Source organism: Paramisgurnus dabryanus, chromosome 14 (assembly GCF_030506205.2).
Source record: "Paramisgurnus dabryanus chromosome 14, PD_genome_1.1, whole genome shotgun sequence".
Lineage (NCBI taxonomy): Eukaryota > Metazoa > Chordata > Actinopteri > Cypriniformes > Cobitidae > Paramisgurnus > Paramisgurnus dabryanus.
Window position 1 is genome coordinate 4,567,996 of NC_133350.1, and position 144,179 is coordinate 4,712,174.

Sequence of the window (144,179 nt, forward strand, 5' to 3'; positions counted from 1 at the left end):
GCTGATTTGACCGTATCGGTGTCGGCCGAACTAGTTTTAGTCACGGCATCCAGAGTAGATAGGGCTTCAGCAAGCCTTAACTCTGAAACAAATTCAGCCCACTTTTGGTCAGATGACTCGGGCTTAGCCAGCATAAGGCCGGCTGCATCACACGGGCCTGGGACTGCCCGGAAAGCCGATGGACTTAACGTCTGAGCAGCTGGATCTTCGGCATCTTTGTTGTGATCCGTTATCCCAAAGCCGGATGGACCGGGATGGGCATCTGCTCGCTTTTTGGTTTTTTTCAGCTGGGCATTCAGCTGGAGTGTCAGAGGCTCGGCTTTGTTGCCTCGTTCGACAAAAGGCTGAGCCCGTATGGCATAAGGCTCATGAGCAGCTAGATCTCTGGCATCAGTTTGGTGATCATTTAGACCGGCATCATCAAGACCCGGCACGTTATCTGCTCGCTTATCATCCAGTGAGGCATTCAACTGGACATTAAGAGGCTCCACTTTGTTGCCTCTGCGGCACTTGAAACCACTTTTCAATGCACGCAATTTTCTCTGGAAGAATGCTTGAAAGCCTTCCTCCTTTTTACTTGTTTGCTTATCTATAAGAGAGAGAAACACATTTTTGGACTTCATAAATAAAAACACTACACCTAAAATATATTTCAAACTTTCACCAATTTGCATAAAGCTTTGTATAGTTAGAACCCCAGTCATATTTTTGAATGGTCGTGCATCATTTTCTCAGTTGTCACTGAGACAGAAGAAATACAGATTTCAGTGTACTTCCTTCTTTCAATGACGTAAAAATCATCATTTTGCATCATTGAAAGAAGGAAGTCCAATATCTTTGTTGAGGGAGTGAGACTACAAACACCCCTTTTCTCTGTCAAATAGGCACCAAATTCTTAATGTATGTTACATTTCGACTACAAATATGACACACTTTCAATAAAGATGTTTCTACGAGTGAAATTCTCCTTTAGGTGAAGCTTGACATTATTATGTCCTGAAACAGTTCATTAAATGTATTTAAGGGCATAGATTGTATTTATATTTATTACAAGTCTCATTAAGATGCTTTCACTGACCTGTTAAGCTTTCATTCACTCTCTCATTCACTCTCAAATCTTCCACTTTCTTTGAATCAATGGTGCTCATTTTTGACTGTGGGCCTGTAAAGGCTTTGGTCGCTGTTCAGGTAAAAAAATGAAAATGAAAATAGAAAATGAATTAATGTAATGTAAAATTAGTGTTGAGACAATTACAATTTTGTCCTTTAGAGATACACCTTTACATTAAAAGATTTTTCAATTCATGACAAACATTTTAATCAAGAGTCTCTAAACTTGAATCGTAGTATAGATTTATTAGGTCATTATTTTCATGTTATTTAGATGCTGTCACTGACCTGTTGAGCTCACAGCATGAGTTTGAGGACAAGCCTCATGCGGGCTCCCCGAACCAGCTGCCTGAGGTGAGATGCTCAACCTGAGCTGTGCACCGCCAACCTGCTGGCTGCTGGTCATGGGCTCCTCCGCCTCTTGCACCAGATCGAAGATGGTGCTCATGGTGCTCATTTCTAACCATCGGTCTGTGAAGACTTCGGTCACTGTATGGGTGATAATCATTAATTAAATAAAAAATTAATATGTTGGCACGATTATATTTGTCTTTAGGCATACAACTTAAGATTAAAAGATTTTAAAATCATCATAATCAGTTTAGTTAAGCATTTCTAAACTGTTGAACAGTTTTGTAGATTGTATTTAAAAATTGTTAACACTTGTGTCATTATTTCCATTTCACTGAGATGCTGTCACTGACCTGTTGAGCTTACAGGGTGTATTTGAGGACAAGCCTCGTGCAGATCGGTGGTCCCCGAACCAGCCGCCTGAGGTGAGATGTACAACCACCGCTGTACACCGCCAACCTGCTGGCTGCTGGACGAGGGCTCCACTGTCTCCTGCACCTGATCCACGGTGCTGCTCAATTTTGACTGTCGGTCTTTGAAGACTGACGTCACTGTGTGAATGATAATAGTTTATTTTAGTTTGCTAATACAAGAAATTAATATATTGGCACAATTATATATTTGTCCAATTAAACTAATTTCATATATTTGAGTATAGTGTGAAGTCAGTTGAAATGGGCCCACTATCTAAAACCCTATTAAACTAAGAGGGTAAAACATCAAATCATGTTTCTTTTTGTTATGTGATATCTCCTGTATCGCTTTATTTATGTAACGTTCAATAAAAGATGATGTGAAATACTCTTTACGCTCTCAAAACTGTTCCTTTTGCTAGAATTGAATTAGGTAAGAAATCTTTTGCTTATGCTGCCCTGTTTGACTGGAATCTTATTGAATCAATTTTAAAGTAACAATCTTATCTTAAACTTCTGTGAGGTAATTCATGTCTGCGTTGATGTTCAGTTCAGACCCACAAATTAAAGATCATCTTCTCCACTTTGGTTTTGGTGTCTTATATTAATCTTAAATGTGTATTAGTTAAAAACATTTACACCATTAATTTACTGTATGGTAATGTTAGGAATCAATAGTTGTCAGACGATAGCTATTGGAAGAGTGAATCATTTTCCTCCTTTCATACATGTGTTTATACAGTTTATTAAATTCTTGGACTAATTCAGATGTTGATTAAATCTAAAAAAAAGTCTAAAAACCAGTCCAGTTTCCCCAGCTGTAAATTGGCTATTAAAGTCGTTTCTTTCTTATAATAAACTGACATGATAACACATTAGCAGTCTTTCCGAATGCTCTCAATTACATGTAGATGCTGTATACTGTTTATATCGGCCTACACCGTTAGATTAAACGATTATTAAAAACATGAGAAACATTTCAGCTAAGCGTTTCTAAATTTGAACGGTACAGTGGATTGTACACGGATATAATTTTTCATGTAACTTAGGCTAATTAAGGTGTTGTCACTAACCTGTTGAGCTCACAGGCTGTTGTGGTTGAGGACAAGCCTCGTGCGGGTCGGTTGACCCCGAACCAGCCGCCTGAGGTGAGATGCTCAGCTTCCGCTGTGCACCACCAACCTGCTGGTTACTGGCCCGGAGTTTCACCGTCTCCTGCACTGGAAGGTTTTTCTTTTTCATCATTGACTTTCGATCAGAAAAGATTTCAGTCACTGTTCAAAGTATCTCCACAGCTTGCGCTTAGAATGACAATGAACTGAAGCGTTGCTCGAATGCTCCGCTTTATATAGATTCTATTGTGTGACGTCATAGCCATTATTACGTAATAGAACGTTCTATACTAATATGATATATCATAGCAACAACAACTACAACAAAAAACCATATCTTAGCAACATAGCAAAAATAATATATATATATATAAAAATTAAAGTTTACTAAAATCATGGCTAAACTCACAACATTAATAGAAAGGACTCAAGAATTTTTCCTTTCTTTAATTTGTTTTTTGAACTGTATAATTGCCCTGGCCCGCGGTGTAGTGTTTTTTTTATTTGTTTTCCAGGTGATTTTGTAGAAAATAATGTTGTTATGAAATAGAAACATGTGTCTTCACTTTTGCTGTATAATAAAAAATGCTTATAAATAAAGACATCAGATGAGAGGCACATCAGCCAACATTATTGCCAGTTACAATCAGATAATTTAGACAGTCAGGTAAAGTTAAAGTGCCGGACGGTTTCTTGCCACAATTTAAGATTATAATCTTTGCAACAAAATAGTTTCATTGCATCCATAGCAGTGCTATTAAAAATAAATTAACTGTAAACAAACAGTGTAAGAGTTTAAATAAATAAGACCTGTAAATTCAGTGACTTATACATTTAGAAGAAAGTAGATTTTTTTATTCCAGTCGTAGCCTATTAATATTACTAAATTATTAATTATTTTATTATAGCACCACTTGCTATAATTTAGTAGAATAGTGAGAGGGATTAATGATCATCCCACCATACTGGGTCTGTTATATTTTAGGGCAGAGAAACAATATTAACAAAATATTTCCCCAAATAGGGATCCAGCACTTACTGCTTGGACACCATATAGAATAATGTTAATGAATATGTTTATGTGCATTTTTGAATGCACCTAGACAAAATAAAACCATTTAAATATTTCCCTATTGGCGTTTAACATAATACAATTATAACTGATGTTTAATGTAAGGTGTGTCCATTAATACAGGGTATAACAACAGATAAACTGCTCAAGATTCACATGTTGCAAAGAGGAGACAGATAAGTGCTTTGATGAAAAAATTATTTAAGATTGCTTGATGTTAAAACTTGATGCTGTTTTGTTTAAATGTCATTTCTGTTTTATTTACAAGCATTAGGCTTTATTTCCTCTACAGGTCTTTAATACACGAACACTGAACAAAAATGTTCTGATTTGCATTTATTGCTTGCATTTCACCTTACAGGTATTTTGATCATAAGGTATCTAAATTATTATTATTTTTTCAGGATGCATACTTATTGTTTTTCTTGATATTTGGAAAGTTAATTTAGCATGCCAAAAGCAGGTGTGGTTCCTATGACAGCCTGAAAAAAGACAGCCGTCTCTGGACCTCTGGACTTTTGCCAAGGCCTGTTATTTATTTTTTGCCGAGGGGAAATCTTTACCCTGTTTAAGGTGAATCACATGAAATCCAGGGGGGGGGGGGGGTGCTTACACAATTAAACAAATTCATTGTTGTTATGATACATGTTTATTCAGTTATTTCTATCAATGTTCTTCTTGTCTGCAAACGTTAAATAGAACTCCATATTTGCAGCCTTTAAAAAGTAAATTAAGAGTATCTAGACCAGGCGTCTCTAATCCTGCTCCTGGTGAGTTACCATCCTGCAGACTTCAGGTCCAACCCAGCTCCAACACACCTGTCTGTAATTATCAAGCCAACCCTGATACCTATAATATATGATATATAGTTATGTGTATACTATAAATCAAAATGGTTCAGTAAAAACAATCCTTTTAGTGAAAGTAGGTCTTTTCATGGTTTGGGCGAGAGAGGGGTGCTTTTCAAGAGGTTAAAATCGATTTGTTCAAAATACTAGAATTTAAATATTTCCCTATTACCCTTTTTTCAGAATATAATATTATCCCTGCTGTAAAAGTAACGTGTGTCCTTTAATACATGGTATAAAAACAGATGAGCTGTTTCACACATGTTGCACTGATGAAAATATTCTCATAGATGAACTTGATGCTGTTTTGTTTTAAATGTCATTTCTGTCTTTATTTACAAGCTTTACATTTCCTCGGCAGGTCTTCAATACACGAACACTGAACAATCCTGGAAATGTCATGACTTGCATTCATTATTTGCATTTCCCTTTCAATGCATACAGGTAGTTGATTTTGATCACAAGGTATCTGAATTCTTTTTATTTTTTCAGGATGCATATTTATTTTTATTCTTGTTATCTGGAAAGGTCATTAAGCAAGCCATGGTTCTTCTGATAGCCTAAAAAAGACAGCATTGGCCGTCTCCATCCTGGATCAGCCATCCCCATCTGCCAAGGTCTAATGTTTATTTTTTGCAGAGGGGAAATCTTTACCCTGTTTAAGATGAATCACATGAAATCCAGGGTGGCTGCTTTAGACATTTAAACAAAATTATTATTGTTGTTATGATACATGTTTAATCTGTTATTTCTATCAATGTTCTTCCTGCCTGCAAATGTTAAATAGAACTCCATATTTGCAGCCTTTAAAAAAAATAATAAATTAAGAGTTCAGAACCTATCTTTAAGTCTCTTCATTTAGAAGTAACAAAAGCAAAAATGTCAAACTTTAAAACAAAAATATTTTCTATATATATGATACAAGTATTTATTGTTCGCTCCTGTTGTCGAGAGTTCCAGCTCAAAATGGGCCAAGTGTTTAAAAGTCATAACGTGGAGGACTCTGGCCGTTCCTGTATATGTGGAAGTCTATAGTCTGCGTTGAGTTCAATGTCTGTGTCAGTAGGACGCCTCCTGGCATCGGTTGTCTGTTTATGTCAATTATCCTCAGACTCCTCCTCCGCCTCACGTAACCAGGTGAAGAAGGCGGTGACTGACTTTAGTGCCACACCTTTTCCCTGCTGCTCCGCTGGGTCTTTACTTGTTTCCCATTTGTAGAAAGCATCCTCTGAAATAACATCCTCATCGTAAAGGCAGTCAAAGAACATTCGGAGCAGATCTGCAGATAAAAGACACTGACATTTAGAGTCCTAGAAATTATTTGAGAAATCCTAGTCATCTCTGGTAAGCAGAGAAGCAAATGAGATGTGACACAGAAGACAAAGACATTAAACAATACAAGCACAAAAAACAATTTTTATTTACTATCCCTAACTGCAAAAAGTACATTTCTAAAATGCCAATGGTAGGGCTGTCACGATTATGAAATTTGGCTGACGGTTAATTGCCTAATAAATTGAGACAATTATGACAATTAATTTTATGTTTTATTGACATTTAATTCTCATATTTTTTTTGGTTTGGTTTGTTCATGCAATATTTTTCTCACATTGTTGTAATTATATAAATTAAATATTTTGCAAGGTTTACCTGCCAGTAAATATTAATTCACATAACACATATTTAAAAGTAATTATTTAATGAATAACTAAAAATAAAAATGCAATAAAAATAAACGGACTATACCAGAACAGGCCTTAAATATTAGCAAATCCTACTTATGTTATATTATTACTGGACCACATTGTCTGTAGTGCCTGCAAAAATATATATTTCTTACAGATCCTTATCAATAGCATCCTTCATTTCCCTCAATTTAGAGTTGTAACTGTAATTTTTTAATGGCTTTGCAATGTATCCCGTTACACTGTCAGTTAAGGAGTGCCATCTGATACTGCCTCGTTTATACAGGAGCTGCAGCTCCCCCTTGTGTTTTTAGAGAGATGTGCAATCATTGCGGTGATCTGAAATCATCGCGATGAGTCAAACAATCGCGATGAGACAATTATTTAATCATTGTGGCAGCCATAGACAATGGTTAATAAAATTTTTGGCTTTCCTGTCATGCCAACTTAAAGGTCACGTTCTTTCTGATCCCACTAGTTAGTGTGTAATGTTGCTATAATAGCATAAATAATATCTGTAAAATGATAAAGCTCAAAGTTTACTGCCAGGCGATATATTTTTTTAACAGAATTCGCCTTTTAAAGCTTAAAGTGAACATCCAGTTTGGACTACAGCCCTCTACTTCCAGCTTTAATGACGTCAGAAGAACAGTTTTTTGACTAAACTCCGCCCACAGGAATACGGCAGTCATCAGCTAAGCTAACGGCAAGCTAAGCTGCTATCGAATCACAACACACTAAACAAACTACACAATCAGAACTCCATTCGTATTTCTGAAGGAGGGACTTCATAAAACAAGGAAGACATTAGCACGTTTTGAGGACAGTTAAGTAAATTGTGTGAAAAATACTGTGTTTTTTTACACATGAAACATGAACACATTTTATATTGCGCACTGTAAACACATTCAAAGCTTCAAAAACACAGAAAGAACGGGACCTTTAAAATGTTCAGAATTTGCAAAGAAATCTACACACTGGGTGGTTGATCCAAGGCGACGATCAAATCCTGAAGAGCGTAAAGGGCCTGCAGCTGTCGCTCGGTGTCCGAATTAAAGTATTTGTGTAATATAGGTAAGCGTCTCTGGATGATAGCGGTGTCCACTCTACAGGAAGTGCTCTCATCTGAATGAAAGAAAAATAAAGAATAAATATGAAGTCATTCAATTAAACAGTTTTCCGATCAAATCCAAGCAAGATTTCTCACCTTTAACTGCTGCCTTACATACGGCTGTCATTAAAGCCCTCAAAAACAAAGAGGAACTCATCTGAGATTCATCCAAATTCGCCTGGAAAAAAAGCAACTTATAAAATGTATTTTCTATATATTTTAACTTAAAATGTTTTAAAAGTTTTGGTTGGTCTGCAGTTGATGTATGTGTGCTCAGCCTCACCTCAATCCAGTCAAAGATCTGCTCATCATTGTTCATGTCTTCCAACAAGAGGTTTTCAAGTTGTTTGAGGAGCTCCTCAGGGGTCAAGCTGATCTTATCCAGGGCCGGGGAGATGGTGGAGCTGTCCGACAATGTGAACTCTAACTTCTGTACAGAAAAAAGCCCCAAACAGAACTGACTGAATGTGCAATCTTTGTATATCAATTGGTGTCCTAAACGTTTCTTTAAGTCAGTATATATCTAATCTTGTGGATTCACCCAAACATAAAATAAATTTTCAAATAATTCACTCACCGTCATGTCATCCTAACTGCACGATTTGGTAATGCAACAATGACGAAAATCATCTAATAATTGTGCTGTGTGGATTCAGCTCGCTCTTGCGGTTGCTGAAACTACATTAGTGTCTGCTCACCTGCTGTGAGATGAAAGCTGTAAGATCTTCTCCTTCAGGCAGGAAGTCGGCCCAGTTTAGCCCAGAGTCTCTCCACAAGTCTCCAACTTTCCTATGGCTCTTTAGAAAAACAATAAATAAAGCTGCTTGTTACAGACTCAGTTGAGTTTGTGTGTGAAAAAAGATCATTTGTGACAGCATCATGCAGAAGAGGCCTTTAAGCCCTTGATGACGACTGAATCGTGATCAACTCGTTCTAAAGACACCATATGTCTACAAAAGTTAATCTTACCATTTGTTTGCATAGTAGGTGCAGTATTTCAGAAAATAAGATGGCAGCTCTTCCCGCGGGGAGTAGCGGTTTACTTAACTCACTGCAGAAACAAAACAAATCTTCATTAGATGCTAAACTGAACGACTGTGACAGCTGTGAGAGCCTGGAATCACTGCATCTACTGTGCACCGGCAAACTGTTAAAGCTCCAGTACTGGTGAGAACTCATACACTGAGTGTTTATTTATTTATATGCAAGTGTTTCATTTATTGCAGACACCACAGGAGGTTTGATTTGCATGCAAAAGTCATGTTGAAACTAAATTTTTTTTAAGTCATGTTGTCTAAAGTTTTGACTGTGCAGTCTGAGGCTCTAAAACTCAAAATTAGATTGTGAGACTTCAGATTTGATTTCACAGGCATGCTCTCAAAATTTCTAAAAGTTTTTCTTGCTAACGCACACTAGCATATACAGTTGATGGAGTTAAACCCACATTTTGATTTAATGGGGGTCTTCATAATTCTCTAGAAAGCCATAGAAATAAATCTTACAACAGTAAGCAATCGGTCTTAGTAGATCTCAATGTGGTACTGAAGCTTTAACAGTACATGCATTTCCTAAATTATTCAATTAAAGAGAGAATCCACCCTAAAACACACAAACCTATAAATGTGACTCAGGACCACAAAGGGCCGTAAAGGTAAATTTATTGAAATTGAGATTTATATATTATCCCAAAGGTAAATAAGTAAGCTTGGTCGAGATATTTGGTCGAGATACAATGATCTGAACATCTGGCGAAAAAAGCAAAATATTGAGAAAATTGCATTTGAAGTTCCAATGATATCAAAATGAACAATTGTTATTTTTTATGTAATATTGCAGTGTTTATCAAAAACTAATTATCCGTATAATTAATTCATTTAAAAAAATCATATGTCCTCATAAACTTCAAAATCTGCAAATGATTATTATTATTTCATTAAACCCTCACATCGTACTATCTTGGAAATGCAGCGAATTGCAGCCTGAAACTAAATATGAATTAAAGGGAAAGTTCGGTCAAAAATGAAATTAAACCCATGATTTACTCACCCCGAAGCCGTCCGAGATGCATATGTCCATCATTTTTCAGACGATGACATTTTCAGTTATTTTAGAAAATGTTTTTGATCTTTCAGTTGATCAAATGTGAAGTTATGGGGTCCACGACCTTCAAGTCCAAAAAATGTGCATCCATCCTTCACAAAATAAATCCAAACGGCGCCACGATGATAAACAAAGGCCTTCAGAGGGTAATCCGCGCAGTTTCGTTGTAGAAATATCCACATTTAAAACTATATAAACGAAATTAACTCATATCTGGTAATGCCGTCATCTTAGTCGCGTCCGCATTCACGATCAGAGCTTTACGACTTGTGCGGACGTTTCTCTGCTGCTGCTCTGTGCCCCCGCCCTCCAATTTGTCATACGTCACTAAGAAAAGTGCGTACACTACGCTAATACTCTCTCCTGAATACAGAGGAGTCTAAGATGGCGGCGCTACCGGAAGGTAGTTATTTTCGTTTATAGAGTTTTAAATATGGATATTTCTACAACAGCACTGCACGAATTACTCTCAGAAGACCTTTATTTATCATCCTGGAGCTGTTTGGATTTATTTTGTGAAGGATGGACGCACATTTTTTGGACTTGAAGGTCGTGGACCCCGTAACATTACATTTAATCAACTGAAAGATCTAAAACATTTTCTAAAATAACTGAAAATGTGTTTGTCTGAAAAATAATGGACATATGCAACTCGGACAGCTTGGGGGGTGAGTAAATCATGGGTTTAATATCATTTTTGGCCGAACTATCCCTTTAACGCCCTGTTCTAAATGGCACACTCTGGACTTGTGAACTTCTTCAGAGTCCACACTTTGATTACATCATGTAGTGCAGACCTTAGGGACCCTTGACGCGAGTCCACGCGTGCGCACCGGAGTCGTATTTTGGGACAGACTCGAGCGTCACGCCAGGAATGGAAAGAAAAGTTGCGCATCAGTGCGAACTCCTCCCATCCGTCATCTGATTCGTCTGATTGCGCTTTCGCAAGGACTTCTGGGTTGGTAAAGTGCGTGAAGCCTGCAGCAGTGCAAGCTTCGCCAAAGACCGCATTAAGGGTGCAAAGGGGGTGCTGATGAGCACACTTCGGAACATAAAAAAATGACAGATGGACACCCTACGGACTCGTAGACTAAACAGGAATGAGCAATTTAAGGCCATGAGACCGAAAGTCCACATGAAGTGTGCCATTTGGGACAGGGCCTTCAGCGGGAGCATCAGTTAACTTCGCCCCCTCCAACTGTCAGTCTGCTGCCAGCTAGGTTTCTAAATGAAGAATCCAATCCAATATCCAATCAATGCACAGTGGAAACACAAGCCACGCCCACTATTTTCCTTGCGTGATATATTATGTTTCACTCGGAAAAACGGCACAACTCGGAAGTAAAGTCGATCGCGACTTCCCGATCACGGACAAAGTCCAAATAAAGTGTGGGGGAACTAGTAAGCTTTTACATAAAACTAAACTTGAATGGGAAATCCACAAGGAAAACAAAGTATGTAGGCAATTTCTGGCCAATTTTGGTTGCAATTTTACTTTATCCGTTCACATTTTTTTTTTTTACAGTAGGAAATATCTTCATGGGACATTTGGGGTGGAATGTCTCTTCCTGAGTGTTTACATGAGCAGAAAGATTCTGACCTGAACAGATCCATCATTGCAATTCCTCCCTCTCTTAACAGAGGGCTGAGCAGCTCAGCTAGGTAAAGCCAGATGAAGGGAATATCTATGGCCATATCATCAGCCTGCTCCAACATCTCTGAAAACCTACAGAGCAAAAACCAACCATTTAGTACCTTTAATTACAGTTCATTTATAAAGAATGAATAATAAATCTTAAGAAAACCTGTGTGTGTGTGTGTGTGTGTGTGTGTGCGTATACACTTACCCTTTGTATAATTGAGAATGGGGCATGATTCCCTTCTGAATTAGTTGATAGTACAGCAGTCCCATGTGCTCTCTGGCTATCTGACTGCGTTCTAGTGTGCACTCCAGACCCACACGCACAAACACACACATCAGAGATGGCTGGTCCATTTCCATTACACACTGCACCGCTTCCTGTAGACACACAAACATTACACAACTGATACAGCTATACTATATTGCTCTATTGCATGCTCGATTCCCAGGGAACACACATACTGCTAAAATGTATAATCTGAATGCACTGTAAGTCTCTTTGCCAAATGCATAAATGCAAATGTCTGCAAGTGCATATGTAAAGTCAAAGGGTAATAAGTTGGACAAAGACTGCACAAAGCCCAGATCTGAACACCTCTAAACTGGAATAGTCGATCATAGTTTAACAGGGTGATTTACCTTATAGTCATTAATGTGCAGAAACTCATCAATGATGGACTTAGACTTCCTCTCCACTGTCTCTTCAGACAGGATAGGCTTCTCTGAAGCGGGGCTGACAAGCGTATCTGGTTTCACTTTTGAGGAAAACAGTGCAGGAGCTTAATATTAAAATCAGGGTTCCTACAGGTTTCTTCAAGTTAAATTCAAGTCTTTTTAAGACCTTTTTAAGACCATTTATATAAAAAATTAATACCCATTTCACGTCCCTACCAGCAAAGAAAAACTAAAATACTTAAACTTGTGTTCATTTATTTTTCCAAAATGTGAAATGGGTAAAAAGATTATAAGCCAAGCAAGTGTGAAAATTTTTTTTCAGTAGGCCACAAGAAAGTTTGCCAAACAATGTTAAGTTGTTAAGGAATTTCTGAGATTTTCTTTGATTTTTCCCACTTCTCCTTTGCCTGTTGCTGTGTTGTGTTGCAGTCTATGATTGTGGTGATCTTCATTTACTGAAGGTATCACGTGTTCGCAGTATTTTGTACTGTGACCCGGGACTGTGTTGCGTTCTCAATTATTGGATCCGCCACTCTTTATTTATACTACTTTATTAAACAAACAGAGATGCAAACACATGTATGTTCAAAAAAGAGAAAGGTAATCTAAGCCCTCACACCCAGGCAAATATCCAGATATTTAGGCTACATTGCCACAGACCCCTGCCATCCCTACCAACCTAGGTATATAGAGAAAAATGAAATTCGAAAATCAAAAGACGCCGACATTAATTTGGAATATTCAATTTCATTTTTTATGTTAAACCAAAACTCTTATTGAACTATCTAGCACTTCTTCTTGCTTTACTCCTTCTTCCTCTTCTTCCTGGCCACCTCCTGCAACGTATCCAGGGCCTTCCATCTGGCTGCATTCATTTATATTAATTTCACATTATATTTAATAAATCCAACCATAAATGAACAAAGCTGACAATGTTTGTCAAAGCATCACAAAACACTTTACTGTTTTTGCACTGACATATGAAGCAATACTTGTGTAGATGACCCCTTTTATCAAACTCTTTTGAATACAATAATATGTATAGTATATTAATGATAGAAAGTGCAGGTCTAGAGATTATAAATGTAATCGGTGTGTTATGGTTTATGTAGTTTTCTTTCCTTTTTTAGATAGAGCAGAAGCAGTAAAAGTGCCTCTTTTGATTCCTCTCTTGCAGATTAAAAGAGCTTTATCCACTTATTATTTTAGATTCAAAAGTCTACTTGCTGTCCCAGTGACTGGTGACTTTATATTAGAGCTTTGCGTTTTTTATATCTAGAGTCAGCTTGAGCTTTGCTCGTGCAATGGGCTTAATTAACATTCACATTGCTTTTTTGCTACCATCTTTGTGATCTTTGAGCAAACTTTTTAGATATAAAAAGATGGTTCATTAATAAGAATATTATTAAACAAAGGGACGGAGAAAGAAAGTGCAGCGCGTGGTCGTGACTTTCAAACCAAGCCAGTTGTTATCGCAATAGAAACGGAGGCACGCAGCTTGAAACTGCACGTGAACATTAGCGCTGACTGACCTTGATCACGGCCGTTTTCCTATCGACTCGGGTTTTACACATAATGTTAATCGGACCCGGTCCTCCGTGAAAACCTCTATGAATACAACTCTGCTCAAGTTCAGAAACATGTTACGCTGAACTCGCTTCATGTCGCACCCAATTCATCGAGAAAGAGAGAGCATGTGAACGTACAGCAGACTCATCGGGAGAGACACGATGTGCTCGCAACCAAAATGCCATTAATAATAAAAAGGCGCAGGCGCTTAAAAGCGATGTGTTTGCATCCCTGATTTAATCAAAATGTGGTTGACAAAGAAACTTTTAAGGAAAAATACAATATGGAGAAGTTAAATACAGCACAATTTTTAAGACCCAGACATCAAAATTTAAGACTTTTTTAAGTCTTTTTAAGGTATTATTTCCAAATTCATAAATTCAATGCTTTTAAGGCTTTTTAAGACCCCGCGGGAACCCTGAAAATATATATTGAGATCAACATGTTTTAAATGTAATGAAGTAATTTTAAGCACACATGCGGCTATAATTCATTTTCAATGAAGGACTGAGGAATAAAGTGTGTGTCCATCCCTACCCATCTCTGTGGCTTTGCTGTTTTCAATTTCATTTTTGTCCTCTGAGATGCTGGCTTTGTGTTGTGAGTTGGGTGTTTCTTCGGGGGTCATGTTGTCTGTTGGCTCTTTGGTGCTGCTACTTCTGCTATATGGCCCTGCTCGTGACGGCCCCAAACTCAAAGGCTTTTCACTGCGTTCACGACCGGCATTGCCTCGGCTGATACAAACAGACACGTGAAATTCAACACAGTGAAAGATCATTAGATAAATAAAAACATTATTTAAATGAGACACTTCATATATGCGGCAAAGCTCTATACTACAGTATACCCAAATGGTCCTGCTGGTGCCTTACTACATGCGTTATATAGGATTTCTACTTTATTTTGTTTCCCAGTGATGTTTATATACCTTCCCAGTGAGCGTCTAGCCTCAGGTTCTGCGTTCTGTGCTGGAGGTGGGCTGGGTTGAGCTGTGAATGACTGCAGCGCTGAGTAACGGTTCAGGGTGTTTCCGGCAGACCGTGTCAACTCTAAAACACGTACAAACACAAAATATATACAACTCAAATATCTGAAACATCATTTAAGTACAGTGGCCCAAAAATGACGTGCCACTTAAAGGGACACTCCACTTTTTTTTGAAAATATGCTCATTTTCCAGCTCCCCTAGAGTTAACATTTTTAGCATTGCTTAGCATAATCCATTGAATCTGATTAGACCATTAACATCGCGCTCAAAAAGACCAAAGAGTTTCAATATTTTTCCAATTTAAAACTTGACTCTTCTGTAGTTACATCGTGTACTGAGACCAACGAAAAATGTTAAGTTGCAATTTTCTAGGCAGATATGGCAAGGAACTATACTCTCATTCTGGCGAAATAATCAAGGACTTTGCTGCTGTAACATGGCTGCAGGAAGCAGAATGATATTACGCAGCGCCCGAAAATAGTCCCCTTGGTTACTTTCACTATTTTCAGTTGCTGTGTAACATCATTGAGCGTACTGCAGCCATGGTACGCAGCAAAGTCGTTGATTATTACGCCAGAATGAGAGTATAGTTCCTAGCCATATCGGCCTAGAAAATCACAACTTTTAATTTTCCGTCGGTCTTGGTACCCCATGTAACTACAGAAGATTCAAGTTTTAAATAGGAAAATTATCGAAACTCTTTGGTTATTTATTAGGCGCGATGCTAATGGTCTAATCAGATTTAATGGATTATGCTAAGCTATGCTAAAAGTGGTACCGTCAGACCCGTAGATCAACTGAATGGTTTCCAAAACAGTAAAAATCAAATGTTTAACTCTAGGGGAGCCGGAATAGCATATTTTCAAAAAGAGTGAAGTGTCCCTTTAAGGCACTACAGACAATGCTTTTGGCTTAAAGATTTTGTAAGTGTCCTCCTTACCAGAGTCACTGGCTTTGGCTCCACCACTGCTGCCCTTTATCCAGTTGATCTGAGCCCGTGGACCCAGCTGAATCTTCTCATCGATTTGAGGCTGTGGTGTGGAATTGATTCGGATTTAGGGGTCACAGAGGAGACTAAATGCACTTTTACTACCTCAAAGGCTCTATTATGTCAATGTTCTTTCTTTTCACAGCTTTTGGTCACTAATATTTCAACCAGCAGGTGGCAGCACAATGTCCTTAATTGAACTTTTCTCACAGTCTGATTCCCATTTAAAAGATTTTAAACATTAACTGGTGTATAAATGATAACAATGCTTCAGAATGTGTAGTTAATATCTCTTCACCTTGGAGATCTTGGGGATCTTGGTGGGGTCGATTGTTCTGCTGTTTTTAGTGGTGGGCACTGTGTTCCAAGTCTCTTCTCTCTGCGAGCGCTGATCACGCTGCTCACGCTGCTCTGTAAACAAATACAACAGGACAACATGTTACACAAAATGCTTTATTCCCAAATGCACAGTGCTTAAACTCTTCATGAATATACAGTATCATACATCTGTATGTGTATCATGTGCCATAAGACCACAAGCCAATACTTACCCTTAGCATTGAACTCAAAACGATCAAGAATAAAGTTTAAAGTAATTTAATGTTACTGTTGGTCATATGAACAAACCCAACAGAACAAAAAGCATTAACCATTAATGCTTTTTCCTTTACAAACAAGCCATTTGCAAAGCTTGCCGTCCAAACATGCTCTTAATAATGTTTTTATAATAAAGGAAAACACCACCGTTTTTCAATATTTTACTATGTTTTTACCTCAACTTAGATGAATGAATACATACCTATCTTTTTCCAATGCGTGCACTTTTAATCTTTGTACAGCGCTTCGTGAATGTGTTAGCATTTAGCCTAGCCCCATTTATTCCTATGGCTCCAAACAAAAGTTTTATTTTGTGCCACCATACTTACTCGTGTATATGTCTTTAAATAGGAAAAAAACATGGAAGTGTTTGGTGGCTTCTAAATTTATCCCTGTCTGGATCCATAGGAATGAATGGGGCTAGGCTAAATGCTAACACAGTCACAAGGCGCTGTACAAAGATTAGAAGTGCACGCATTGAAAAAAGATAGGTATGTATTAATTCAACTAAGTTGAGGTAAGAACACAGTAAAATATTAAAAAACGGTGGTGTTTTCCTTTAACATTTCCAATTTTTGAATTTGGACATCTCCATATATATTCTTGCTGAATGAGGGCTGTGTTTTTGATCTTACCTGGTCTCCTCTTGATGTCTTTAGATAGAAGCTGCTGATGAACCTTTCTTTGTTCTTCCTGCTCCTCCAGCTTGGCCTCTTTATGAATCTGCTCTATGGTTTTGGGTCCCTGGTCTGCTCTCCGGGACACCCAGTTATGCTATGTGCATAATGATATTCAAACAGAGAGAGCTTTGAAACACTTGTTTTCTTTTTATGGTACAGTATACCTAGTACATCAAATGCAATATAAACCACCATGCCATGCTGGAACCCCTAAACCTGTGAGCAAGTAAAATAATGATGCTTGCATAGAACCACATAACAGTGTTTGCTACACAGGCTTCCCAACTATTCCAACTCCTTCTTTATACCCCCAAACTGCTATTGGTTAATGAAACAGATGGTACCGTCCCAAACTCAACACTGCTGTTTGAATCAGAACATGTTGATCTGCTTAAGCAAATAAGGGCAATGTTTTGAAAGTGCCACAGAAACTGTTTACATTTTTTATGGGACTCACGAATGTTTTAGGAACAAAAAATTCTTACTATTTACCTTAAGGAGAAAGATTAAAATGTTACATTTTATATTTCTATTATTGTAGTGCAAAAGGGGTCTTACTATAGGTTAAAATCCATGCAAAGCCAAAGGGAGAATACAGATGTTTTTAATGTGTCCTTTAGTTTGTACTGAAACCAGGCAATGGTTATCAGTGCACTCTCTCAACACACGCAAGAGAAACCCAATCGAAATCCCTCGCGGCACTTACCAGTCTCAGATCTATCACATCTTGTAGCATGAACCGTATCCGTGAAGACGTCTTGCGCTCTTTGACAATTTTCTCCATCTGGTTGAAGTACTGATCCATACGGGGCTATTCAAGGACACAACAGTGCAGCGGTTATTAAAAACACAGAGACTTCACTCCACAGCCATTTTCAAACCAGCTTCCTTGACAAATAATTGATAATAAATGAAGACAGGTCCTTTTCTAGTATGTCAGATGATGTAAGATCATACACTCCTGAACCGGAGTTGTCGTAAATATAAAAACAATGGGTATCATTCACTAGGCATGTTTACGCACAAATTTCAAAAAATCATGATTCAATAAAAACTTTCATACTAAAATTAATTTTAATTTTAAAGAACAACTTTGACAACACATTCGCAATAATCATGAACAATGAAAAAACATATAAAATATATAACACAGATATATATTATACAGGTTTCTTTTTCCTTGTTTATGATTATTGCGTTCGTGTGGTCCAAGTTGTTCTTACGTTTTTGCATACATTTACAATCAAATTCAGTATGAAAGTTTTTTGTTGATTCATGATTAGTTGGTTAAAACGTCCGAACACACATTTCACAAACAAATTCGTTCGTACGCATGCTTTGTGAATGAGACCCAATGATTTGAGAACAGAATCTCTCCTCTGATCCTAAATCATCCGGGTCAATAAACACAAAACCTACTTCCCGCCCGACAAGCTGAAAGATGCCCGAAGCAGCTACAAGGTCAGAGAGAGAACGGATAGATACAGAAATCATTTTCATTTACTCTTTTGCCTAACACTGAGCTCCAGGCTTTATTGCAGCATGTCCGGCCCGGCTGGAAAGGATTCGGTCGCTGTGCGCGCTTGTGTGTATAGCATTATTCAAGTCTAATATTGATTATGTCTTATTTTGTATTGCAAGGTTACATTAAAGTAGGGATGCACCAAAAAGAAAATTCTGGGCTGAAGCTGAATAAAATGAATAACTCAGCGGAAGGCCGAATACCAAACATTTACAGAATGTCCTTTTTACTATATTTATTTTACATTATTTAACAAAGAAATTTCGTAACATTCCAGCAGTCATTATAGGGCCTTTTTACACCTGGTAACCTCTCTTGATCAGGTAGACAGACTTGTTAAAACTGTTCCATTGGCTAAATCCGATATTCTATTCCCGTGCAAAATGCAAATAAGCTATTCATTACTATGCCTTAAGAAACTTGCACGGTCAAGCACGAGCAAAGGGACAGAGAGATGGCGGCAAGATTGACAGTAGATAACAGATGAAAAAGCACTCAACAAAGCAGTCTAATAAATAAACATTTTTTGTGATTGTAGGACTTTACTGGTTTTAGGACGTTTTTATTACATATTGCTGATGCTCTTCATCATTCTATGACATGAAATGAAGAGCTAAAGTCTCTTGTTCTTCATGCATTCAGCAAACATACTCATACAGTATAGCCTATTTTCATACACTGCATGGTGTTCAGGATGTCTACATTTTAAATAAAAAATTAAACTTGTAGAGCTGTATGTCTTTCGCAGACACTTTAAAATGCTTCACCCTTTTACCAACATCTGATCGCGTCATCAAAGACTTCATTGTGAAAACCTAAAACCACTTAAAGAAAATCTTGTGCTCTTAACGTTTAGGTTGAATTCGAGATATTTGCCTAACATAAGTGCTACCTATTCAACCATGCTCTTTGCCTTCCTCTAAGACTATGCCATTTAACACCCTACAGCATCAGCTGTAGTCGCCTGCTGACTGTTGTTTTCCAGGGCATCGGACTGATTCATTACTAACCCATCTAAATCAAGACAAATAAACACCAGAGGGGTGCCGAAGAAGAACAAGTGAACCACTGTGATTATGTGGTCAGGCATTAAATTGAATAGAAGACAGCTTTTGAGCATCTACTCAAGATAAACAAAACAAATTCCTAAATTATAATCTTAGCCTTAGAAAAGCTATGGACACAGTCTGCCATCTTGCACACAAAAATACAAAGAGTGTAATTTTAAATGTCACATTTGTGAAGATAAGCCTATCAATCTTACCATTCAATTTAAAGGGATAGTTCACCCAAAAATGAAAATTCTGCCATCATTTACTCACCCTCAAGTTGTGACAAACCTGTATAAATTTATTTCAAGCAAGATATTTTGAGGTGTTTGTAACCAAACAGTTTTGAGCATCATTGATTTCCATATATGGTTTCCTACTATTAAATTACAAATATCTGCCTTTGTGTTCACTGTGGACGCAAAATCATTTGTACAGGATTGGAACAACTTTAGGTTGAGTAAATAATAACAGAATTTTCATTTTTGGGTGAACTGTCCCATTAGCTTGTGTATTACTGTTTCTTAAACCGCACAGTTGATTCCTGCAAAATTCCCATAACATTGCCAGCGTGCCGTCTGTATAAATGCAAACATGTCCCGTTATTAATTCTAGGATTTCTTTCGTAAAAGGGACCTAGAAGTAACATTGGCGTAACATTTACGGAACACGTTCTGTGTGAACAAAAGGCAGAAATAATGCCGCAAGTGGTATGTCGTAGTGAAGATGTGTTTGTCATCGGTCCTAAAAGTTATGGTTCAGCTTTTCAACAAGGGGGTTTTAAATGCAGATCAACATTCACAAAGAGAAATGTCTGCAAACTAAAATAAAGCAGATATTAGGGAGCTCCTCACTATCCGTGGTAAACTGAGATCGTTCGCCATCATAATAGAGAAGCAGATAATTCGCTAGATAATGATCAAATCAGAAAATAAATGCACGTAAAATATGACAAATGTCATAGTGGACCCCAGAGAGTTTAAAGGTCATGTTCTTTCTGATTCTATTTTTTAAAACTTTAGTTAGTGTTGCTATAATAGCATAAATAATACCTGCAAAATGATAAAGCTCAAAGTTCACTGCCAGGCGATATATTTTCTTTAACAGAATTCGCCTTTCAAAGCCTACAACGAACAGCCAGTTTGGACTACAGCCCTCTACTTCCTGCTTTAATGACGTCACTAGAACGGCTTTTTGACTAAATCTGCCCACAGGAATACGTCAGTCACCAACTAAGCTAACGGCAAGCTAAGCTGCTATCGAATCACAACACACTAAACAAACTACACAATCAGAACTAGTTACGTATTTCTGAAGGAGGGACTTCATAGGACATGGAAGACATCAGCCTGTTTTGAGGACAGTGAAAACAAATTCTGAAAAATCATTGACAATGTGCATGAACCAAAGTAAAAGGATCTCCGGACAAATCTGGACACATTTTTAGTGTAATTTCCGTAATCAGTGTGTGAAAAGTGGCCAGACAAATGGCCCCATTCTACAAAACCTGCTGAATGAACTTTATGCTGACAATCAAAGGGTTATTTGAGGCAAAATGAGACTTTACAGTCCTGCAATCTCCAATACGGTCACATTATGTTACTTCGATAGAGACGCCAAAATTCAGCCTCAAATGCACTTAGAGCTTTCTCACAATTGAGGTTTTTACCGCTGCTCTTATGAAACAATCGATACGCTCCACAATGTCTAATAAACTGTCATGGCACTTACCTTGGCTTTCTCAAAGTCGAGGTCTTTGCCGATGGTGGTGAGAAGTCTACAAAGACACTCCAAGCTTTCGCTGTCATGGTTTTTAAGCAGCTTGACCATGCAGTCATGCATGATGGGCTCTGTCAACATCTTCAGCTTGAACAGCTCACCGATGAACTTAATGTTTCCAGTGGAGCGTCTGCGGGCTTTATCCTTTGCTTCCTCTAGTTCCTCCTGTAATCTTTCTCTTTCTGTGGGCTGAAAGAGAGTTTACGTTTCACATGCATTCCTTCAATAACATCTTTATTGAAATTTGTATCTGGAGCTCAACTGTAGTACCGCCAAGGTCATGGGTTTGATTCTCAGAGATTGCAAGGACTAATAACATATATTCCCATTTTATTTTAAGTCACATGTGTCATATTTTACTCCCCCTTATGTGATTCTTAACTCTATGACATATTCCATTTTATTCAATGAAGGAAGAGTTTAAAGTGAATGTTTATCTGGGCTGCCAAGCTACAAAATGACAAAAAGCACTCCTTCTTAGGAAAATGACTCATAGAGTATATTTTATGTTTTTGGATAGCATACAACAGATTTGTATAAAGAACAGAGATTAAGATGCTGTTTACTTATAATCTTAGTCATAATGTCATTGACTTTAAAGCTGTTGCTTATAAAGACGCCATATTTTAATGGGTACAGACAGCAGATGGCACAAAAACAGAATTGAGTTTCAGAAGAATACTTTTACTGTGCTTTTCTTGTCACTTTAAAGCTCGACAGCCCAAACTCACTATCGCTTTTATTCAAAGAGTGCCAGCAAATTGTTTAACAGTTCTTTCCGAAATGACATAAAGATGACATTTTTTGGCAAACTATTCCTTTAAAATGTAGGCATGTATTGAATAACAAGTATAAATCTCACACACTCTTCAAATAAATGGTATTCCTTAATGAAAGCTGTACATCACTACTAAGATGAACGAGTGAAATATTATTAAATATTTACTGATGTGGCCAAATCCAGCTCTTTCTGTTTCTTCTCCAGTACGACATCATCCACTTTGTCCCTCTCAAATTCCTTCTGACAGCGGTTCAAAAGCAGCTTCCGGAAGTTTACAGAAGTGTTGGGTTTGTCCGACGTGGGCACTTTTAGCTATAATGGGATCAGAAGAAGAACAAAAGCCATTTATATACTGAAGAATAATTCACAATGAAAAAAAAAAGGAACACAATCGTGGTTTGTTCATTTTAGCTGGGTTTTGTTATACAGATTCCTTCTTATCCCCTCCAAACAATCTGACAAATCAGACCTCCAGAAATTATGCTAACATGTAGGCGATATTTTCCTGATATAAGTGATTTGGTGCTCGTTTGAAATATGTGCTGGGGGCTAGAGAAAGGAACAAGACTACTCAATCTAGTGTTAAGCCTATTTACAATTTGAAACATAAGGCAGGCATTATGATAATCATTTAGCTCAGGTAGTCTCAAATACTCAAAGCGATATAAAATCAGCATTTTATGTATCAGATTCGGGTTCGTATTGATAAGTTAGTAAAGACGATATTATCCCCTGTTGGGAGCTGATCTTCTTAATATGGTTAAGAGCGTCACATTTCCAAAACACGTTTGAGGTATTCGGCCAATCACAACCATAGTCTGTAAAAAAGATGGATGACGCGATGACGCTTCCTTCCATTGTAATAAACTGAATGTAAAATGTACGACGATGGGCGCTGACATTTTATGCAAAAACGTCAGTTTGGAGCCAGGACATGGGCAGAAAGAATCGTCCGTTGAGCCCGGAAACGGAGCTGGGGTATCAAACTTCCGCCCAAACGCACGCCCAGTTTAACCACGTCTCATTTGACTGGCTTGCTACAATAAGGAAAGTTAAATACAAATACAACTAAAGACTTAAATTTCAGGACACTATATAATAATATACTATATACAGGGCTCAACGCAAATAATTTTTTATACTGGCCCGGTTGGGCCAATGGTTCAGGTTTACACTTGCCCTGCCAAAATTTTCACTGGCCCCAATAATAAAATGTCAGTGTCACATTTTTTTAAAAGAATAATTCAAAAGTCAAATATAAACAGACATGTTCCAACGAAAAAAGGCTCCTAACTTTTCTGCTTTACCTGTAAACTGACAGCAAATTGTGCAAAATATTGCATTGTTTCTTTCTTTGGGTTTTACTCAAGTAAATGTCTGCTTCCAAGATGTTAAATAATACACATTGATGAAAATATAATTTAATGGCTGAGGTTGAAGCACTGGCCCGATCGGGCAAGTGACAATACTTTTTACTGGCCCGAACGTCTCTCACGCTTGCCCCGGGTCACCAGGCAGTCCTTTATGTTGAGCCCTGTATATATAAAAAACAGTATGGCTATTTTTTAAATGATTTAAAATGAACAACTATTCTATCACAATGTGTTGGACAGCAAAATTAACAATCGTAAGTTCATGCAGTCTGTTTTAAATAACGTTAGTCATGTTATCTTAGCTAATAACATTTATTAATAAGCTTATAAAGCCCACATTTAATGTTACCGGAAATACTCCGTGATCTGTCAGATCCTGTAGGTCGGTCAGTACAGTTTACTGCTAAACAACTTATTTTGTCGGCATGAAATAACACAGAAACCGAAAATTAATAGTTAGTTATATCTTCAATCTTCCCCTAAAGCTCTGACAGTCTGCTCAGAGAAGCTGTCAATCACAAATGTCAATCACAACAATGAACCCCATTTCTATAGCACCAAATGACTAGCTAAAATGAAACTTATCACAAAAATGAACAATTGAGCATATATCAGCGTGTTAACAACTACCTTAAAGGACCAAAACGATCTTTCACGCCATGCTTTCTCAGAACGATGAGATTCACAAAGGCAGAGCATAGAGGAGCACAAAATAATGTGTTTTCGGAACCACATAAACACCGTGAACACATTGCATTAAACCAAATAAAAAAAATACCATTCTTTTCAGCAATGTAATAGGGACTCTTTAATTAGCAAAAACTAGTTTTTGTATATTTCATGGTCGGTCAAAGCTAGTGTACTCGTGCTCATTCTCAGACGTACCGTAGCCAGGCAGCGACACATATTGGCATAGGCCACGGAGAAGCTGGGCTCATCGATAGCCTTCTCGAACACAAGGTCAATGACTCCTTTGAGCCTCTCCTCTGTATTAATGGTCAGATCTGCCACCTGTTTCATCAGCTGGTGAAACATCTGGGGCGTGAGCTTATTCAAAATGCTACGGACTTTCCTGAACAACTCCTGAAAAGCCAGAAAACATGTTTCAACATCAGATAAAATAAACACGAGTTTTAAGGATTTCCTTAAGGACAAACTTGCATCTTAAGTGTTTTGTTTATCTTAACCACATTTAAAGATCTAAGGATAATAAGGAATTATCACACCGGATAGCACTGGAATCCATACCTGGGTTTTCAGTGTCTCTGGGTCATCCGCTGCGGATTCTCGCTTCATTCCTGGTTTCCAGGCATTTTCCGCCTTCTTAAGCTGGACATCATCGACAGAAACATTTACGATGATCTTGCGCGGTGGGAGCCGACGCACATTTAGAAGCTTTGGAAAGACAGATGGTTTTCAGACAGAAAACAAAGATGAATGAGTTACTTGACATTTAGGTTATTTCACATACTGAAGTGTTGATTCATTAAACAAATTTTGGTTCCTGAATTGGGCTAAACAAATAAACGCTGTTTTAATAAAGCCACAGTGCTTTCATATTCAACCATATTTATTTAGGTATTTTCTAATGAATGTGTGTCCTTTAATAAAAATTGATATACAGTAGCAAACCCGGTTCATCTATAACTAAAATCACAATATAGCATGTTTTCAGCTTACATAACTTACCGGAGCTCCACGGCCTCCTGATATTTGTCTGCCGAAGTCTGCAAAAGCGGGTGTGAAGTCAGGGCCTCTGGAAATGAGCCTGGGGTCCACAGCCCTTAGCGGTAGCTTATTTTGGTTAATCTGAAACAGCAGAGTTAACCCATGATTCAACCAGAAGGGGGCGCAGTGAGAAACTCCCTCTCTCTCCTCTCTCTCTTACAAAGGATCATGAATGAAACACCAGACCTCCCCCCCCCCCCGCTATACATACACCAATCTTAATGTTAAATCACTACCATCTTAAACCCAACCTAAACTGTTAACCCTACCCATCACTTTAGCTCTGAGAGAAAATCAGTATCTGTGACGGAGGGCAGCTCCAAGTTTTTCAAATATGAACATTGTGTGTAACAATTACCATTCCAGTCATTTTGAGGCACAGAGGGAGCAATAACATCCAGAAACAGATGTGAATGAGTGCACATGCAAAGTGAAGTCTAAACTAGGAACTGAAATGGCAAACTGAAAGTACAAAGAATACAAGACAAACAAGTCTGAGAAATCGTATAGAAATGACTGATTCCAGCTCTGAATAAGCAAAACTCAACTTTCTCAATTGCATGGATTTGACTAAAAATCTATAGCAGAGCAGAGCGTTTATCTTCTTTACACTAAATTAAGTTTACTGCCAAACATGACATAATCGTAATGCAATTTTAATGGAAACAGCACGTTCAAGGGAGTTCCACAGCTGAAGTGCGCAAATTCGGCTGAAGTTTACAAATCAGGCCAGTCTTTTCTCTTGCCTGATTTTTCATGGTTTAAACATTTTAAGAGGAACTTATGATGATAATGATTTTTAGGTTTTTAGGAAAACTCCTGGGATTGTTTTGATAACTTTGGTGAATGTTATACCGAGAAATCTTGTTCCATGCTTTACATCATTCATACTTTATCCTGTTTTAGTATTTAATCCTGGTAAAGATTTGGGATTTCACACAGCACATTTATTAACTCCGAATGAACTCATATTTGCACATTTATTCACATTTGCAAATAATCTGAAAAACAGGAAGACACGTATGAAATTCCTTCAAAAGGAAACACCACAGTTTTTCAATATTTTACTATGTTCTTACCTCAACTTAGACAAATAAAAAAAAATCTTTTTTCATGTTTTCCCTATTTAAAGACTGTTACATGAGTAGTTACACGAGTAAGTATGGTGGTACAAAATAAAACGTGCAGATAAAAAAAATGAGAACTATATTTTATGGCGGAAAAACACTTAGTTTGCAGCACTTCCACCTCGGAGCAGTAATATTGATGGAGGTTGGAGCGGGAGGGGGAGTAGTCAGGAGTTATGATGTTACTGCGCACCTAGCAAATTAAGTGCTCTTCCACCAACAATATAGTTCTCATTTTTCATCTGCTTAAAAACTGCCATTTTGTGCCACCATACTTACTTGTGTAACTACTTCATGCCAGTCTTTAAAAAGGAAAAACATGGAAGTGTTTGGTGGCTTCTAAATTCATCCCTGTTTGGATCCTAAGGAATGAATGGGGCTAGGCTAAATGCTAATACATTAACAACGTGCTGTACAAAGATTAAGTGCATGCAATGAAAAAATATATGTTTGTATTAATTAGTCTAAATTGAGGTAAGAACATAGTGAAATATTAAAAAAACATTGGTGTTTTCCTTTAAAATCCCAACGAAATCAAAACTAACAACTCTTATTTTTTAATTTAATATTGTAGTGATTATTATAAACAATTTATCTGTGTAAGTCTTATTTTTTATTCATGTCTCCTTATAAACTTTAATCAAAATCATAAAATGTACTTTCGCCCTCTTGTGGCGATCATTCTCTGATGACGTCAGCTAGACCAGGGGTTACCAAACTTTTCATTTGGCGACCCACTTAAGTATAACCAATGCCGAAAACCACCAAAATAAACATTACATTTTTAAATGGAAATATGAGGCAACGCACACTTTGTTTATAATTGAGTAGTTTTTATCTTCCTTGTCATTTTATAAATGAAATGTAACTTTGATTGCAATATCAAAATACCTTTTGGTATTCATGTCATTGCTTGTCATTACTTAGACTTTTTTAATCCAATATCCATAAAAGCACAGTGAAAACACAAACCTTGCACACTATTTTCCTCACATGATATTCTGTTTTACTCTAAAACATTTCACAACATGAAAGTAAACGCCTACCTTTCTATATCCCATCAAAGCACAGTGTAAAAAAAGTCACAATATGGAAGTCGATTGCGACTTTCGGTTCATGGGAGCTTTAAATTAGCAATCAACTTTACTTCCGTGTTGTGACGGATTTTCCACTATGCTTTGATTCAGAGTAAAACAGAATATCACATGAGGTAAATTGTGGGCGTGGCTTGTGTTGTCCACTGCGCTTTCATTAGATATAGAAAACTAGGCGTTTCATTCAGAAATAAAACTGGCAGCAGGCTGACAGTTGGAGGGTGCGGAGTAACAGATGCTCCTCCCGAGCCGTCTAACTGACGTCATCTGCAAATGTTCGCCACCAGATTTTTATCAAAGTTTATTTTTTATATTAAGTTTTTTTTTTTACTATGACTTACACAGATAAATTGTTTATAGTAAACACTGCAATATAACATAAAAAATAAGATTGTCAGTTTTGATATCATTGGGACTTTAATGTACCGATAAGCACATTTTATGATCAAATACACTTCATGAAATTGTCAACAAAATTACAAACATATACTACAAATAATTCAAGAGAATAATAAAAAACCTTGTCTAGCACCACATCACTGATGGGAGGCAGTCCTTCTGGCTTTTGTACACAGGCAGCCATAAACTGAAAGCCCAAGAGAAAGTCACGGTCGTACTGTCTCTTGCCATTAGACTGCACAAGACCTGAGGTGAAAAATATTGCAGTATTCATTTGCAATCTTATTTATTATTATCATTATTAATGTACTTAAACATAATTAACTGAAAGCACTAAAATACTAGTTACATTTACACTGATGTTAGTAAATAAACAAATCACTAAATAAATTCAGTAAATTAATTTGAACCAATACTGCTAAGCATCTAGATCAAAACTGCTAGGCTTCTGCACTAAAACTAGAGCGGAACAGAAGGAAACCCAAGCGGTTCCTGTGGGAAGTCTTACTGTACCTTCCTGCATGAGTGGAGTAGGGGAACACATGGATCCCCTGCTGTCCCCGAGCGTCACACCACTATCTGTGCTCTCCGTCTCTACCCCGTTCCTCAAAGCCTCCACCTCTGTCTCGCCATTCTCCTCTGAGAGTCTCTCCTGGTGCTCAGGCAGTGGGAAGGGGCTGTTGAAAGTCCCTAGGGTTGGTTGAGAGACCAGCTCATCTCTAGTAGAACTGTCCTTGAAGGCCTCCTTTTAAAGTGATGTAAATAAGAAAAAAATTAGCACAAAGGGCCTGAAGGCTTTATGTGAGATGATGACTGTATTATAGCTTTATTAATGATAATAATATCATTAGACAGCGTATATGTGAATACTTTCAAAGAGGGGTTTCGTTTTGTTTTGCTGATCCATCTATAGATTATATATTATGGAAAACTTCTCAAACTAATTTAACAAACAAATACACAAGTCAAGGACACGTGCACATCCATGTAAACTTTTTCTTACCTCATTATCCTTCTGTAGTGTTTCCACCATGTAACTTTCTTCTTTTGGTTTCATCCAAGACTTTGGTACAGCAGAAACATCATGGGCTATGATGATAAAAAGATTGGTAGATTAGTAACTTATACAGTATACATAATTAAGAATCAATCTTGTGTTACTCTACACAGAATCAAATCAAAATTGCCCTTATTACTTTTTGAATATAAATTCTTCATATCAGTACACAAAAATCATAATTTTCAGATTCCAACCTCTAAAATGACTTTCCTATTACCTTCTTAGTTACTTGCTAACCAATAACCAAATGATTTCAACTGCCTTAAGGTCTGAATCCATTATGGTAATGCAAATCAATTCACAATAGATAAAACAAACCTCTTTAAATGGACACTCCACTTTTTTAAAAAATATACTCATTTTCCAGCTCCCCTAGAGTTAAACATTTGATTTTGACAGTTTTGGAATCCATTCTGCCGATCTCCGGGTCTGGCGGTACCACTTTAAGCATAGCTTAGCATAATCCATTGAATCTGATTAGACCATTAGCATCGCGCAAAAAAATAACCAAAGAGTTTTAAATTTAAACTATTTAAAACTTGACTCTTCTGTAGTTACACTGTTTACTAAGACCGACAGAAAATTAAAAGTTGCGATTTTCTAGGCAGATATGGAAAGGAACTATACTCTCATTCTGGCGTAATAATCAAGGACTTTGCTGCCGTAACATGGCTCCAGGAGGCGCAATGATATTAAGCAGCAGCCAAAAATAGTCCCCTTGGTAACTTTCAATAGCAGGGGACTATTTTCAGGCACTGCATAATATTATTGGGCCTCCTGCAGCCATGCTAGTGCAGAAAAGTCTTTGATCATTACGGCAGAATGAGAGTATAGTTCCTTTCCATATCTGCCTAGAAAATCGCAACTTTTAATTTTCTGTCGGTCTTAGTACACAATGTAACTACAGAAGAGTCAAGTTTCAAATAGGAAAAATATTGAAACTCTTTGGTTATTTTTTAGTGCGATGCCAATGGTCTAATCAGATTCAATGGATTATGCTAAGCTATGCTTAAAGTGGTAGCGCTAGACCCGGAGTTCGGCAGAATGGATTCCAAAAAGGTAAAAATCAAATGTTTAAATCTAGGGGAGCTAGAAAATTAGCATATTTTCAAAAAAATTGGAGTGTCCCTTTAAGCTACAATGACTGCATTAAAGATACCTGTGGGTGTGGACTTTCTTGAGTTGTTTTGATTCTGTGATTCCAAAATATCCTGAGCTTTCAGCTGGATATCCTCAGAGCTCTTGTTTATGGCCTTGATTGCAGCAGGCTTCAGTATCAGTGTCAAACCAGGTGGTGGTGCAAGGACAGAAGTGGTGCTTGAAGAGGCCTGTACAGTAGGAACCAAGGGCACAGGTGTGGCTAATGAACTGAGGTGCTCTGCCTTGAGCTCCTCCAAGGCCACTGCAACTTCTTGATGGGACACCTCTGTGGATGATGTACCCAAGGTTGACGTTTGAACCTCACAGGGCAAAGGGGTCTTTAAGGCTGCCTGGACCTCTGGCTCTTCATAGCTTAATAAGCATGTTTGATAATCGGCATGGCCATTTACAGCTTTGTCGGACGGTGAGGGTACGTTAGGTGCTTCTGGAAGAGAGTCCTCGCCAGAGATGACCTGAGCCGTGGTGGTTGTGGGAGAAAAAAATTCTGGTTCGCCAGCGGCAGTGGGTACAACACAGACGCTTGCAGGATGTGAAAGGAGATTGGATGGATTAAGGATCCTTTTTGGAGAAGATGATTCTAATAATGGAAGACCTGGGGCTTCTCTCTTCTCTACAGGTGACTCCGAAGGAACAGGTCGAGGAGATACAGACTTCATGGGCTCCGTTTTTGGCCTGTCATCTATAGAAAAGCCAAGAAAGAAAGTGTGAACGGCCGTCTATGAGATAAAGGTCGCAACTAAAAGCAGGTTAAGTGTGGGGTTACCCAAGTTGGACTTGAAATCCATGGTTGCAGGGCTGAGTCTTTGAGGTGGGTTAACATATGCTGTTTGCTCTGCATGGCAGTTGCTTGGCTGCATTTGGGTGAAAGAGAAACAGAAATACAAGAAAGTCAATTATGGCAGAGGAATGACATATTTAGCGATCATGCTGTACGAGACTTAAGCTAGAAGTATAGTTCAGTTTTTACGCATACATGTAGCGCCAGATTTTTGTAACCACACGTACTTTGTATGTAAAGGTCGCCTACATAGGAATGTAATATGTTTCCCAGTAGATGCCCTGCATTTTTTCGCAATGGATGTATGTTCGTGTACACATAAACAACCGACTATACTCCAGGTTTACGGCTATCAGTATACACAAGAATTATGTAGTGAAAAACGAACACGTTTTCCCTTTGCATTTTTGAATTTTCATGTACACACGGCACATGTTTACACGGATACACAAAGATTACTAAATATGCTGTATTACGTGTGCCAGGCCAGTAGATGGCAATTCTACTTTGTAAAGAAACACACATGCATTCTCCACAGATGCAAAAAATACAAACAATCAAGACCTGAGAGCCGCCATCTTGAAACTGGGGTCTTGTGATAGAAAGTGGCTAGGTAACGCTGCTATCTCCACCTGTACGTCGAATTCATGGACGATGCCAGACTTTTGTGATGCATATGGATGTTAGGCCTACTAGCATTATGCATTATATTTTGAAAAAGTAGATTTTCTTTATATCTAAACTTTAATTGTCTCTGGACTCAATGCTAAATACATGTCTGACCGTAGGAAGAAAAAAAAAGAAAATAGCATCACAACGATTTATGGTGATTTTATTTCCGTTACACCATTGCCTACAATGACGCTGATGCGGGGCTCCCCTGTTTTAAGATGGCGGCTCTATTTGACGCACGCATTCGCTCCAATGAACTGCCGTAGCCAAGGCAACATCTAGTGTATATATCTATGTGTTCGACCGTAGGCATACGTTCGCGTACACATAAAAACTCTGTCTATACTCCGGGCTTAAAGGTGCAGTGTGTAAATTTTAGCGGCATCTAGTGGTGAGGTTGCGAATTGCAACCAACGGCTTAGTCCACTGCTCACCCCTTGCTTTTGAAACACATATAGAAGCTGCCACCGGAAAAACATGCCATCGTCGGAGACAACTTAGTAAAAAAAAATTCCGTTAAGGGCTTCTGTAGAAAATTGGGGCACAAAATGGCGACTTCCATGTAAGGGGACCCTCTTTGTATGTAGATAAAAAGGTCTCGTTCTAAGGTAATAAACACATAACGGTTCATTATGAAAGGTCTTTATACACCCCTGATAATATAGTTTTGTATATTATTTTGCATTTCTGTCAAGAGATCCTACTAAAAATTACACACTGCACCTTTAAGTGATTTGTGAATTAGTATGGTGATACAAAACCAAACCAAAGCTGTAGTGTGAACAAAGTGTCCCAAAGTGAGATAAACCAGGAACTAAACTAATAGTGATTCCTGTTCAATCACTCTCCAAGATATCCAAGGTTTTTAATCAGTGCTTTTTTCCCCAAAGAAATTCCTCTTTACTTTGTATTCAGAATCAGAGCATCTGCTACATTTTAACTATGAGTCATCAAAACTGGTTCAATGGCCACAATTAATAACACACGGTAGGATTCATGTGTTTTCTGTAATGGCGTGCTTGGATGCAGGAAAGCCTGAGCAAGAATCAAACTACACATTATATCAGACAGCGGTGAATGTTTAGCTCTTGTTCGCTGTATGCCACACCATAGTCTGCAAGATTAAACCACCGGAGATTTACTACAATGTCTTTCACGAGGGTAATTCTAATCATCTGGTTAAGTGAATGCCTGCTTCTCTACAAACGCAGAAAAAGAGATAAGAGAAAAAGAAACAGATGAGGGAGTCAGGTTTAATTCCACTAACTAAAAATAAACAGAAGCAGCTCAATTTCTGTAGCTCAATTGCGTTAGCAGCGCAAAAGTTATGGGGTCGATACCTAGAGAAAACACATACTGATAAAAATATACACTGTTAGTCTCTCTGGATAAAGGGTCTGCCAAATGCATAAATATACCATGTTTTGTGAACATGGTATCAAGGCAGTACCTTTTTAATTACTAAATTTAACAAAACAATTTTTTACCTAATAATAGAAATATCTAAAAATTCTTAAATGAAGATGCATTTTTTGAAGAGCAAAGTGACCAAAGAAAATAAGTCTAGTTTTTAGACAAAGAAATATAAAATGTAAGTGAATTTCTGCTTAAAACAAGCAAAACAATCTACCAATGCAATAAGAATTTTTTTGAAATCAGTTACATTTTTTCTTAAACAATTAATAAAAAAATGCAATCACATTTTTTTTACACCACTGGCAGATTTGTTCAAAAAGAAAATGCATCTTGATGTAAAATGTTTTAGATATTTGTATTGAAAACAAGACAAGAATACTAAGTAAGAAAGTCACTTTTTGCGGTGTAGTTTTGGAAATGTAACATGGTATCTTCTAGGTACTTTCATGTAGCATATAAAGTAATTATCATGGTATGTGAATTTGGTAATTTTTTGGAATTATGGCATTTGGTGGGCCGTCAGGGCCTTCTCTGCTGGCCTAAACACTATCTGAATCACTGATTTATATTTTAATATATTTCTCCGTAAATGTGTATTAAATGAATCCCATAATAGTCTATTATCTTTATTTCCTATCTTTCTCTTGGTTGCACTGCTTCCAGTAGTGTATTTTTATAATAGAGCATTTGTCCAATCATATTTCAGCCAGCGGATGACATCATGTGTTGCTATGGTCAAAGAAATCGGCCTAGGCCTTCAAAACGAGCAGTGGGGGCACCTTCAGCTCAAGATAAATGGCAATGAAATCATTGCATTAAAGGAATATTCAATTTTCTTAAAAGAAAAATCCAGATAATTTGCTCACCGCCATGTCATCCAAAATGTTGATGTCTTTCTTTGTTCAGTCGAGAAGAAATTATGTTTTTTGAGGAAAACATTGCAGGATTTTTCTCATTTTAATGGACTTTAATAGAGCCAAACATTTAATACTTAAAGCCGCTCTATGCAATTCGGCGTTTTTGTCAAACTGCGACCCCTAGAGTCGCTGGAGAATACTTGCAACTGTCGTAATTTCCCACTCTAGTACTCCAAAGATAATGACCAGGTAATGTTTCACAATTTCATACAAATATTAGGGTACTGCATAGTCTACTAAACTACAGATGATGGTAATAGGCGAATAATAAGAAGTTTATTCCAAGTGTAGAGTGCATATAATAATAAAATACCGCGTTTGCTAGCTTATAATGTTTTAACATGATTGCAGCTAAATCACAATTAAACATTACAAAATGCCATGACAAAGTTAATTGTGTACGTTGCATTATTTCATAACATTGTTCGTTATAATGTCACTATACATGATTATTGCTATTTATCATAATAGTTTGCAAATTGTGCATGTTCACACTATTTACAACCTCTAGGCTTATTTATGTCCTGATAATTATGTGAGATATTGACAACTGTTGTCATGATAAACGCATGACATACTACAAGCAAGCGCAACAACATACAACATAGACCGCAAACAAGTTTACAAATGAGAGATTTACTTACTAGTCCATCAACAAGATCGCCAGATCAGCATCCCATCCAGTGCTGTCTTTTAGCTCACGCTAACAAGTAAAAACCTGACCGAGTGGGACTCTTGTCCGGTTCCTAACGCGGTCAGATTATCTTTTCCTACTCGCTTCCGAACGCGCTTTCTTAACTTTTAAATCGTTTAGCCTCACGTCTCAAATTTGCGCGTGCAGTTGTTGTTATAGGCTTGATTGACTTCATGCAGCGCTGCAAGAACCGACCGCCGGATGACGTCAAAGTGCCGTCTCGGATCATTCTCGCGGTACTTTGACGTCATCCGGCGGTCGGTTCTTGCAGCGCCACATGAAGTCGAACAAGCCTAACGTGTGTGACGTCGTTGCCGTAAAGCAAGTCGTGCTTCTCGCGAGATTTGTCAGGGGCGGTTCTCTCAAGCTTGCATTGCTGGTTTTGGTAGCGGCGTCCTCCCCGAGCTTCAACAGGAGGATGATTCGCCTTACTATGACTTTGTTTACCACCAAAATAACTTTGAAGCTGTTATATTAAGGTAAAATAACTGCATAGTGTGTCTTTAACTCAACACTTAGCAGTTTTTTTCAACAGAGTTTCAAAGGACTATAAACAATCCCAAACGAGGCATAAGGGTCTTATCTAGTAAAACGATTGTCATTTTTGACAAGAAAAATAAAAAATATGCACTTTTAAACCACAACTTCTCGTCTAGATCTGGTCGTGATGCGCCAGCTTGACCCCATGCAATACATCATGACGTCAAGAGGTCACAGAGGACGAACGTGAAACTCCGCCCCAGTGTTTACAAGTGTGTTGAAAGAGGACCGTTCCTTTGTTGTTGTATGTCAACTGATACTAATGAATGTTTTTGTGTCAGTTTATTGTTTACAATGGTCCGCAAATGTGCGTTTCATATATGTAACACGTGACCTCCCTACGTCACTATGCATTTACGTTAGGTCGCGCTGGACCGGACCTAGACGAAAAGTTGTGGTTTAAAAGAGCATATTTTTTATTATCGTTTCGCTAGATAAGACCCTAATGCCTCGTTTGGGATTGTTTATAGTCCTTTGAAACTCCGTTGAAAAAAACTGTTAAGTGTTGAGTTACGTATTAAATGTTGGACTCTATTAAAGTCCATTAAAATGAGAAAAATCCTGCAATGTTTTCCTCAAAAAACATAATTTCTTCTCGACTGAACAAAGAAAGACCTCAACATTTTGGATGACATGGTGGTGAGTAAATTATCTGGATTTTTCTTTAAAGAAAATGGAATATTCCTTTAACCAATAAGATTTCAAGTTAGTGTCACCGGTGTCATCTAGCAGGCTTACAAATGCTGACGTCATTTTGCATCATTTGATTGACTTCGACAGAGTCATGAAACACTATTTGATCTGTCCCGGCTAAAAACTAAACTGACTGTAATGTATGCCATAACTTTTAAAAAACTCTTTGCATTATCTTTGAATAATAGACTGTCAACAAAGTCATTTGTTATACTTTTGATTTCTTCAAAAAAAATAAAAAAATAAATTAAGACTTCATTTCAAATGCCTTTCAAACAAATATCTTTTTTTAATAAAGTAAGATTTTACTTATTCCTTTAGGTGTAAAATACAGTAATTTCTATTTTACTTTACAATTAAACTTGATGCGTTTCTATTGCTGTAAACTTGTATGTGTGTTTCTATTGTCTCTTAACATCATAATGATGGTATTACGAGATTAATTAATTCAGATAGGACACCACTGAGGGCCAAGGTGTGAAATGCACGGACCACCACTGATGCCAAATATAAATCATCTAATTTTATCAGTACACCATGGTGCCAGACCGGCACTTTAACATTTTGTAAAAGAGGTAAGTGAAATCCTATCATGTTGCTGTTCACACCACAACTGACATTTCAGCAGCCTACTGACATGCTTTTCCACATTTATCCACATTTTTCCAAATTGTCCAAATCCAAAGACCCAACTATACATAAACATATAATGGTGCAGCAAACAGCCTGACGCTCTTATTGTATTCATAAGGATCAGACTAAGGATTTGACTGTGTGAGCTGAAACTAATCCATGCGTACAGCGTGTGCCAGGGAGAAAGTGTGTGTGTGTGTCCGATTCAGGCTGTACATAGCATTAGACAGGTGAGGTTAACACAACAGAGAAAAGTCACACTGGACAACAGCTTTAATCGTAGATGACAGGACACAGGAACTCATTTAAATGTGTTAAGATCTGCCGAAGTAAGTAAATAATGATTTTATGTGTAAGTAACTGTGAAAAATATTACTTGCTCACGTTTTGAAGTGTTTGGCCGTTTCAAAGAAGAAAGTGTGAACAAAGTGTGTTTCTTGCCTGTGGAGGGGTGGGTGTGGCCGAAGTGTGTCCTGTGGGTGGGGTTGGTGTCGATGAGGCGCGTCCTGCGGGAGGGGTTCGGATGGAAGCGGGGTGTCCTGCAGGAGGAGTGGGATTTCTGCTTCCGAACATTATCTCCTCCGTGATGTCCTTTCCGCCCTGGTTAGGGTCTCGGATACGGATCTGGGAGGACAATGGCACAGAAGGACAGAAGACTAACTAAAGCAACCGAGTCAATCATGGATGCTACGGGACGACAAATGTACTGATAGTCGATAACAAAATGAACTGCAATACATTTTTCTAGATCAGTTTGATCCAACATTAAAACCACTACGATAAAGAATCATGAAGGTACTTCCCATGATTTTTTTTCTGAAATAAATGTGCCAGTTTGCAGTAGCTGGTTTAAAATTGGCTCAAATCTATCTTTGGCTTTGCGACTGTGCCAACCTCCCAGCATGCAACAGAACGGCCACATCACATAGTCTGATCCAAATATGTGAAGTGCTGTATGGTGTGCAAACAGACCTTGAAAATTTAATACTGATACCTCATCCTGAATTCCGAAATTACTAAAGTAATAAACTACCGTGACATAATTATACAAGGAGTCAAGGCCACTGTTGGAGTAAAACTACTACTTGATGAATATCCCTTTTAACAGCATTTAATCTGGGTATGGCAGCCAGGGCTGCAGGGATTAAATTTAAGCCTTATCAGAAGAAAATAAACTGAAAGTAAAGTGGATTCCTTGGCATTTCTGGAAACTGCATTTTGTTTTAGGTACTCACTGGTTTCTTTTCTCGTTTGGCAGGTGGAGGGGGCAGAGGTGCAGGCACTATGATGGGTGGAGAGGGCGGGTACACTGTCTGGCCAGTATAATACGATGGCCCGGCAGCTGTTGTTGGAAAAGAACAGGAAGGGAGGAAAAAAATGAGTCATAGCTGTTTGAGCTTTCACATACAGCCCTGGAGTGAATCGCTTTTGAGGTCAATTCTCAGTTAGCTAATCAGATGCATGCAGAAACTACCTGGAGCTAACATGAACCAGCTGGATGTGATGTCAGAGCGCTCGCAATGAAGTACACTACAGAGGGCTCAGTACTTGCCATAAGGGTTTGGGTATTCCCCAGGGCCGGGTCCTGGGTAGAAGGTTCCAGATCCTGGAGGTTGGACGGCATATTGCTGCGGGGCTCCTACGTAAGGTGCGCTGTGACGATACTGTGAGAAGGAAAAAAAATACTTGCTGATACACAAACTTTTCAGAATATCTTGTTGACATCCATAGCTATAATGCAAACATGGCGTATAGCCTACTGTATATTTTGCATATACGGGTCATATTTAAAATATCAGTTTCACAGCATTATGATTTTTTCATATTCAATATTGATAACCCTGGATCACAATTGGATCACAGTCCTTTTTGATTGTCAACAATAATATTTGAAGGCTCTCATTCACAACAGCTATATCCCTTTCTTCGGAGATCATGCGGGGCAAAAACTAATGTGGGGACCATTTACATTGTTGGACAGGGTTGAGCAATTTGTTTTTTCCATATTGTTTTCACGCTGCCAAAAGATGGTTTCCCGCAAATTTATGTAAAGGTATACATTTTTTCATTATAGGTTTTTTTCGTTTCTGAGTTGGGTGTGTAAGATACCAAAACCAATGTTAGGTCATCTTAATCAGTGTCTTGTTGACTAAACATAGCAAAATTTTGAAATATGTCTGCAGCTCTTAACAACTTTTTTTGGGGCTTAAAAATATTTTAACTGAGCGGGGTTAATTGTAACGCTGTGTTTCAACTAACCCCTCAATAACGACCATATGAAAACCGCTAACGTTAGCATAATTCTTGCCGTTGTTTTAAATAGGCTACACATTAATGATTGCTGGCTGCCAACTAAATAAATGTGCCTGTCTTATCAAAAAGTTTTGTGTCAAAAATTTATTTTTGTTCATATATTTCATATTGATTGAATAAGGTCATGTCAAAGATTAAATCATACTGAAATTAATAACTAAAATCAGACTTTGATTTTCATCATCTCAGAATTTGATTTTGAGACTTAAGTATGGTTTTTACAGACTGGGTCACATATAAAAATGTATTTTTTTGTCATAATTGTGCTGCTTTTTCTCACATATTTAGACATTTGTATTCATTTATAATTAAACTTTGGTTAGATGAGGGATGAATAGTGTAGATACCCGTCTATTATAGACATTATAATAGACACATTACCCCAGTATGTGAACAGCCCTTTAAAGTAATATGTTTACTGACACTGTACCTGGGGAATGTAATATTGGGCTGTCTGGGTGGGAAATGCCATGGGTGTCATAGTCATCATGATGTGCTGGTTAGGGGGGTAAACCGTAGCCGTGGGGTTCTGAGAGCCTGGCCGTATGGAGGGATTGTTGGTAGGGAGAGTGGGTCGTGCGGTCTGCATCTGAGTCCGGTGAAGGAACTGTCAAGTACAAAAAATGAGAGCGAGAGAGACAAAGAGAGAAGGGAGGGAGAGAAATGGTGGGTGGGTGGGGGAGGGAGAAAGAATTAAGCAGAAACAGACACAGAAAAGGGAAACAGAAAGAAAACACGCAAGTGTTGACAAAAGACAGTTCACTGCAGGACATTATGAGACACATGATATATTTGCTTTGATTCAAAATCTGATATTTCAAGATTAGAAAAGCATTAATCACACATACTGTATGACTTCATCAAAAACATATGAATACAGTCTTAGGAATGGACAGCATTAAGTATTCTCATTCTCTACTGTAGTAGGGTGGTAGCACAGCTCTGGCACAAAACATTATTCACAGTGAGAATACTGCATGCCAGCTGGAGGAGTCGTCCCCTCCCTATTACTTCCTCCCCTGCTTTCACTCTCTCACTCACTCCGCACAGCAAACATTACCTCAGAAAACCCAGCCATTGGGCGCCAGCCGGGTAACACTGGGGTGAGAGGTGACTTCTTTCTTTCTCTCTGCCCGTTTATATACACACTATGTGGACACAGCATTTGCAATTTTCCGCAAGAGATTATTAATTTATGTCTGTAGTATGTCTGCACATTTTATATCCTCAAATGGGATCTTTGCATGGTAATTATTTTGGATGGAATATAAAAAAAAGACTTAAGTGTCCATAAGCGTAAAATTATCTATTCAAATTGACACTGATGCGATATCAGACTTCCTTCACCCTAATGGAAAGCATATTTACACTGTCCGAGTTGTCTCTTATCCCCTACATCAATTGGTTCTCAAACTGGGGGCCCTAAGATGGTTCCAGAGGGGCCCCAGTTTAATGACATTTTATAAAATCCATTAATTTATCATAAATTTGTGTAATTAAACCTCAGAAAAATAAGGCTACTAACAAACAGCAATACAATTTATTATGTTTTGTTTAATTTTGAAGGGATGTATCGTACACAAGGGGGGCCGCACGCCGATAAAGAAATAGTAAATCTAATACCAAAGCATCTCATTTAAGGGGCTTGGGAATTCAGCATCTAGAGAGCATTTGATTGGACAGGAAATTTGATGAGAAGCTGAAGTCTAGAATGACATCATAGACTTTTTAGCGCACAACCCAAACTGCAAATGTTAAGTGGTTATATCTTCTGTATATATATGTTTTCTCTTAGACAAGAGCCGACCTTTAACATAATTGCACAACCCAGGTAAAATCCTGATAACAAAAACAGAATAATCCAAGCTATCATTAAATAAGCCTCAGGGAGTTTCCCAAAACCAAAAGTGTGTGTATAACAAGTTCTGAAAGCATAACAGAGATAAAGGGCTCTATCTTACACCTGGCGGAATGCAGCGCAATGCCCGATGCAAGTGTCTTTTGCTAATTTCCACCATGCGCAATTATCATTTTCACGTTTAGTGCCACGTTGTTTAAATAGCAAATGCATTTGCGCCCCCTTTTGCTCCCATGGGCTTTCTGGTCTGAAAACGAGGTGTGTTCAGGCGCATTGTTGGCGCGTTGCTATTTTGAGGCAACTAAAATGGACTACGCCATTGACCAACAAAAACCTGGTCTAAAGTCTAAAGTCAATGGCTCAATATGTTTTTTGTTATTTAAAGAGCGCATTAGTAATATGCGCCTATAAATGGCATGACAACGCGGGTTTGCTTATCACAAACATGAATGCGCAGCAGCACAAAAACTCTTTTAAATATGAAAGATTAAAGGATTGAATTATTATTGAGTCTCATGGAAATTAATGTGGACTAATTATGAGACGTTAGAAGGCACAAAGCGCTATTTCACCTGCAGCATGTTATGTAAATAAATGCTTTGCTTTAAACAAATGCATCTGTTTTTAAATGTTTTTTTTAAATGCTACCTCATGGATTTATTGTATATGATGACTCTGTACCTGTGGATATGGTGAGATGAGAAACATTTTTAAGTCATGCTTAAAAAAAAAACTGGCGCTGTCCAAGTGCTGAAACGTGCGGAGAGCCGTTTGTAAATTCTTTATCTCCTGTTTGTTACAAATAAAGTATTTTTAGAGTACAAAACTTTTCTTACATACTTGTAAATTATTTTATGATGATATTGGATAGCCATACATTTAAAGCAATTAAAAGCCTGCTTTTTTACTTCCATGACTAAAAGAAAACGGGTTTTAAAGGTTTTAATAAAAAATAACAATTTCAATACAAGTGAAAAACAACACAATTTTTAACATTAATCTTAAACTGGGGATCTTCTTCCTATGCTTAAGTTTTCAGTTTACACAGTCCGTCATCTAAATAGGGATTAGACATAGTGACAGCGCATCTGGCTTTTAAAGGGAATGAGAGCTGAGACTCTCATTGGTTTATTGCACGTTACGCCCAAAATACTCCCATTACTCATAAAAAAAAGGACCAACCCTTTTCGACCATGCGCTCGGCGCACAAACCATTTTTCCCGTCGTTAAATTAGCAAAAGTGGCTTTGGACACGCCCATTTAGACGTTGTGCTGTGCGCTTTAGACAATGCGCTTAGATCGTTAAAATAGGGCCCTAAGAGTAACGCAAGATTTACACTTCTGCGTTGTAGCTGAAGCGCACCTCTCCAAAAATGTAACAACGCATTAATTCTATGCAGACTGCAAGCATTGTGATTGGTCTGCTAAAACCCCTCCCTTGGTTCAAAAACATCTGTGTTGAGAAATCAAAAATGGACCAAGTTGTTCCGATACACGATACTATTGTAGTAGTAGTAAATAGTCAGACATATGGCCAATAGCGGCTTTCATGACGATAGTTATTATTGCTATTATCGTGGTTTCACATTAACATTTCATGCTTTTCCTCGCATAAGAGGTTTTGTGGACTTTGCGCGAGCGAGCTTGTAACGTGCGCAGATTTCTTAATGGGAGCGTCTTGGACTCCTTCTAGCACCTACACTTTTCTTCATACCGGAGCTTGTAATACGCGTGGCTCTGCCATTTCCTTGCACTAGAGAGGGCGTGCCGGGGTTTAAAACCAGCGAGTCTATTGTTCCCGTTCCCTGGCACACAGGACATTTTTAGAGAGCCTGGGCTTTAATGACGCGTTGGATTAATGACATCAGTTTTAAGAAGGTTGCGGTCGTGACAGTGTTGCCCTTAGAGTAAATCAGCTTCTTTTTTCATCCATCAAATAGGACGATCTCACAATGGGGCATATCGCCCAACACTAATACGCAGAAGTATAAATCAATCTTAACTATCTGTAACGATCTGTGTACAGCATGTTAGACCTGAAACAAATATGCTTTCACAAGAGGATTTTAGGTGGTCATTGTGTAGTCTGAGAAGGTCTGTGCAAACTATTTTGATATATACAAAGGGAATAAAACATGCAAGACTAGATTTCACTATGTACCCTTTTAAATGATGCATTATAGAGATCGGGATGCTGTTTTTCAATTCCAAAATGTTTATAAAGTGGTGTATGTGAAATGTGAATATCAACCAGATTAAATGTAACCCTTACTACTTCATTTATTATCTTCCATTCTTTAGCCCTATTATTTGAGGAAAACCCTAAAACTGATCTCAGATTAGAAAATTAGGACAAAACTGCAAAAAATCAAATCAATCAGAAAAAACACGTCGCACAATGCAAGGTCTTCTTCATAGCCATAGCACTAAAAGAGCGAGTAATGTGGTAAAGTTCAATCCTAAGGTTAGAAGCCCAAGTGTTTATGTTACCATTCATTTTGCTATATAATATCCGTACAGGTCCACACCTGTAGGTCAAAGGTGAACATGGATATAAGAATCAAGAGACAAGCCACAAACATGAAGACCACCAGTGAAGAACAAAAAGTGACAGCACACATTGTTTGTGGGTGTGTAATGGGTGATTTCCTTAACTGTGACTCATACGGCAACAGGGGATCAGGCACAGCCTGGGGCGAAGACCACTCTGTGCTAAACCACTGTCACAAAGCTCTATAAGAATGTGTGTGTGTGTATGTGAGAGAGTGAGAGCGAGAGAGAAAGAGAGAGAGAAGAAAGGAAGTGGAGACTGAGTGTCTGTGTGTTTGTAAGCGACAGAGATAAGAATGATTGCGTGTATGTGAATGCCAGACAGACCAAAGAAAAATAAGAAACTGATGTTAGGGATGAGTGTGTGAGTGCATGAGACAGACCTTTTGTTGAAGCAGTTGTTTTTATTAATAGTAAATGTAATATTAAATATGTGGGGGAAAAAATGTACTCTAGGGCTGGATTTCATCTACCAGAAATCGTTTGGATTGGGAAAAGTGGGTGTAACGGCAAAATGGTTTTAAAAAAAGAGGGATTTGTGATGTCAGCAAAAAAGGAAAGTCTTTAAAGTGGAAGCAGGTTATTAAAAGAGTAGTTCACCCCAAAATGAAAATGTTGTGATTATTTACTCACCCCCTTGTCATCCAAGATGTTTATGTCTTTCTTTATTCAGCCAAACACAATCGGAGTTATATTAAATAATATCCTGCCTCTTCCTTGCTTTATAATGGCATTAACCATGGATTAATGATAGATGGATGCACTTTTGGGTCTTCAAAACGTTGATCCCGGTAAAAAGAATGGAAAGTGCCAGGATATTATTTAATATTACTCTGACTGTGTTTGGCTTAAAAAAAGAATGACACAAAGATCTTGCATTACATGGGGGTGAGGAAATAATCAATCATTTTTATTTTGGGGTGAACTAATCCTTTAAATATTTTTAGTTTTTAAACAAAATCAATTATTGAGCAAGTAGATAAAAAATCTTTCAACTTTCTCTTTACCTTACCACAATTCTCACTAGTAAACTTAATAATTATTACTTAATAATAAACATTCTAAACTGTCTCATGTGACCTAACCAACAATTTTCTGTTTTAAACAGAGATGGCAATATAGAGGCAAAAGTTATAAATTCCAGCTTTGTCGTTAAATTTCATGAAAAATGTAAGTTTTCCATTTTACATTTTTAAATGGAATAGGAAACCGGATATGTTTTGATTTCCAGCTGACTTTAATATACTAAGAAAAAATAATGATACCTTACTGATATTACATAAGTAAGGAATAATTGACGACGGGCCATTGAATTCTAAGAAAATAATGCACACCCAGGTTACACCGCGGGTGTGCATTATTTTCTTATAATTCAAAGGACCGGAGTCAATTATTCCTCTTATACCACGGTTACCACAAATACTGCTCTGGTGCCCATTTTTAAGACATTTGACAAGTTAGGTGTGCGGTTATCAGAAATTAATGCATACCCACTGAACATTTCTCAGCCAATCAGAATACAGCATTCAACAGACCCGTGGTATAAGCAGATTTTAATATATTTTTGAAAAAAATAACTGTCTCTGGGAAAATTAACCATGCCATTGTGCCATCATTGAAAATTATACACAACAAATTACTTCTTGTAACCCAGTTTGATAGATAGAAGAAAAACTGACATGCAAAACAATGAGTAAGTTTAAAAGATACACCATGGGACATAAGAGCGTAACTATCGTATCCTTAGAGGAAGATTTTATACTGTCAATACCCCAACACAATTGTTTCAATGCAGCCTGTGTGTTTATGTGTGAGAAAGAGAAAGCCACTCCCTCTCCACTCTCTCCTGTTTCTGTTTGTTTTCTAATGTCCTGTAGGCATCAGTTTTTGCCGGTCTGCAATGCAGACGAGCTGGGACGTGCCGCAGCCACAAGGGAGAAATGAAACCTTAACTCAGCTCTTTTAAACATCAGCGCAGATGTCAAAGCTTGTTTCATGCTGTTCATTACACAAAGCTGTTGTATTGTAAGATGCTTCATAGATCTGTGCACACATACAATTTGTTTTCAGTCCATCTTTGAATAAATATTTGTAACACAAAGTCCTTCTGTATACGTGACTGAATCTATGAAAACACAGCTAAAGTTATTTTTTGTGATCTACTGTTTTCTACATAAAATCATATCATATAATATAAAGACTGCTGTTTGAAAATATAACCTTGATATCTTAAATATTAACTGAGTACAGCCATGTCAAAGATTGAAATCAAACTTTGATCCTCCTAATCTCATAATAAATATAGTCTCATAATAACAATGATACATTTTGCGTGACTATAACACGACTTTCCGTGAGATCAGTCTGCAAGAATGACACCAGATCATAGCACATGCTAATTTTGCTAAAATGGTTCCATAAAGAACCCTTAACATCCAAAGAAAGTGTTTTTTTGTTGTAGTGAAAAAGGCTCTTTAAATTATAAAAAGATACGGTATGAAAAAAATGGTACTTCTAGGAACCTTTGACTTTATGGTCCTTTGAGGAACCAAAACTTGTTCTTCTATAGCACAGCTATTTTATTTAAAACTTTATTAACACCTTTATTTTTAAGAGTGTAACCAAAATCCTTGATCCTAAACTCGGGTAAATAGGTTAAAGGGGACATGAAAATCTGATTTTTTCATGTTTAAGTGCTATAATTGTGTCCCCATTGCTTCTATCAACCTCGAAAATGTGAAAAAGATTAACACAGTACCTTAGTTTTAATAAACAATTCTCGGCATGCATGTGAAAAAAAAGGTCATTGAAATTTGCCTCCCCTTGTGATGTCAGAAGGGGATAATAGCGCCCCTTAATCTGCACTATCCAACCATACACCACCATTTACTGCATATATCAGGTCATTTGCATTTAAAAAGACACCCAAAGTAACAAATTTTTGCTTACACATACAAAGTAGCAATTTCAACATTCTGTTATAAATTATCTCCATATAGTATTTTGAGCCAAAACTTCACATACGTACACTGGGGACACCAAAGATTTATTTTACATCTGAGTCCTTGTGCAATGTCCCCTTTAAAAATACTATCCTAAAGTCCAAAAATGATGGCAAAACAGGATCCAGGAACATATGGTCCTCAGCAAAATAACGAAAACCCTCATTTAGCCAAAACCTCTCTTGTGCTGAACTATATAATGTAATACTGCAAGACTACAGCTGTTGCTTCTCTTCCAGAAAAAGTTTTCTTGGTAAACAAAGTTTCTAAACATCAAACTATTATTGCTGCTATTAAAATCCACTATAAATGAATATGAAGTCTCCATCAATCAGTATAAGAAGTATTTAAAACCTGCATTCGTTTTTGACGACAAATCTTATACACAAGTGAAATTACTTGTGTAATGACACAAGAAATGTACGTTTCAATTAATATACAGGACAACAGCAACATTCTGGAGGTAGCACGTCTAAAAATATATTTATATTACACGCCTGCATACATACAGTACCAAGTACATACTTCATAAATATGAGAATTCGGACAGAGACAAAGCTACCAGATATGGCTACCTTAGTACATTTTTGTAATAGTGCCCAATCATAATCTAATCCATCTCATGTGCTGCACTGAAGATATTGTAACATAATACACCGTGTTCTTTTTGTGCATGGGGGAGCACATCTGCTGCACACTTAAAATTCAGGAGAAAGTTGTTTAGATGGCATGAACAGCATATTTCCTAAATGCTACTGCAATTGCTGTTTCATAAGAACAAGAACTGTGTGGCAAATGTTTCAGTGGTATGAATAAAAAAGGACAATGAGATCCCCAAAATGGCCAGAAAGTCAAATAATTGGCAATTTTGGCATGGCTGATATATGGAATATGGGTTTATTACTAGTTATTAAAATGCAGACAGCTAGTGGGAAAGTCTGGTGTACAGGGCAGCCATGTATAATCTAACAATACTCTATGAGTTAGAAGGGGAAAGATGTTGGGTTAACGCAGAATGTTACACAACTTTCTTTAAAGGTCATCTGCGTATGAGCGTAAGGTCTTGTGGTGACACAGAAAGTGCAGAAACGTTTTCCAAAAAAAGTGGATGTGGGTGGTGTCACATGGGGTCGAGAGAAAAAAAATGGTAAATGCTAAGCACACACTCTCAGATAAAAGGTAAAAAGCTGTCATTGGGACATTACCTTTTAAAAAGTCCTAATTTGTACCATTTAGGTACAGATGAAGAGTTTGGTTCCAAAACACGTTAAACGCCATTTAAAAAAAATCAGTATTGTATCTGGTCAGTATTAAAAAGTAAATTCTTAATTTTACACAAAATCCGATACCCGCCATGTTATTCTGTCACCTTTTATCCTTTTTTCCCAAACCACGGCAAACGCCAGTCCTCCTTCTCTGCAGAATGCAATAAATCCCCTTAACCAATCACAGTGCACCATTCCACGCATTGTAAGCAATAAGGGCGGTGCTTTGAATACACACAGAATCCTGGTTTTCCTCATCTACTTTGTACTTCGTGATCAACAAACAAACAAACACAAACAAAATAATACTTTTGTTGGCATTGATAAACCTGTGGTGGTTTTCTGTGGCCGGGAAGAAACGTAAGGCATCAAAATCGAATAATATGAGTGAGAGGCACTCGGGCGAAGGAAAATTGCCGGCTGTTGCTTGTTCTCACGCGACAGCATCAAGCTTCTGTCATGCTAACACATTGACCCCAGAGGATCTTATGAAAAACTTTCCATTATTTTACTCGAGCAGGATCAAAACATTTTACAGCTGATCGCTGTCAAAAACAAAATGTAGTGACAACATTCCAAGGATGACCACAGCAATGAAAGTGTTCTTAATATAACAAAGCAATGTTTTTAATTAATGTTTTTTTTTTTATTAGTGTATACCACTATTCAACGTAATGAATATAACCTGGCAAGATGAATGCACATTTATATATTGATTCAATAGATTTATAGCATTTTTGAAGAAAAAAAAGTTGTCATGGATTTATTGCATTTTGCGGAAAAAAATATCAGTTTTTATAATAAATCTTTGAAAATCAAATAATGGATTTGAATTTTTATGTTATAATAACCTAAAGATGCTATGTGAAAGTTTGTAACAGAAAATAGTGTTTTTTTTCTTATCACTTTCTTAGTGAATTAGTCGAAATTAGTCAAAATTGGATTTTTGTGTTTTGAAACAAAACTATGCAGATATGTAACTTTCAGGCACCATTATATACCTCTAGTGTACCACTATGTACCTTTAAGGTAGCAATATGCACCTTTTAGGTACAAAAGTGTTCTTTTTGAAAAGGTACTGTCCCAGTAACTTTTATACATGTACTGTGAAGGCACTGTTGGGATAGCATAATTAAAAAAAGCTCATTGAATAAAAAAAGGTGAAAAGTAATATATATTTTTTTTTGTTTTTGACATTAATTGGTTAATTGATTACTAGCAAGAAGTTACTCACCATACATTTTTTAAGAAATATTGTAGTTTTTTATTTATTTTTAAAAATGATTTATCTGTGCACTTAATCAAAAAGTTACCCTACAATCCATCTTTGAAAGGACTTCTTTTCCTGCCACGAGTTATGATCTGAGGACGTTAGGATGCTATTGGGGACTCACTGCAGTTAATCAGCCTTGTGTTTTATTAGTTACGCCCAGCTTCCAGCAATCCAATCAGTTCCCGATGGATGAATTTATTACCGCCTTACATTTTTATCCTCATTTCAGAAGCAATTTACAATGATATATGTCACAATAGGGACATAAAAACAATCGCAACTTTATGCCGCCTTCAACTAAAATTACACAGATGCCAACATAGAGAGTGTGTGTGGCATGCTCTTATCTTTGGAAAACAAGGCAAAACTATGTTATCTAAAAGAAAATACGAATTGAAGACTTCATAAAATGAAAACATTATTTGCCCATTGTGAGTTTTGTGTGCTGAGTAAAAAAAATACAAATTCAGTTTTATACAATAAACAATTTTGGTACTGTGCTAAGTCCAATGTAAAATCTGGGTCCTGAAGCAAAACCAGTTAAAAAGCACTGTTTCAGAGAATACATCAATGCATTCGCTCTAATGGTTCTAATGACTTCTGAATGGGTTTGGTTAATGACTGCCAAATCTCCAAGTCATTGAAACGCAACAACGATTCTGCTCAGGAAGGTGACACATTGAACTGTTTCATTAAATAAAAGGTAGATTAAAGCTCTGACAAGCATTAGCAATCAGTGTCGGTCTTTATGAGTGCACATCTGCTCATCAGATGAGATGAATAGATAACATCATCATCAAGACGTTTCTTTAGAGATGAAAAGAAACAGATGACTCAGATGTGACACTTCGAATGTCTGCTTCTCAAGGACAGGAGATCATTACACAACTGAGCCGATGTATGAATATGCCATGTACGAACGCCTCTCTAGTCAAAACAGTGTTGCTAAACCTCCAACCTTGCAACAGAAACTCTGCAAATTTGTTTAACATCAAAAAGATAATGGAAAATGCTAAAATGTTCATGTTTTTGTAGCTTCATGGCAAGACAAACCAGGTATTACTGGCATTGAACTGAACTGGTGTGCTCAAAACTCAAGACATCTGTTGCTATGGTATTAAAAATTCACCCAAGTGAATAGTGAGTGCATCTTACTTCAGTTATCATTCAATAAAAGCGGTTACACAGCACAAAATCTAACAATCTTGTACATTTTCAGTAATAGCAGTTTTTTACCCAAAACAACAAACAGTTTAGAGACAAGGCTCTGAGAGTCTCATTGAAGTTGCCAGGCAAATCTTAAACCTACTACAAAATTTAGAAAAGCCACATACAGTGTCTGATAGTACAGAAGCGTTAAATCATTGGGATTTACCTGATGATGGGTCGGACGAGGTCCTGTCACAAACTGATGTGGGAGGGACCAAGTGGTGTTGTGGTATGACAAGGTCATCGACAGTAAGAGAAAAGAAAAAAAGTGAGGATTACAGGTGATCCACCTTAAATGACATTTCAAAGGAAACACAATAACGTCTTCACTAGTGGACCAGTCAGATTGTTTTTTTTACTTAACAGTCGAAATATAACATAAACCTGAGCATGGGAATTTCAGCTAAATGTGACTGACAAAAATATATCTATGTTCTCTGACAATGTCATGAAGCTGAGCTTACCGGCCGAGTCTGTGGCTGTACGTTCATTGGCTGCGTCTGTGGAGAGTACATCAGGGAGGCGGAGCCTGCATTCTGAGCTGGGTTATACGGAGGCTAAGGAAGACAGAAGATGAGAGAAATAAGAAAATAAGTGAATGTGAAAACTAGTGACAATATCCAAGGCACTTCCCTTTGAAGTCTCGCAGCTAAGACGGCAACCATCAATTTCAGTGCAAACTTGTGTTCAAATATGTGTCAAAATACTGAAGGTCTGGGAACCATGGCCGCTTTAAAGGGCCAGGGACCGCCCAAGATGCCATAAGAACTGACACCTAGAGCAACCAAACATGTTTCGCTTTGTGCTGCGTTATGTTTAGGGGTGAGGAAATGTCTCCACAATAACAGACGGTAAATCATTCATTTACAAACGTCTCTGAATTTCATAACAACAATGGCAATCAAGTTAAACTATCTCTTTCTGATTCCCCTAACTGCGTCAAGCTAAACTCTTGGACGTCTTTTAAAGACTTTATGGTGTGAATTTCACATACTTTTTTGATTTGTGTTATTTCCAGGCGGATCGTTAATCCTGTATAATTCAACAAATCAGAGGACAGCTTTCCAAGCTGCTGAAGTGTTTCCAGAAATGTGTGCCATTTGCGTCAGACGTTCAACCAAAGGTCCCGTCTGAGTCTAAGACTATATTAGACCATACCGATATAGACGTTATTGTCTCATCTCTTTCCCATTGGGAAAAAAATACTGGTATATTACCAAAACTTAATATACTGTCAAGCCTGTGTCTGTAGAGAATGTATATGTATATGTGTGTGTGTGTGTGTGTGTGTGTCTGTGTGTGTGTGTGTGTAAAATATGCATATCAGCAGTTCATTACAGCACCTGTGTCAGCTGGGAACACTATTTATAAAAACACGACATTGTTCCTTTAGGCTGGTGGTAACCATGGTGAGGTGAGCTGTGCAAAAATCACTCGTAACACAAAATGTTTGCAATCTGTATTGTGAGCATCATCTAAATTTCATGTATTCCAACTCAAAATCATAGCTTATAGAGCCCCAACAATGCCAAAAAACAATTATAATATCTATAACAATAAAAGTAGTAGGCTATATAAAGATATGGGGCCCTATTTTAACGTGGCGCAATTGTTTTTTGAAACTGCAAAATAGCATCAGGGATGGTTTGCGCCGCAACACGCCTCCTTTTTTGCGCTGAACCGCCCAGGGAGCGCAAGTTCATTCCCTAGTTTGCCGACGTGCGTCTGTGGAGGGAAAAACCTGCTGTGCGCCGGTGCAAAATACGAATGATACATGCGTCACTGACAAAGTCAATTGCGCTGGGTGCAAGATAGGGCCCTAATTGTTAAAGCTTAAATGAGTAAATATGTTTATGACCCTGGACCATAAAACCAGTCATATGGGGCAACTCATGCAAAAGATGAATAAATAAGCTTTCCATTGATGTATGATTTATTAGGACAATATTTGGCTGAGATACAATGAAAATCTAGAATCTGAGGGTGCAAAAAAATGTAAATATTGAGACAATCACCTTTAAAGTTCTCCAAATAAAGACCTTAGCCATACATATTACTAATGATAAACACATTTGGTATTTATGGTTGGAAATGTACAAAATATCTTCATGGAACATGATCTTTTTTTACACATGAAAACACCCCGAAAATTTAGACCCATACAATTAATGTATTGTTGGCTATTGCTTCAAATATACCTGCTCGACATATGAATGGTTTTGTGGTCCAGGGGCACATATAATCCCCATGTCCCAGAGACAGATAAATGTAACCTGCAGCCTGACTATTTCTTAAATTTGTTCTTCTGAGGCAACGACTTTAACAAGAAATTAACAGAATGACAAAAAAAGCAACGTGATCAGACTAAAAGATAATGACATCATTAGGGTAGTGGCACACAGATACTCACCCCTCCACCTGTCTCCCATCCCTTGAGGAAGCGGTACTGGGGGGCAGCAGAGACTGATACCTGAGAGAGGGCTGGGGGCGTGGCATGGTTCGGAGGGGTGCCCGCCAGATTTGGGTGGGTTTTGCTGAGGTCGTGACCTGGATATGGAGGACCAGGATGTCTGGTTACCTGTGAAATGAACATGCAAATACACAGTGTTACATAGAGGCAGGCTTGTAACACAAAGGTTGCCCGGTCGATTCTCACGACTGGCAGGATATGATTGAGGTGCCTCTTAGCAAAGCATCTTTTTCTCAATTCCTACCAGGGCACTACAGTGATAGCTGCCCACTGCTCTGGATGTGTGTGCAAAAACAAAAGGTACAGTACTAGCTTTCTGCTTTTTAAAAGTCAACAAATATGTGTGTTTATTACTTACTGGGATGGGTTAAATGTAAAGGTCACTTTCCAGTCATGGGTTACCATAACTTAACCACTACGTCACTTTCGCATTAACAACTTGCTGATTTAAAACTCTTGGGCGAGGTTTCCCAGACAGGGCTTTAATCTAGTCCAAGGTTAAAATGCTTGTTTCAGCTGTCTTAACTGGTATATCTTAAAGGAAAAGTTAAACCAAAAATTTAAATTCTGTCATTATTTACCCTGCCTCATGTTGCTCTAATCCTGTATCATTTTTTTTATTCTGCTGAATACTAAAGATATTTTGATAAATGATGGTTGCCACGCAGTTGACTTCCATAGTAGGGAAAAAGAAACACAACATGAACACCTCTTCTTACATCAGCACCGCCCTAATCCTCAGCTGTTTGTTGAGATGGGACAGGTGCACCTGGTGCGTTTGGTAATTTTTGTGGTGGCTTGAAGGCCTACGGCTGCCATTAAACATAACAGTGCAGATGTAAAAAAGGAAGATAAAAGAGTTGTGTTAATTTTGGCAGGTTCATTTGTACATCTCCATTTATGCACTGCAGAGAGAAACAAACATCAGGTTCTCTAATGTGTTTTTAAGCAGCTATCATGACATGAAGATTTGGAGAGACAAACACTGTATCTGTGGCAGGAGGGCACATGTTGAGTTATAACACTATGTTTAAAGACTGCGTTTGTTTTTTTAGACTTTATTTAATTTTTTATTTTATAGTTTTTACTTCAACTTCATTTAAAAACTTGAACCAAAGCTCAATTTTTCAATGCACATATGATCTAATTTAGATCTTTTAGCAAACTTTCTTGGTAAAGCTACAGTTGGCGAATCAGGCACTGTAACATTGGACAATCCTGATACAGTTATTGATATGTTTTGTATCCCTGCTGGTTATATTAACATTTTGTCAAATGTCTAGTTTCAGTTTCTGCTGTGTCATGCTGTGTAACCACAGCAAAATCGAACTGATCCAAATTTGCTGTCCTCACAAACAGAATGGGGCGTTTTTTTCCCCGGACAGGGTTTAGATTAATTCAGGGCTAGGTCTTAGTTATATTAAGTCGTTTTTACAAACATACCATTACTGGTGTGTCTTGAGACAAAACAATGGAACTGAAATGTTTTAAGATATGTCAATGCAAGAGATTTCAAGGACTCAAACGTCTTGGACTAGACCTAAGGACACCCCAATATGTTTTGGGTATCACTGCATTTCACTTTTAGTGTGGATGTAAAAATTACCTACCATAGGGAAACCTGTCATGTATAGGGTTAGGGTTAACAGTGTGTATGAGTCAGTAGGTGTGTGGTCACTCACACTATAGACTGCAGTAACTCCTGAGGAATACATGCGTTCCTCCAGGGGTAGCGCTGCTCGAGGGATCCTGAAGAAGGTAATGTTAAAGAAATTCTTGAAGAAATGCAAAGCAGTTTGAAAAGTTCAACATTAAGCACCAACCACATATAAATGTTTGTTTGTGCATTCAGTTCAACGGTGCAAATTCCTTAACACCAATAAATAATGACTGTCAACTTCATCCAGTGAAGTATTTAGGGCAAAGGTTTCCAAAAAATATTCCCAAACAATGTTTCTGCCTCCTTTCCCAAAAATGTCCCATTCCCCCCTTCGACTACACCCCGTACCTCCACCAGATGTCAAACAGAAATCCTGACATGGATTTTCAGACATGTGTGAAAAGGATTTGTGCATTGTTACTAAATGTAATGTACTGTATGTTTAATATATCCCTTTACAGGCTGTTGATTCGTGATTTGTGGCAGATTTGTAATGACAAACACATAGTTCACATGTGGCAAATTAAACGTACAGTTCACCAAAAAATAAACAATCTATAATTGTTATACACCCTCAAGTAACCTCTTAACCATGTAAGCTGTAAATTGAGAAAGAACCGTTCATAATACCCTTGATAACCAAGCGGTGAAGGCAAAAACCCTACAAATGTAATCCAATTGTCCACTATACTTCAAATCTTTCAATTGTTTCGCAATTCAAGTGAACTGCTCCTTTAAGACTCCCAAGAACTGTGTAGTTATGTGGGAGTTATGGGAAATGAAAAACATGACATCATCATAATTTTATTTGCTGCCTATAATGCAAGTACATTACACAGCTTGGCAATATTCACACATCGCTCAGTCAGACAATATTCCCTTAAGGAAGTCCTCAGGCAGGGTCAAAGAGTTCAGAATGAAAGGTGTGCTGTCATACCTGCCTCAGGTGCATTGTAACACAAACAGACACACAGGTAAGCCACAAAATTATAAAGCACTGTTTGCATGGAAATGACAGAAAGAGAAAACAAAACAAGCAAGAAGCAGGACGGCATGCTCGGTAACCGAGAGACAGGCTGATCACATGACTTCAGGGAAAGAGGAGATCTGGCTTTCCTTCTTCATGAGGTTCATGCGCTCATGGACACGTTTTAGTCATTGGGTGAAATCCTGCAGCCCCCCAAATCACAACCTCTCTGGCCCACTGCCAACTCAAACTCGGAGAAAAAAGGGGGATGGGAAGAAAAAGAAAGAAATATAAAGAGCCGCGAAAAAATTGTCAGGAAGAGACAAACGAATGGTAATGTGTGGTTGGTAGGCTTTAACTCGTAACATACTTTAATAAACTCTAACAAACAACGAAAACTAATGCTCACGTGCATTTAAGAAGTGTATCCAACATCGGAAAATTATTCAAACACGCTCTCTGCCTAGTAAGACCCAAGCTGCGTCATCAGTTAAAAAAAATTATTCACGTTTGAAATTAACAGAGACTGTAAGTGTACAACAACACTGCAGGTCACCAAAAAAACTTTCAAGGTCCTATTACGGAGTCAGGGGGCACACCTGGGGAATCCAGCCTGAGGATGACCCACAAGGCAATCTGATGAGGTTAAAACAAAGACCTGGCACACTGGAAGGACACAAGGCACAACATACTGAATTTTTTTTGTATGTGTTTTCTATATTGTTCCTTTTGTAAAGCTGCTATACTTAGTAAAGCACTGTACAAATAAATGTGAATTTAACTAAATTTAATTGAATTGAACTGGAATTACAGGCTGATCTGATTCTTGTGTTTGGCACTCAATTGCATAACCAAATCCCTTTGCATGGGCAGGGCCACGCTGCAATGGCACAACAAGCAAACGTTTACCCTACAGGTGTGCAGTTTTCCGAAGTATATACAAAATTTGAAAGAAATTTACACAGTTTCCACAAAAAGGCAAGTTAGGCAGCAAGTGTTTTAACATGTACAGTACAGGTGACAATTGGCGCTTTTCCATTGCATAGTACCTCACGGGTTGGGTCGTATCAGCTTACTTTTGGGTGCTTTTCTAATGGGAAAAGTACGTAGTACCAAATATTTTTTTTAGTACCACCTTGGTTGGGGTTTCAAGCGAGCTGAGCTGAAATTTAAACGTGACGTGAAAACACATTGGTCTAAGAGAATCGTCACTTCCAGCATCATTACTTTTAAAACACAAAGCTATACCTTCATGCTTGCACTGTCTCGAGCAAACCTGTTGTCATTTGTGCTTTATTGTAATCCCCAAACTACCTTTTAGCGGTGAATCCACAGGCTGAGAATCAGAAACACCATATGACCGTAGTCATTTGCCGATCCCATACCCCTCTCTCTGCCCTGTACTTTCCTGTCCTCTCCTAAACTCACTCCAAAATAAAGGCAAAAACTGGCCAAAAAAGATGGCTGTGTTTCATATGACCTTGTTATTTCTACATGCTGTGACTATACAAATCCCAACATATAAATAGGAAAATGTTGGCATTATTTTGTCACTTATTGGGAGCAGTTTGGTAGCTGGAGCCATGTACTTCAATTCTTCGTGCTAAGCTAGGCTAGCGGTGGGTGTGTCAGACAGAGTTACCGGATGCACAGAGATGAAAAGGGTATGTATGTACTTATGTAAAATCCCAAAAAGTTGGCGTGTTTCTTTAATATCTGACTTTACAAGGACTTTAAGACAAAGACTGTTTTGAGTTTCTATATGTATTGGTCTTTCGTGACCCACTGAAATTGACCACAATAGCCGACACTCCCAATATATGAAGTCAATCCTGATACATTGAGCACATCTGAAGCAAAATGTCCTATTAGTGCCAAGGTCTCTTGGGAGAGATGCTTCTTTAGTCTTAAAATGTTGTTTTTGACTTAATTATGACAAGTATAACATGAACAGCGAGTGGAAATGGATGATACGGTAAAAACTGTGTTGCCTTGAACAGTCATATTAGCTTACTGTAAATCCAATTATGCACCAAATGGGGGGAGAGAACATAAGGAGTTAGATAAAGAAGTGGATTGTATACATGGGACACTTAAGCTTAGAGAGAAAGCGTACTCACTCAAAAGAGATTTATCCCTTGCTATGTGACCCTCCACAAAGGTCAAACTAGGCAATTAATGTGCAGCATGATTTCCAGGACTGTGTTCGGTGATAACACAGAGGTCACTGTATGAAACAAACTGAAAAAATAATTATATATAAAAAACGCATGCAGTCTACAATGTAGATACGGCAGCAGTACAATGCAACCAGCAGAGTCAGAGAAACTGAGAACTTAATAGTCAACATACTTTTTTTCATAAAACTAAAATGTACGTTTAAAATTCACATTTATTTGACATTATTGTAAAGCAAACTTAAACATGGTCTTCCCCAAATAAAAAAATTATTTAGCTATCTTTCACCCTCCTAAACAAAGATAGACTACATTGCCTAGTGACTCATAGTGGCTAACAGATATAACATTACATTTACGCATATTGGCATACATGGGAACGAACTAGGGCTGGGTAAAAATATCGATTTTGTGATTTTAATCGACGTTCAGCTTAACAAAACAGTGTTGATTTGGGAAATCCCTTAATGTGCGTGCTTTATTTCAGCGGCAGGGCTTGACAATAAGGATAGCCAGATGGCCCGGGAAAAGCGTGAACGATGCTCGGGCCAGTTGATGGAACTGTCACTTCCCGCACAGGCCAATGCTACACTGTCAAAAAAGTGTTTTAGTCCTTGCAAGTAAAAATATTTAAGCAAAGACGATGTTTGAGAAGTTGTATGTGTGCGTACATCTGAAGGGCATACCCGGAAGTGGGCAAATACTGGGTTCAAGTTCAAATTCCATGATTATACCCCAAGTAAACTTAGTATGTGAACAATTCAGAAAGAAAATTTGGATCTGTGCATTGTAGGTCTTAAAGAGACAGCAAACCGAATAAAGTACATGTCTGCAAACATTTTATTGAAATATCGATAGCTAATTGATATTGGATTGAGTCGAAATCAAATTGAAACCATATAAAAAATATGAAATTGGCAAATTGGTCGCAATACCCAGCCCTAGAAAGAACCCATGACCTTTTGAGCAGCTAACACAATGCTCCACCAATGAATGTACGGGAACATACAATAATACTGTACGTTTTAGTATAAAAGACTTTAGTTGCATACTCGGGTATGGTCATACCTCTCAAGCAAACTTTTTAAAACTCAAGCTGCGAATAGCATTCTCACTATAACAACAAATTTCAACACTGCGCCTTTAAGAAAGATGTTATCTTCTATCTTGTGTAGTATTTAGGGAATAAGTTCACAGTTGTTTGGACACAACATGGTTAGATGAAACAAGGTGACAAGATGTACAGGAACTGCGATTTGGGGTTGCGTCAGGCGGTGTGCGAGACTCTCTTTGACCTAGGCGATTGTTGGCAGGCGGTGGAAAGCCTCGCATTCTGAATGCTAAGCAGCATTGCCATTGTCTGAGGGGTGCAGCGGCAGTCGCATATGTTACCAGTCGCTCTGGCAACCACTCCCTTCGACACCCCTACCCCCCCATTGCAGACACACACAAGCTTACAGCGTAGCATCATAACCAAAGGCACATCCCCTGAGAAGAAATCCCAATCTCTAGAAAGATTTTTTACAGCGGTGAGTGTGCAATATTTTGTATATTGAAGATAGGAAAACAATGTAAATTGCTATTTATGCAATTGTGAGCATTCCACAATTTTAAGACACCAATATGCATTGAATGATGTAATCACTGCTATCAAGTTTAAGTGTAACCATGTGTGCCCACAATAGTTTTTTTTCTATATATCCATACATTCAGGCTTGCGGTTAATGTTGATCCCTGCTAAATTTAATAGGATAAAGTAATATGTTTTACAATTATAATGCAATAACAAATGTTTCTGTTATCAATTTGGGAAATATTAAACCTATGTCATTCAAAACAAAGGGGAGACCTCATAGAGGCCTTAAAGCTGAGATCATGGGTTTGTTCGAAGTGGCATGACATGCCAACATAATCAATGAAAAATTAGAGATTTAAAAATCTAAATCCACCGTTGAAGCAATCTGACGTTTCTACAACCAACAGAGCCCATCCAAGTAAAAAAATCTTTTAAAATAAAAAATGAGGACTGTGGTGTCTACATATCTGAGACACTAAAATGATAATGCTTTCATTTTGTCCTTTATTACATAACTTGTTGTTCATAAGCATTTTATTTAAACCAAACAATGATCATGCCCCGCTTTTGTTTTAATGACAGCATGCACCTAAGCTGGCATGCACTATGGTTTGTGCAAAACCTGATGATCCATGTTTTGGGAACGTTCCAAAGAGCATATTTTGTGGTTCAATGGGGGCAAAGACATTCCCAGGTTTAGGATTTTGAATATTCAATGTAGTAAGATTAAGAGGCGGTTTCCCGGACAGGGTTACTTAAGATCCAAGAGTAGACCTTAGTTATATTAAGAGTTTTAAGTAGCTTTTACAAACAAATCTTACAAAACACAATACAGGTGTGGATCTTGAAAAAAATGCAAAGATATATGTTAAGATGTCAATATGTCAATACAAGGCACCTCAAGCATTTTAGTCTGGGACTAGGATAAGCTGGTCCGGAAATCAAACCTACATTTTTTAGTTACACGCACATACACTCACCTAAAGGATTATTAGGAACACCATATCAATACTGTGTTTGACCCCCTTTTGCCTTCAGAACTGCCTTAATTCTATGGCACTGATTCAACAAGGTGCTGAAAGCATTCTTTAGAAATGTTGGCCCATATTGATAGGATAGCATCTTGCAGTTGATGGAGATTTATGGGATGCATATCCAGGGCACGAAGTTCCCGTTCCACCACATCCCAAAGAGGCTGTTTACACTTGGCATTAACATGCATTTTCATCGATCGGATCACTAGTGGACAGCATTAATGCCAGGTGTAAACGGTGTTCAAAGCGTTTTGAGCTCGTCCACTTATTCAGAGGTAGTCGAAACCCCTTTCGATCGGATTGTAGTGTAAACTTACATGTGGTTGAATGTGTTCGAACAGCCACACTCCGCCCATTTATCTAATCTGAAGTACTGAACACAATGTTTTACGTCTTTTTTGACTTCTGCCGTGAACACACGGTGTACAGCGCTATTTTTAGCCTTTTAATTGATCAAACTAAAGCGGCTGATCTCTGCAGTTTCATTTTGAAAGCGTGTGAAAGTTGCGCGATCCTATTCCATCAATTGCGCTGAAAATTAGAAAGCTCTAACATACAAGTACAAAACACTGTGAATGTTATTTAAACACAAGCAGCGAACTCCGACATAATATTACTTCGCGTCCATATAAACTCATCAGTACTCCAGCTCGCGTTTGAATGACAGCAGAGAGACTCGCCCACCGTCTCACAGACCACCCCCTCAAAGTATTCAGGACAAAAGCGGTCGAAAGTGGACAAAAGAGACGGATTTAAATACCAGGTGTAAACGTGGTGTGTTTCTCTTGTCCACTTGTGATCTGATCGACGAAAACACATCTTAATACCAAGTATAAACAGCCCCAAAGATGCTCTATTGGGTTGAGATCGGGTGACTGTGGGTGCCATTTTAGTTCAGTGAACTCATTGTCATGTTCAAGAAACCAATTTGAAATAATTCGAGCTTTGTGACATGGTGCATTATCCTGCTGGAAGTAGCCATCAGAGGATGGGTACATGGTGGTCATAAACGGATGGACGTGTTCAGAAACAATGCTCAGGTAGGCCGTGGCATTTAATCGATGCCCAATTGGGCACTAAGGGGCCTAAAGTGTGCCAAAAAAACATCCCCCACACCATTACACCACCACCACCAGTCTGCACAGTGGTAACAAGGCATGATGGATCCATGTTCTCATTCTGTTTACGCCAAATTCTGACTCTACCATCTGAATGTCTCAACAGAAATAGAGACTCATCTTACTAGGCAACATTTTTCCAGTCTTCAACTGTCCAATTTTGGTTAGCTCGTGCAAATTCTAGCCTCTTTTTCCTATTTACAGTGGAGATGACCCGGTGGGGTCTTCTGCTGTTGTAGCCCATCCGCCTCAAGGTTGTGCGTGTTGTGGCTTCACAAATGCTTTGCTGCATACCTCGGTTTTAACAAGTTGTTATTTCAGTCACAGTTGCTATTTTATCAGCTTGAATCAGTCGGCCCATTCTCCTCTGACCTCTAGCATCAACAAGGCATTTTCGCTCACAGGACTGCCACATACTGGATGTTTTTTCGTTTTCACACCATTCTTAGTAAACCTTAGAAATGGTTGTGTGTGAAAATCCCAGGAACTGACCAGATTGTGAAATACTCAGACTGGCCCGTCTGGCACCAACAACCATGCCACGCTCAAAATGGCTTAAATCACCTTTCTTTCCCATTCTGACATTCAGGTTGGAGTTCAGGAGACTTCAGTCTTGACCAGGACCACACCCCTAATTGCATTAAATCAACAGTCATGGGATTGGTTGATTAGATAATTGCATTAATGAAACATTGAACAGGTGTTCCTAATAATCCTTTAGGTGAGTGTAGATGTCACATGAAAGTGTGCCAAAAACATTAGGGCACATAAAACATAGGAAGGCTTAAAAGTTTGTTTCTGTGACATAACCTGTGAGCTGAAGATCTGGCAACAATTCGCATTTGAACTGTTCAAAGCATTTACTCCTACCACGACTTTCTTTCTGTCGTTTCACAGCCTCACACATCTCGATTCTAGCTCATACGTGCATAGTTCTCTAAGAAATTATGAAATTTTGTACTGTAACAATTTTACGGTCAGACTATTTTATTCCCAGCAAAAATAGCTTTTGTTACAGTATTGATCTGTTTTAAGTTGCTTTGGATAAAGCACATCCATAAATAAATGTGACACTTTGTGCAAGATCAGTACCTGCAGAAAGCAACTGAGGTAAACAAAGTGACTTTCTAAACAGTTACTACATATTTCCACAAAACTAAGACAGGGCAGGTTCGTCTCTGTATGCTATTTCCCTGCTGATTTACATACAAAGGAAACTAGATGTCAGGTGTTTTCTGAATGAAAACCTTCACAAAGGTTTCAAAGAGGATAGTGTCACTTCACTACTTCAGTATTTGTTTGAGAATCCCAACCAGGCAGACTGGCATGAGTTCTGTTTGAGCAAAAAAGACACATTTTACCTTTCATTCGACCTCAGCAAATAATAGTTCAGACCTGCAGAACAACAGAAACGCTCAGTGAGTGTGACCCAGATTTACAGTATGTTTATTGCTCAATAACTTAGCTTGACTGCGTCTAAACTGCCTTTACTAGACTGATTACTTAACATCAAATCAGGCAGGAATTCCTAACATACTGTATATTTACCCTGATTACCAAGGAAGACTTTTATGTGTCATGTGATTTCCTTTCAAACTAGACCAGAATGACGTTGTCCCTTTTCTGATGATGTTGTGTAATAAACGTCTTTAGTGCTGATGGATCATCATCAGCTTGAAATGTAGTTACCGGTATGTCATTTTTATAAAATAAACAAACAATATGAGTGTGCTGTATGAATAACCACAGGTCTTGTTTACCTGGATAGTTATATAATTGCAGGTACATTTGGTGTACAAAGTGATTTTTTTACTTTTTAATTTGGGCTATCAAACAAACAAACAATTATTCGCATACAAAATAAAAGTTTGTGTTTGCATAATATATGTGTGTGTACTGCTGCTGTGTGTAATTATTATGTACAGTGGCGGCCGCCCGGTGACTTCTTTTTCGAGGGCGCACGATGCAAAGCTCGTCACAACATGTATGTAGCCCGTCGTGTGTGGCTCGTCATGTCAAAATGTGTGTTTGGAGCGTAATGTGAACCTAATCACACATGTCAAAATACATGCCTGCTGCAGACACTTTAGGATAAAATAGATGCGTTTGCCAGATACTCACTTAATCTCATGTGTGATCAGAGTTTAGTGTTAAGTTAGTATCTTGTGAGTATTTCGTAAATGTGGGCGTCTCTTTTATCATAAACCCCTTCAAAAAGACGCGTGATGCACATAGTTCACATGACGCAGCAAACACATATTTTGACATAAAAGCAACACAGGTGATACTCCGAATGGGTGATTCTCGCAAAATTATACTTATGAGGTGTCATGAAACATTTTAATAAAAAAGTAAATGCAAAGTAAGAATATCAAAATAAGAAGCATACCGTTACAAATATCTCTTCATGTACTATTTTGCACATGATTTCAAATGACTTCATATAAACCAATTTTGTTGTTTTTTTCCACATTTAAGGGGAACATTTTCATTACCGCAACGTGTCCATGACTGGATTTGGGTTTTTTGACGTGGAAATATTTATATTAAAAAATCTAAAAATAAAAAGCTTCAGTGCATGTTATACTATAAACATTTACAGTAACGAAACATGTGGTATTTGGTGATCATTGGTACATGTAGAGACAATAATAAGGAATATAAATGTGTCCAAGACCAATTTTCTCATCATCCACAACAATTTTCAATCATTGTTTAAGTCCTCAAGGAACTAACATTTTCAACAAAACAAAAAATTTTTTTGGAAGGGACATAATTGACTGTGACACTCAAGATGGCTACCAGGTAAGCAGTTCTTATTTATCTTTTATCTCCAGATAAAAGTTGAAATTTTGTTTGTCATAGTACCTAGACAACTTTTTAGTTCTCATTACCGATACATGAGTTTGTAAATGCATATATTTAATGTAATATCATGTTGCAGTAATGATCATTTTTGATAATGATTATCTAAAAAAATGTAAATAATTCTGTAGGAAATATTTTTTAAATCCTCTAAAAATAATGGTTCAGACCTTAATCTTATATGTGCAAAAAATTGGCTTTAAGAGGCTTTTAAAAAATTGTGATCCTGGACACCTTCTAAATCTGGAATTCGTGAGAATCACCCGAATATTATGAATTCGCACCCCACCAAAGATAAGTCACCGAACGCCACTGATTATGTATATATAAATATACAAACATTCATGTATTTCATGTATGTTTTTTTTATTTAAACATGTATGCGTCGTGTATACATTATAATTACACACAGTTTGTACATACATATACTATGCAAACACAAACTTTTATTATGTATCTGATTAATCGTTTGCCAGCCCTATATTCCATATTTAATTCTGCTTTTTTATATAATTATTATTTATTTTAATAATTTGGTACCCGTTGTCATGGATCACAAGATGTTACAGGCCACAACAACATTTTAATTCTGTAAAAGGTATCCTATTTACTACTTAGTCGGTGAATGTGTCAATTCTGTTGCTGTCAAACTCTGCTACCAAGGTATAGTAACAGTGTTAACAGTCATGTATGTGTCTGTGAGAGAGATAAAGATGATTTTCAGCTATGTAAGACACTTTTATAGAAAATGTTTTTTCTATTTTTTGGTTATTTTGGTATGGCCTTATGATAACATCTTTTGATCCATGAGGAGTACCAAATTATTAAAATAATAAAAAATTATAACCATTTGAAAACGTGGACACCACATGTACCTGCAATTATATAAACCCATTTGGTGGACATCTCTGACAACCAGAACACATTCAGATCAGTGGCGAAGCCAGAAATGTTCAAGTGGGTGGGCCTTTATAAAACAGGGTGGGCAAAGCATAGAATGTACATAATCTGGGGGCGTGCACAACAAAGTTTGTATGCCTGTGGCCGGCGTATGTTTTTTTCCCCAATGGAAGTGGCGTTTTTCAAAACAGCCAGCAGGGCGGGACAAATATCACAACAACCAACCGACTCACAGCTCAAGTATCACAGCAACCAAAGCCACGGGCTGAAAAAACAGCTGGCATTCGGCGTTTTCAGCCGCGTTTAAAAGCGTTGGTGTGCACGCTACCTAATCAAAGTTACCTTGATGCCATGCAGGCAGCACAATGTTTCAAGGGGAAAATTATAAAACCACTTACAAATAACCAACCAGCTTGTCTACAGTATATGGGCAGGTGGGGCTATGCCTGTTTTATACAGTCTATGGGCAGTGCCCCACCAAATTATTAATCCACTTGAAAACACAACTCAGTAGAATTAGTAACGGAATTAGTTTTTACGGTATTTACGTTACGTGAACATAGTTCCGAACAATGATATGTCTCGTCAGCAAAATGCATGACGTGAAAGCGTCATAGGCTATGACAGATTCAACAGGTAGGTAGTGATTTGATTTTACTAAAGAACTTGTTTGAGAGATTGTTATTTAATGAGAACATGGCCATCAAACAACATGGCGCATTCCAAATTTCATGTGTTGTCATTTAAGTGTAAATTTTATTCCAACAACAGTAAATCATACAGCCTATATACACGACAGAGTCTGCCCCCTTAAATAGTTGACTGGAGTAATACTCCTGACTATAAACTGTAGTAATGACACCACTATAAACAAACATTACGAAAATGTCTGAACTCACCTTTACATGTCCTAATGTAGTCTGATACAGGGCTTCTGGTTAAAGATGGAGAAAGTCTCGATCATAATAACAAAGTCCAATATCTTTGATCATAATATGTCCCTTCGCGCAAAGAAAAGCAGAAATAAAGTTCTCAGACGAGCATTTATCATCGATGAGCGTAACGTTATATGTTTTTTATACAGTATGTGGTGAAGAACAGTCTTTGACACAGCATGACGTCATTATCAAAGTAATACGTGCTCGTTTCATTTTGTTGACGTTTGAAAAGATGTCCTCAGTAATCCAACTTTCCATGAGTGATGTATAGTCTCTGTCTCCAAAAGTAAACAGATAACAGCAGATGTCATCGTGGAAAGGCTGTTAAACTTGATGATTTGCGACTCGCTATTTTTAAATTCAGTTCAATCGCGCGTAGGCGGAACTAACAATGACTGACGAATCATATTCAACGTTTCATGTTGACAAGCGTGTGCACCAATAGGGTAAAATAAAACTGCGAAACTGCCTGAACATGCAAACTTGCACTTATATTTTATATTTTAATTATATTTATAATTGTATTACATATATTAAATTATAGTGTGATAAGACGTCTATTCGTAGTACTATTATTTATCTTTGTTAAATTATTTGATTTGTCTGGAAAATGGCCCTCTGATTGGATGGGCCACAACTCAAAGTGGGCGGGCCCAGGCCCGGCCAGGCCCACCCGTAGCTTCGCCACTGATTCAGATACCCTCATCACAAACAATAGATGCATAGCGTTACAAACTTCTTTATACAAATTGATCTTCTTTAAAAGAGATGCACAACAGCTGGTTTAATATATTATGTAATGCAAAAACTTCAAACGTTTTTAAGACTGGGTTAAGTGTTTTCACAGAGCCACTGATTTACTAGGATTAAAACGATCAGGCTGCTAACACCAGCACTTCTCTAAGATAATGCTCAAATCAAAGCACCAGGTCCATATATTTTACAAAAAACCCAAACATGAGAATCATGTTAGTAAATTATATATAGTATAAACAACGACGCCATTTAACTAAATGCACAATACAGCAGCAGGTAAGCGGTACGAGGAGTCTCAGTGAATCTGTGATGCACCGTGTACACAAAGCTGGGATTGTCAAGTTCAATGAACAAAGCAAGTGAGGACACCAGTGTGTAACAACACCACCAGCAGCAAATACAAACACACACACACACAGCTGATCCAACTACATCCCTCTGCTGCATGCGAATACCCCTGATCACCATAGCAACGCTTATCATGCTATACTGTATTAATATATAGCCTACGCTATTGATATGATCGATTATTAGCCTCTGCGTAGTAATTTCATCATCACATCCTATTAAAATGTAAACAAATAAACACTGAGGTCAGGTGATTATAAAACAAATTCGCTCCGATTTCCACACTGATTACTTGTGTGGGACACCGGGGGCTTTGTTATTATTGAAGGATACTGGGCAGGCGGCACTGCTGGCGGTGGAGGAGCGTTCTGAGCTCCCGGTGGTAACGACAAGGAGGTCAGCGCTGCTCGGAGTTGCGTTGGCGGTGCCGGTCCGGTTACAGGTCCACTAACAGCGACAGCGGCCGGCTTCGGGACCACTTTCTGTGGCAAACTCATTGCAAAAAAAATAAAAAATAAGAAAAACAAACGATGCGCAGCTGAAAACGGTCACGTCACGCGTTCCAACAATATCTGGCCGTTTCTTCTCTCTACGGAGGCCGGAACGTATGAATGTATCCTTATGCCATTGATTTGATTCAAATCTGGCTGTTAGTACAAAAATGTCATTTTATCACTGAAGTCTGGGGCTGTAGGTGTTCTGTGCATGGGGACGGTAGGGGGTTTGTGTTCCCCTCCAGCCTCCCTGAATCTTCCCGGTTGAATTCCTCGTCTCCTCAGGCTTAGATGACAGTATCCGGTTGTATTCTCTCCGTTTTGCGCAATAGCATCACATCAACGCGTCGGATGATAAAAATTTCTTATAAAGATGGGAGACTTCGCTCAACATGGCGTTGTTGCGGCTGCTTCCAGCAGTCCGGCTGGACGGACGGAAGGCTCGGCAAACGTCGGACGAATTCGGAAACGCTCGGGTTCACCCTACGCCAGTGGGAGTGACGTCATAAAGGCAGTCGCCACAGGCCAGCGCTGTGTTGCACACAATAAATGGCATCTCTGTTAGATTTAAAACAACGAGTCTGTGAAAGATATAATAGACAGTGATGCATGATGATTGAATTTAAAATTGTAATTTTTACAAGGACCCGCCCAGCTATTCTTCAAAAAACAACGCCTACTTCAAACATTATCATTTAGTTTAAATGAACCGTTTAGGTAAACTTTAGATTTATTCAAAGAAATATGTTCACAGACTATGTATAATGGCATTAAAATAAATATTTTCTATAAGTTAAATAGTGAACAATTTTGAATAAGCGTCTGTTGCCATTGAAAAGTGTGTTTGTAGCGCCATCTGTCGTTAATGCACAGAGACAACCTATGTACCTGTATATTTTGTTAAAAAACACAACTGTTGTTGTGGATTTCTGCGATTGATTGGTTTTACAAAAAATAAATACTTTAAATTTCAATTTAAATTATTAATAAAAATCCCCCACTGTAAATAGTCAAGTTGACACTGTTCGAGACACTTTCGTATTCAAAATGTTTCAAGATTCAAAAATTGTGGTTACTCATTACCTTGAATTTTTATTATATCAACAGTACAAAAACATTATAATCATTTAGTTTGAAGATATATGGATCAATTTCGGACTGTATTTAAATCAAGAGCAGCAAAAAAAAAAAAAAAAAAAAATCAGTTCCCCATAAACCTACAAGAAAACTAGAGAAAATACACTTAAACAGCAACAAAAACATCACACAAAGCTGCAAATGTCCTATCGCCTTCTGTTACAAAAGGACTGTATATATTGCACAATATTTGCAGAATCTGTTCAAAAGGTAGGTTACTTTTTAAAGTGGTCCAGCAATATAAATTCCAACAAAATAGTTACATTATACAATGTATTCTTCATTCAACATTATTAAATGACATATGATATGTGGAAAATAATATAATATGATTTGCATCAATCTTAAAAATGTTTGATATGACACAGGCAAATTCAACAGCCCACAGTGGCTAACAAATAGTACTTGAAAGGTCAAAGTTAAAAATTCTTTAACAGTATCGCCAACATGTTGGGCATAGCTGGAAAAAAGAAAATAAATATTTGCTATTAAAAAATAAAAGCATTTGCTAAACAGGCATGGTACATAAACCGCTATTTCCAGTGTTTTGAAATTTTGTATAAGAATAAAACTCAATTTCCAAGACTTGCACAAAGCCCTTATTTAGCTGCTGGAAAATATGCAGTCCACAAGCTTTTTGGCAGTCTACACAAGGCAACCTGAGATGGACGTTTGGCATATTTTAATCGATAAGTAGGCACTTTACCACCGTGCTGAGTAGATGTGCTCACCGAAGACTCAGTCTTACTTTAAATAGGCTAGTTACTGTCACCACAGCTCACACTTTTGTTTGGGGTTCATGGGTGAATCTGCCTTGCAGCCAAAGTGCTCCGAGAACTCATGGGAGTTGGAGATGGTGCCTATGACCCGAAAACGCGATGGGCTGTGCGGGTCTGTAATAACGCCCTCGTGAGAGCTTTCTGGGGTCCGAACTGAGCACCACACCTACAAAGACAGCAAAACAGATTTTTTTTCAGGAGTGTCGCATGATTCTTACGATTTTATGGTTGCTTATTTTAAAGCACAAACCTGAGCAAATCCCACAAAAAACAGCTGATGGTTGGTCATTCCAAGAGCAGGGAGAGTGGATTCCTTGCCATTCTTCTTGATCCAGTTTACATAGGCCTGCAACGAAAGTGTGCTAACATTAGACCCCTAATAATTATGCATGTCACACTGCGCACACAGTTCACAAATAAACTGTTAAGAGGAGCACTTGTGTCAATGGTTATTTTCCTCCCCATCAAAGAGGTTAACGCAGGGTCTTCTCCAGCGACCATATGCTTTACGCATCTGCTCCGTAACCTATGACTTTTTAGCCAACGGAAAGAATGTGCGAGAGTGGCTGGAGGTAGAGCCGCTCGTTCCGAGCCACCTGTTGCGCTATAAGGCTTTTCGGCGAAGATGGGATCATGACAGCCCCGATGCTATCAAAGCCGCCAATGTGAGAAATATGAAGATTGTAATGCCTTTCGTATCAGATTCTTGTACGTCACCGCGCGTCATTATGGAAAGTGACCACAGGCTTCTTGTCCCTTTTTAACTCGCTGATAAACAAAACAAATCTGTTGATTAAATTAGAATCATTTACATACTGTAAAGTCACACCAAGATATTTACAAACCTTATAAGCTGCTCTCAGGCCTCCATTGTCTGCAATATTTTCTCCCAAAGTCTGTTTTCCATTCAGCGGCTCTTTATTTATAGTGTAGTTACTGTACTGTTCCACCATGCACTGTGTCTGCAGATTGAAAGCGTCGACTGAGGAATTTTGCCACCATTTATGCAAATTCCCGTCCTTGTCATACTCTCGTCCTGTAAATTATACACCATATACAACATGGTATAATGTTAAATCACGTAACCATATATGTTACATATAATTTTATCATTCACAGTTACTATAACAACCATATGAATACTCTTACAGTATATAATCCAATATAATACATAATCTTGCATACAGGATGGGTGAAGAATTAAGGAGCTAAGATGCAAAACTTCCTAAGGGGCAGTCACACAGAACGCGTTTATGGCAGTGGCCTTTTTGAATGGTTTTCTATGGGCAGTGAGCATTATGCACGCTGTTTATCCGTGCCGAAAGCCTTGCGCTTTGGCTGCATCCCGGGCCACGCATTTCTTGCAGCAGCACTTTGAGCAGAAAAGCGTCCGACGTCATTTCACGTTTTTTTCAATTGTCTAATACAGGGTTCCCACATGTTAGTTAACTTCAAATTCAAGGACCTTTCAAGGACTTTCCAGGTCCAATACCCTCAAATTCAAGGAATAAATGTGGGGACACATTTCAAGTGAGAGCAAGGTTACATCGTGTTCCCTTTTCAGATACATTGTTACAGTTCACTTTTGAGGGAACTCGCGCTGCGTCACTGTGGTGACACTTTGGGGCGCCTCCAGGGGTAAGTGCGTCTAAATGTGTATATCAAATTCAACCAATGGTGAGGCTTAACGACAAAGACAGGGTGACGCTGGAGCCAGGAACTATATTGCTATCTGAAATATTGCTAAAGATGGCGTTACAGGGAAAAAAGCATGCAAACTATGCAAAAAAGCATTTTAGTATGAATCAACATTTGCATAGAGAAGATATAAGCATTTAAAGCGAACAGTTTAGTATCCTATACTACAAAGGGAATGGGTTTTTTTTTTTCAGAAAACTTCTTGCATAAAATAGATTCAAGCACTTTCAATGACCTGTATCTATGCATGTATATTTTCAAAAACTTCCCAGGGCCTTAATCCCCCCCCCACACATTTAAAACGTCTTTGGTGTGATTGGCCCCTAAGTGTGTCTGATATGTTTTCTTGTAAATGAGCATTTTTTTTATCAAACTCTTTATGGATTGTGCCAACAAAGTGTTTTTTCTGAATGGCCTGAGGCCGGGATTAAGCAGATTTGAAGCAAAGTATTTGATATCATTGCTTTTTGACAGCATTTAGCAGTTTTTGCATCTGAGCTCTTCAATTATTTCTTTACCTTGATCATCGAAGGCGTGCGTGAGTTCATGCCCAATAACCACACCTATACCACCGAAATTCATAGCTCTAGAAAACACCAAAACACACTTATACATGAGGCAAGTCATGACAGAACTGACTACAAGTAACTACAAAACAGGGCCACTGCAAACTACCTCCTTTTAAAACCGAAGCAAAAAGCATTCAAAGTAAGGATGTGAGCTTGACTCTTACTTTGGCCAATTATGGTTATAAAAGGGAGCCTGGAGTATGCCAGCTGGAAACACCATTTCATTTTTGGTAGGGTTGTAGTATGCATTAACCGTGGGTGGGGTCATACTCCATCTGCACATAGGGAGAAAAACAAATCAAAGACCTGATGATCTCACCGAAAACTTGTGTGCAAGATACAAGCTGATACTCACTGCTCTTTGTTGGGAGCCTTTCTGAGCTGGTCGGCTGTAACCCGTGCGGAGAAGTTGTAATTATTCATGACGTTTTGAAAGTAGAGGTCTGAAACAACATCAAACTGATAGACAGTTTGGGACAGGGGACGCCATGCTGTTAGTTAAGGTGCTCAAGTTGGCATGCAAGGCCCTGATAACCAGATTTAAAGAGAGAAAATGTATACATACATCATTAAACACCTTATCCAGCTCTCTGGGGTTCATGATGAACTTTGGATATCCAATCATGTTGTATATTGCATCTGCCTGGGTGAGAAGGAAATGAACATTTGGGTGGTATACATTTCAACCCCAGGTGGCACTACAGAGCATCAACAAACCCTAGAATAAAGCCATTTTCAACTTCTTCTTCCTTTATTTCTTTACACCATTCCAACATCTATGGCTATATTCATGGTGAGAATCAGTTAATTCATACACATGTTTTATTCAGACAAGTTGATCCATATACACAAGTTGGGGGAGGGACAATTTGGCATCTCCAATTTGCCTTGGCTTGTGGGAGGAAACCGGAGTACCCGATGTATACCCACGCTGACACAGGGAGAACTTCACACAGAAAGGCCACCTGACCTTGCCGGAGTTTGAACCGGGGACTTGCTGTGAGGCAAAAGTGCTAGATTTTAAAGTGCGAACATTTCGAACAAGTATTTTCGGACCCAGTGTGCAAAGATCTTTACAAATCCTGTTCATGGATGACGTAATAAAATAAAGTTTTATAACAGTTACATTACATTCATAAAGCTGGAGTCAGCACTTTGCAATATGGCTTGAGATGAACTGAAAAACTGACTGGGTAATCTTCAATCTGTTAAAAAGTAACTATGCACCGTATCTCTGAGATCATTTAATGTATTGCCAGCTGTAAAACCACAAAACATAAAGTTTGACACATCTATTTTTTGATTTTACCAAGAACCATCCCTGTGGGAAACAGCGGGAGGAAAACATCATGTGGTACTGCTCTGTTCAAATCTGTCGGTTCTCACCTTCACTTTGGCTGCTCTTTTTGTCTCAGGATCCATCCAGCCAACAGTCTTTATACTGTCTTCAAAAGCCCATTTGATCTCTGAGACCATATCTTCAACCTGATGGGCACAACAGGGTAGAACTTAAGAGTATAACACGAGCGGGCGGATGAGCGTGCGAAATACATCACAGGATACTCACGAAAGCTTTGCTGTCCTCAGAAAATGTGGCTCTGACGAACAGAGCCCCAAGGGCAAAGCCCAGAGCGCTGTCCGTCTCGCTGACGCAAACTTTCCAGCGTGGTGTACAGCTCTGGAAAACACGAAGGTGATGCATTAACAACCAGCGCTTGCAGTCTTCTCAATGTGACACCTCGCAAACAAGTTATATCAGGACATAGATCTGTGTGGCCACACGCTGACTAACCTCCGTAATGTATGAGGAGATACAAAGAAATTGCAAACAAATCTCTGACTACATTTTACCAAAAAAGGTCCATGTTAAAGGTTTTTTGTGGAAAAATATGTTTTCTATGTCATTATGAAGCACCTTTATTTTTTAAGAGTGAAGCTATAACCCACAGCAGTTTTGTGTAATGTACATTTTATCAGTGAAAGCGGACGTAAATAAGTGAATCCTGACCTGTATAAACTGAGTTAATTTTAGGAGTGACAACTGAATTGAACTGAATGTTAATCAAAATGTGCAACCATCCTTAAAGTCTCCCTCTCCCTGTCTCTTATCATAACCCATCACACGCACACGCACGCATCACCCAAACCTCAGGCTTTTGTTTGTTATTTCAGCCTGACCTCAGCGGAAAGTGAGGCCAGGGCAACAGGATTTCTTCCTGATAAAAGTCTGAACAACCTGGCTCCCTGCACAGAATAACATGCTGCCTTTCTATACAAACTCAAATATAAGATACGTCTCCTGTTATTGCTTCTCTTACTGACATGTTTGTGTTTATTGAATTAACTCATAAGAATCAAATTATCCTTGCAAGAGGAACATATGGTTTAAAAAATGCACTTAGTTGTAAGCTTCAGCTAGTTATCTGGAATTACAACACAGCTTGTTGGAGTGCTTGATTCTGATTGGCCAGATGTGACATTTGCAAGTTTTGTTATTCTAGATCAAAACTAATAGCACACGGTTACCCCGATACTGCAAATCAGAAAGTCTTTTCTTATCTTAAAGGGACACTCCACTTTTTTTGGAAATATGCTCATTTTCCAGCTCCACTAGAGTTTAACATTTGATTCTTATTGTTTTGGAATCTATTCAGCCGATGTCTGGGTCTGGTGCTACCACTTTTAGCATAGCCTTAGCATAATCTATTGAATCTGATTAGACCATGGCACTCAAAAATAACCAAAGAGTTTGGATATTTTTTCTATTTAAAACGTGACCCTTCCGTAGTTACATCGTGTACTAAGACCGACGGAAACTTGTGATTTTCTAGGCAGGAGGCGCAATATTACGCAGTGCCCGATAATAGTCCTCTGCTATTAAAAGATAATAAGGGGACTATTTTTGGCTGCTGCGTAATATCATTGCGCCGCCTGCAGCCATGGTACGGCAGCAAAGTCCTTGATTATTACGCCAGAATGAGAGTATAGTTCCTAACCATATCTGCCTAGAAAATTGCAACTTTTAATTTTCCGTCGGTCTTAGTACACGATTTAACTACAGGAAAAATATCGAAACTCTTTGATTATTTTTAGGCGCGATGCTAATGGACTTATCAGATTCTATGGATTATGCTTAGCTATGCTAAAAGTGCTAGCGCCAGACCCGGAGATCAGCTGAATGGATACCAAAACGATAAAAATCAAATGTTTAACTCTGGGGGAGCTGGAAAATTAACATATTTTCTAAAAAAGTGGTGTGTCCCTTTAAAACCAAAAGTAAACTGATTTTCCTTTCCTTTCCTAATACTCTGTATTAGTTAAAAATCAGCAAAAAAAAATTGAAATCAATATTTTATGTTCCCTATACTTATGAGGTAAATAGTTGTGTAATAAGTGGGATAATGTACAGGCAGTCGGATGTTATCGTGAAATAAGCCCCTTCAGTGTGATAAAAGACACTTGGCTTCCTGTCGGGTCCTGATCACACTTTTGAGGGCCTATTTCTGCAATAACAACCTGCCTGTACATTATCCTTTACATAACAAACCTCAGAATCTCACAACTGGCCAATCAGTATCAAGCATTCCAAAGCAATAATTTTGAGGAAAAAAATAAATATGCAAATTTTTAAGCTACATAAAAATCAGTTAAGGTGTTTATAGAACAGAAAGAAGGGAAGAGGGAGATCATTTATGACTGTTTCTCAGAGAAAAGTGTGGTGCTATAAGCTGAAAACTTTCTTCATTTCTCACCTTTTTTGTGCCGTACATAACTTCTAGGAAACGCTGCTCTGCATCTTGGAACCTCTGGTCTAAGATGGCCCCCATTTTCCGTACCACATTCATAATCATGTAGTTATTCAAAATGCTAGGAGAAAAAATAATTCAGGTCTGAAACACAGGCACTACATGATACATTTGAGTGTTTTAAAAGTGAAGTGTGTCATTTTTGCACAAATATTTTTGCATATGCTAAAATAATTACTGTTCTTCCTGCCTACTCTTTTGGTTGAGTATGTCAGATTCCACGCCAAACGTACACTTTGAGGAAGTTAAAGGGGACATTTCACAAGACTTTTTTTAATGTGTCAAATAAGTCTTTGGTGTCCCCAGATTACGTATGTGAAATTCAAGCTCAAAATACCCCACAGTTAATTTATTATAGCATGTTAAAATTACCACTTTGTAGGTGTGAGCAAAAATGTGCCTTTTTTTTGGTGTGTCCTTTTAAATGCAAATGAGGTGATCTCTGCACTACACTAAATGGCAGATCAAGGCCGGTATTATCCCCTTCTGACATCACAAGGGGAGCCAAATTTCAATTACCTATTTTTTTTCACATGCTTGTAGAGAATGATTTACCCAAACTAAGTTACAGTGTTGATCTTTTTCACATTTTAGGTTGATAGAAGCACTGGGGACCCAAGTATAGCACTTAAACATGGAAAAAGTCAGATTTTCGTGATACATACGCTTTAAACTTCAGAGATACTTACTGTATAGCTAATTCTGTACATTAAACTAAGATAAGAGAATGTATTTTACTTTTGATTCTCTTGTCAATGTGACATCACAAAAACAAAGCCCCACCCACAGCCACTGAGTGACTGCTTAATTTTACCCAAAAGCTTTTCTAAATGTGTTTGTTTGCACACAGTAGTACTAATGCAGCTAAAGAAACTTTTTCCTCAGACTGTTTTCACAGAAATCAGGTCTATTTTTAACCAAAAGCGCTCATTGTCTGTTGGTAAGGAACTGAGGAGCTGTAGCTCATTTGCATTTAAAGGTGCACACTTAAAAACAGCACCTTTTTGCTTTCTCCCAAATAGGGGCATTTTGAGCATGGTACAACAAATGATCTCTGGGGTACTTTGAGCTGAAACTTTCCAGACACATCCTAGGCACACCTGCCACTTATATCACATCTTGTAAAAATTGGCATAATATGTGCCCTTTAATGGATTGGCCTTACCTCTTGTTGGTGTTACTGATGAGCTCTGAGACTTTCTGGAGGTATTCTTTAGCGTACACAACCACAGGTTCAGAATCATTTAGGACAACGGGAGCAAACACTGCAGAAAGGAAAGGCATCCAATCTACCACAGGAGCCAGCGTCTATGGCAGAAACACGTGACTGATATGATAAAAGCTCACATGTACAATACAAATATAAAAAAAGAATGTAATAAAGTAGAGGATTCAGAATACTGCTCACAGATAAGTCTTTGGCCTGCATCTTGTTGTAAATTTTCATTTCTTCACGTCTTTCTTCTTGAGGCACTGTGATGTTCGCCAGCGCTGTTTCAAAGTCTAAGATCTCCTGCATTATGATCTGAGAGGTGGCCTCTGAGCCACCCAAAAGGACCCCCAGATCCACCAAGAAGTCCAGGTATGCTTTTAAATACTGGAGGCATGGGAGAAAAACAATGGAGAAATGTAATCGCAAGCATCTAAATAACCCCATAATTTACTCACCTTAATGTCACCGTAGGTGTATATAACTTGTATATGAAGTCATATAAACCTAGGATGGCATTATGGGGTCATTTATAATTTTCTGGGAACTATTCCTTTAATGAAGAACACTTTTTATTTACCTTTTCATTGGCTGTCTTATTGAGATAGTATTCTCTAGATGGAAGTCCCAACCCAGACTGATCCACCTTTGGGAAAAAAGGGGAACGGCTGTGACATGCATTGTGATATAAAGCCTGTTTTGACCTATTCTGACAGCTACCATAAAACAAAAAATGATATATACGGGAAGTATAGGAGATGTATAGCACTGTTATCAGTGCAGAAACTTTGTGGGCGTGATTCCCTGGAAACATACACTAATAAAAAAATTTAATTGGATACAAGCATGTGCCAAATGCATAAATGTACACTCTTAACATTTAGGAATTCATGTTATCACAATAAATAAATGATATCCTTGGCATTTCTGGATGCAAAGTCGTAATAATCCCACCTTGATGATGTTGCTATTGGAGCTTTTTGAGTCTGTACTGACAAAAACAGTGAAAAAAGGGGAAGTGCGGTATATGGCTGACACAGTCCGTAAAACTTCTTGGAAGTTATCCTTATCCCATGGGCCATTCAAGCCCCAACCTCCTGTCTGGAAAACAATGTTGCTTTATTAAGATTTATATCCCAGAATAAAGTGAATGCAGGTTTCCATCGGGGCTGATTTATTTACAACAGATCTATTAAGTTTCATACAGTTACATAAAAGGTAACCTGGTTCAAAAATCACCTGGTTGATAAGATCCTGTAGTGGTTTTGCCCCGAGCGCTTCAATTTTGGTCTCGTTCATACAAGCTTCATAAAACCACTGGGCTTTTTCCTCTGCTTTGCTCAGGTTCTTCATGTTGGTGTTCTCTGGATTTAACAAATAAATATCAAAAACCTTAAATAACCCATGAAACGACTTATTGTATCCTGTAATGTGACGTTTAAACAAGATATCCAAGAAAATAATGTAAAACCATGTTATAAATAGAGAGGAACAGCAAGTTTTTTGATAAAAGATTAGGTAGACATCATGAACATGTATTAAAAGGTACCCCGAATATGAAGACTTGTATGCTTTAATACTTTATGTTTGCCTTTAACTATTAAAATTCATTAATAGAAACACATAAAAAAATATATTACTTGTTAAAAACCCAACATGTAATACTCACTTTAACCTATAGAGGCCGCCATTATGTTTTGCTATCTGAAATTGATGACGTGAAATGGTTGTTGTGAAATATTACTAAAGTTTATTACAGTAAATACTATGGTATCTTCTATAGTTTTTTATGTGAGAATTTTTGTATTTTCCACTCACACAGATCGGCTTTATTTTGATCTTTTTTTATTATTATGTTTTCTGTATTATTCTTCATTTATGTTATTCTTTGTGAAAGAGCCCTTAGATTAATTTTTTTTCAAGTTTATCAAAGGAATAGTTCACCCAAAAATGAAAATAATGTCATTAATGACTCACCCTCATGTCGTATACCTCCGTTCATCTTCGGAACACAGTTAAAGATGTTTTATATTTAGTCCGAGAGCTTGTTGACCCTTCACTGAAAATCTATGTACAGTATACGGTACGGTCCATGTCCAGAAAGGTAATAAAACATAATCAAAGTAGTCAATGTGACATCAGTGGGTCAGTCAGAATGTGCTAAAGCATCGAAAAAAAAATTTGGTCCAAAAATAACAAAAATTACGACTTTATTCAGCATTGTCTTCTGTGTCTGTTGTGAAGCTCATGCGCTAAACTAAATTCACGTGACTGCAGTGACGCGATTGACATGTTATCCTTACACATGTTTGCGAAGATTTTTTTCAAACTTACAGCTTGCGTCTCCCTCAGACTGTAAACGAAGCCCAGGCGCACAAAAAAAACAGCTGGGGTGCACCAGATAACACGTCATCCGTGTCAATTCAGTCACATGACTTTAGTCTCACGCATGCGCTTCACAACAGTAGCACAAGAAAAGACAATGCTGAATAAAGTCGTAATTTTTTTATTTTAGACCAAAATGTATTTTCAATGCTTCAACACATTCTAACTGACCCACTGATGTCACATGGACTACTTTTATGATGTTTTTATTACCTTTCTGGACATGGACAGTATACCGTAAGTAGATTTTCAATGAAGGGTTTAACAAGCTCTCTGACTAAATATAAAACATCTTAAAACTGTCTTCTGAAGATGAATAGAGGTCTCACGAGTTTGGAACGACATGAGGCTGAGTCATAAATGACATTATTTTCATTTTTGGGTGAACTATCCCTTTAAAACCTATTAAACTATACATGTGTTTATATTCGGGGTACCTTTGAAGAAAGTAAACTGGGTCAGTTGGGATGATCTTACAATCTTTCTAGGCTTTGTGTTTATTACCTAGTAAGTCTTTCATCACTGCCATGTTGTGCTCCCACAGGTTGCTAAAGGGACCCCAGCGGGACTTGCCGTCCGGCAGCGGGTTCTTCCTCATCCAACCTCCACATGCAAACTTGTAGAAATCCTCGCAGGGATCCACTGACCGATCAAGAGAGGCCATGACCGCACTTGCTACACTAACACACGGCTCTGATAGGCACATTCCCGGATGAGCTGTTCAAAAAAACATAATCATACATATCTTTGCATCATGTGCCAAAAAAGATAAAACCAGTGTCTCTTTCCCTCAGGATATCTTACAGATGGGAAATCATAAATGGAGCGCAATACTGGCTCAATGCATGAAACTTAAACAAACCTCCCCACTGTAAACATTACTTATCTTTATAGCTTTCAAAAGTAAATCAACATGGCTTGGGAATTAGGTGATGAGGGATACTTTTTGCCTCTATTCATGCCATTTACGCTTTGACTGAGATCTGAAGGCATGTTTCTATTCATGTGGGCCTATGCCAAAAGCTGATTTTGGAGAAACTGACATTTATTCAGAATCTTGACCAAATTAAAAGTGAGATGAAGATCCAATATATTAGGTTAGTGGTCTTTGTTGGTTTATTGGATTTAATAAAGGTTTTAATAGGATTAGGAATGCATTTGTGTTTATTTAAATAGCTTTGAGGCAGGGCATGAGTCCACCGTCTGAAGTATTTAGATTCGATATTGGAAATAATTGGATGGAAAGTCACTATTTATTTGGCCTGTTGATGCAAAGAAAGAGCTCTCACACAAAGAAAGCAAGTGAAAATAAAGCTATAATAGACTTCATTGTTAGCTCTTCTAAGAAAAACATTGGATGCTGAAGATGCATCCCCTGCTTATAATCTGGAAAGATAAGACCGAGACACTGGAGGCCTGAGGAAGAGTGAGGAAACGTTAGGTAAACAGTCTGGCACAAATGTGATTTTTCATAGTGATTTGTCACGGTTGGGCAACAGTGGGAGACTGAATAGCAGGAAGTGGCATTTAGTTCACTCTATTATAATAACAAAGATATTACTGTGGAGCCGATAAAACAGAAACACGTTTTATATAAAGGTCCTTTTATAATAAAAGTCTTAGCAGTACACCTTTACATTCATGTATTTGGCAGTCGCTTTTACAGCATGGAGGCATCACATTTTCTTCCAACAATTCAGGGTTAGATAAAATAAAGGTGCGGTAGAATGTTAAACTGTATTGAGATTAATAATAAGAGTTTGTACATGGTAATGACGAAACTTTCTGCTACTTCAGATTTTTAATAAACATAATTCTGTTGGATTTCTAAGCTTGTTTCCTCATAGGGACCTCAAAATGTCCCCACAATGTCAGAAAAATACTGGTATTCCTATCTTTGTGGGGACAATTGTTCCCCACAAAGTGATAATTACCAGGTACACACACACGCACCCGCACACACACAGAGCTACTGAAGGAGCTGCTCTGAGAAACAGCCAATCAGAGCAGAGCTCAACATTATTATTAATTACCCTTTAAAATAAGGTATTAATAGACCATTTGATTCTGGGGACACATCCTATGTATGTAAATGGTCATGTAAATCGTTTCTTTATAATTTTTGTACTTAATAAAGCCACATACCTTCTATGTAGGTATCAGAGAACAATTGAACATATTATTTCAATGCATTCTTTTGCACCTTTAATCTATTTTTTACAATGTCATTCACTAATTCTTATTTTAGTGACCAGTTACTTACATTCTTTATAATGCAGACCCAAAGTCATGATGCAGATGAACAAAGCCAGAGAGAGTACACACACAATGACCACTAGCTTTTTCTCAACGTGAGTCTTCACCGCCCAGCACCGGGGACCCAGACCACGCTGAAGTCCGACCTGTGTGATAAAATCAGAATACAAGATTTTGAATATTTGAACTAACTATTCATAAAAACAAGCAATGTAACATTTAATAACTCTTTACTAAAAAATAAACCATCGATTTCCCTGTTTATTTCCATTGTAAGTGAATCAATGTAACCCTTACTTGGGAGATTCCTTTAAGTTATTTGCATCAGGTTAACCATTAAACCCTTAGGAAAAATACTAATCCATAACAGTAAAAGGGTGTGTGATAAACTCTGTGCTTTCTAGGAAGTGCTTTTTATTAACGACTGACTGATTGCTTACACTGTTTTGCCAAGGCATTGCTGTTTAAGACTGCCCATAAAAACAAGAAACATTCAGTATGAGATCACTGTCTGTTTAATATCACAGACAGACAGATTAAAAAGAAAACAACTGGAGACTTTTTAATGCAATGAATTATATATCTTTCATCTTCAAAAAACTTACCTTTTTGCACGGTACTCAACTGTGATTTTCATGTTTTAATGATCAGTTCTGCTTGGCAAAAGGTCCAAGGGAGTTATAATAAATAACCTCTGTAATGCTAGTCAGATTAAGTCTCATTAAAGTACAAAAGTCAATTTTGGTGCCTAGATGTGCATGCACTTTTACCCAACATGCTCTTAGGTTTCGATGTTTTTTCGGTAATTTAATAAAAGTTTGTGTGTTGTGTAACTCCAGTGAATCCTAATGCAAAATCCATGCAAGTCTAAAGCTGCAGGTCACTTAAGGGTTTGAAAGAGCAGAGAAAGTAAAAAAAAAACAGTTAAGAGATGAAAAAGTTATCCCAGTAGCAGAAATCAAACACAGTTGACTGGGTCCAAAATACACAAAAAAGTGTCAAGTTATTTTAAACCCAGCATTGAGTCAAAAGACAGGGTTCCCACACCTTAGTTAACTTCAAATTCAAGGACCTTTCAAGGACTTTCCAGGTCCAATACCCTCAAATTCAAGGACTAAATGTGGGGACACAAGTGAGAGAAAGGTTACATTGTGTTATCTTTCAAGATACATTGTTACAGTTTTCTTTTGAGGGAACTTTCGCTGCGTCACTGCAGTGACACTTTGGGGACGCCTCCAGGGGTAAGTGCGTCTAAATGTGTATATCAAATTCAACCAATTGTGAGGCTTAAATACAAAGAAAGGGTGACGCGGGAGCCAGGAAGTATATCGCTATCTGAAATATTGCCAAAGACGCCGTTACAGGGACGCGGGAAGTATGGCAAGGGAGACGCAGCGTCTCATTCCCTTCTCAGGGAACAACAATTACAGACGTAACCCGAGATGTTTTCATGTGTCAAAAACACAACTATGCAAAAAAGCATTTTTGGTATGAATCAACATTCGTATGCAAAAGATATAAGCATTTAAAGCGAACAGTTTAGCACGTGTGCTTAAAAAGTCTCACATTTTTAGTAGTGATGCACCGATGTATCGGCAGCCGATATTTATCGGACGATTTTTGATGAATTTGAAACCATCGGCATATCGGCAATAGCACGAGAAAGGAAGATACCGATTGTTTATTAATTAACTGCATAAAGAAATCCATTGTATGTAAAAAATAAGTTAATGTCGTTAATAAAATAAATGCTGAATAGCAAAAACCACCTTTGAAGGTTGTCATGTTGTCTTATTATATTTGTTTTAGCTTAATTTGTGCCTCTCTTATTATGTTGGTCAGTTGAATGTTAATTAGATCCAATCCGTGTTCAGGTAAAAATAATTTGATGCAGAAATAAACTAGCTAATAGACCAACTGTATAGTATTGTATACAAGTGTTTAGTATCGGCATCGGTATCGGCCAGAAGTTCTCTGTTTAAATCGGTATCGGCCCAAAAAAATCCTATCGGTGCATCCCTAATTTTTAGGATATTTTCCTACACTTTACAGCGAATAATATGGATTTTTTCCCAGAAAACTTCTTGCATAAAATAGATTCAAGCACTTTCAATGACCTGCATTTATGTATGTATATTTTCAAAATCTTCCAGGGCCTTGAATTTTTTCCCCCAGATTCACAAACTTTCAAGGATTTCAAGGACCTGTGGGAACCCTGAAAGAGGGCAAACCTAGCCACTGGATCAAAAGGGGACCCAGAAAACCCATCATTTTGGGTTGAAACAACTCAGCATAGGTTAAGTTACAACCCAACCGGTTGGGTTTGTCCCTTTTTGACCCAACGCAGGGTTGAAAGTAACCTTGCATTTTAAGAGTGTACTCAAATGATATCAAAGATCAATGTGTTATCACATGTGAACATTTGTCTATCAGTTTTTATGTAAATTAGGTTTGATAGTGTATAACTAGCCTGTTTGACTAGTACAAAAAGTACAATTTTACAACTGCATGCCGTTTTATACTATTAAACAACAAATTCCTGATATGTATTAGCAGTCACTATCCACACAACACAAATAAATTAATCAACAACATGAAAAGAGTTTGTTTCTTTCTTCATTCAGCAGCACTGACACACAGTTAATGCTTAAAGTAAAATCAACTTTAAAGGAAAAACAATCTATAGAAGTCATAAGAATTTAGTAGCTACAAAAGCAAAACAACCACTGACTCGATGCACTTGCTCCTATTTCAATTCATGCATGTATGGTATTTAAAATCTCAAGTTACGTAAACATTTCTGTCATATTTACGACATTGAACTCTCACCTGCATGCTGGAGGTGTTGTAGATCCCGTCAGAGCCAGTGTCCAACAGCTCCTCTTCATCCAGAGTGGCTCGTTTGTAAGTAGACATCTGAAAGGTGAGATGAAGAACAGATTCCCTTAAAGATTCCATTAATACCAGAAGGAACCACCTCCGCTGGGAGTGTTTGCAAGCATTTCAGCAGTTTCTTGGAGTCCTGGGAATGTTTGTTGTATTAGGATCCATCAGGACTAGATTGTGGCGATTCTGCTCCCTCCAGGAACTAGAGAAAGCTAAGCTCTGGATGACTGAAGTTCCTCTTCCCCCACTCTCTGTTCTTAACCTCCAAAGCTAAATTTCCAACCCCCTTAATGACATCTACACCTAGGATACAAGCTTTTAAGCATGGTCAGCTTTGTCTTCAAAACAAACATGTGGTAAGAGATGCCTATGCTCTCTTCTCAGCTTTCGCAAGGCCAGCCCCTCTGGCTCGGATTCCTGGACAAGGGATCCCTGGGAGTTTTTCCGTCTGCTGCAATAGCGTCAGTAAAAGGCAGGAACTTGTGAAAAACAGGAAGGAGATAGAGCTCGGTCAACATACGTGAGTAAGCGTGAGGGTGTGTGAGTATACACATGTAAGAGCGAGACAATGTGCGCATTCCATAGTGTGGTTTCATTTAGAGCGGGGCGGGAACTGTTAGAGGTAAGTTCCCGCCCCTCTCATTTTTACAGACTGGAACGTTTTGACTAGGGGGCGGAGTTGCTGTTTAAGGTCACATCCTCTTTATGTTTCTCAGTTGCGTAGCACATGTTATCTCTAAATGACAGTTATGTCTGTCCACCTTCTGAACCTCACATCATACAAGTTGGATGTGCTATGATCAACAACAACAACAACATGAAAATAATGACCAATGTTTATGGTTTAATTTCTACATGACAAAAAATACAAAATCCACAATCCCACAAACAAGTATTTCAGATAGCACTTGTCTGTGAAAGATCATTACCTTCCTATTTTGTCAAAGCCAGTTAGCTGAGGTCAAATAGTCATACTCAAAGATGTAGGTTTTCCAAGCCAACATTTGAGCCAAGCGCATACAAAACATATCTGACCCTGATTCTCAGTCCTGCTCTAAAAAAACAAAAAGACCAACCCAAACAGATTCACACCCAGAGCTGCACACTACAGCTTACTGTATAAACTGTCTGACCAGATTCACTTCTCATGACCTCAGAGGGGTGAAGCCCTGTTATTTGATGACCCAACAGGGAGGGAGAGTAACAGAGCAGGGAAGTATTGACATAAAGGTCTGAATTTCTTCCAGCTCCACAGGAAACACAGACTCATAATTCAACAAATGCAGAAGTGGCCTATGTCGTAGTGTTGTTTGAAAACTATGCAACTGACAGAAGCCAATTTCCGGTATAATGATTATTTAAAGGGATAGTTCACCCAAAAGCAAAAACTTTATCATTATTTACTCACCCTCATGTCGTTTGATCCTGCAATGTCAAGTTAAGTGCCAAATTAAATTAAATTGCATTTGTCCTATTATTTTATTCGGTCTGAGGGCAATTATTGGTTATACATTTATTGTCCAATGCCTTTCACAGAGGACATATATTTATTAAAAATATATTTTCCATACTATAAGTCACACTTTTTTTAATGGTTTGGCTGGTCCCGCGACTTCTTGTCAGGTGCGACTTGTAAATTGGTATGAATTAATTTTAACATATATATAAACCAAAAGACACCGCGAGAGTCCGCTATATGCTGCTCCTGTATTTATATAATTCAATGGATTCAGTGATGTGGATTGACAAGCCTGCAAACTTGATGCGCATTGGTTGTTCTGTTCATTTAGCCTATTCAGACTTCCAGGTATGTTCTGTATGCTATTGTGTATCGTGTATATAACTGATAATGTTACGTTAAAGTACAGACATCTATTCAGCCTGCTGTTCTGTGTGCCATTGTTTAGTTGAATAACTTGCCTTTTCCAGACTAAATGTCTGTTTTTCGGCTTGGATTTTGTGAAATAATTTTTCTAAATAAATGCGATGTGTAGTCCATTGCAACTTACATATGTTTTTCGTCTTCATGACGCATTTTTGATTGGTGCAACTTATACTCCGGAAAATATAGTACATTATGACAACTTAATATAGTGATTGCTGGATGTGGGGAGACCTTTAACCAACATAACTAAAACCGTTTCTGGATCAAATTACCTACAGTGCCTTTAAGCACATTCAACTTTATTATTTGTTTTAATTTATAACAACTCCTCACGAGTCAAAAAAGTTAAAATAACTTGTACATTTGTGCTGTGTAAACTTGTTTTTGCATACCACTGCGGACATTGTGTCTCATTTACTAAGCATGCGTATGCACAAATTTGTTCGTAAAATGTACGGATGTTTTAACTTACAAATCATGATTCAACAAAAACTTTCGTACTAAAATGTATTTTAAATGTATGCAAAAATGTAGGAACAACTTAGACCACACTTGCGCAATAATCATGAACAAAAAAAAGAACCATATAATACATATATCTGTGTAATATATTTTATATATTTTTTCCTTGTTCATGATTATTGCATACGTGTGGTTTAAGTTGTTCTTACGTTTTGGCATACATTTAAAATACATTTTTTTTTTTGTACAAAGTTTTTGTTGAATCATGATTTGTAAGTTAAAACATCCGTACGCACATTTTACGGACAAATTTGAGCTTATGCATGCTTAGTGAATGAGATCCAATGTTCATGCAGACATCATATGTCATCAGCGCGTAAACAGAGTGACAATGGCAGGCAAACAAACTTTCCAGCTGAATTAACAAGTGGCACCTGCACAGGAGCTACAAAACGAAATACCTTTTTTTGAAACATCTACGACAAAAACTGTTTGGATCAGCAAAGAGCGAATTAACGGACTCGGAGTGTCATGTGTGTTGCTTGTGTTTTCAAAATATGTGTTTGTTGCATCATGTGAACCATGTGCATCGCGTGTTTTGTCAAAATAAGTGCCGGCTGCACACGCGTCAAAACTGTTTATGATAAAAGAGACGCTCACATTCACAAAATACACGCAAGACACTCTCTTAACAGTAAACTCTGATTACGCATGAGATTATGCGAGTATCTGGCAAACGCGAGCGTCTCTTTTATCATAAATCCTAAAAAGAAGTCACCGGCTGCCACTGTGTTTACCTTTATGAATTAGCATAACAATATTGTTTAAAAAATACAAGTATACTATCGCGTTTACACAATCGAAAATGGCGTTTTTTTTTTCCGTTTTCTCACTGATAAATAAGACATGAGATGTGGGCTTTTGGTCTGTGCATGTTTATGTGTTTGGAGGAGGCATCACTTTGGATGGTGATTTAAATAGAAGGTGGGATTGTGATTTCAATGCTAGTAGGCTAAAGTTAGCATTTTCAAAATTGCGCAAACTACCTTTACGTTTTTACAACTTTATTTTTATAATTTATAGCAACTTCTAAAAAGTTGAAATTACTTATTAATTCAAGTTATTTAATCTTAAACATTTAAGTGCAGCAAAATATTGATTACTACTTATATTTCTTACTGGAGTAACAGAATTGTTGCGTGTCAAATGCAGTCAACATTACAAAATAAACAGGAAAGGTACAAAAGGTAATTATTAATGGGACACCTTTTTATACTCATGCAGAGTGTGTCAAATATTTATACACACTTTATTTATGTCCACAGGCTCTGCTGGCTTAATTCTACTCTACATCCAAAGGCCAATGCTCATGTTGAGACTTTCCTGGTGGATTTCCCTCAGCAGATGTGCAATCCTGTAGCTACAAAAAGCCCTTCTTCCACCCATGACAACAGACTCTTCCTTTTACATTGCTCTCCAGTGAGATGATGACACACAAAGCTTTTGCCTGGAGGTTCTGCATCCTGTCTGAAAGATTGGTGAGCGGGGCGTTTCAACCATCTGGTGACTTCAAATCGAAGCGCCGTGCAGGTGTACAGAATAGCCTGTATGGTGATGCCTTCAACAGTGAGGATAGATTCACACTCTTTCCTAGCTCATCCTGCTTGAGCATTTTATTAAAGCTGTTCTGGGATCACTTCTTCATGTTTTATTTGCATGATGATTTTGGTTTGGAAAGAGGAAAGTTGGTCCCAGTGTCTGTTTGTAACAAGAATACAAAATATGCCAAGATTCTTGGACCGAATCTCAAATGCTGTCTTTCAGCAAGGCAGTAAACCACAGCTATGAGTCAGAAATGTGCCACTGGTCCTGTGAACCATTCAATTGTTTAAGCCATGAAAGAAATTCCCTGGTATGACTAAAGCATCTGTTTGTCCGTGAGCGTGTATGCACACTATTTATGTGGCTTTAACAAGCATGTGTGTGTGTATATATATGTGTGAGAGAAAGTACACTGGATTCTGCTACTGACACACAAAATACGTTGGGCATGTCGACATGTGCGGCAGTGTGACATGCAGGACATATTCTGCAATGCACTCCATCTACAAGTGCATTTTGCTAATACTTTGACCTCAATAAATGAGAGACTACTTCGAGTATTTGTACATTTACATTTATCATTCTAGAGAGGTTTTATCCATAATACTCTACAGGGCATTCAATGCACATTTATTTTTATTATAGGCATATTCACACCGTGAACCTTTTCATAGTAACTGAACCATTTGTGGACCTTCCTACTTTTTGATGTGATGTGCTGGGCGATATTGATAAAAATTCATATCTCTGTATTTTTTGGGGGAGGGGGTGACGATATAAGGTAAATATCTTAGTATTATCTCAACATGACGGTTTTTCTACGGCATTATTACAAAACCCACAACACACAACAACAAAGCTCTGATTACAACACTCAACATATCTGATATCCAAGCACTATTTCATGAGTTTATAATACAATAATTTGTGCAAGTAGTGCAATGACATTCATAACATTACTTTATACCTTTATTATTAAACTAGCATCCAACTTAATGTTATTAATTTTCTCCTCACGCACTAAAATCCAGTATTGTATATACAGTATAGTATGTCTTTATACCATTACCATTTACATTTACTACTGAATCTGCAAAACATTATCAATGTGCCAACAGTTTGCGGGTAGTTGCGGATGTGCATTATAGAGACAAAACCTTATTGTTTAAAGCAGAATGCTGTCAGTATGAATATGTCACTTTTCTACTGCTGGTATAAATGCTACCAAGAAAATGGTACTGGGGACCATTTAGTTATTTGGTAATCGCCCCCAGTTCTCGTTCATATAAAGTAGCACCAGAACTAAGCGGTCCGAAAGTGAATGACGTGTGCTCTTAGCAGTCAAATCCATAACCTTACCTCTGTGTTGGACTGGTCTTCTCTACTTGGTGTATCCTTGCCTTATCCTTAGAGAGCTGGGACAGGCTTCAGCGCTCCCTCTGATCCCAATTGGAATAAATAGTATAGAAGAAAAAACGGAATCTGAGCATGAAAAATAAAAATAAATTCTATTTTGGATACTGTAGATGAATGCCTAAAAAAGTATGCTTGTTTAACGCTGGTAAAATAAGTAATAATATCTTGCCCTTCACATTAGTACTTTCTTTAGCTAAAGAAAAGCGCTTATTTTATAATCTCAAATTACAAATGGATCATACACTATGACATGCTGGTGAAAAGTGCTGTTTATCTAAAGGAAAATAATTCCACTTCCATAATGGACGGTCATTAAAAAATACAAATGTCTCAAGTTTCCCACATTTGCTTTACTGGTGGAGTCGTGCAAAAGGTCACCCACAAACTAGCACACCATCCACATCTCATATGTCATTCAACATAAAACAGTTAAGATTACTGAGATTCTCTGTTTCATATCACATCTGAAACAAAGATTAAGTAAATAGAAGTTTATATCTGCTCAGGAAGGAACATGACAACATTACGTCTTATGATAATAAGAAAGGTCAAAACGTCAGAGATCCCCGCTGCAGTCTTCCTCTCTAAAATTACACCGGATCATAAATACACACCGTGCACTATGTATTTACACCACACATACAGCATAGATATATATTTCAGAAGAGATAAAGTCTCTCTGTTAACCATGAAGTCATTTGAACAATTGCACATATATTTTAATACCTCTGAAATATCAAAGACTATCCTTAATTAATATATATATATATTAAAATATACAATAATCGGCTTAAGCATTAATAATTATGTGCTTGATGCAAACATAAGCTACTGCTCACATGCATAGTTTGAGCTATGTATCAACATGATCATAAATGCTTAAATATTTATTTTATTTTATTATGCATAACAGAAGTCACAAGCAAGACTGTTTACAGCCTAGTTGTTAGTCAGCAAGTACAGCTGTGCCTGTGACTTTTTTGCCTTAGGGAAACACAATTCTTGGAAACAAGTAACTTCTGTTTAGACCAATGGAGAGCATCAGGTTCACTTTCATTTAGCAGGCTCAGTACCAAAGTACCGGGACAAATATACCAATCACTTGTGACACATGTACCCATCACAATGACGCACTACATGAAGACATTGTTTACTATTTGTTCAAGATAGGAACACAATATGATCTTTGTAACGCATTTAAGTTTTAGCAGATTCATTTACATCTGGAATCTCAGTCTCAAATTGTAAAAATACAGATAGATTAACCACATGACTGTGAACATAAAGTTCCATCAATACAACTCTTCTTATAGTGTATTTTTTATTAAATTTCATATTCTCAGTATGTACAACGTGCTATCAAACATATGAACAAGAAGTGGGTTATTTTGACAAACTAAGAAAAGTTAAAAAGTCTTACCATTAGTTCTGTTGGGATCTCTCTTTTTGGACAACTGTCTTTTTTGGTGTATTCTTATTTCTATTTACATGTATCTTTATTTATTCGGGATGTAACGCGTGCATTATCTTGCTGACGCAACTGTGTGAGCTGTAACGTTAACTGTTGGAGTCCGAGGTGCCGTCGGCGTTATAATTTTAACTGTTGACAACCAATCACATTATAAAGGAGGAGCCCACGATCAATTTCTGGCCAATTGTATCCCGATGTAGGCGGGTCTTTGATAATACAGCATAATGCGTACAGTTCTTGGTACAGATATTAAAGAAGTACACGTCTAGTTTTTCAGAGATATCTTTAGATAGACATTACTCATTTTCTACAAGATTTCACTAACTAGACCTAGGTGTCAGTTATTGAAAACGAATGACTGAATTCACTGAGTGCCACTGAACCAAGGGCTGGGGCGCCATCTTGTGCCAAAATATGGAAATTCACTAGGCGCGAGCCAAGTGCGTGTGCGTGCCTTTGTGTGTGTATATTGCGGACGCAGCCTTGTTCTTAAATATAAAGTACGCAAAGTTGTATTGCACTTAAGTATTTTTACTTTCTACATAAAAGTAAATTTTCAATTATTCGTATTTTATTAGTGTTTTTCTTTGGAAAACATACATTCCAAAACATATTATCATAGTTTTTACTCCACTGCATTTCATAATTTCAAGTTTTTGGTTTATATTTAATATTTAAGTACATCTAGTAATTTTTTGTACTTTTACTTAAGTAAAAACTATTTGCGTACTTTTACTCAAGAAAGTAAAAGTACACAATTTTTATGTAATTAGGCATTAAATAAATTTTAATAAGCTATATAACGAATACACAGTATGATTCTATGCTTTAGAATGTAGTGAACATTTTTAGTAAAGAAAAGTAAAACTTTTCCCAAGATACAATCATATAAAGCACAGATGCTTGGAAAATGTAACTAAAATCATAGATATCATATGTCTATGACTAAAATACTTAAGTAGTCATTTGATGAATTTTGACTTAAATCAAAAGGTGAATATCTACCAATGGTCAGGAATCAAGGTCTTTACACACCGCAACGTTTTTCGTGCGCGTTTATCGTCGACGTTTAACGTCTGTGACTCAAAAAATTACGTGTACAAACAATGCGTATTTATTCTGAAATATAGCATTTGTCAAAATAGTTGGGACCAGTAATTGATCACGTAAAACATGAGCGCTGTTAAAGTTATTAATGGGTTCATTTTGGCATATTGGCCCACCTTTCACTGTACCAGGTCAATGGGTCGTTAGATTGCTCTGATGGCGCCATGCAGGAGATGCAGATGCAAATCTGTTGACAGTGTCAACGTTTCAAGCGAAGATGCGTGTGTTGGTAAGTGGAAACATTAACATTAACACTTTTTCAATTTAAAGGTGTTAAAGCGAGGCGTGTTATTTGATGACACATTTGTAATGAGACACATGGGTATTCGAATTACACAAGTATAACACATGTAATAACGCAGCCTTGAAGTTGCATACATCATGGCAAAAAAAAAAAACTAAATAAAAAAACAAAACCTTTCGTGGACCCCATTCACTTCCAGAGTAGGAAAAAAGAATACTATGGAAGTAAATGGGGTCCACGAACTGTTTGGTTACAAAAATTTCTCAAAATATCTTCCTTTGTGTTCATCAGAACAAAGAAATAAATACAGGTTTGTAACAACATGAGAGTGAGTAAATGATGACAGAATTTTCATTTTCGGGTCATCATTTAGTAGTTCTCATGTTGTTACAAACCTGTATAAATTTCTTTGTTCTTATGAACACAAAGGAAGATATTTGAGGAATGTTTGTCACCAAACCGTTCGTGAGCCCCATTTACGTCATAAAATACATGTTTATCTTTCAGTTGTTGCAGTGTAGGAATAGTGGATTGCAGAGGAAATTTGTTTAGTTCATTGTGTTGCACACTTTTGCACGCAGCAGGCTTATAAGAAAAAGTGGGGGGCCTGTGCCCAAGAGCTTTATGTCTAGCAGCAGTACCCCTGAAGATGCAAATCTGTTTACAGGATCAGAAAGTCTCAAAGATGATGTGTTGGGTAATTGGAATCATTAACTAATGCACTTTTTTCAATTTAAAGGTGTCTAGTGAGGCATGTTACAACCTGTTTGACACCCAGTACATTGTGACTTTGTTGCATAAAAGGAAACACTAATAATGAATTTTGTTTAATGAGACACATGGGTATCGGTTGCACATATAAACACATGCGCAGACTTGTTTACATGTAAAAAAAAAAAATCAAAGAATGTGTGTAACTGTTTCTCAACCTAAGGAGGGAATAGTTTTTTAAACTACTAACCTCTACAGATTTTACAGGAAGTCAACAATGCAGCATTGACACAGTTTGCAAATGCTCAAGTTCTTATACAACAAAACATTATTATAAGATATTTCATTGTATCAAAGTACAGATACCAATAAATATCTAAATCCTAAATATGGCATATATAAAGATGTATAGAAATACGGTGTGAATATAAAAAAGACGATGTAAAATAATAAAAGATATATTGTATTTATTTCTAATGTAGCCCCATGAGGTATAGGATGGGACTAAATGACTCCCATCAACAGGAGGAGCTCTCGCCTCACTATTATTAATTGTGGACTACTGACCGGGGGTCGCTCGCTGCTCCATCAATCTCTCTCTCTCTGTCTCTGTCTCTGTCTCTCTCTCTCTCTCTCTCTCTCTCTCTCTCTCTCTCAAACACACACTTGGGCTGGCTCAATGGTATATAGGTTTATAAAAGCACAACGTGAGAAGGGCACGCGAATCTGACTCTTGGAGAAATCGCCGCGGAGCAGGGACTCAGCGCACAGGGTAAGTGTGCATTATCATCACTTTACTGCCTCTTACCCAGGCGGCTCTGAATAGAGAAGCTGCAAGAATGCTTCTGTTGATGCACATCATCATGTGACTAGAGTTTTAATAGCAAGACTTGCACGAGTTGAGAGTTTATCACGTTTGTGCTTTGAAGTCACCGGAATCCAACAAGTTGCACGAGGCTCGCTATGATCTCCGGTTTTCCAGTGAATAACGGGACGACGCTTATTTACACAGAAACAGAAGGAGGCAGTAAGTAGCTCAGGAAAAATGTTGAGGCATTTTATGATCTTTTAAAGCTTTGTTCTCTTTTGCCGCCATGCCACGTGACTTAAAACAATTTGTGATTTTAAAACTAGAGCATATAATTGATAAAGAGGTGCGCTTTCTTATGCCTGGCTGCTAATGATGTATTGTACATTGTGGACAGCGAGGGACCAAAGAAAACGTTTGTAACTAATTTAGTAAGGAATATATGAATAAATAGGCTACTAAACATACGTATGCATATGATATATGACCTACTACTAAAGTGAGCTACATAGAATTACATAAGCTTATATAATGCTGTAATGTCATGCTCTAACTAAAATTAATCAGCTTATAGAAAAAAAGTTTGAATCCTAATGCTTCACAGTCACATGTTAAACATTCACTCTTATCACTGGTATATATACAGATGAGTAATTGTTTAAAAATAATAGGTTTGTCACAAACCAATATGGAGACCACTAAAAGGTTTTACTGTAAAGTTAAGGTTATGCACTAGTCTAGTTCTTGCTATCTCTGCCAAAGTTGTTGTATTGGCATTTATTAAAAAATCATACCAATATTTAACTGCTTGTCTTTAAGCTTTCATTTTTTTGTGTGTGCAGTAAGCAGATGCTAAACTTAATCAGTTTGCAAAATAAAGAAAACCTGGTTGTATTTGAGGAGTTCAGATGCAAAACCCTCTAATGCATCAAACATGTTTTCTTGTAAATTACAAACTTTTTATTTTACCAGGCTATGTTTAGGTTTAGTAATTTTACTTTGATGACAATGAAAAGAATAAAAGTCAGTAATTGAAACAGATGAAATTGTCACACATGTCACTTTATTCATTTTAATTATACATTTGGTATTTAACAAATCAATTCACAGCAAAACCCTCTAAGTGCATACAAGCTTTTTTGGCAAAACCTCTGATTATAAAAAGCATCCACTTCTTTGGACAAGACATAGTAAACAATTGCAAAATCACTAAAGATGAACTAGAAATTTGTAAATAATAAAACTCAGAATGTAAAAATGAAGAAACTGAACCACACATTAGTGGGCGCTGTGATCCATTCAACTGCCACATTCGGGTTATAGCTATTTAGGTCCAAGCACTCGCAAGGGACACACATTTGAATGTGATCCACAGTCGTTCATCCGGTTCATCTTCTGTGCGCTTAGAGGACTTTGCTTAAAAATGACGTGCCATTTAGATAACTCTGCCAACAAAGTGTTATTTCTGAATGGCCTGAGGCTGGGATTAAGCGTATGTGAAGCGAAGGTATTCAACGAACATATAATAGCCTACATGGCGAGCGCTTCTGGTAATATCATTATTATAGATGTCATTTTTGACAGACGTGACATTTAACAGCTTTTGCAACTAACAATGAGCAATGCAGTTTTTCAGCATTTATTAATCTTTGTTAATGTTAGTTAATGTCAATCCAGTTGTTCATGTTAGTTTATGGTGCATTAAAGGAAAACACCACCGTTTTTCAATATTTTACTATGTTCTTACCTCAACTTACACAAATTAATACACACCTATCTTTTTTCAACGCCTGCACATTTAATCTTTATTAAGCGCTTCTTGAATGTGTTAGCATTTAGCCTAGCCACATTCATTCCTATGGCTCCAAACAAAAGTTTTATTTTGTGTTTTGTGTCATACTTACGCGTGTAACTACTCATGTACTCATTTCTTAAGAAAAACATGGAAGTGTTTGATGGCTTCTAAATTCATCCCTGTTTGGAGCCATAGGAATGAATGGGGCTAGGCTAAATGCTAACACATTCTTGAGGCGCTGTACAAAGATTTTTAAGTGCACGTATTGAAAAAAGATTGGTATGTATTAATTGTCTAAGTTGAGGTAAGAACATAGTAAAATATTTAAAAACTGTGGTGTTTTCCTTTAACTAGTGCTAGTAAATATACAAATTTTAAAAATGTAAAACTCTAGTATGCTAAATTTAGCTTGAACTAAGATTTATAAATGCTGCAGAAGTATTATTCATTGTAAGTTCATGTTAGCTAATGCATTACAACAAATACAACCTTATTGTAAAGTGTTTCCGAAAAAATTAAACGCAACAAAATAAAAAAGCTGGACCCTTCCAGTCGTAATGTGTTTGTGAGCCTTGTTGTTTATATGTCCAGCTAATTTGTATGCAACTACTGTATAGTGAAGTAGTTTTTAGGTGTAACAACAACACCAGCATTATAATGCTTAGAGAAGCTTTGGGTTTTAAGAGTGTTTAAAGTTACTGTTTATTAAAATAGTTTTGTTGTTCAAAGTGACAAATCAGTATAATAACATTAATTCTGATGTAAAATTGTTGTGTAAACACAAGAGACGTAAACCCTTGGAATAATATATTATCTTGTCAGTACGTAATATTGTGTGACTAAAGGAGCTTTATGTTAAGGTTAAAATTTCCTGTTATTAGAACAGTGGTGTTGTGTTTACACTTTTACAGTGTAGCACACAAGGCTGTACTGACAAAGCAATGTAACAGACTGCATGAGATAAGATTTTCTTGTGAATAAACAGGACGCCACTCCAGAGAGTAAATAGCCGTCCTTCTGAAGCCATAGCTGTTGACCGCTTCACACACTTTATTTGTCATGGGTAAAAAGTGTCATTACTGTACCACTGACATCTGAATAACATTGAAAAAATAACGATTCATTTTAAACAGGTTTCCCGAATAAACACTCCTCAATGTGCCCCATGTTCCCATATTCATGTTGTTGGTTTAGCCAAAATTGCTGTGTCTGGACTCGAGAAGAGAGCAGTGTTGTTTGTGGGATAGGATGAGGTATTTAATCTTAATGTTTCTTGTTGTAAAATTTGTCTCTTTTTAAGGAGCGGGCGCGAAGATTGTCAGTAATCCTAATCCTCATCCTTTAAGCAGGGTGCCTGTTTAATAGATCTTCACTTCATTCACTGTAGTTTACCTATGGACGGGTGTGCTTCAGATGAAAACAAAGATCAGTGCTTATCTGTTTTGAATGCATTTTCTTCCCTGAAGCGGACGTAACGGTGTTCTGATGCCATGAATCGAGAAGAAGTTTGGGTTTTGTTGACAGCTTTCGTCTCCGGTTTGCTTTTCCTTTGTGTTTTGGCACTGTTGTGTTTCTTTACCTGCAGAATAGCTCCAAGAATACTGCCAGTTGGAGCGCCGCTGCATTTTTGACAGAGCTTTTGACTGCAGGCATGGTACACGTCTCGCTGTCATAGCGGAACTCATAAATTTAACCTTAGGCTGTTTATAAAATGGATTAATAGATTAACACATAAAGTGAAGAGCAATTCATGTTTTGGCATTATAAATTAACACAGATGGGCGGGTTTTACAGCTTTGAGAGGTCACAGAACTTAAAAACATGTTTAGTTATGGTTCATCTGCGTCTGGATGTGAAGGGGACTTGGGTGGACTGAGTCCATGGAGTGAATTTCAAAAGAGATAGCTTATAACGGTATGCAAATTTCATAGTGATTTTCTGCATCTGTGCTTTAAAAATATTAGATATGTCCCTAGTTATAGTCTTAATATTTGAGTTCAAATTAAAACCCCTTTTGATTGCAGACTTTGATATAATATGTTAATCTAAACCCCTGAAGCTATTTGGAGGCTTTTCTCAGAAGAAGCTGAAAACTTGAATTTCAATTTGCTCTTTGTGTAACCTCATGGCTATCTTATAGAAACAACTGCGAGAACAGATCTCATTGGTCGTTTTTTCTTTTCCGTGGGTAGACTTCACACTTAAACGCTGCGTGGGCCTGACAAAACACTGTAGCTGTGCATTTATTTGAGTGTTTAATCATGAAATGAATATTTCAGTTTGTTACATGACCGGCGATATCCATACAAAGCACATCCATGCATAGAAAGTCATGCTCGGGCACATGGCTTTGATACCGATTGATGCATTTTGCACAATGACTACACACCTCATTGAAAGACTGTGAAGTAAGTTGTGCGTGTGAAATAGAAACCGTGCGTCCTGTGCCTCTGATCAGAAGCGTCCAGTTAATCAGCTTTGTCATGCCTATTAAAGCACCGTGTGCAATGGCACCCAATCCTATTAAAGTGACCTTGACTAAAGAGTAGGACAGGCAGAGGTGTAATACTAATGCAGTCATACCACGTTTTCAGGTGTGAACTTGTAGTTAGCTGCCTGGAATAATGTGCATAAATGACACCAGCTGATTTACTGTGATGAAATTTTTCTGACATACAACTCCTGCTGGAACAGGCTCTACTATTCTTTCAATTGCTTTGGCAGAGGAGGATAAGATTAATGGTGTGTTCACATGGCAAACACAATGACTTTGAAGCCCACTAGAAAAGGAGAACAATCATGGCAACTTTGTTTCCATAAGAATAATATTCAGATGGACTGTTACGTTACATATACTGTGTCCCATACCATTAATAACGCAAATCGGAGTGAACCTCATTGTGAAAATCAGCAAACACATAAAGTCTTGAATATACAAAAACTTGGAAGAAAGAGGTTACAGACAAGAACCTTATATCTAACAAAGATGTTTAAAAAAAATGTTCTCATTGCAGATCACTGACTGCTTTGGAACGTGAGAGTCGTCGTGCAGACAGCGGTAGACAGACGACACAATGAACGCCGCCATACTCTTCATACTAGGTTGCCTGGTGTGGGAAGGCTTGGGGTTTCCAGGTCAGTTTATGCATTTAGTAGCACTGCTAAACTTAATGTACCATTTAATTGGTTAAAGTTCCATTAATGTACCATTTTCATTGGTTAGAGTTCCATTAATGCACCATTTTCATCGGTTAGAGTTCCATTAATGTACCATTTACATTGGTTAGAGTTCCATTAATGTACCATTTCATTGTGTTCATATATAGTTTAGTGGATATAGCATTCATTTGCAAAATGTCATGGGTTTAACCTCAGTGAACACGGTTGCCGTGATTTCACCACGTAAGATGTGACCCGGGATCAACATTTTTTGTTTTAATCAAAGATACCCCAACTTACCCTTAACTCAAACCCTAACCATTTTAAATCCCTCAAATTAGTGTGAAATAATAGTTTTAGGAGTATTTTTTAAAAGCCCCTAACCCAATCCTAAACCTAAATCTAACAAACACAATAATCATAATCCTGCAATCTGATTGGTTAATAAAAATGTTGATCCAGGATCACATCCTACTTGGTGAAATCACGTTCACCCAGTGGACACACATACTGATAAAAGAAAAATGTATAGCTTGTAATGCACTGTAAGTTGCTTTTTTAAAAGCTCGATGATCCAGTGGAGCCACCAAGCTTGGTCACTAGCACAATCTCGAACATCCAATCAGGTTGTAGCGATATTTGAAAGGTGATAGAGACAACAGTTTTATTTGCGAGTGTGCATGGTTTCATTGCCGACAGTGGACAAGCCCCAAGCATTTGAGAACAGAGATTTTTATAACTTATTTTATTTCCTTGCTGGTTTTTTAGCATGTTTGGCTGGGAAGAGCCTTTTTGCCAGATTGTCTGAAGACAGACAAATATTTGCTTTATTTAGGGTAGGGATGCACCGATACTGGTATCGGGTATCGGCCTCGATACCACATTTTCTAAAGTACTCGTTAAACGTCCCCCGATACCTGGAATCGATACCACGGTCTGAGAAATGTCTATGTTTGAGCGGCGTGTAAGGGGCTAATGCCTCTTGTGTTGTCCAAAGAGGCAGAGTTTACAACAAACTGGAAAACTAGTCCTTTGTTTTTTTGTTAAATTATATGACTAAAGCTGTTACCTGTAAATTTAAATCATGTGTTTTTATTAAGTACTCGGTATCGGCAAGTACTCGTACTCGTACTCGTATTCCAAAAAAGTGGTATCGGTGCATCCCTAATTTAGGGCTGCCTAATTTTTTTTTTGCAGAATAAACGTTTTTGTTTACATAATTATTATACACAGTACATCAACAAATATTATGTATATATAAATACAAACACATGTATGTATATTTTTAAGGGAAAAAATATTGATATAATAAATTATATGTAATTATATAAATGTTCATACACATGCAAATATTTCTTAAATATTTACATGCATGTATGTGCATTTATATATACATAATTATTATACACATTACACTTTTTTTATTCTGCAAAGGATTATTCGCGACTAATCGTTAGGCAGCTCTACTTTATATAGATTTGCTTTTTAAACAATAGGCCACTAAAGGGTTAATATTCATTAATTTATGCATTTGGCAGACGCTTTTATCCAAAACCACTTATAGTGCATTTAAGTAATATATATATTTTTTATCAGTATCAGTGTTCCATGAGATCAAACCCACTACCTTTTGCACTGGTAATTCAATGCTGTTCTAGTTAAGCTACAGGAACACATCCTCTTTTGTACCTTTCCCTAAGTATGTAAACAGAACCAAACTCATTGGAAATCACTGTTATTGGAAAAGCTATTGCAGTTTTGTTTTCTTGTTATCCATGTTTATTTTCCCAAAGAGACCAGAGAGATAACATGCTCATAATCTCTAAATAGAGGCCTTTACTCTAAGGTCATCATTATCTTGGTTACCAGGAGCATCTTTTGTGGCTATGTGTAATAATTTGTTGGCAAAAGTGTAATTATGTTTTCTAATGTCTTGTAGAGCCGGAGAAGAACCCTGTATTCTGGAATGAATGGGCCCAGCGCACGCTAAAAAATGCCTTGACACTCCAAGAGCTCAACAAAAACGTTGCTAAGAATATCATCTTATTTCTTGGTGATGGTAGGTCATAGCAGTTGGATCTCTGTGGGTCTTTATCAGATATGTGTTGGGTTTCAGCAAAGACAGGGGGTGCCAACAGACGGTGAGCTTTACACTGCCCATAAAACTATAACGGTTTAAAACACACTTCAAAATATGTTTTGAAGTCGCAATTCAATCACTTTAATGTAAATAAATTGCAGTACTTACTGTTCACCATTACAGAAATGGCACATCTCTGTACCACATCTCTGAATAACAGCATTAAGCCCTACATTTTATATGTATGTGTCTTTCCAGTGAATCAAATGCATTGCTGTACCACTTTGTACATCTATTTGAACTCTTACATTTTGCAAAAATGATTGTGCTCGAGCTATTTTTTCTGAATCCACCGAGTGAACGGAAAAAGTACAGTTCTTTTGAAACAGGGCTCTAATGGGACTCAAACCTTTCGTCTAAAAGGTTATGTCAACACATGATAAGTGACAGGTGGTCATTTCATCACAGAATTTGAAAAAGATTTCATGACTTAATTTCATGCTTTCAATAAGTAATTTGACATTTCAAAATGTGACAGATTTTTTTTAACATAGACATATAACGGTAATTCTCCCGAAATCCAGATTTATAAGGTGTCCAGCATCAGAATTTTTAAAAAGCCCTTGAAGCCAATTTTTTTGCACATATAAGATTAAGGTCTGAACTTACTTTAACCATTATTTTTAGAGGATTGAAAAAGTATTTGTAGAATTATTTTTTATTTTTTAGATTATCATTATCAAAAATTATCATTACCGCAACATGATATTACATTAAATATATGCATTTACAAACTCATGTTTCGGTAATGAGAACTAAAACGAAATTTCAACTTCAAAGAAAAAATAAGAACTGCTTACCTGGTAGCCATCTTGATTGTCACAGTCAATTATGTCCCTTTCAACAAATTTTTTTGAAAATGTTGAGGGCTTAAACAATGATTGAAAGAAGTTGCGGAGGATGAGAAAATTGGTCTTGGACACATTTATATTCCTTATTATTGTCTCTACATTTATCAATGATCACCAAATACCACATGTTTCTTTACTGTAAATGTTTATAGTATAACATGCACTGAAGCTTTTTATTTTTAAATTTTTAAATTATAAATATTTCCATGTCAAAGAACCCAAATACTGTCATGGACACGTTGCGGTAATAAAAATTTTCCCCTTAAATGTGGAAAAAAACAACAAAATTGGTTTGTATAATGTCATTTGAAATCATGTGCAAAATAGTACATGAAGAGATGTTTGTAACTGTATGATTCTTATTTTGATACTCCTACTTTGCATTTACTTTTTTATCAAAATGTTGTCTAATTTCGCGAGAATCACACATAAGGGTTTTCATGAGCACCTTGAACTCAAACCATGTTTTTCTGTTAGACCTTGTCTCAAATGTTTTTATCTCATAGTAGAAGCATAATAGACACGAATGAGTCAATTGTTGACATATTGTAAGAGTACTGAATGATCAACCGCGTACAACATGCCATATTACGCTAGAAAACTATCAGCCTAAAGGGAAATTATCATGCCAACAGTGCCAGAAATATTTGGCCTCCACAACATGATAATTACCAGGTACACACACACACACACTTTTGTTTTTAGTTGCTTTTGAGAAACTCAGATTATAAAAGCATTCAGTATCAAGCTATTAAGGTTAATAAAAAATTTTAACAATGTAAAAAATACTAAAATCTTGTTCTTACGTTACTGAATTTTGAATGTTCTACATGAGCGGGACCATGCATGAGGTTGGCAATTTGCATAAAACACGCCCAAACCAGAGTCATATAAAGAGAGAGTTATGACACGCTTTGATCTCGCTGCCGCGCGGTCACGTGATTCATGTAACGTTCTACAGTTCCAAACCAAGCCGGGCTGTCAATCTGTTTGCATAAGTTTTCAGCTATTTTAGGTAAATATTAGCTTGTAATGTAAATTGATTACTATACTTACTATGTGTATAACGTTTTTTTTACTAGGGAGTGATGGAAATACAGTAAATCAGTTAATAAAGATAAACAGTTAATGGTGACCCAAAGATAACTGTGGTTCTCTATAGCAACTACAGCAACACAGTTTATCTTTTATTTTTGTAGCAAAAATATGGATATATAAATGGCTATCAATCTGCTAAAAACATAATTCCTTATTCATATTTAATTATATTTATAGTACACATTAAATGTTAATATAATTATACATGATTTTCGAGGATACATCACTCGTATTACCTACCAAACACAATGAAAAACATAGCAGCATTGTGAAGCAGTGTGACTTTCTTATGAGGCATTTAGCTTCTCGCTGTTGCCCCCTAGTGTTACTCGTAATAGATAAAAAGATATGATAAGTATATATTAAAGTAGATGGCCACCAGTAATAAAATATTAAACCATTATTCCCACATTATACACAACTCATTAAAATATAAAAATTTTACTAGTTATTATTAACGATAATCATTACCTACAGCAGAGTTCATAAAATATCATTGTTGACTATATTCATAAAATGTCAGAAAATGTAAAGAGAAACTGTAATTTCATCGATTTACCAGCAGGTGCCATTGAAATGAATTGGCTTCAGTACTGCGTTTGGAACTATGGTTCACTACATGACACGCTGTGACTTCCGCATTCCATTCTTACAACGGACGTCTATGTGAGTGTCGTAACTCTCTTATTATACGACTCTGGCCCAAACCATGTAAGGGTCTTCCGCAGCGCTGGTCCACAGAAAACGTTAGAGCAGTTTGTCATTGAAGCAAAAGAGCTCGAAAAGAAATCCATGATCATATTTATTATCGGTAAAGTTCTGTTTGCTTTGCATTTTTTATTTGTGAGGTTTTGCTGTCGCTGGAGGAAGTCAGTGCTGTCCACCAACCGGAGTAACATTAAATAAGTTTAACAAATATGACATTTTATTTATATGGCAGAGATGCGCATTTGTATCTAAAATAAAACAGACAGGAGATCAAGTGATTGACGTTTGGACTTCTCATTACATTTACATGACGTTCACATTAGACATTAAGCAGACGCTTAATTCATATAGAGATTTCAAAAGTGAGGAAGGAAAGCATGAAGATTTGTCATTACGTGCATCTTCTTATATGTGTAGAAAAAATAAGTAGGCTATAATAATGTATAATATAATGTATATAATAATAATAATAATATTGATCATGTGTAAATAGTATATATAATACAGAAAATAATATAATATAAAATGTAATCATGTAAATTTTATATATCAACATTATTATAATTATATTGACCGTTTCAGCAGTAACAACATAAACAAGCGGCTGTCGCAGTCCGCACGTAACTTCCGGTAAGCTCCGCTAAGAATAAATGACAACAAAGTTCTTTAAACGTAGTTTATTTATATAACAAGCAAAAAACAACACATAGATTACCTAGGAAACCAAAACATTTGTTATTTTCGAGGAGGCATTTGTTCAAGAGATCAGTTTAGCAACTAGTCAGACCATTAAAAAAACGAAACCAGAAGTAAAGTTCGGATCCAGACGTGTATCACGTGCGTCCGATGAAACCGTCTATAGCCTAGTATTTGATTATACGTGATTATTGTGTACAAGTTGTTTTGGGTTATCTTGAATTTTTTGTACATTTACAAGAAATTTTGCTACAGACATTTTTGTTGAATTACGATTTGTTCGCGAAAACATCCGAATGCATATCTCACGCACAAATTTGTGCATATGCATGCTTAATGAATTAGATTTTATTTTAGTTTTCAATGAGAAGGGGAATGGAAAACGAAAGACCACTTTAAACATGCCACTCTTGTGTACTTCAGGTATGGGCATTCCCACAGTGACAGCAGCACGGATCCTGAAAGGTCAGCTGAGTGGCCAACCCGGTGAGGAAACTCAGCTGGAGATGGACAAATTTCCCTATGTTGCCCTGTCTAAGGTACATCCCACATGCTGCAATCCCATCATGCCATTCTTTTGTGTTCATAATCCATGCATCCGCACAACAGCTCACCCAGGGCTGCAGGGAAAATAGTTTGATTTCTGTGGCAACCACAGATCTGCGGGCGTGATTGTGATCTAGTTAGACATTTGACTGATTTCTGAAGTAATGCATACATTTTTTAACTGGACTGTGAAAGGTGGTCAATTATTGTCTTTGATGACAGTGCATGAACTTTTTAAGACCTTGCACTTTTCTAAATTCATAAAGCAAATTTGAAAACTATTACATGTATACGAAAAATCAGCATTGATGCACACAATGATAAGACCATGATATGACTTTCTGGAAGCATTTGGAATCAAGATAAAGCTCAGATATTAGAGCATACGGGCATAACATAAATAGGGATGTTTTGCTTAAATTTGCCAGCTCAAGTACCTCTCACACCTTTAAATACCACAGTGGAAATCATTTTTATAGGTAGCATTATAGCTCATATATAGTTCACTATAGTTATAACTTCTAATATGTTCTTAGTACAGACGAATGCATTGTATTGCATACAATTCATGTATGTATTTAAATGGCACACTTTTCATTTTCTCAGACATACAACACCAATGCTCAGGTACCAGACAGCGCGGGCACAGCCACGGCTTACTTGTGCGGTGTCAAAGCCAATGAGGGTACGGTTGGAGTGAGCGCAGCAGCTGTTAGATCCCAGTGTAACACCACTCGGGGGAACGAGGTCACTTCTATTCTTAGGTGGGCCAAAGATGCAGGTGAGCGGCCATGTTGTTTCCCATACAACAGCTATACTTCATCTCTGCCTCTACTTTCTATGGTAATTAGAATATAGATGGGATATCTGTCTCTGGGCAAATGTTTTCCCATTTAGAATCTATTAAGTTGTTTTTGCATGAGAGAAACAAAGGTGACATTGGGATAAACAGGTTTAGGAGATAAAGGATTGAAAACACAAGTCTTATCTGGGAATACATTCGAAGAGTGACAGTTTGAAGGATGAGTGGAAGACGCTTCTTTGTATTTTGTTCTCATGTTGAAAATAAAAACAAATGATTTGTTTAGAAGACAAAAGTCCTCAGCTAGGTGAACAAATGCAGACTGGAAACTGGATTGAAGCAGAGATCAGGGAGTTCATCATATATCCACTTTGAAGGGGAAATCATTCACCAGCAAAGTAAAACAGCACGTCCCATGCTCCTTTATAAACTTGTAAAAATGCACGCGCGTGGTTTCTCGAGAGAAATCACAGATAATAAGCAAACTTCAGACGCTGCGGTGCAAAAAAACTACCAAGTGCAAGACTTTAAACACGTCACGTGTCTTTTTGTCTGGAAGATCGGACCTACATAACATCTAGTCTGTTAATTTATCCAAAGTGACTTACAAATGAAAGAGCATTGAACATTTAGTTTATTTTACAAAGCCATTTTTTATGAATGATAATGGAGTTAAAGCTAGGAAAGACTGGAAACGTATACATGTTAGATGTTAGTCAGTTATTGCACAAAACCAGGGGAAAAACAAAAACCACAAACCCTATTTCATAGGGAAAGATTTTAACCCCCACTTTCTTTGTTGAGGGGACTTTACTGTCAAGGGCACTCAAAATCAAGTGAAAGTTTTAAAGGACAAGTTTGGTATTTTACACTTAAAGCCCTGTTTTCAGATTGTTTATGATGATTGTCTATAATGGGTTTATAGGTGCACTTGAACAATCCTTCCTAAAATGCATTAAACTTTCATTTACAAAGACGTGAAACTTACCAAGTGGTCAGGGGTGTTCACTGATATGCTCACACAAAAATCGCTGCAAAATACTAAAGCAAAAGTATTTAATGAATGTATAATATGTGTGAGGACTCTGCCATAATTTGGTTTGGTAATTATATCTAGTTGTGTATGGCAGGGTCCTGACAGTACAATGTTTTTTGTGGGAGAACGTGGTTTTGGTATTGTCATATCAGACCACGTTTTTCCCGTGTCTTGTGACTTTTCCCTGCTCCCTTGTATTCTCTTGTCATTGTGTGTTACTTTTCCCCGCTCCCTTGCATTTTCCAGTCTTTGTTTTTATGTCTTGTTTAGTCTAGTGTTCTGTTTTCATGCATATATATATATTTATATATATTTATATATGTTTATATATATATAAAAATATATTTATGGTTTTGTCTTGTTGGTACTGTGGTTGTCTTGTGTTTGTTTGTGTTTTACAGGTTTACGTGTGCTTCCCTCACAGGTGTTCCTGTTCAGTGTGATTGCCTCCTCTCGTCTTCCTCACCTGTTGCTTGTTATCCTCTCGTCTGATCTGTGTATTTAATCCCTGTGTGTCTAGTGTGTCTTGGCAAGTCTGTTTGTCGATATACTCGCCTGTCTCTTTGCCTATAGACTTGTCTGTCACTTTGTGTGTACTCGCCAAATTATTAGCTCTGCTAGTTACCAGTTCTGTCCTGTCTCTGTTTCCAGTTTTTTGATTTAATCTCCCCTATCCCAGTTTGTGCTCTCTGCTACCCAGGAGTTTTTGCTGTGGATTTTATTCCTGTCTCTGTTTTCCAGTTTATTGATTTAATTTTCCCTACCCTCAGTCTGTGCTCTCTGCTATCCGGGAGTTTTTGCTGTGGATTTTGATTACTCGACAACTCTCTGAAACGGCTCTCCCTCTGCCTGCTTTACTGCCTGTCTGTTTTATTGACTGCCTTTGTGCTTACAGCAGCGCACACTCGCTGCGGCATATCCGCTGTCCAGCAGGAGGGTCCTACAGCACATGTGCTGCCCGGCTTCTACCTTCAGCACCACTCTCTTGTGCTTACAGCAGCGCACACTCGCCACGGCATAACCGCTGTCCAGCAGGAGGGTCCTTCAGCCCTGAAGCTGCACGGCTTCTCCCTTCAGCACCACTAGGCTCGTCTTGCCGGTCTTAGCGGGAACGAGCTAAAGGTCATCTTCTATGCCTGTCTCGATGAGCCTCTCAAATCCAGTGAGGTGGAGTTGCTCAAGCCCTTAGACTTCTGTGACATGGTGAGCTACGTCATGAACAGGCCTGAACCCAAGTCCAGACCTCTGTCACCTGTCCCAGAGGGCCGCGTTGTCGGGAGGATGGTCCTGGAGAGCTCAGCACCCACCACATCAAGCTCCATAAGCTCCGCCCCGCCAGCCTTCGGGGTAGTCGTCTGGCGATACGGGGAAGGGGCATTCTGACCGGGGCGATCAGGTTGGGGGGGGTCGACTCTCATCTCTCCAGCGCCGGAGACTACGCCCGCACCCGATCTCCATCCTGCATTACCGGTCTCCAGACGGAGAAAGAAGAGGAAGAAGGACTCCTCCGCTCTTCAGCCAGCTGCCACCCCTCAGTCCTCTGAGAAGCAGCAGCCCCTGCCGTCTGCGCAGCCTCCGCTGCAGCCCCTGCCGTCTGCGCAGCCTCCGCTGCAGCCCCTGCCGTCTGCGCAGCCTCCGCTGCAGCCCCTGCCGTCTGCGCAGCCTCCGCTGCAGCCCCTGCCGTCTGCGCAGCCTCCGCTGCAGCCCCTGCCGTCTGCGCAGCCTCCGCTGCAGCCCCTGCCGTCTGCGCAGCCTCCGCTGCAGCCCCTGCCGTCTGCGCAGCCTCCGCTGCAGCCCCTGCCGTCTGCGCAGCCTCCGCTGCAGCCCCTGCCGTCTGCGCAGCCTCCGCTGCAGCCCCTGCCGTCTGCGCAGCCTCCGCTGCAGCCCCTGCCGTCTGCGCAGCCTCCGCTGCAGCCCCTGCCGTCTGCGCAGCCTCCGCTGCAGCCCCTGCCGTCTGCGCAGCCTCCGCTGCAGCCCCTGCCGTCTGCGCAGCCTCCGCTGCAGCCCCTGCCGTCTGCGCAGCCTCCGCTGCAGCCCCTGCCGTCTGCGCAGCCTCCGCTGCAGCCCCTGCCGTCTGCGCAGCCTCCGCTGCAGCCCCTGCCGTCTGCGCAGCCTCCGCTGCAGCCCCTGCCGTCTGCGCAGCCTCCGCTGCAGCCCCTGCCGTCTGCGCAGCCTCCGCTGCAGCCCCTGCCGTCTGCGCAGCCTCCGCTGCAGCCCCTGCCGTCTGCGCAGCCTCCGCTGCAGCCCCCGCTGCAGCCCCTGCCGTCTGCGCAGCCTCCGCTGCAGCCCCCGCTGCAGCCCCTGCCGTCTGCGCAGCCTCCGCTGCAGCCCCCGCTGCAGCCCCTGCCGTCTGCGCAGCCTCCGCTGCAGCCCCCGCTGCAGCCCCTGCCGTCTGCGCAGCCTCCGCTGCAGCCCCTGCCGTCTGCGCAGCCTCCGCTGCAGCCCCTGCCGTCTGCGCAGCCTCCGCTGCAGCCCCTGCCGTCTGCGCAGCCTCCGCTGCAGCCCCTGCCGTCTGCGCAGCCTCCGCTGCAGCCCCTGCCGTCTGCGCAGCCTCCGCTGCAGCCCCTGCCGTCTGCGCAGCCTCCGCTGCAGCCCCTGCCGTCTGCGCAGCCTCCGCTGCAGCCCCTGCCGTCTGCGCAGCCTCCGCTGCAGCCCCTGCCGTCTGCGCAGCCTCCGCTGCAGCCCCTCCACGCACCCAACCCTCAGCTACTCCCCGGGGTCAGAGGTCTCGTCCTGTACCCAGTCCCATCCCTCCTCCTGTGAATGTTGTTGTTCTTGTTGTCCCACCCGAACCCTCTAGTTGTTCTGTCTTGTCTTCCCTTGTTGGTGTTTGTCATGTTTTCGTGGGTGTTGTCCAGTCTGTCTTGTCCTGTGTCTCTCCTTGAGCGCCGCCAGGTGGCGTCCCTTGAGGGGAGGGTCCTGTGAGGGCTCTGCCATAATTTGGTTTGGTAATTATATCTAGTTGTGTATGGCAGGGTCCTGACAGTACAATGTTTTTTGTGGGAGAACGTGGTTTTGGTATTGTCATATCAGACCACGTTTTTCCCGTGTCTTGTGACTTTTCCCTGCTCCCTTGTATTCTCTTGTCATTGTGTGTTACTTTTCCCCGCTCCCTTGCATTTTCCATTCTTTGTTTTTATGTCTTGTTTAGTCTAGTGTTCTGTTTTCATGCATATATATATATATATATATATATATATATATATTTTATGGTTTTGTCTTGTTGGTACTGTGGTTGTCTTGTGTTTGTTTGTGTTTTACAGGTTCACGTGTGCTTCCCTCACAGGTGTTCCTGTTCAGTGTGATTGCCTCCTCTCGTCTTCCTCACCTGTTGCTTGATATCCTCTCGTCTGATCTGTGTATTTAATCCCTGTGTGTCTAGTGTGTCTTGGCAAGTCCGTTTGTCGATATACTCGCCTGTCTCTTTGTCTATAGACTTGTCTGTCACTTTGTGTGTACTCGCCAAATTATTAGCTCTGCTAGTTACCAGTTCTGTCCTGTCTCTGTTTCCAGTTTAATTTCCCCCATCCCAGTTTGTGCTCTCTGCTACCCAGGAGTTTTTGCTATTGTCTGTTTACCCACATTATTATTTAAATAAAACCTTCTGTTTACTGCATTGGGATCTTCTCTGTTTTCTTGAGCTTGACAATATGTGACAAGAGCATTAATTTAAAATCTTTAGTTAATTATGTTTGTACCGATATCAGTTCAGGCAATCTGAGTTCGAGTCCTGGTTCATGTTTTCCTTCCTCCTGTTTCCCTCTTTCTTATAATGTATGTCATCTCGTCACTGTCCTGAACAAGTTAAACTAGAAAAGCAAAAGAATAACCTGAATTTTTTTTTATCTTGTAACAAAAGCTACTGACATTTTATATTTGGCAGAATTTACAAAACAGAATATCACATATGGTTTTAGTTTTCAAAACTAATACGGTAATAACACATTCAAAGTAAATGATCAAAACGGACGTAACTTATTGACAATGCATTACTGGACAAGTCACAGACACCATAAACCAGTTTTGATCCAGATCCTTGCTTTTCAAATACTTCATTCCATCATTTAATAAAGTCACTAAATTGAAGTTAAAGGTGCTGTGTGTAGTTTTTAGAATGATCTCTTGACAGAAATGCCAAATAATATACAAAACTATATTATCAGGGGTGTATAAAGATCTTTTAATAATGAACAGTTATGTTTTTATTACCTTAGAATGAGTCGTTTTTTTATCTATATACACAGAGGGTCCCCTTACGTGGAAGTCACCATTTTGTGCCGCCATGTTTCTACAAAAGCGCTTAACGGACAAACATTTTTACTAAGTTTTTCCGGTGGCGGCTACCGTAGCTTCTCTATGCGTTTTAAAAAGGGGTGAGCCATGGACTGAGCCGTTGGTTGCAATTCGCAACCTCACCACTAGACTTCGCTAAAATTTACACACTGCACCTTTAAGCAATAAAAGATATCCCTGTATGAACAATTTACAGTGTTAGTTTAAACTTTAAACCACGTATATGTTTGTTACCCCAGGTAAATCAGTGGGAATCGTAACAACAACGCGTGTGAATCACGCCACACCCAGTGCAGCCTATGCCCACTGTGTAGATCGTGACTGGTATTCGGATGGAGACATGCCATCTGAAGCATTGCAAAGCGGATGCAAAGATATCGCCAGACAACTCTTCGAAAACATTCCTGATATTAATGTGAGTTGTTATTAAGTTTAAAACATGGCTTTTTTATATGCATGTACCAATTTGTATTTACTGTAAAGCTACTTGCTATGATGCAAAGCTATCATGAAAAGCACTATAGAAATACATTTTAATAATAAAAAAAAAACATTTAAACATTTTCAAATTCAACATCAGCTTCTGTTAATATTGTGTTTGCTTGCCGCTTTTCATTCTACATTATCTGTTTCTATTAAAGATAAGGTGGCGTCCAAAAGTACTTTGTCAATATTAAAGATATCAAGATTTTATTTTCACAGAATTTTTTTCTGTAAATCTGGAAAAACGTTTCTCTTGTGGTCTTCTAATTTAAATGGGCAGGTGATTATGGGGGGTGGACGCAAAAGCATGTACCCCAAAAACACACCAGACGTGGAGTACCCATCAGAGAAGAAGCACAACGGTACCCGCATAGACGGCAGGAATCTGGTGGCGGAGTGGCTTGACAGGGTGAAGGACAAGGTGAAAATGAAAGCGTCCCATTGTCTCGTTTATAATGTCATGCTTTCAGAGAAAGGATTTCATGTTATGCCTATGCTGACAGGTCACTTTTTCCATTTTCTCTTTGTGTTTGCATGTCTCTACATGTATTTGCGCTTTCATAATATTATATCTTGTTTATTGACTTCACTGAATCTGAGCTGATGGTCTTTAGATCCCTCCAGCAGTCTTTACTGCTGTTCAGTTAATAACTAATACAGAAAATATGTGTCCCTGCTGTGAACTCCAAGCCACAGTAAAGTCTTATAATCTAATTAGCATCACATTTTGATGTCAATCATCGATTTTACAATTATTTCAATAACCTTCTTGGTCAATATTAAACATATTAATTTTATTTTTCACAGAATGACTTTTACATTATGTGGGGTGATTTTATGTAATAAAACAATGACTTCAACTGGGTTTTCACCGTAGACTGTAAAAAAAATATGGACGTAGTGTCCGTGACATCATCCATTGGTTTGTGAAGAGCATTTTTGAAGCTTGCCTGCCGTCGCCATCTTGGCTGCACGTCACTCGCTAATAAATGAAAATGGGTAAAGAGGCGGGACATGGGTGAAGCTGAGGTGGCTGGTTGCTGAAACCACGCCAGCCTAGCTCGATTCTAGTGACAGCAGTTGCAGTTCACCCATCACTCAAGTGGCCACGCCCTTAATTATGCAGAACTTTAAAGGGACATTCCACTTTTAAAAAAATAGGCTCGTTTACCAGCTCCCCTAGACTTAAACATTAGATTTGTACAGTTTTGGAATCCATTCAGCCAATCTTTGGGTCTGACGCTAGCACATTTAGCCTAGCTTAGCATAATCCATTGAATCTGATTAGACCATTAGCATCGCGCTAAAAAGTGACCATAGAGTTTTGATATTTTGCCTATTTAAAATTTGACTCTACTGTAGTTACATTGTGTACTAAGACCGACAGAATATTAAAAGCTATTGAAAGTTACCAAGGGGACTATTTTCGGGCGCTGCATAATATCATTGCGCCTGCTGCAGCCATGGTACGGCAGCAAAGTCCTTGATTATTACACCAGAATAAGAGTATGGTTAGCCAAATCCACCTAGAAAATCGAAACTTTTAATTTTCTGACGGTCTTAATACACGATGTAACTACAACAGAGTCAAGTTTTAAATAGGAAAAATATCGAAACTCTTTGGTTATTTTTGAGCGCGATGGTAATGGTCTAATCAGATTCAACGAATTATGCTAAGCTATGCTAAAAGTGGTAGCGCGAGACCCGGAGATCCGCTGAATGGATTCCAAACCAGTAAAAATCTAATGTTTAACTTGAGGGGATCTGGAAAATGAGCATATTATTTTTTTAAAGTGGAGTGTCCCTTAAAGGCTTAATATAATTTAAACAGATAACTTACAAAAAAATTCACCCCCTCACAGTTGTCATGAAGGGCAAAACTAGCTATATGGACCAAAAACACCTTTTTGTACCAAGCTGTAAAGATATTATTTCATGCTGTAAAATTGGGCATTTTAACACGGAGGTCTAAGGGAATTGACTTCCTTTTAGAGCCAGCCTCAAGCGGTCAGTCGATGAATTGCAGTTTAAATCACTTCCGTATTGGCTTCACCAGAGAGATCGGAAGGTTGCCCCTCGGTTTTCACAGGCCGGGACACATTTGTTCTGGTTCTTGTTTACAGAGATTTGGTTTCACGATGTTGATTATACCAGTGAAATGCGTTGTATAACAAAAACTGATTAACTAAACAAAATGGTCTTTTCTTTGTTCTTTCTTTATGTAATCAGAAAGGTTTTTATGTTTGGAACAAGAGGGATCTCCTTTCTCTGAACCCAAATAACATGGATTATCTGTTAGGTGGGTTTTATAAACTTACTGGTTAAGTTACCCATCATCAAATCACCTTGTTTTACTTGTACTCAAGTGACTCATGTTGTATTTGCACTTCAGGCTTATTTGAACCAGCAGATCTGGCCTATGAACTGGAGAGAAACAAAGAAAATGATCCTTCTCTCACCGAGATGGTGGACGTGGCCATCAAGATCCTGAAAAAAAATGAACGTGGATTCTTCTTGCTTGTGGAAGGTATAAATATATATAAATATTTAACAGTCTGTAAATAATATTTGCACCCCTTAGTGTTGGAGGAGCTTATTTCATAACTGTAGATTGGTGTGGTAAAGTGTACTCAGATTTAAAAGTAGTAGTAAACTACAATGCTTATTCAGAGAAATTATGGTATTGAGAAAGTGAATTTAAATGTACTGTCTGTTTACACATGTCTATGTGATCATCTGACAACAAATTTCACTAACAGGTGGACGCATTGACCACGGACACCATGAGGGAAAAGCGAAGCAGGCCTTGCACGAGGCCGTGGAGATGGACCGGGCCATTACGCGTGCTGGTCTCCTCACAAGCATTTATGACACAATGACTGTAGTCACAGCCGATCACTCCCATGTCTTCAATTTTGGCGGCTACACGCTACGAGGAAACTCAATCTTCGGTTGGTAATAAAGTTTTAAGGCTTAATTACAAAACAAGCTTGTGATTTCTCGCTTAATGGGGCAGACGCTGAGCTTTCAATGGATTTTTTGCAGGATTAGCACCCATGGTGAGCGATGTTGACCAGAAACCCTTCACATCCATTCTGTATGGAAATGGTCCTGGGTTCAAATTGGTTAATGGCGTTAGAGAAAATGTCTCAACTGTGGACTATGGTATGCAATTACTGGCTTATCGCTTCACTTACCAAGATTCCTGTTCTTCCTCTGGACTTTCTTTTAAACTCTTGTTTGGCTGTCTCGTGCTTTTAAAAAGTATATACTCTAGAGAGCATACAGTAATGGGCCGGCACGTACACACTATAATAAGCACTAATTTTGCATTCGACTGGCTGGAATGTGCACAAATGCATGTTGCACCAGTGCATTTCTGAAGCTCTCCTTCGATTAAAATTTAGGAAGGCTCGGGTAAAAAGTACACACAAAAAATATGGAAACTTAATAAAAACATAACCCAGGAACAATGACTACACAATACCGAACAGAATCAACAAGTTATAATAATAGTTACAATTGTAGTGAGTGTATCCTGTGAACTTTTTTGTTTCTATATGCATTTTTTATTTTCATATGAAACCCAGATTTCCAAATACACTGTCAGAAATGGCAAAAATATCTTCCCCAGCTGTCAGTACTGTAGGTACGTTGTGTAAAAATACATTGTGCACATGCGCACAACATTTTTGCTCAAGTTCATGTCTTATATTTATCTCTTATTTACGTTACATATCACACAATTCTTGACACAGAAATATGCAATAGCTACGAAAGGCAATGGCAACATGCATTAATAGGGTAATGGGGTCACGCGCTTTACATTCTGCAGCGTTCGTTTCTCTTTCATAACATTATAAAGCAATAAAATAGCGTTGTGCCTTATGTTTCATTGCCTATATCTGAAAACCTCTTAAGAACAACTTTCTTCAACTCAGCTTTGTACATTTATCTAGAGATTAAGCATGAACTCGAGATGCTGTGTGCTGGGTGGCGTTGCCAAGTCCTTTTTTTTAGTTTAGATTTGGGGTAGTGTTTAAACGGTCTAAACTTTTCTGCTTTTTCCATTAAAGATGTAAGGATTTCGTTCATTAGTTATTGGTATTTGGGCTGTGAATGTCATTGGGATGCTTTTGGGCTAGTTTTGAATTAGCCTGGTATAACCAGACTCTCGTACATTCATTTCATTTGAACAGAGAGTCTGGCCACGCTCCATAGCAAAGCGTTACTTCCGTTAAGGAGGGTCCATTGTTGAAGTTTAAAACTATTGGATCTGCCCAGAGTCACTCAGGATCTGCCAAAGCCAATCGCTAACATGTGGTCGTGACGTATATCATGCACCGAAACACTCCGGAAACAACAAGTCAGAATAATCAGACAAACAAAAGTTAGCAAACCTGGTTCTTGCTCCGGATTTAACTTCTGTATATTCATTTTAATCAGATTGCAATGTTAAGGGGTACATGTAAACTGTACAGTCGTAACCTTCAATCGGATTAAATTCCGTCGGATTGACAAACATTTTTAAAGGGTAAATGCCCAATGTTAGAGCTGGGGTACATAATTTGGTGTACGATGCAGTTATCTTTATTGCCAAATTATTTTATCCAATAAATACCTTAAAAGTTTAGCATTTTGTCCATTTTGTATTCACCTCATAATTTGATGGTTTAATCTAATCTAAATGGGCTGTATTATACATATAATAAACATGTCTTCACCCCATCTTCAAATTTCTTCTGTCCTCAGAGCAAAACAACTATCAGGCACAGTCGGCCGTTCCCTTGCGCATGGAGACTCACGGAGGGGAAGATGTGGCAATCTTTTCCAAAGGCCCCATGGCCCATCTTCTTCATGGAGTCCAGGAACAAAATTACATTCCCCATGTAATGGCCTATGCAGCTTGCATCGGTCAAAACAAAGATCACTGTCGTAAAAAATCTGGTTCGGCCCCCTCTCTTAATCACGTCTCTCCTATGCTGGCTGTTTTTCTTACAGTAACTTGGCTTTTTTGTTGACCTGTTTTGTCCTTTTATCTATCACTGTTCTGTGATTAGATTAGGAACTATCTTAACTAATTCCTTAAAAAGGAGTTGACCATTTTTATAATATGATGTTTTTAAAGTTTTCTTATCGATATAGGGACCAATTCCGGGCATTATGAAGAGCATATATGGTCAATATGAAGAATGTTTATGAAATTTTTATTGGAAAACAAAAGTAAATTGTGGCTGATTTTCAAACTTTCATTTATGATAGTATCTTATCATACAAGTTTAAAGTTTGCATAGTTTGCAAAGTGTTTCAATGGTTTGAAAAATAGCCCTTTTCACACATACAGCACTTACTGGATAATTTCTAGGTAATTTCTAGTAACAAGAGAAGCCTTAACATTACTAAAAAAAATACAATTTTGCTTCTTGTGCGAGTAATAAAAATGCCAGACACATTGTAGACCACATGTGTTCCCAAACATGTTGTGTTTTTAAATCGTAAGGCTTTTTGGCACATCACAGAGGATTACCGGCATCTGGTGCCAATATGTAAATGGTAACGAATAGAAAAAGTAGTAAAGCTTTCGCAAGTGCAAATAATTGTACAGAAATTTACCAGGTTGAATGTATGAAAAGGGCTAAAGAAAGTTGAGACATAATCATGTCAAAGATCTTTATCGTACGTATTTGGGTAGTATGCACACTGCTATGTCAAGACGACGTCTGACAAGAAACCATACAGTACTGTACATCATCCTCAAGTACTTCATATAAATGTGAGTTCAACATACAGTACGTGTTCACGTCTGCCAAATTGTTGGTTTGCAATCTGCATTACATCCCTTAAATTGTTTCCTGGTGGAAACAAGACATGTGGCAGACGTTAACGCAATGTTTATGATTAACATCTTTGTTTAGATGTTAATCAAATGTCTGAACTTAATCATTAAGATGTGATGCTTTCCAGAAAATGCACTCCAAGTGGTGTATCCATACTAGCTGGAGATTTGGTTGTTTAAAAATTGAAAGTCTCAATGCAGAAATCACTGAAAACCCTGGTCAGTCGCGCAATCTAATTTTGATATTTAGAACGTCAAAGTAAAAATAAAGTAAAAATTGTGATTATTGCTGTAAATGACAGATTAAAAACTAAGCCTTCAATATATCAAACCTTTATTTAAAACATTTAAAATACTAAAATTAATGATTTTATTGACACTACGTTTTATTATTCTGCACAAAAATACCCAAATTTGGCTTGGTAAAACAGACTTTCGGTCACATTTTACCTAAATTTGAAATCAAATACAATCTACCTCAATGGTATGTGATGTTCACTTCAAGGACTGAAGTTGGGTCAATCAAATCACCAATAGTCCCATATGAAGATGCAAATGCTATTTTTATATCTACATTCCATTTCCCCAAGAAGAAGCTATTTTATTTTTTTTCCTTTTAAATTCATGTTTTTTGTGTTTCCCACAAAAATAATGTCTATAAATGTTTAAATTGGCAATGCTTGATTTTACGGTAAAATTTTACAGTAGGGTTATGTTTGTTAACAGTTGCATGAACAAACAAGGAGCAATATAGTTTAACATTATTTATTTGTCTATGTTAATGTTTGTTAATGCCAATACATATTAGTTGTTCATGTTAGTTCATTTTGCATTAACTAATGGTAACAGTTACAACTTAAGCTGAAATTAAAGGGCCCATATTATGCAAAGTCCACTTTTACAAGGTGTTTGGACATAAATGTGTGTTGGTCGTGTGTGAACACAACAACCCTACAATGAAAAAAATCCACCCACTTTTTCTTCTTTAATCCCAAGTAAACCAGAGCAGTCTCTTTAGACATGCCGCTTTGATTTTCTTGTTAATGTGATGTCACACAAACAAAGCCCCTCCCATGGCCACTGACTGACTGCTTAATTTTATCCAAAAGCTTTTCTAAATGTATTTGTTAGCATGTTGTAGCACCAATGCGGCCAAATATACTATTGTCCCAGACTGTATTCACAGGAATCAGATTTATTTTTACCGAAAGCAGTAGCTCATTTGCATTTAAAGGTACACACACAAAAACAGCACTTTTTTGCTTTCATCCCAAACAGGGGAATTTTGACTTGATATAACAAAGGATCTGTGTAGTATTTTGAGCTGAAACTTCACAGACACATTCTAGGCAAATTAGCATAATATATGTCATTTAACAAAATTAATGTTGTATTGGTCATTGTTAGTTCATGTATTAACTAATGTTAATAAATACAACCTTTTTGTGAAGTGTTTTTACCTAGATTGCTTTATCTGACAACAATACCTTATCAGACCAAACAGGTTTTTACCCAACTTGTTTTTCAAGTACTGACTGCAACACCTGAATGTTTAAATTTTCAAATGACAATTTAAAATGTGCAATTATTGTGTTATGTCTGTAGCAGTCTATTAACCTCATTGAATGTATTGGATTCCATGTCAATGGCTGTGATTTTTATTTTGAAGTCTCTGATTTGAAGGTTTTGTTCATTTAAACCTGTTTTTAAACATGCTGAAAGAACAGACATAACAGACGTCATTAAAAAACGACTAAGGTCTGAGACGAAAGGAAAATAAAGAGTGAGAGCGTGGGAAAAACAGTTGTTGCATGTGTAATTTTTTATTGACTATTAGAGCTTTAGTAAAACACACACAGCTCAGACACATGGTAAGTGGTTCTTTATAAGCACTGCAGTATAAAAATATACGTAAGGTTGACATTTACAAATGAGGGATTGTGATGATTGTGCTAAAAGTGTGTTTTAAACTACAGTCATCAAATTGCAAATACAGGTAGAGTTTATTTCATCAACTCTACGCTCACATGGGTTGCCAGACATCTATACTGAGTCCAGTTGACCATGGAAAACATTGAGCCTTATACTGTATAAAATTATCTGTTAATTCATACATTTGCAATATTTTTGTTGTATGGAAATTAAATTATGTGTAAATTTTTATTCCTCTACCTTATCTTATTTCAGAGGTTGTGTCCTCCAATAGTGGCATTTATGGGCCATTGGGGTCTAATTTAAGTAAAGGGCCACTCCACTTTTTTTGAAAATATGCTCATTTTCCAGCTCCCCTAGAGGTAAACATTTGATTCTTACCGTTTTGGAATCCATTCAGCTGGCGCTTTAGCATAGCTTAGCACAATCCATTGAATCTGATTAGACCATTAGCATCGCGCTGAAAAATAACCAAAGCGTTTCGATATTTTTCCTATTTAAAACTTGACTCTTCTGTAGTTACATCGTGTACTAAGACCGACGGAAAATTAAAAGTTGTGATTTTCTAGGCAGATATGGCTAGGACTATACTCTCAAACTGGCGTAATAATAATCAAGGACTTTGCTGCTGTAACATGGCTGCAGCTGGCGTAGTGATATTACGCAGCACCTGAAAATAGTCCGGTGCTATTGAAAGTAACCAAGGGGACTATTTTCAGGTGCTGCGTAATATCACTACGCCTGCTGCAGCCATGTTACAGCAGCAAAGTCCTTGATCATTACGCCAGAATGAGAGTATAGTTCCTACCCATATCTGCCTAGAAAATCACAACTTTTAATTTTCTGTCAGTCTTAGTACACAACAGAAGAGTCAAGTATTAAATAGAAAAAATAGAAAAACTCTTTGGTTATTTTTTAGCTATGCTAAAAGTGCTAGCGCCAGACCCGGAGATCAGCTGAATGGATTCCAAAACGGTTAAAATCAAATGTTTAACTCTAGGGGAGCTGGAAAATTATAATTTAAAATATTTTCAAAAAAGTGGAATGTCCCTTTAAGTAACCCTTATAAATTGGCAGTGAGCTGGATCACACAGACCAAAACAAAAACATTTCAAAGTAGAATAACTACATATAGCATTGTTTTTCAAAGAAACAGGTATGCTAAACAGAATTAAGCATGTTTACCAAACATCTACAAACATATTATGCTATTTTTATTTAGTACAGTCAAATACTTACATGCAGCACCTTTAAGTGACATATCGCTCATAGTACAACCATAATGAATGACAACCCACACCTTAAAAATATGATTTATACCCAAATTATTCTAATATATGTTCTAATTATATGTTGTACACACTTTCATCTGTTTTATGTCAGAAAAATCACTAAAAGTGCCAGAGTGTGACAGGACGGAGGAGAAGATCAGCAGCCAAACTTCTCTTTGGCGGCTTGCTGAGTAAATGAGCGAACGTGATATTTGTATTAAATGTCACCATAGACCCCACCTCTATGGTGAGCATTACCGCAGGCCTCAAACTGATCTTCTATTCACTTTTTGACCTCTGCGGCAATCGCAGTCATGTTGTCATTTCATTTATTATCATCTTCCCATTTTGCATTACACAACAAATTGCCAGGCACACCCCCAACTCCCCCCCTCCTCCAGGGCTATTGGTTTTTATATCCATCATTTTATATCTAATGCTGCTTTATATCACCCTGACATTCAAATGCCAGAGCCGTTCATTTCCATATAGCAGAAGAGTGGTAGTGTCCTTCTGGCCTTCACAAAGTGTTGATAAGGTGTAAGCCGTTTATGAGGGGGATGTGTGAAGCGTGGCTGCACTGCGCACGAGGAAGAAGAATGCCCTACTCTAAAATTGCAAGAGGCAGTTACAGATGACCGTGAAGACAATCTGACCGTATCATCAAAGCCTCTTTGGAGCTGCTGTGATTGACATAAAGAATCCATCAGAGGAACTGTCTTTATCTGTCAGGACTTGAAATGAGGGCACCGCATGACAACTCGCGAGAGCATGGTACCAGAGGCTCGCCTTATCGGCCTCTTGCTTTCTCTCTCCGCTTATTTTAATGCACAAATTTATCTTGGGGTTATGTGCTAAAACCCTGACCACGCCCCCCTATAACCCACCACCCCCGTTAAGGCCTTTGAAGATAAAGACTTAAAAATCGTTCTTAGCAGAACAGCAACATCCACACCACGACTATATTGACTAAAATATAGAGGAACGATATTAGTCACATCACTTGCAGAGCTATTTTTCAACTGATGATCAGCAGCCAATCAAAATTTGTGATCCCATTTTTCAAACTTTAGTTGTGTAATGTTGCTATAATAGCATAAATAATACCTGCAAAATGATAAAGCTCAAAGTTTACTGCCAGGCGATATATTTTCTTTAACAGAAGTCCTCTTTCAAAGCCTACAGCGAATGGCTGGGTTAAACTACGGCCCTTAACTTCCCGATTGAATGACGTCAATAAAACTCACAGGAATACATCAGTCGACAGCTTTGGCTCAAACGGCTCTGCTAAGCTAAGCTGCTGTCGAATCACAACACACTAAAAAAACTACACAATCAGAACTTAATAGGTATTTCTGAAGGAGGGAGTTAGTAAAACAAGGAAGACATCACCCCGTTTTTAGGACAGTGAAAACAGCGGTATAAACATAAGTTAATTGTGTGAAAAATACAGCGTTTTTTTACATGTGAAACATGAACACATGTTATATTGCGCACTGTAAACACAATGAAAGCTTCAAAAACACAAAAAGAGCAGGACCTTTCATTTAAACCATTGGCATATCAGACATAATTTACAAGGTAGTTAGTTGGTATGAATTCGTCATCTCATTCAAATCTAAGGGGGTGTGCACACCAAGGCGTTAACGCCGGCGACTGGCATATATTTTTAATTGTTTTAACTTGTTTTTTTGTTCACACTGAGCTCTGGCACTCTTTCTGCGTTTAGCACTGAGCCCTGAGAATTAAAAAATGTCCCCTTAGGGGGCATGCACACTAAACTCCGCTGTAAACGCAGAGTTTTCAACTCTCGGCACTCAAAAAATGCAGAGCATGGGTGCTTAGCGCGGACAAAACTCGCCAGGTGCTGCCGTTTTGGAAAAGCATGGCTTTTCCATTGGAAACAATTGAAAACATACGCGTACGCCGGTACAAATGCTTTGGTGTGCACTCTACCTAATGCCGAATCATTCAGACTGCATGATTTTCAAACTAGTTGGGTCACAGATATTTTCACACTGTGTGACTATCTGGGGTAGCGTTCAGTCGCTGCTGTATCAGACTGCATGATGGATTGGCGACAGGGGGTTTCACACAGGATGACTTTACCATAGGAAGAATTGCAGACAATTATGTACCGGTCCGCAAACTCCGTCTCACAACCAAACGCACACAAAAAGTGATGCGTAGGAAACAACGCGAGGTTACGCATGCAAGACCGGAGCTCTCACGTGAGACTGGGATTATTATTAAAAATGGTAGCCTGCCAGAAGCTTACCATACAATTGCACCTGCGCTCACAGAAAAAAGAAAAATAAATAAAGATTATGAAGGAGGAAATGGTTGGGGAGACTCCTTCCCGAACTTCCAGCTGCCCTGTATGTTGCTCTTTCATTGGCTGTAGGTCATCGCCGATGTTATTTTCAGTCAAAACACATTTCACACGGCATGATTTTGAATCGCCGACAGGTTCAGATATTTAGCATACCACTGGCGTTGGCGACTCATCGGCTATTCTCTGAGATCACACTGTGTGATTGTTACTCGCGTGCACGAGCATCGATTTGCCTGTGATTTCGGGCATTTGTCTGCGATTTCTCAAAACCTGTCGACAAGTCAAAATCAGGGCTACAATCGTGCAATCTGAACTCGGCATAAGAGAATGAAATTTATCAAATCATTGACATGGCCTTAGGGGCAGTTCACATTTTGCATCTTTGCATGCGCAAATACGTTATTTTAAATGTAGATGCGCGGTTTTAGGTGTGAAATTTGAACCGCCCCATACTCAATCATTACAGATATCAAGGTTATATTTTCACAGAATGTTCTTTACATCATGTAGGATGATTTATGTTAAATCACTTTAGAGTGCGTACAAACGGTGGGTGCCACTGCCCTCTTCTCAAATCCTGTGTGAAAGATGACTTCCGCAGAGCTAAACTTATGATCTTTCATCTTCAGATGCATGCCATAAGGCATGCGTGACCAGGCTGAATAATTGACGGAAGGGGGCTTTGAATGGGCACTTGCACGCTCAGATCAAACCCTAACTGACAACCACTGGCTCCCATAAAAGAAGCACTGAAGCTGCAACAAGATACTAATGCTCCCTTTTTCAAAACCCATATCCTTCTTTAACCCCCGCCGCTCAGATCCTGACCTCTCTCACAAACCCGAGGAAAACATTACATCATTCAAATCCTGTCTTAAACTGACAACATACTCCAGAATAATGCATCTACTGTTCTCAGGTTAAATGGATGCTAAATGTGGAATTGTGTTATTTAACATGCAATTTATTTGATTTGAAAACCAAACACATTAGGTTTGTGTTCATACGTCACATGATCTTAAAATGGGGTGGTGACTAATGATTTAGTCTATTTTATATTGTATAAGTTATTCATATATCCTGGAACAAGGAGTGGTGACGGATGGCCATGAAAGGTATGTATATACTGTATAAACAAATGAGTTGAAATCATATAGTTATTGTGTACATGGGTGGGGAATTCCCAGACAATTAGGGGGTATTTGTCATTTTCAGTTTTCCCTGTTTGGACATACACTTGGACCTACGTACATTAAAAATAAAGGTGCTTCACAATGCCATAGAAGAACCATTTTTGGCCAAATGGTTCCATAAAGAAAAAAAAAGATCTTAGTAGTGGAAAAGGCTCTTAAGAGTATAAAAAATATAAAGAAATGGTTCTTATAAGAATCTTTCTTTGATTAACCAAAAATGCACAATGAAAGGTGATTTTTTTTTTTTTTTGCAGAGATGTCATAGGACAAATTTTGGTAAAAAAACTTTCTCCACTACTCTAAACACTACTAAGGGTATTTGTCATCAAATATCTATTCTTACTCATATAATGTTCCTAAGTACACCGAATAAGCTGGGTTTCTCTAGTAGAGCCTACAGAGGCGATCCTGCCTGAGTCTTTAAATTAATTAAGAAGGGGAAAGAGTTCTGCTTGGCTTGGCTTCCCTTACATTATTGCTTTGATTTGTTCTTTATAGCGGCCGGGCAATATGAGAATAATCAGAAGAAATAGCAACAAATGAGATGCATAAAATGAATTCAGCATAAGACTTTAGCCCATTCCAAAGGCAAATTGTTCAAACAGATTTTGTGTTTTATTATTATAACTCTAAATTAGTTGTGGTTTGTTAGTTTGTGTAATACAAGCTGCTGAGCCAACACTTTATTAAGCGTATATAAATATTATACATTTTTGCCATTACAGTTTTGAGGAAAATGCTACATTTCCTGTTTACGTTTTGACTTTGAAGCAGGATGTTAGATTTTTCTGCTTCTTATCTTCAGACCCTGATCCTACACATATTTCCTGACTTCTGCATTAAAAGCCTCAGGATATTCATGGTCATATAATCACTTTTAAAGATGTAAGATTCTTGCAGGTTTTGTGTAAAGCCTCCCTTTAGATATGGCCTTTACATTGTACTCTTGTGTTGATTTTGCAGAACATACATCTTATCTTTCTTAAGATACTGTGTGGCCCAACATATCGAGTCTTTATTGAATATTGGCTTTTCTCTGAAGTTTTCTATCTTGTTACTTATACTGTAATTTGAAACAAAACAAATTACTAATAGAAAATTACAAGTCAGCTGTTCATCATACGTGCCCCATTTGTGGCACAAGAAAAGGTTTTTCACGTAAGAAGAGACTTTGGCACAGCTTTTATTGCACGCTTCATCTGTTTTTGGCTTGTGAAATCCACACAGGTGATGCTTTAAGGTTTCTGTCAATATTTAGATATCACTGTCTTAAGGCCTGAGTGAGGCTACGATGATTGTTTTTGGTTAAGAGTGTTCAAAATTGTTATTTTAACGCAAGGCACTGGAAGTCAAAACAGATTACATGCTGACTGATAAAACATAGAAAAAAATACACGTGCATAAGATAAATAAAAGGATCAGAGTTTGCCATAAAAACACTCTAGCTGCTCAGTTTGCATCGCACCCTGATGTGATTAAAAAAACAAATCTTCAATTGCACAGCATATCCAAAAGATTTCTTTATCGCTCCCACAGTTCTTCAATAACAGTAAAGCCCTCCTAAGACCTACAGGGGACACCCATTAAATTTTTCTTACAAACATTTTAGTAGAAAGCTTATAAAGTCCATTCTGGGAAATAAAGGCTAGACAGACGTAACACACAGAGCATTAGATCTTTGGTTTAGAGAAGCATTGTGTTGCTTGTGTTGGCTGTAATATTTAGTTTCTGGTTTATAACAACACACATGCTATTTAAATGTAACTTACATGAAGAAGAACTGAACTGGAAAATGATGTGTTGGGTGTACTTAAAGGGGACAGAGAATGAAAAAACATTTTTACCTTGTCTTTGTTGAATAATGGTAGTCTACCCGCATTCATGAACATACAAAAAGTGCTAGACATGCTAAACATCTCAGTCTCATAGAAATTCCTCTTTTAGAAAACGGCCCAATCTGAAAAACTGGTCCTTATGACATCACAGGCATCTAACTGCCCCTCCACTTTAAAATAATTGGCTACATTTTTTGAGTGGCAGCAAAGTCAGCCAATCAGTAATGAGATTGCAAGTTAAGCCAGTAGGGGGAGCCAAATAGGTGCAAAACCACTTGTTTAAAATCCCCCACCCTAATAGAGCTATCTGAGAGAGGTTTTTAGGAAGCTTCTAAGGCATTATAGACCCATACAAAATTTTTTTTTTGTCTACATGTCACATCACAGAACAATGATAAATACCACGTTCAATCATTCTATGTCACCTTTAAATATATACACACTATACACAATTTACATCATGCTTTTTAAATAAATTTAACCTGAAGAGCTTTTAAGTCAAAATAAAGTAAAACTTTCTTGTAAACCAATTTATGAGTTTGCTCAACCTTTGTTACTTGTTTTTAAAACATTGCAACACCAATGCACTTAACTAATAATCAGTGGCGGCCAGTGACTTTTTTATTCGAGGGCGCTCGATGCGAATTTTGTCACATCATGTATGTAGCCCGTCATGTGTGTGGTTCTTTATTTCAAAATATGTGTTCTGCACGTCGAGTGATCATGTGTGCATCACGTGTCTTGTCAAAATAAGTGCCTCCTGCAGACGCGTCTAAAGGGTTTATGATTAAAGAGAACCTTGCGTTTGCTAGATACTCGCATAATCTCATGCGTAATCAGAGTTTACTGTTAAGGGAGTGTCTTACGTATATTTTGTGAACGTGAGCGTCTCTTTTATCATAAACGGTTTTCACGCGTGTGCAGCAGGCACTTATTTTCACAAAACACGTGATGCAAATGGTTCACATGAAGCAACAAACACATATTTTGAATTTACGCCCCTCGTAATAGAAGTCACCAGCCGCCACTGCTCACTTGACTTCACAGAAAACTATCAAACTATAAACCTTTTTTTATCTCTTATTAACAACTAATTAAAAGCTCCACCAATTTTTATTGTTTGAAAAAGCATGAATAAAATATAATATTTAAGCCCAATGGCTTATGGGTATTTCCCTTAAGATTTTAATCATAATTTTAAGTTCATTGCTTTGAATTTCCAATTCACTTTTATATACTCTTGAGATTACCTTGTAATTTATATGCTGCATTAGGTATGCATTTTAAGTAATGTATTAAATTTGTATGTCTTAAAGAGCACCTATTTCATTAGAAACCAGCTTTCACTAAAACCAGCTTTATTTTGTGTATTTATTTGGTATAATACAATGTGTATTATACCCAATTATATTGGGTATAGAATTATACCAAATACACAAAATAAAGCATGGTTTATGCTTAAAAACACATTATTTTCCACCAACCCCCTGTCCTCTAGAAAACAGTGAGAGGCACACTTGAGAGTTTACATTTATTTCAGACAGAAATCTTTTGGATTAGTTTATTGCGTATAGTTTTGTGGCAGCGTAGCACAAGAATTTTAAATTCATGTAGTATTTTCATTTTAATAAAAAACAGGGGACCCCCTTAATTTAAATTTGTGTGCTTTATGCTTATAGGAGTTCCGGGACCACCACAGCCCCCAATTAGGTACTTAAAAGACGTATAAATCTGACTCTTTTTTTCTGTGTGGACTTTTGGACCTTTCAGAAGAAAGCTAATTTATTCTGCACACCCTGTTTTACATTTTAACATGAATATTTCTTAGGACAAGGTGATTTTAACTTTTAACAAGTTACAATTTAACAATACATGCGTTTTACCTCGTTTACTTTGTTCATGCATGAATGTGCGAATAGAACAAACAAGAGAGTTCATGTAAATATTTGATCTGTATTGCTAGCCTTTATTCATAATTCTATGTTTTAAACATCTGATTAAATGTATTCTTTATTAATGCATTATCTTTGAGTAACATTTAAATACTTCAGATATTTAAAACATTGTTTTGAATGATGTTTTGCTTTGAAAAAGCTGTAGCGCAAAGCTTATGAATAAATGTGACTTTGCAACTGCCAATTGTATTCTCAAGGTACGAGTTTACATAGACCCCAGCATCTTTTTTCACCAGTCACCATCAGCTCAAATCAACTGCGAGTACTCATTGTAGTAAGACTGAATCTTTCCCTAAATGCTACACAACACACACTGCCAGGTTTCCTCTCCCATACGATTTATCTACCAAAGAAGCTGGGGGTCTTGGTATTACTTTCCGATGAGATGCTTTAAAGACCACAATGTCCTCCTCCCTGTCATGTCTGTAACATGAACTTGTCTTGCACAGTTAGTCATCAACAGAGTCGTCATGCTTTAACAGAGGTTGTTAGGATGATATATTAAGCTGTCACATGGTTACCATGTTGTTTCTACTGTATATTAAAGACAAGAATTTAATCTGGTAAAATCAGTCACATGAATGAGTTTAAATGCCCTGTGGACTACATTTGATAAACAGTTTGAGATAGGGAGGATGTTGTATTTGAGGCACTGCAGTAATAGTACAGTAAAGGACCTGACCTTTTATTTTGATTTAAAGTCCACTTGTAGTTGACAATTTTATCACTTAAAACACACCACAGACATATAAACTTTAAAACTAATAAACTTTATTTTTACCATGGGGGACAAATTGTAGGTGAAAGGATTTTACTTATTATTTTGAAAGGATTTGGACTATATTATATATACATATATATATATATACATATATATATATATATATATATATATATATATATATATATATATATATATATATATATATATATATATATACATATATATATATATATATATATATATATATATATATACACATATATATATATATATATATATACACATATATATATATATATATATATATATACATATATATATATATATATATATATATATATATATATATATATATATATATATATATATATATATACACACACACACACATATATATATATATATATATATATATATATATATATATATATATATATATATATATATATATATATATATATATATATATATATATATATATATATATATATATATATATATATATATATATATAACAGTATACTGTTTTCTTTAATATTTATTTATTTATATATATCAAGGAGGTTCTGTATTTTATATATCAATACTTTCCTAAACAGAAATGATGAAAATACAGCACCTCCTTGATATAAATAAATAAATAAATATTAAAGAAAACAGTCTGGATATATTTTTGATGGGATACTAGAAAACATGTAAGACACTAGTCTTGTAATCGCCCTTTAATATAAATATACAGTAGGTATAACAAATTGTCCCCTGCCGGTTTTACAAATAAGTGAATTGCTTTGGGCACGACTGATCTGCGCCATGCACGCTCTCATGATTAGATGCAGCAGATGAGACATTTATATTTTAAGAAAAATATTCATCCTTTAGTAAGCTGATGCACAAAACCAGGCCAAATAGGACACAGAAAATCTTTCAGAGTGCCTGGTGTGGAGTCAGGGTTTGCATAATCTCATCAAAACATTCTTACAATGACGATGACGTCCAATGGAAACGCCATTTTCCATTAGCCGGCAATAAATCATTTTATAAAATGCATGCCAAAAAGCCTCTCTGATTTGTCTTTTTGTTTCAAATGCATTACGTAATTCTGTTAACATCCAATTAACCTGGTTGGTGAACCTGAATGATGGCCATTGAATGACTGCCACACAAGATAATGTACCCAATTAAAGAGGACATTAGGCCAGACTTCATTATGGTATCATTATACAGAAGCAGCAGTTACTTTCTACTGCGCATTTCATAGCTTTATCACTCCACTGCAACATTCCCATGAATAAACATGTAGCTGTGAGTCAATTCAAATCATATACTGTAGGGTTACAACAATAGCAGCATATTTGGTCAGAGCCACAATGGCCGAAAGAATAGTCGGAGCCACAATGGCCGCTGATGACAAATTGGACACATTTGCAATTACTTGTGCGACAGACGCTTAATTCCAAAGCGACTTGCAGTGCATTCCATATATACATTTTATTGGTATGCGTGTTCCCTTGGAATTGTACATGTGACCTTTTGCGCCACTAATGCAATGCTGTAGACTTCTGCTCAATAAACCACAGTGGTTTCTACAGCTACCACAAGGTCTCGGACAGAAATACAACTGAAGCCTGATGATTCAGAGACACTTCATCAAACCTCTCCCTTCATTCTCATCATCACACAGTAAATAAAAAAAGTTAATAAAATCCTTGAAAAGCTCCTCGCTCATTCTCAGAGGGTTGTTGAGCAGTTACCGACAATCCAAGGACATTCTTGTTTAGTGAATCTATGATGATGTGCTCTCTTTAAACCAGATGATAATTACCAGTATCTAATCTCTATCTACTACCATACTCTTCAATCTGTCCTTCAAATGGGATTGTTAGTGAAACTCCTGAGATCTTTTCAATCACCAGCCGCTAACGACCAGAGACTCTGGAAGGATTTAGTATGTGCACTTATATATTTGTCTTATATCTTATAGCTTGAAAAGAAAACAAACAATGTCGCCGCTATATTAATGCTTATATTTATATTAGATGCTGGTCAGAGAGTTCCTCAAACAGACCAAAAAATATAACTTTGTGTTCCTGTTGCTCTGTGGTAGAGCTTGCTTTAGCAGGGCAGAAGGTTTTGGGTTCGATTACAGGGAACACACATAAGTCCCTTTCACACATACAATCTTTACTGGTAATTTACTGGTAAATTGCAGTTAACATGTCATGTGTGAACAGAACCTTTCCGGTAAATCAGTGCTCCCAATTTACCAGTAAGACAGGTTGTAAGATTAACGGTAATTTGCCGGTAAGCGCTGTGTGTGAACGAAAAATATAGGATTACCGGCATTTAGATGACGTCAGACCGCGCTGACAGATCGGGCGGGCCAATCAGAAAGTTTTTTATACAGGTGACGCGGTTTCCCCCAGACTGTTTACGGACGTTTCCACACACATGTTGCTTAAAAGTCGAGCACACCTGAAGTTAACATCCACATTTCTTCACCAAAGTTGTTTAAAACAGCTTACCATCTAATTGCCAAATTGCCAACGTCCTTAGCACACCATCTGTGAAGCCTAATGTGCAAACGCGCAGGTTCCGTTTGACGCCGCCTAACGCAATGTTGTTTGGTCACGAGCAACTTCGCGACCGCTTGCCACAGATGTGAAAACAACAAAATACGGACCGTGGATATTAAGTCATAACCCGCCGTTTACAAATACGACACGGACGGAGCTCGCCGGCCGCGCGCCACAGGTAACTTCCGCTTTCTCTCCGAGTTTACCGGTATTTTGATACTGATGTGTGAATGATGTCTTACTGGTAAAAAGACGGAACGTCACTGCATGTGTGAACAGCACATTTTTGAATTTACTGGTAAATTCATTCTGGTAAATTCATTCTGGTAAATTCATGGTAATTTACCAGAATTACTGTGTGAAAGAAGCTATAGTGATACAATACCTTGTTATGCACAGTAGGCCGCTTTGGATACAAGTGTCTGCCAAATGCATAAATATAAGTGTAAACTCATAGTTCGGTTAAGCATTAACAAAGCCAACCACTGGGTTAAGTTAACCTTGAAAATATATACATTTGACCCAGGGGCGTCATGCACCAATTTTTTTTAAGGGGGCACAATGTGCACAGCTCACAGAAATTTGTGCATACACAGACAAACTAAATATTATAGAGCTTTCAGTCTTTTCTATGGAACTTCCATTTCTAACAATCTGAGCACCCCTGCTTTCATGCAAAAAACTGTAAAATAAAAGTGTTGACTAACTTTTATATCAATTAGGTTTTGTTTAATGAGTTGTTTAATTGTGTTATTAATGCATTTTGCTCAACAACTGCATTATCCTATAAAATTAATGTAATTTTAAATCCATAAAGTATATAAACAACAAAAATGACATAAGCTTTTTATTGATTTTAATGTTCAATAATGATTTAAAAAATATGTTTAAATAAAATTATTAGAGGAACAGATTTTTGCATAAAATTTTACCTCATATGTAAGCATGTGTGATTCCGCGCCCCCGTGAACTCTGGCGAACTTTGCCGTTGTACTGTACCAAGAAGATTAATCTAGAAATCTCTACTAATATAACGTCGAGACGGTCACATTTTAAACCATACATTTTCTACACAGAGGAAGTTAACTGCACATTACCGTACTGGGGTTTGGAAATATTGTGAGCATTTCTTAGACTTTTTAATTCCTCACATAGCAAAATGCAGCAGCAACCGCAAAGAGCTCGTGACCGCGGTCAGACGCTGATGACGTCTGCGACTACGCTGTCCGCAGCGCCTGCCGCCAGAATAAAGTAATGTAACATGATCAAAACACTATCAAAACCTCAGCATTTTGAATGTATGTACGACTTCTTATTCATTTTAAAATATAGCTGCTACTTGACTCACACATGACCTGTATAGTTATAGGCTATGTACTGTATGTGATTTAAAAGTCTGCAATCCTTGCTCATGGGACCAAATTTTAGGTAATCAGCCATACAGTAAATGCATTTTAACTACTCTGCAAGGTCATGGAAGGGCTGGAGCTCAACACTACACCCTATAAACAAATGTATACCATTGTGTAAGACACAATGCATGTTTCCTGTGACAAAATTAGTCTTTCTACCCTAAACTGTGCAACACCTCGCAACAATAATCAATCAGTAAATACTACAACCCCAAATCAGAAAAAGTTGGGACACTGTAGAAATTGTGAGTAAAAGAGGAATGGAATAATTTACTAATCTCATAAACTTATATTTTATTTACAATAAAATATATATAACATATCAAATGTTGAAAGTGAGACATTTAGAAATGTCATGCCAAAATTTTGGCTCATTTTGGATTTCATGAGAGCTATACCTCCAAAAAAAAGTTGGGACAGGTAGCAATAGGCTAAGAGGCAAGAAAATTTAAATGTACATATAAGGAACAGCTTGAGGACTAATGTGCAACTTATTAGGTCAATTGGCAACATGATTGGGTATAACAAAAGCCTGTCAGAGTGGCAGTGTCTGTCAGAAGTCAAGATGGGCAGAGAATCACCAATTCCCCCAATGCGGCGAAAAAATAGTTGTCCCGAGTTTCTCAGAGAAAAATTGCAATGAGTTTGAAGTTATCATCATCTACAGTGCATAATATCATCTAAAGATTCAGAGAATCTGGAACAATCTCTGTGCGTAAGGGTCAAGGCTGGAAAACCATACTGGATGCCCGTGATCTTCGGGCCCTTAGACGGCACTGCATCACATACAGGAATGCTACTGTAATGGAAATCATAACATGGGCTCAGGAATACTTCCAGAAAACAATGTGGGTGAACACAATCCACCGTGCCATTCGCCGTTGCCGGCTTAAACTCTATGGGCCCTATTTTAACGATCTGAAACGCAAGTGCGAAGCGCAACGCGCAAGTGAGTTTGTGGGCGGATCTTGGGCGCTGTTGCTATTTTCCCGGCGTGAGAAATAACTCTTGCGCCGGGCGCAAATCAATAAGGGGTTGGTCTGAAGTAGGTTCATTATTCATAGGTGTGGTTTGGGCGTAACGTCAAATAAACCAATCAGAACGCTATCCAACATTCCCTTTAAACGCAAGGGCGCAAGTTCCATGGTGGGTTGCTATTATTATGACAGATTTACCAGGCGCACGCCAGGAGCGGTTTACAGCCGAGGAGACCCACGTTCTTGTAAGAGCAGTCAAAGACAGAGAAGTTGTTTTGTATGGGGATAGGAGAAACCCGCCCAAATCAGCGTAGGTTAAACAGGCGTGAGAGGAAATAGCCACAGTCTCATCAGCTGGCATCCCCATCGTTGTGCAAAGCGCTACAATGATGTCAGGAGACGGGGGAATCCCAAGCTTGCCAGCATAAATCGGCCATGCCGTGAAATTGGAGGCGGATCTGCCTCTACACAGACGGCAGCAGAGGACATCGCTGCATCCACCCTCACCGCTGAAAGGGTTTGGGGGCTTTGAAATCGGACCCAAGAAACACAAGCAAGGTCCAACCCCAAAGTACACTCACAAATCAAGTTCATATACATTAAGGTTTCTTATGAAAACATTTTAATTATTATTTACATAAAATAAACGTAATACAGCCACACAACAAACTTATGAAAATATTTTAATCGTTATTTGCATGAGAATTTTTTAACGCAGCCACACAATAAATAAAAACTATCACCACAATGCTCACCACTATGATTTCCCTTATCTCATGTATTAATATTTTTTAGTGTAACAATTTATGATTTGCAAAAATAACTGTTGCATCTGTGTAGATTAGATAAGCAAACAAGCAAACGTAAAATCTTTCTGTTATTGACAGCCAGGGCACATATAAACAAAATTATCTCCAAAGTATTCTTTTTCTAATAAAACATTTGTTTATGTCTTAAGTGTATGTATAGATTACAGTCATAAACCAGTCTCTGCTTATTTAAAGAGACAGTAACCTCAATTAACCTACTTAAGTCTAACAAAGAGACAAATAGCTCTAAAAATAATAATATATTTAATTTATACAATAAAGACAGTGAGTGCGTTTACATGCACAGTCTTACGCCGATTATGCTTAATAAACTAATAACACGTGGGGTCATGTAAACGCGTAAAACGGTTTTCTTTATTCGGGGAAAGCCCATAAACCGCGTAAGCAAAAACCGATCGGCACAGGTAGTTTTTTGCTCATTACGCCGATTTCGCGTGGCATGTAAACACCTTAACCCGCTTTCTCACGGTTTTGTCCATGTGCGCATATCCCCGTGTATGAAAGATGAACGTCACACGCGGAAGTAAGCGCAAAGTAACGTATAAAAGTCTCTGCTCGACTAAAGCAGTTGGCAGAGAAACTGTGAAAATAAAAGCTTATGTTACATTTACAGGTTCTGTAGACACGAGAAGAGATACAACAGTACAGCTTAAGACAGATATGCCGTTGGCTTTTTGTTCGACTATTATGTACTATAGGTGGTGACGTCATTGCCTGCGAGAAAACTGATAATTCTCCAAGTACCATGTAAACGCAGTTGTCTGCATAACCGGTTTATTGATTTGCATGTAAACGCATGAAAACTGTTTTCTATAATAAGCAGATTTTTGATAGTTATCCGCTTATTCTGTGCATGTAAACGCACTCAGTGTTATGACTCATTTAATTCGATTTCTGTACCTAATGCTAATGTTAGCCCTTATTAATGTGCAGCTTTGTTCTTTTTTATAAATGTTTGTAATTTCTTTATTTGTTATTAGATTTTCCCCACCCCCTTTTTGCTGATCTGAAAAATAATCCAATCCGTGCCTCAAAAACTGTAATGTGATCTGAACCGTGAGTTTTGTGATCTGTCACACACCCCTAGTAAAGTTAGTACACAGTGATAGCCATAAATGCATTTGTACTAATAATTGGCATAATAATTTATTTCGTTGTTTCGGTTTCGGTTTTTCGGCCTTGGTTTCCTCATTTTCAGTTTTCGGTTTCGGCCAAGAATTTTCATTTCTGTGCATCCCTAGATCTGAGTACTGAAATGGCCAGTCTGCAGTCAAGATCTGTCACCCACAGAAAACATTCGGCGCATCATAAAGAGGAAGATGCGACAAAGAAGACCTAAGACAGTTGAGCAACTAGAAGCCTGTTTTAGACAAGAATGGGACAACATTCCTATTCCTAAACATTGGTCCTCCTCCAGCTGTTCCTTATATGTACATTTAACTTTTCCAGCCTCTTATTGCTACCTGTCCCAACTTTTTTTGGAATGTGCAACTCTCATGAAACCCAAAATGAGACAATATTTGGCACGACATTTCTAAATGTCTCACTTTCTACATTTGATATGTCATCTTTATTCTATTGTGAATAAAATATAAGATTATGAGATTTGTAAATTATTCCATTTATTTTTTTACTCACAATTTCTACAGTGTCCCAAGTTTTTCTGATTTGGGGTTGTAGATTACTGTTAAATACTGTATTGAATTCACTTTGTAAAACGAATTGATCATTATAATTATGATAAGTCATGTGGGTGGGGCTACCCAGCAAGATAACGCAGTAATCTTGCTGCCTTGCGGCTAGTTTACTTTATCACGTTGCACTTTATTATAACACAATATAACAACCTAGCACAACACCATTAAGATGAAAAAGTGACTGCATGCACCTCCATCAAACGCATAACAGCGATGTCATTTGCAGAAAAATAACAAGTCATTATTTTGACTGACTGTTTAAATGGATCGCTAGAGAAATATATTGAAGGATTTGATTGGGAGGGGAAAAACGCATCAATCCACCCAACTATATAATGCCTCCTTCACAAAGACACATGAAGTTCAATATAAAGAGCTTACCAAACACAATCGAGCCCATAATGACAACGCACAAGAGAATAAAAGAGCAATAAAATATAAAGAGAGGTCAAAAGATCAAGAGCTTAAAGTGTTTCCAATACCCAGGGCAGTTACTGTTCAGCTGTCATCATCCACATACCCATGTATAATGCCATTGTACATAAAATAAAGACATAAGGGTGTAAAATAGGATGTAGAGGTTTTCCAAGGCAGATATGTGAAATTTCCTGAGAATCTGTCTTTTAACTTTTACATGTATTGGTTGGCCGACACTTTTATTTTTATTGAAAATGACTTACAGTGCATTGAACCCACAACCCTAACACCATGCTCTACCACATCTGTTCTTACACAACCTATACCCTCTGTCTGACATTTATTCTGGGTTATATTTTGAAATCTTGTTTACTTTACCATGAACATCAATTTGCTATTAATTTGCTTAGCTTGAATTTGTATGCACACATTGCTCCCAGTAAGATGATTCCAGGCAGCCAAGGTCACAGCGGGTCAAGCTTTCCAAGTTTTCAACTTAGAAAACCCACCCACTGAGATGGACACAGCGAAGTTGAATTAAAGTACACCGTTGTGTGTATTTAAACCAAGTGTCCATGTGGATAGACAGGAAGTGATTTTTTTGGGATATCCTTGAGTAACCTTGTTGAAAAGACGACAACTGCTGGTTTGAATTGTGAATTTGCAGTGTTCTCCATTAAGAAATTCATAATTAGTTTAACTTATGCACAGAAGAAGAAGAAGATGACGACGACGAAGAAGAAGGGTATTTCAGTTGAGAAACAAATTGAAGATTTCTCCTTAGGGTTCGGCTCTCATTTAAAAAGCTTGATATTAATTCCTCTGGGTCGATTGATAATCATAAAAAGTAATTGATTATAAGCAAGGATGTCAAATAATACCTTACTTTCTAATCCTGGGGGAAGAGATCAGTTGCCTTCATCTGTTGAATGTGAAACATAATGAAAATAAACTAATACAAATAGCCTGATCTCAGTTCCCCACGCAAACATAACTTTGATATTTTACATCTGGCTCAAAACAAATCTTTTCCCTTTTAGTATTACAAAATATACGGGATTGCCGGAATCACTCTCATTTTACGCTGGGGAAGATGGAAAAATCCTGTTTGACGTTTTAGGACAGGAAATTGGGGGGATGCTTGTTTGATACGGTTCTGGTTTGAAATGTAAACTGCGCAGACTGACAGCATGGGTTATTTTAAGGCCAAACACAACAAAAACTTAATTTGACCAAATGCATGCTTATTCGTCAGGATTATTATTATTTTCATTTTGAGAACATATTCTTATTGTTCATGCACACATATACAAGTAAACACTGATCATGAGATTTTAAAACCTATATCCTCAAGTACACCCAAACGTATGCATTTTAAGATGGAGCGGGAACATCTCAGTCAAGCCCAGTATTATATGTTCATAACATCCAGATTAAATATTAAGATTGCTTTAAGCAAATGTTACTTTCAATTTTAGCCTCGTTATTAAACACCTGTTTCTAATATTCCGGTGATGGGAATCAGTGGCAGAGCTAAACATTATTTGAGACAATGCTGACCCCTAGTGTACGACACAAGTATATGCAAGGTGTCTACCACGTGTCACTAACAAACACTTCTAGTTTTTCAGCAGTTTAAAATTCAACTCTACAGTAATATTTATTGGAAAATAAAAAAGGAATAATAGTTGTTTAAATCAAATAACCCGTTAATATTAATTAAAATTAATTAACTGTACATTGTAAAACTTTTCACAATCAAATAAAGACGAACTTGAAAGCTATTATACCATTTTAAATGCTACTAAAAGCAATTACACTTAAGGGTAACACTTTACAATAAGGTTCATAAGTTAACATTAGTAAAATCTATTAACTAACATGAACAAACCATGAGCAATACATTTACAGTATTTATTAATATTTGTTAATATTAGTTAATAAAAATAAAGCTTTTAAATGTTTGTGCATATTAGTTCACAGTGCATTAACTAACGTTAACAACATTTTAATAAAGAATTAGTAATTGTTAAAATTAACATTAACAAAGATTAATAAATGTTGTATAAGTGCAGCTCATTATTAATTAATGTTAACTAATGAACCTTATTGTATATGGGAAGCCAATTCTGCCATATTCATAAATAAATAAATACATAAATAAATATACAAGGAATTGTAAAAAAACAAAAATAAATAAAGAAATAAAGAAATATATATACAAGGAAATAAAAAAACAAGGAAATAAAAAAACAAAAATTAATGAGTATTTATACCCGTATTTCTTTATTTATGTATAATTGTATTTTTTCACACTATTATTTTTTTTCATTTACTCATACATTTATTTATTTTTACTTTTATTTATTTTCACATTTATTTATGTATACATATATTTATGTCTACACGTATTTATTTATACATTTATATATTTGTATATATATTTATTTATTTATTTCTGTATTTTAGTTTTTTTTTTACATTTCCTTGTATATTTATTTATGTATTTATTTATTTATGAATATGGCAGAATTCGCTTCCTATATAAACTAGTCCTAGACCAAAATAAATGTAAGAGCTGTCCAGACTAAAAAAAACTTGCACTGACATATCTTAAAATACATCAGTGCCCTTTGTTTTGCCTCAAAATGCACTAAAGTAACGTCTACGTAAGGCAAGTTTGATAAAACTAGTTATTTTCCTAATTGTTTTAAGATAATCCCTTTCCGGAACCCCCCCATAATTATCTGAGTTTAGCCTACATTAAATTAACTAGGGGGCAGTATCTCCATTCAATGTGAACTATGGCCGCAGCCTCCGGAGGTCGCATTGGCTGCACACGTCATAAATACCGTCTTATTTCAGAATAACAAAGTGACAACTTTCTTTAAATCTCTAATAGTATAAATAGTCAATAATAGTCAATAAAGTTGACTATTATTCTTAATTAATTGTAAATTGTTGTAATATGCTTATGACTTGCGAAGGTAAGGCTCATTTAACTTAAAACAGGCTTTCAAATCGCTCGTGCGGATCTTTGACGTCATTCTCTTCTCGGTTCTTGTGGCGCTGCATGAAGTCGAACAAACCTATTTTGTTAATAAAAAAGCTATAACTGACCTACAGCTTTTAACTGACCCTGTTTACAAGGCATTTTAATACTGCTGTTCTGTACAGGGATGTAAATGATGACAGTTGGCGTTTATGTACACACGTAACATTAATGTAGAGTTTATTGGATGACTGTATGCAGAGCCGGCCCTAGACCTTTGGGGGCCCTAAGCAAAATTTGGTCAGGGGCCCTTTGACCGTTTTAAGTAAGGCCTAAAGAAAAGCAATGACTACCTTATGACTATACTGCACATATTATATCTACTATGTTATTTTTTTTAAATGTGTCTATTAAATGATGTTTTAATTATTCTATGTATACTGTATGTTAATGATCTTTTTTACATTGCTGGTCCTGAGTACGTATTTCGTTCTTATGTGGCAACATGTAGCCTACAGAATGACAATAAAAGACCTTGGGGTGGTCCCGGACAGGGAATATCTTAAGACAGGACTCGGCCTTAGTTTAATTAGAAAACATAACTAATTTTAACAAAAATGCCTTACTAAAAACATTATTTGTGTGGATTTTGAGACAAAGGGCACTGGTGTATTTTAAGATATGTCAGTGCAAGCTTTTTTCAGTTTGGACAGCTCTTAGCCTACTTTTATTTTAGTCTAGGACTAGTTTAATTCCTGTCAGGGAAACTGCCCCCTTGAGTTCTTGATTTGAGTTCCATGTTTGATGTCTAACAGAAAAATATGATACCACTAAACTGAATGGCAGTGCAGTGCAATGAACACACCCTGATGAACTTGCTGAATAAAAAGACTGATAAAGTGATTTTCACTGACCATCAAAGAAACATCTTTAATTGACACCAGAGTTTAAGAGGCACAAACAACAGCCTATATATAATTTGAATGAAATAGAGTAAATGGAATAACATTTAAATAAAATATTATATAAAATAATAAATAGAATAACACTTAAATGTTAAAATTTTTCAAATAAACAACATTAACCATAATATCTAAAACACCACAAACAAGATTAAAAGTACCTAACATTCGCTATAACAACCGCCGCACTATATATTATCCCTTACGTAAATAGCATAACAATAGTTAATAGGCTTTGATATGAGCTAAATCTGACACAAACATAGGCTTGTGGATAACAACAATTAACTTGCAAATAATATTAATAATTGAAGATTAACAATTAACATTGCACTCATAACATTAATCTAACAAAGCTGGCTACTGTATGTCATATGCTATAGTTTAAATATTAAACACTGAACCGTGACATTATACACTTTTGCAAAGGCTAGCAGGTGGTTTAAAAACAGTTCGCTGTCTGGGCATGTACCACGCATATGCGCATGAGTTTGTTTACTCTTACACATAAAACACTTTAAATTCAGACGTTTAACAATATAATTACACTAATGACATAAATATGTAGAAATGACAATGGCATACGTGAAATATAAGCGTAACAGAATTAATTTACCACGTTAAACCGTTTAAATATTAATTATTAAGCTTAATAAACCAATTCACGTTATGATGGCAAATATAAAAAAGAGAAGTCAAACAGAACACAGGTTTGGTCATTACCGAAGTCAAATAAGATGCACTTACTTCGCATTTACGCCCAAACACACATAACATTAAAGAAATTGTCCTTAAAGCAACAGCAAAAGTTCGCGTCTGTATCAGCGATCCGGCTCAACTCAACTTTGCGTTCTGTGGGCGGGATGCTCGCCTGCACATAGATCGCGGGCACTGATTGCCTGCTGCGCTGGATGCTGTGTGTCAATCAATCTCGGCAAGAAAGAGATCTTATTAGCGAACTTTCATAATAACTATAATAACAAGTAACAGCCGTTTTAACATTGCCATAATAATAAATAATGAATATTTATATATATTTTATGTTACTTTTGATGAATGATTTTTTTCAACCACTAGCTAAGTGACTTTAGGGGGCCCTCTGCTGGCCACGAGGCCCTTTGCAATTGCAAGTGTCGTTTAGTAGCTGGGCCGGCTCTGACTGTATGCTTATGAACAGCCGATATAGGCAGCACTGGCCCAGATCTTACAGGGGTCTGTACTGTAGGAGTGATTATTTTTTACTGTTGACAGAACCAAGAAAAGGTCAGCCTCCCTTTTCTAATGAACTTCTATTATATTTACTGAGAATATAGCTTTCTATGAATTCTGAAATCTTCTCTCATGGGTAGCCTATATACTCTCACATTCAGAAAAGTCTAGTGTTGATATTGGCAGTATAATAAGTTGCCTATTACCAGAACGAGACATTTCTAGGCAATTAGGCAACAAGAGCTCACCAAAGGAAATGTTACTGTTCAAAATTTGAAGTATTCAGTCACAGATAACAAAATTTGTAAGGGCTAGAAATGGCTTGGCACCAAGCGTGCCGCACAAGCCCTGAAAAGTGAAGTTTAAAAAGTCTCGATCGCCCCCAGTGACTGGTCGCAGTATAGGTCATAAACCCCGTCTCCGCCATGTAATTCAATGGGACTTGAGACCAACTAAAAAATTTAATTACACTTCAATTATCTTTTTTCCGAAGCTGGTTTCTGTCATTTACTGTAGGTTTTAGCACGCTGATGTAAATTCAAGTGTTTTTTAATATAAGTTTATTTTTAGTAAGTTATTTAATTTTATAAAAACAGTGTTGTGACGTCATGATTGACATCTGTGATATGCGTATTCTGCGAGAGCGAGGCAGGGGCTTGATTTCGAGGCTTTACTTCCTGCTCACTACTGCGCAGGACTGGTCCCGAAATCGCTACTGCACAGACTCAAGACCCAAGATGTCAAAAATGACATTCGTTTCGCTAGATAAGACCCTTATGCCTCGTTTGGGATCATTTATAGTCCTTTAAAACTCCGTTGAAAAAAAATATTAAGTGTTGAGTTAAGTATTAAATGTTGGGCTCTATTAAAGTCCATTAAAATGAGAAAAATCCTGCAATGTTTTCCTCAAAAAACATAATTTCTTCTCGACTGAACTAAAAAAGACATCAACATTTTGGATGGCATGGTGGTGAGTAAATTATCTGTATTTTTCTTTTAAGAAAATGGAATATTCCTTTAAGTTATCCAGATTCTAGCCAAAAGCAGACCAGTACTCAGCCGCAACCTTTTTACACCTCCAGAAATCAGCCATAGCTGTCCTGGAATCTCCAGATATCAACCAGAAAAATTACCACATTTATCCCAAAACTCACCCACAACTTTCCAGAAACCCCAAATGTAACCCAAAAAAGAACCAAAATGGCCATATTTTGCCCAGATTTGTGTCAGAACATTTGCTATCTGGGTTATGTTTGTCTGTTGCTATACACTTGACATCTTGAAAAGCATGTGTTGTTGTGTCTAGCATTGTTGGTGTTCTTAACTGGCTTCTTAAAGGGATAGTTCACCCCAAAATGAAAATTCTGTCATCATTTACTCACTCTCATGTTGTTACAAACCCATATAAATTTCTTTGTTCTGATGAACACAAAGGAAGATATTTTGAGAAATGTTTGTAACCAAGCCATTCGTGGACCCCATTTACTTCCATAGTACTATTTTTTCCTACTATAGAAGTGAATGGGGTCCACGAATGGTTTGGTTACAAACATTTCTCAAAATATCTTCCTTTGTGTTCATCAGAACAAATAAATTTATATGGTTTTGTAACAACATAAAAGTAAGTACATGATGACAGAATTTTCCTTTTTGGGTGAACTATCCCTTTAACTAAATTAACTAGCAAGCAACACTGGTTAACAAGCTTCATTAACATCATGATGGTTAGTGAGCATCTATGCTCATTGTTATGTAGGAAAAACATTGAAGACTTTACTAGGGGTCTTTTTGCTCCTTGTTAGTTCTAGCCAAACTAAACAAATATGCTTGACTGAATTTTAAAATCAATCAGACCAAGCAATATATGCACGGTGACTGGACAAATATTATAGGCTGTCAGTTTCCTTTGATCAGGTCTACTGCTAGAGCCATAATGGCGAGTGCTGTGTGCCTGTGTCGCAGTTAAGGTGATTACATTTCAGCGCTCCTGTCTGCCTAACGCCGGCAAGAAGAGAAAATGCGACCCAGAGAGAAATCAGGCAGCCCATTGATGCTGCTGTATGACACAGAGGGAAAAAGCTTGGATTGTAATTGTTTGTGCGTCATGACAGCCTATGACAAATCACGTGTTAACTGTTGCACTGAGCAGTAGTACATACACAGACTTCAAAAGAGACGGTTCACACAAAAATGAAAATTCATAATTTTTTCACTTCCATGTTGTTTCAAACATGTATCAATTTCTTTGTTCAGCTTCTAGTAGAGGCTTGGCACACACTGCTGCTTTTCTATTGGTCTGAAGAGGATTTGTACTCATGTCAGACTCCAGAAAGTTTCTATACAGTACATAATGTCCTGCATAACAGACATCTAATAAGTATCCAAGATGTGAATTATTTTCCCACACTGCAAGCAATTTTTCCACATGGGTCTGTTATAAACCAGTCATAAAGAGGAAGACTTTATTTATGACGCAATTAAACTGTCCATCTAAGATTATAGCCTTGCAGGTAGCCTGTGTGTCATTAAAGGGGATGTACAGAGATGAAAGTGAAGGGCTCCCATTAGCCACCATTTACATTGATTAAAACGGAAATTAGAAACTAAATCGCTGTCTGTCCATTTAAACCACACGTAAATAGTGGAAAATAGGTACAACAAACAAGTTTTGTCAATTTTTGTCAATTAAGGCATCATAATTAAAGCCATGAAAGATGACATCCACAGAGAAATATTACAAACATTGCTTGTCTGAACACAGACACGAGTCTTCAAAACTCCATTGAGAGCTTGAAAACATGTTCTCTTATATGGTACTTTTACTCCAGAAATGTATCTATGTATATGCTTAATCATCTTT

At 37.7% G+C, this 144,179-nt stretch overlaps 3 protein-coding genes across 7 annotated transcripts; 1 reads left to right on the forward strand and 2 right to left on the reverse strand.

Annotated features, from left to right (window-relative positions):
- Positions 1-5,211: 5,211 nt before the first annotated feature.
- On the reverse strand, positions 5,212-67,633 carry eif4g3a (eukaryotic translation initiation factor 4 gamma, 3a). Its single transcript, XM_065241181.2, has 34 exons — positions 66,970-67,633; positions 53,980-54,046; positions 52,238-52,405; positions 50,292-50,384; positions 49,994-50,026; positions 39,101-39,277; positions 37,910-38,021; positions 37,593-37,699; positions 36,799-36,981; positions 30,778-30,865; positions 30,013-30,693; positions 28,797-28,882; positions 28,307-28,538; positions 27,915-28,039; positions 25,135-25,254; positions 24,694-24,840; positions 24,331-24,528; positions 22,238-22,384; positions 21,244-21,480; positions 17,648-17,752; positions 16,897-17,035; positions 15,963-16,075; positions 15,617-15,707; positions 14,617-14,737; positions 14,226-14,422; positions 12,084-12,199; positions 11,650-11,822; positions 11,403-11,528; positions 8,672-8,753; positions 8,401-8,499; positions 7,986-8,132; positions 7,799-7,880; positions 7,570-7,716; positions 5,212-6,185 (listed from the first exon to the last, which is right to left on the reverse strand). The coding sequence occupies exons 1-34, from the start codon at positions 67,131-67,133 to the stop codon at positions 6,004-6,006; spliced, it is 5,085 nt and encodes a 1,694-aa protein (XP_065097253.1). The 5' UTR covers positions 67,134-67,633; the 3' UTR covers positions 5,212-6,003.
- Positions 67,634-68,196: 563 nt separating this feature from the next.
- On the reverse strand, positions 68,197-90,792 carry ece1 (endothelin converting enzyme 1). 4 transcript variants are annotated; one of them, XM_065241184.2, is made up of 20 exons: positions 90,642-90,792; positions 89,165-89,244; positions 83,800-83,886; positions 80,978-81,116; positions 79,219-79,431; positions 77,569-77,693; positions 77,284-77,430; positions 76,910-76,975; positions 76,528-76,716; positions 76,285-76,427; positions 75,066-75,180; positions 72,881-72,991; positions 72,700-72,798; positions 71,879-71,956; positions 71,669-71,772; positions 71,478-71,588; positions 71,263-71,330; positions 69,892-70,082; positions 69,297-69,392; positions 68,197-69,212 (listed from the first exon to the last, which is right to left on the reverse strand). In XM_065241184.2, the coding sequence occupies exons 3-20, from the start codon at positions 83,884-83,886 to the stop codon at positions 69,036-69,038; spliced, it is 2,259 nt and encodes a 752-aa protein (XP_065097256.1). In that variant the 5' UTR covers positions 89,165-89,244; positions 90,642-90,792; the 3' UTR covers positions 68,197-69,035. The 4 variants fall into 4 exon arrangements, with proteins under 4 accessions (XP_065097256.1, XP_065097257.1, XP_065097255.1 ...); XM_065241185.2 differs by having other exon boundaries at positions 89,165-89,287; XM_065241183.2 differs by lacking the exon at positions 89,165-89,244 and having other exon boundaries at positions 90,642-90,784.
- Positions 90,793-93,386: 2,594 nt separating this feature from the next.
- Positions 93,387-118,455, forward strand: alpl (alkaline phosphatase, biomineralization associated). Of its 2 annotated transcripts, none has more exons than XM_065241177.2 (12): positions 93,387-93,526; positions 98,372-98,492; positions 100,456-100,575; positions 104,433-104,548; positions 105,162-105,336; positions 110,926-111,101; positions 111,450-111,590; positions 113,399-113,468; positions 113,562-113,696; positions 113,929-114,120; positions 114,215-114,334; positions 115,922-118,455. In XM_065241177.2, the coding sequence occupies exons 2-12, from the start codon at positions 98,432-98,434 to the stop codon at positions 116,188-116,190; spliced, it is 1,575 nt and encodes a 524-aa protein (XP_065097249.1). In that variant the 5' UTR covers positions 93,387-93,526; positions 98,372-98,431; the 3' UTR covers positions 116,191-118,455. The 2 variants fall into 2 exon arrangements, with proteins under 2 accessions (XP_065097249.1, XP_065097251.1); XM_065241179.2 differs by lacking the exon at positions 93,387-93,526 and adding an exon at positions 93,554-93,781.
- Positions 118,456-144,179: the final 25,724 nt, after the last annotated feature.

Bases quoted from the DNA above. Each gene is read 5' to 3' on its own strand.
- eif4g3a (XM_065241181.2), bottom strand. From the start codon at position 67,133: ATGAGTTTGCCACAGAAAGTGGTCCCGAAGCCGGCCGCTGTCGCTGTT. The intron at 28,040-28,306 runs GTACAGTAAGAC...TTTTCACCTCAG, and splicing joins TACTCCACTCATGCAGGAAG to GTCTTGTGCAGTCTAATGGC. The intron at 16,076-16,896 runs GTAAGATCAAAA...ATTTGTTTACAG, and splicing joins AGACATCAAGAGGAGACCAG to AGCAGCGTGAGCAGCGTGAT.
- ece1 (XM_065241182.2), bottom strand. From the start codon at position 83,928: ATGGAATCTTTAAGGGAATCTGTTCTTCATCTCACCTTTCAGATGTCT. The intron at 76,976-77,283 runs GTGGGATTATTA...TTTTTCCCAAAG, and splicing joins CCAATAGCAACATCATCAAG to GTGGATCAGTCTGGGTTGGG. The intron at 71,773-71,878 runs GTATGTATACAT...ACTGTCTATCAG, and splicing joins TGGATAAGGTGTTTAATGAT to TTTGATGTTGTTTCAGACCT.
- alpl (XM_065241177.2), top strand. From the start codon at position 98,432: ATGAACGCCGCCATACTCTTCATACTAGGTTGCCTGGTGTGGGAAGGC. The intron at 105,337-110,925 runs GTGAGCGGCCAT...TTGTTACCCCAG, and splicing joins TAGGTGGGCCAAAGATGCAG to GTAAATCAGTGGGAATCGTA. The intron at 113,697-113,928 runs GTATAAATATAT...TTTCACTAACAG, and splicing joins ATTCTTCTTGCTTGTGGAAG to GTGGACGCATTGACCACGGA.